The sequence below is a fragment of the Marmota flaviventris genome, chromosome 14 (genome assembly GCF_047511675.1).
Source record: "Marmota flaviventris isolate mMarFla1 chromosome 14, mMarFla1.hap1, whole genome shotgun sequence".
NCBI lineage: Eukaryota > Metazoa > Chordata > Mammalia > Rodentia > Sciuridae > Marmota > Marmota flaviventris.
In genome coordinates this window covers 31294196-31438374 of record NC_092511.1, presented here as the reverse complement: position 1 = coordinate 31438374, position 144179 = coordinate 31294196, and the positions used below count along the sequence as shown (strand labels likewise).

Sequence of the window (144179 nt, the reverse complement as noted above, 5' to 3'; positions counted from 1 at the left end):
AATTCATTTTGACTTCAGGGTCTTGTACATAATGGATGCTCAGTAAGTATTTTTTAAAAATTGAAACTATTTCCAGGTATCTAAGCCAGACTTCATATATTCTTGGTTATTTTATTGACTTGGGAGACATTGTACAGTGAAACATCCCCTGAATATTTAATAAGTGGGAATTAAGTTGAACATTCTCGGTAACGAACAGTTAATTGGTGGGCTATAGAAATCAGCTTGGGGTCAAGCTTGTGGAAAATGGATAATTGACATTAATTCATATAGAACAAGGAAGATTTGTGTCAAGAGTAAAAGCATCACTTTGCCCACTTTGATAAGGAAAGCCTTCATTATGTGTCAGATTCCTCCTAGTTGTAAAAGGCTCTAATGCTATAAATGGTACTCCAAATAAAACCATGCAATGTGGGACTTCAACATTGTAGAAAATGTTCCAGATGTTAAGTGGAACATCTAATGTTCTAAAGTATTGGTTCCCAGTCAGGGGCAATCTGCCCCCAGATGTCATGTGATGATATCTGCAGACATTTATCACAAATTTGGGCAAGGGGGAGTTTACCACAGGCCCCTCAGGGATAGAGCCAGGGATGCAGCTAAACATCCTACATTGTGCAGCCCACCACAGCAAAGGTTTTTCCAGCCCAAAATGTCAATAGTGCTGAGGTTTAGAAACTTTTTGCATCAGTCCTGCCACTTGTTGGCTGTGATCTTGACCAAGTGATGTTCCTCAATAGTGATGTAGGTCATAGAATTCCTTCCTTTGCTACCTTCGAAGCTTGATGAAGATTCAATAGGATACAAAGTGTTTGATAGACTATAAGTGCCTATATATGTTGTTAGTATTGAAATATTTGCAAAAGAAGTTATGACTTCCAGAGTCACAGATAATGTCAGTCTACCTGAAAATGAGTGGCCCAGAGGCAAGAACATAGCTGCAAACAGTTCTCTTGTAACTGCTCCCTCCCAAAGGAACAGAAGGATTCCAGCCTCCCTTTGGAGGTCTTAACCCCTTAAAATGATTCTAGAAAAAATTCAGTCTCTCAGAGAGAGCTCCTAGGAGATATCTAGGAAAGCCATGAGGGGAGGGTGCTGGGCTGCCTTCACTGTGGGCCTCCAGACATCAAGGCAGTGATTCAGTCAGCCCACCCATGGGAGACTTTCAAGAGAGCTAGCCAGGAAGGCCACATCTCCTTCCACTCCAAGGGCAGTTCCTTAAGTACAGAAACATTATTTATAGAATGAAAATAATTTTGCAAAGCCATTCTACCAGAAAATGTTTAACTTAAACCCTGGCATCTGAATATCTAGAATGCAGGGAGTAATGAAGAGTCCAGGCTGAGCACAAACTCAGAATACAAAGTCTTCAGAAAAGCAGTTAGCATCCACACAGAAAAGAAAGTGGGCTCTTAACTGAAGACAACTTGTACAAAACAGCTTCCAAATATTTCTTTAGCTCTTATATAGTTCTTAGGGAATAAGAGGAATTTATTTTCTACAACTGTCCTCACAAATCAAAAGCTCACTTGATGGGGCAGGGGCCTAGGGAGCACCTGAAAGGGCAAACCATATATTTTGTTCATTGCAAACTCTTGAAATTTAGGCTACTTAGTGACATTCCCCAAAGCCCAATAAATTGAACATGAAATTCTGGAATTTTACTTTGAGGCTTGGTATTAATAATAAATCAAATTCAACCTGCATCAGTAATCCCCTACAACTTAATCGTATGCAGAGGAAATTTCTACAATTAGACTTAGAGAAACAGATGTTTAAAATGAGAATAAGAATTAAGAAGGTATGTGTGGAGTCACAACTTAAAAGCACTTAACATAGGAATGAACAAAGGAAAGCAATCATGATTTTGTTATTTTAAAAAAAGTCATTTTCAGTGGGAAGTCCAAAATTAAAAGTAAAGCAAGTGTTCCTAGTATGTTTGATTATGAATTTTAAAGCATGAGGACATTATTTTCCTTATTAGGCATAAACTAAGAAATATTAATGATTGTAGTATATTACATTTTGCTCTATTTTTGTTTTCATTTCAGAAAACTCTAATATTAAAAGATCTGAGAATAAGAAATATTGACTTCTATATTATGTGCCTGAAACAGAATCTTAACTTAAAAGTACTTTTTCCTTAGATGATCCCTTATTTCTCTTTCCTTAGATAATCCCTGAATTAAGGGCTATATGATCAACTGTTCACAAGTTTTTCCTCACATGAGCACAAAGCACTTTGTTAAGGGCTCTCAAAAACAGATTCCATGAGGTTCCTGCCCTCATTTTATTTAAAAATTGGAATGTTTAAATTTCTCATTCAGCTTTATTAGAGAAATATGAGAAAATATGAAAATACAAGAGATTATTGAAGATTCAATATACAATCACAAGAGATTTTATGTAGTGAAATATTATTAGTTGCTAATGCATACATTAAACCTAGGGCTATTGAAAAACAAAGCCAGAGGGTTTACCATGCACAGGAAAAAAACTAGGAAGGCATCACAGGGGCAAGGCTCAGAATTCTGGTTTTTAAAGATGAACATGACTGATAGGCAGAATTTTGCGAGAGCGAGAGCGCCAAAATGCAAAGGTGAAAAAAAATCCAGGGGTCCAGGCATTCTATGATTTGACTGAACATTAGGATCAATGTGAGCCACTGAAGAGAAGATTGGAAAAGCACATAATGTATAGGACCTTGAAGGTAAATGTAAATTTGGACCTTCCTTTGCTAAAGGAAAGGCAGGAAGAGAGAAACCCCTCCCTGATGCCCCAACCCTGACACAATATTCCTAACAAGATTAACTTAATAGTAAAACAAAGCACACCATATAAAAGAAACCCAAGAGTTAGATGAACCAAGGTCAAAGACTAGAAGAACTTCTGGATACCTCCAAAGCTATCCAAAGATAGATAATGTTTGATGGCAATGAAACCATTCTAATTTGATTTGCCTGCTAAAAGATAGTTCCTATAAACATGGCTGCCAGTTGTTTAAATGGGTTTTCTGAATACCAAATAATTAGAAAAGAATTTTTTGGTGGATTCTACCTCATTGAGTTACACTATTGCCCACAGATAACTAAAGAGACTATCACAAGCAAGTGATAAGATTACATAATCTTATTGTGGCTAAATCACAGGAATATTGTCCAAATTATGGAACTCAATTTTACACGTCAGAAAGATATGCTGAATTCTAAGGGACAATATTTGAGAACATTGGTTGATGTTCCAGAATTTTTCAGAGTTAGGCAACCAGGTTGGTGAAAAATCTGGATACCAAAAAAAAAAAAAAAAAAAAAATCAAAGAATAAATGAAGGAATAATCCATATTTCTTATCAACTTGTCTGTCCCACTCTGGACTTTTATGTTTATGTCTGGACATCCAGACATACCTGGATGTATCAGTCAATAGTAACCTCCACCAAGAGTTGAAGAACCATCCTGAAATAAAAAAGGTATTAGTATATATATTCTGGAGGTTAAAACCATAAGCAGTAGGAAGAAATATAGGAGAATAATCTTGGGGATGATCGTAAGAAAGTTTAGACAACTAAAGTCAACCATGTGAAAATGGAGTAGACCTTCTCGGGTCATAGTTAGCTACCCATCACTAGGGGTATTTTAATCAGAAACCATCTGTTAAGGAGGCTACAAGACAGATTCTTAAACTCGGTGAGAACCGAAGATTTCATTCAACTCCATATTCACATTCATATCCTAGGATTCTCTCCTGAGATCTACCAAACAGGCTTAAAGCCTGCAACTAACTAGTTCATCATCCCTACATTTTATAGCCCATTTTGGGCTTTCCTCAGTGTAATCAGATTAGGGCTGATTTTTGCAAAGACAGAAGTGTTAAAGTATCTTAAAGACATTTTGGATTCAGGGAGAAAGTTATCGACAACCCTAAAACATTAACTAAAAATACCAGAGATGCCCATTTTCCTAATATGAAATATCCAGTCAATATGGTGAAGGGGTTAGAGGCAACAAGGTTGGCATCTCAGAGGGTAGTATCAAGTACAGAGTAAGCGTGAGGCCTCTATATCTGCAGCTCAACTTTGGCTCTTATTATATATATGGCCTCAGGCAAGTTAATCTCTCTGTCTCTTCCTCATCTATAAAATGAGCATTATAGGTATTCTATATATAAATATCAAACTCTCAGATAATAGAAATACTTTCTACTCTGATTCTCAGAACTATAGTCTTGTTTTGATTCTCAGAACTATAGATATCAAATGTATATTCTTTATTTCATAGATTATAAACTTTCTTAAAATTAAATGACATCTACTAGTCTTAGTTAATGACCTAACTGGGCCTACATTCAAGATTTCCCAAATTCTTTTGGCTGGTCCTTCCATACAAGATGCTGCTTATTGTCATCAACTGATTTTTAATAATTTGTTAGACTAAAGAATTATTTAGCCTGAAAAGCAACATTCTACTCCCTCTTGAAATCATCTTTGCACCAAACTCAATAACTACATGAAGTTGCATTTTGCCTTGAAAACAATTTCAAAGAATATTTAAAATAAGAACAGATTTGTAACTGTTGCCCCCTTGTCTGGGACACACTTTCTTCAAATACATCTCTCTTCACCTCCCCCACCAGACTATCAGCTCCATGAAGAAGTGCCTAGAAGCCACCTGGAACAATATACAATAAGTATTTGTTGAATGAATAAACATACCCTTCTCTTATGGAGCCCATGCCTTCCAGGAATTCTGGATCCCTTATGAAAGAAATCAATTTTCTGCAGTCACTGTGCCCAAGAGAGATCTTGCCCTACAAAGCTGAATACAGCCTTCAGAATATTTGCAAGAATATTTGGGTCTCTTCTGAAAGGTTCCTAACCTAAAAGAAAAAGGAGATACAGAAAGGAGAGAATAGATCATTATCCATTAAGAATAGAGGACAGAGGCCTTTCGGTACTTTGGCTAAGATTCTGAAAGAAGACAAAGTAGTGAACAGTGAAGCTACTCAGAGAAGAGGGTCCTGAGACTATGGGATACCAGCAGCAAGAGTAAAAGGAGGTTTGCAAAGGGACAATTAGGAACAGACATCAGCTATCTAATAGTTGTGAGAGTCTGACTTAGAACTTTTCTTACAAGAGGAAAAAACCCAGTTCATAGCAACCAGAAAGTCCAGAGTACTAATTCCAGGTACAGCTTTGAGCAGGGTTCAAGTGATAATGATCAAAACCCTTTTTTTTTTCTTTCCATCTTTCTGCTCTGCCACTTTCTGTACCAATTCTATCTCTAAATAGGCTTTCACCCTAGGACTATAGGAGGCTGCTGCATTTCTAGCCTACATCTTTCCAGTTCAAGTGAACCAGAAAACAGTTTGCTTCAATGATGGCACAACTGAACCTCACCTAACCAGAGCCAGTCTCTTATCCAAGCACTGGCTATGGAGAAAAGGATGCTTTGATTGGCCTAGGCCTAGGGCCTGTCATTCGCCATCCCTAAAAATAAGGTATGGTGCTAGTTCCTCTTGAAATGCTTAGCACTGGGGAAGAGATGTTTCCCCCTGTGCACCATATGGGTGTATGTTCCTAAGAAAGGAGAGTAGATGCTAGAGATGAGAATCACATGCATTCCATTTTCCATCAAAACTTAAGCGTGGCTGTCATCCTTGTTGGCTTAGACAGCTTTAATTCTGGACTTCAGAAACCCATCAAGACATCAGAGATAATATAAATTTGGAAAACAGACAAATATGAATTACAACCTGGCTGACTTTTCACTGTGTGATCTAAAGTTAGTTAATTTAACCTATCTGGTTCTCAACTCCTTACTTACGGTGGCAATAGCTTCCTCAAGAAATAATTAGAAAGACCCAATAAATAATGTTGCATCACTCAGTATCTGACTTATGAATCCTTAAATTAGCTGCAATGATGGCAATGTGTGGAGTTGTAGTAGGGCCAGTAGGACCCTGGTTTTATTGACCTTTTATATGATGCTGAGCAAATCTCTTAACCCATGTTGTCCCAACATCCCAATATTTATAATAGGACACTATAAACAAATTAACAAAACTCACCATAAGTGGTTTTTTGTTTGCACTCAGTTTAAGTTTTTACAGGTATATATACAGGACACCCAGGTCAAGTGGGTTAATGAGGCATGGTTAGTCTGAAAAATGTGCAGTGGCCATTCCTTCTTCATCTATTCTACCTTCTTTGGCCTATGAATTCTTTTTCTAAATATAATCTGAGGCCTATATAAAAGTAAGCTAGAACAATAAAAAGGCACACTTCTCTCACCCTCACAAAACTAAAGATTTCACTCAGTTTTCCCCTACAAAGTCAGAATAAAACAAATGCCAAATCCATTTGGAAACCTGGCCAATCACTGAGAAGCCCCGTTTATTTAAAACAAACACATTTTGTCTGTCACATTCTCTGCATCTAGAATTTTGGCATTCTTCACAAAAGAATCCCTGTTTGCTCACAATGGGAATATTCTGAGTTTATCGTTGCCTGGTTGTGGACTAACTAGAATTGATTTATCCATACAAGTGGCCCTGTCCTCTCAAGTGGAACTCCCATCTTCAGTATAGAAGGTCCTCACTTCTGCCTGAACTCCAGATTCTCAAGGAAGAACTGTTAAATAGAAGGCAGTATATTTCTCTGCACTTTTAGAGTGTGTGTGTATTTCTAATGCTTTCCCCAGGTCCTTTGCCTTTCACTACCACGAAAAAACATCCTCAGAAGGACTTGTTCATAATTCAGCTTGTCTTCAATTTTATTCTACCAAAGAAAATTAATACTAGCTTAGTAGAGTCACTCTTGTCATGCTGTGAGAATCCCTCACATTAGATGTAATTTTGGACATGACCTGAAATATTCTTACTGCATGCTTTAATATTGAAAATGTCTAAAAATCTGTTTAAAAAAAAATCTGGGATTTGCATGTGTGCTGGGGACCAAACCGAGGGCCTCATACATGCTGGGCAAGTGCTCTACCATTGAGCTACATCCCCAAACTGTTGAGTTTTTTCATTTTTTGTTTTGGTTACAGGATCTTACCAAGTTGCCCAGGTTGGCCTTGAACTTTCTGTTCTTCTGCCGCAGCCTCCCTACTAGCTAGGATGACAGGTATGCACCACCATGTCTGGGCAGGGAGTTGCGTGTTTAAACCTGGTTTCCTAACATCTTCTACTAGTAAGTTCGTTGGTCACTAGTAGGTCATACGATTTTTTTTTTTTAAAGAGAATTTTTTAATATTTATTTTTTAGTTTTCGGCGGACACATCTTTGTATGTGGTGCTGAGGATCGAACCCCAGGCCGCACGCATGCCAGGCGAGCACGCTACCGCTTGAGCCACATCCCCAGCTCCCATACGATTTTTTTAAACACTTTTTTAGATTTACTTAGGTAAATGTCAGAAAGCATCCATAAATTCCCTAGAATCTTCTGCATTTTAATGAATGTAGACTCAACTTCAAACTGTATAACCCCCTGACAGCATTCAAGATAATTTTTATCATTGTGCTCAGCAGGCATGAGGGCCACACAGGTGAATGTTCAAAATGAAACATCAACTAGACTATAATGGAAGCTCATCATGTGTTTGTCAATAGGTAGCTGAACCCAGCTCATGTTATTTTTTTCCTAGTAAATTAAAGGATCTTTGAGACCTTCACTCTGTTAAATTTATCTATTCAAGGACTGTAAAAATAGATTTCTAATATCTTCTAGAAGAAAAATAGAAGTAAATTCTCTTCAGGCTACACTACTAGATTAATGATGGCAGAAGCACAGAGCATTTTCTTAATTATATTAATGAAATCTCAGGTTAAATCTTGCTAGCCTATCTGTGAGCAAGTCCTCCCACTCTTCCACAACAGCTTGTTTTCCTGAAAGATAATGGCTTTGATTCTGGATCCTGATATTCTTAAGTTTTCTGTAAAGTCAAATTCCATTTATGAGCTTTGCTTTTACTTCTCTCTTCCACTCCAATTTTACCTTTATACTTTCCAAAAGACAAACGTGTTTTGATCTCTTGAAATTTGATTTCATCTTTCTTTCAGCCTTATAGTCACTATCCTTTTATAGAACTTCTTCAAATTAAAACACTTGCCAGAAGTTGAAGTAAACTAAAATCCGGGGATATTTAGACAAGGATTATTATGTCCAAAAACCTCTACCTTTACTCACTACTCACTCATACAAGACTCCCTGGAGAGCAGAGGAAGGAGGAGGGTAGCAAGTCAAGGGACCTTCCTCCCCTTTTTTCACCCTCCATTCTCTGGAGCAGCTTTTTTGCTAGACACTTAGATGACAGCACAGGACAAAACAACCACAGTCTCTATCCTTATGGAACTTACAGACAAGAACTCCTACCATCACAATGCAAAATGTTAAAGGCCACAGTGAAAGCTCATGGGATAATCTCCTTCACCACACTGGGAGCTTTGCGGGTATGTGACTTGTATAGTCATACAAGTGCTGGAAGCCATCCAGACACATGTTTTCTGTGTGTGAACTAGAACAATGTTGAAGCCATTAGGCAGGAAAGCCTGGTATCGGTAACCCCCAGCAGAAACCCTGCTGGCTTGAGAGCACCTGGTTCATGAGGCTTCCTCCCCAGCTCCATCACAAGTTCGGCATTGGAGATGGGGTGACCAGCAGGAGCCATGTAGCCTCTTGGAGATGGGTGTGGCTTGACAAGATGCCAATCAACCTGTTTACAGCAAGACTCCTGCCACAGAAGCAAGTTTCCTCCTCCTGAAATCTTATCCCTACCTACCTTTGATAAACTCCCCCTTCAATAAAGAATAGGGTCATTTTTTAGTTTCAGTTCTAGCTCCTATCGGGACTGGAAGACTTATCAGATGCTTCCTGATTTATCTAATTACTGGTTCTGTCTGTTTCTTACAGATTATTTCAGACTTTTTATTTTCCCAGGCAGCTCACATCTCCTGAGCAGGAAACTACCCTGACAGGTTCTGGTCACCCTGCAATACCCAAGCTTGGATTAGTGCTCTGTTATTTGTCTTGAGATTCTTAATTTTCTTTTTCTACAAGGGACCCCACATTCCTTTTGCTCTGGACCCTGTATGCTATGCAGTCAGCCTTGGCCACACTTGCCATCCAAAAAAATCAGGTGTAGGCCATTCTCGCATCTCAACTCTTTTGCTGAAGCAGAGTCCAAGGACTTGACATGCTTCCTTTTTCTCTTATATGCACCGCTGATTGCATTCTTTATTCTTGGAACTTGCCATCCCCTAAATTGGATGCAGAATGATGGTCAATGCATTGGCCCCTGCATCTTAGTTGATACCATTGGTGTAATTTTGTATTTCAATGTCCTTTTGGATCATTGCTAAGGAGAAACAAAACATGAAGACATTACTAACAATGAAAACGGCAGACCATTCATACTCTAGCTTGCCTGTTTTATTAGCAGCGGTGGAACAAAAACAAATCCTCCCCTATCAGGCTGAATGATGAAGCAACAAAGAATCTCCTTGAGGTATTGGACTTTCTGCAACTCAACAGACTGGGTGGCATTCAGTTCTCAGAGTCCCCGACGCTCAGAATTCTTGAAGTGTTGTTGAGGCTAAGACTCCACAACAACCCAGGCATACATAAGGCAGGGCCAGTAAGATGGGGCCCTTTGAGATTTGGGGCCTATCTCATTCTCACAGCACCTCTACAGGAATATCCTACTATCATTCATTTTGAAAAATAAGGGTTAAAAGGGCCAACTACCAAGATAAGCCAGCTAGGGAGAAGACACCCAAATACAGACTTCCTAACCCCAGAGTTTCTACTCTTGACCTCTATTTTTGCACCTCCCCTTTCCTAGTCTTAATGCAATGCCTCCTTATTGTTCCCCTAAAAATCTCCACTGCTGTATGATTAAACAAACACAAATAGAAACAAAAATACCCACTCTCACAGCCCTACCACCAGCAGTTTCAGGTGCCTAGGGTAAATGTCTAACTGCCAGAGCAGCAAAATTCAAGATGAGATGGGATGGGGGTCAGGCCTGCACCTGGGATGGAGATGGGATGGGGGCGGGGGTCAGGCCTGCACCTGGGATGGAGATGGGATGGGGGGCGGGGGTCAGGCCTGCACCTGGGATGGAGATGGGATGGGGGGCGGGGGTCAGGCCTGCACCTGGGATGGAGATGGGATGGGGGCGGGGGTCAGGCCTGCACCTGGGATGGAGATGGGATGGGGGGCGGGGGTCAGGCCTGCACCTGGGATGGAACAGGTAAAGGCAGAGCCTCTCTTTCTGGAAGCTACACCCAGGGGAGGGTGATCTGTAGGGAAGAGGCTTGAAGGAAAGGGCAGAGGTGTGAGGCCACAGCACTGGAGAAGACCCAGGGAGGGACTGGGGCAGGGTATCACTGATGAGAAAGAAAGATGGCTGAATTTAATTTTTAGGAAACCTTCTGAGTCACAGGCTACATGAAGTATATATACTGTCCTTCTCAAAATTATGGTTTATAAAATGATATTCCAGTCTTCTGAAGTTAGACTGCAATATTTTTGATGCAGTATCAACATATACTGTGCTTCTTGAGACCCTGGGATTTATTTAAAAATAATCAAAATTTAAAAACAAATCCTCCCCTGGAAGCACTTTAGGCCATTTCCACAGCTTTGGAAAGAGCTAGAAGATAATTCATCCTCCCCACGGGACCTGCCCCTAACCACAACTCCAGTAAATATTGGAAGTTTTTCTAGTCGAGAGAAATCTTTTTTTTTTTTTTAATGACCAGAAATTAGACATTAGAAATCGTTAAAAGCATTTTAGGAGAAATGGAAAATTCCTTTAAAGTATAAACAGCTACCCAGGCCACAGAAAATGTACCATACATATGATGACTAGATATGCTCCTACCTAGGTGTTAAAAATAAGGCCCGGGGCTGGGATTGTGGCTCAGTGGTAGAGCGCTCACCTAGCATGGGCGGGACCTGGGTTCGATCCTCAGCACCACATAAAAATAAAGGCATTGTGTTGTGTCCATCTACACTAAGAAATAAATATTTAAAAAAATAAAGCTTGACAGTGGGGACCCAGCAGGGACTTGGATTTCCGCATTAAGAATCTGGATTCCAGATGAACACTTTGGCCCCTAAAGAATTCTAGGAGCATGTGTACTTTGAGATAATTAGTCATCATGTAGTGGACCGTTTTACCAATTTTTCACTTTAGTGAAATCTCAGCTAAAGAGTCCATTAAATTATATTTGCTCTTGGGGACTGACTTCCTGATCTGTAAAGCAGAATAATGAAAATAGTGACACATCATATCAGGCAATAAAATTAAGGAGGCTATTTTCATTTAGCAGGGAATAATTCACCTAGTCAACAAGCCAGAATAGACTTAAAAGTCAAAAACTAAAATCTTGATATTTTAACTCCCACAGTGCTGAAAATATTTACCTTTATTAACAAAGATTTTCTAGATTCAGTAAGGGAAGTCATTCCCTGAAATAGGGATTGGCTCTAGGAATAGCAGGGCAAGGGAAGGGGAACATTTTATCTTCCAACTACAGCACAAGTCACTCAGTGGAAATCCAATTATCAAGTAAAAGAAAGACTCCCATAGCTTTTACCAGATCCTTCCTTCACTAAGTACAACAGTAAGTTACCCATGGTCTTGGTATGTTCAGAAACCTAAAGAATATACATGAAGGAAAAACTATCTTAATACACTCATTTTTATAATTTTTTGGGGGGCATACCAGAGATTGAACTCAGGGGCACTTAACCACCGAGCCACATCCCCAGCCCTTTTTTAGTTTGAGTCAGGGGTTCACTGGGTTGCTTAGGGCCTTGCTAAATTGCTGAGGCTGTCTTTGAACCTTTGATCCTCCTACCTCAGCCTCTGGAGCTGCTGGGATTACAGGCATGTGCCACCACGCCCAGCAGTACACTCATTTTTTTGTTCATTTTTTTAGATAAATTTCAGTGGTATTTAGTATATTCACAATGTTGTGCAACCATCATATCTAAATCCGAGACATTTCCATCACTATAAAAGCAAACTGTGTACATAAGCATTGATTCTGTTTTTCCCTCCTCCTACTACCTGGCAACCACTAGTTTGTCTTATTTTTTATGGATTTATCCATTCTGAATGTTTCAAACAAATGGGATAATGATTTTTATGTCTACCTTCTTTCTCTTGGCATAACATTTTTTGGGTTACATTCATGTTGTAGCATATATCAGTACTTCATTCTGTTTCATGACTGATGAATATTCCATTGTATGGATTTACCACTTTCCTTTATCCATTCATCAGTTGATAGACATTTGGATTGTTGCCAACTTTAAACTATTGTGACTACTGCTGCCTTGAGTTTGTGACCCTCATTAATATAAATATTACAAGGGTAATTTACACAAAACCCCTCATTTGGCCCTCTAATATGCATACCATTCATTCCTTAGGATTATTTGAGACACAAAAGGTATATTTCATAGAAATAATTCCAAGTTACCCACCTACTTAATAGTAAAACTCAGGCCCTTTGATTTCAGAAGGGAGCTCTATAGCCTATTATACAGGAATACTTCTAGTCCTTAACTCTATCTTAATTTTATCTGGGAACAATTCTCCTTAGCAGGTGAGGTCACAAATTTATATCATGCTTCAAATGCCACTGAACACTACAATTGAAGCTCCTAAAGGATATGATTGTTTTGTGTACTATCATAGAATATAGCATCGAAGATAGCTCTGCACTGCAATGTATAGACCCCATCACCAAACACCAGCTTAGAAAGAAGGAAGAACACACAACACATAGGACAGACTCATGCCATCACCGGAAAATGTTTTGTTCCTGTGACTTCCTGATCACTGTGCCCCTTTCTACACATCAGGGGCAAGTCTGAACTAAAGGAAAGTTAATGGTGAAAAATTCCATGGAAAAATTCAGCAAAGTTCCTACTGTAGCCATTAGGCCTTTATTTCCTTTTTATTATGTCCCCCAAGCAAAAACTAATATGAAAAATCAAAACAGCAAAAAATATTTTATAAGGGCATTAGTTCTACTACACTACCATCAAGGTTAACGCCCAGCCCTTTCTCTGTCCAGGAGAAATTATGGCTGAGCATATCCCTCTTATATGCTGCTAAGCTCTGGATTTATAATCTTAAACAAAAAGTGAAGTTCCTATGTCACTGGACCAAGAACCAGAAGATGGATCCTACTCCTAGACCCATGCAAAAAAATCAAATGTTAGAAGCCTGTCCACTTCAGATCCCAATCCGTTCCACTGAGCATGTAAAAATGACATTCCTACAGTACATTGTGTTAAGGGGATAGCTCTTGCAGCTAGACACAGTGGACATGAAAGGGAATGGAAATGTTTTTTAAACAAAGGAAACAGATCCAACCAACAAACTACAGAAACTGATTGGAGGTTGCACCATATGGTATTACCCCATAGCTATCATTTTGTGGTAGTAACAGTCCTTAGAAGTTTTGTTTTCTGTTGGAACCTTTCACATTAGAATCATGCTATCTCACAGTGACTTTGGAGTTATAATATCCCCATTTATAGAAAAGGAAGCTGAAGCTAAGTGCAATGATTTCTATAATTACTCAGCTTAAAACTAGCATATCCACAAGTCTAAACCAGGTTTTCAGATGCAATCCAGGGGTCATAACCTAATTTAGTCTTAAACTTGATTATGCATCAGAATCATCTGATAATCTTGTTGAAGTACAGATGCCCCAGCATGGCCTCATGGGAATCGTGTTTTTAGTAAGCCTCCAGGTGCAGCCAATATTGGGATCCCCATTCAGGTGTGGCTGCCCAGGTAGCCGATGTTCCATCACAGCTCTAGAGAGCTTGATGTTGATCATGGAGGTTTTCTCAACTGCCCATCACTTACCCACTGAAATACAGAACACCTGACTTTCACAGCCCATCCTGAAAAATGGGTGATCACAGCCAGAATCATCTGCCGAACCACCATCCTGTGTTTGCTCCCACTGGATGGCCCAGTTTCCCTACAGAAGTTCCTGGTAGCCCAGCTCGGCTCTTCATCTAAAACCTTTTTTTATATGAAAAAGACATTTGCAGATCCTGAAATTGGAAAGTTCTTTCCCTATTGCAATAGTTTTTGAACAAAGTGACTCCTTGCCAAGGGCATATATGTTTTTATTTGACCAAGTTCTCAGCCTCTGAATAAACTGCAAGATTCATCAATGCTTCTCCACAGAAAAAAACTTTAACACCATTTGCGGTTTAATTTATGCATGCAGCAAACCAACTGGGGATTTTACCCCATAGACAGCCTTGAGATTCCACACGGACCACAATGTGTTTATTTATGGCTTGTTGTAGACCTTGCTGATCTCAGTTTCCAGGCCTTTAACTCCTGACATCTGAAGAATCAACCCTGTAAGGGAACTTAAGATCAAAGTTTTCCATGTCTCCAGTTGAAAACTTAAAAGGTGTCTGCAGTGAAATAGTTCTCCCCCGAGATAGACCCAGCTTCCGCGCGTTCTCAGTAAATGTTTCATGAGGCTGCCTAAGCAACCTTGAAAACTGACATTTTTTCCTCCAAGGAGATGCCTCCCTTGGTTTGTGCAACTCCCAAGTTTGAGGTGTGCAGTTTTCATAAACTATGGCTAGGCGGACTAAATGGGCTCTCCCAGCCTTGACCCTCCTCCTCCCAGCTGAATGCTTGGCTAGGCTTTGCAAAACTCTGGCCAAGAAATCACCCAGGCTCTTCAGATGCAAATTTTAGGCAGAGAGTGCCAAAGAGAAAATTAAAAGAACTTTTCTCCAAGTATAAAATCCCTTCCCATCAGAGAGCATTAAGCTGTTTCCAGTCTACTGCTTAATAGTTAACCATCAAACGAAACCACTTTAACAATTATACAAGGATGCCCCAAGTTTCAATAATGCCAACTTTGTTTTTTAGGCAAGAAAAATGATGATCACAGGAAATTCGGGTCTCCAGGGTTTGTAGTGCCAGCAGCACATTTCTAAAGAAACTCTACAGTAGAGCTCTCTGAGTAGGTGATGCCTCGACTTATTATACTCTCCTCAAAAAAGCAAAAGATGTGACCAATGGGTTAACAGAAAGCAGCATGTATTGACAAGAAGAAAACCCCTATAGTTAAAATACCTGGGCTTAATAAGGCAAACATGGTCTCAGGCAAATCACTAAACCACTCCAAGCCTCAATTTCTTAAACCTGTGAAAGTACAAGTAACATGGGAATCCAGCCTACTTTGTTTCAGTCGAGAAGATGGAGGAATTGGAAAACATTTGAAAACACTTAAGTGTTTCAGAAAAATCAAAGCAATAAAGAAATATAAAAAGCCATCATTCTGCCTTCAAATCAACCCAGCATGATTGCTATGTGTACTTTTACATCTCCAAAGATTTTTCACTTTTGTAACAGGTTTTCAAGTCTTCATGAATGCTTTTGTCAAAAAGATGACCGTGTAGGTATATGTTGGTACACTGAAATATACATAACGTATGCAACTCCAAGACAAACTGATAATATACACCGTAAATTTAAGTACAGCAGCACTCATTTGTCTAAGGCCTCATTTAAACTATTTAGGGCATTAGTAATCAATTCATCTAACTCATTAGAATTGATTATATCCATGGATTTTTTGCCTTTCGAGTGAACCAGAAATTTGCAATATTTTTCCAAACAAGTCTTAACATATCAAATATATTTGTATTTCTCATGCTGAATCTGCAATAGAATGTTAATGTACTACCACTTTATAGAGAAGGAAAAGGAGGCATTTTAAAAGTTAGTCAAAGTGAGCCTTTAAGCATCTGCTATACTTCTCCAGTCCTAAAACTTGAAGAGTCTGTGTCCACTCTGCATTATGTGAATTTACCTGGAGTGGAGAGGGGAGACATTACAAAAGACTGGATTCTGGAGCCAAGGCTTAAAAAAAAAAAAATCTATCACCACAAAACTTCCCTAACAGAGTGGAGACCCAGCATACCTGAACCCTTCTCACCAGATGACACTCGGCTTCAGTGAGGCTCACAACATGGTCTGAGCCTGGAGGCAGCAGCAGCAACACTCTGTTAGAACTGCGCATCCTCCAGGTCCACCCCAACCTACTGCATAAAATACTCTGGGGGTGGGGCCTAGCAATCAGTGCTTAACAAGCCTGCGAGGTAATTCCAATGCTTGCTCCACCTGAGAACTGCACTTAAGCTGTGGGTTGGTGGAGAAAACACCCAGTCCTGGTTTGATGATTCTGTTCCAAGAGCCTGGAATGGACCTGGATTCAGTGCACCCTCCGTTCACTTGACAGATCCTATGATTTTTATCACAAGAAAAAAGTAAAGTCATGTGTTTTGTTTGGAAAAAAAAAAAGGAAAAAAGGTTAGCATCACAGGACAAATAGAAGACACCTGTGATTCCACAGTCCAGAATAAGTAGTCAGGGCCATGACATTGCACAACGCCAGGGAAGATACAATGTAGTTATGAACCACAGCAGTCTTAACCACTATTCATATCTTTGTGAATATTTTCCAATATATCCTCCAAATAGAATCAATGGTACCTACCATCTTAGAATCTTTGTTGAAAGATATAATCATGATATAATCAATATCATATGCCTTTAAACATTCTTAATATGCCACATTATTTTTAGTGACAGTCTGGTGGGCTTTTCAGTGGGTTTACTATAATTTAAGATATTCTATGTTATTTGATATTTTGATTATTTATAATTTGAAACCCTTGTAAACGTTATAATGAACACCTATGCACTTCCTGCATCCAGAACTGCTCCCTGGAGCTTCGCAGAAAGATCGTTAGCCAGGTTGAGCTCCATCAGTGAATCACATAGAATTTTCCCCCACGTTCCTGACACTGGTCATTGAATTTCAGCTCCTTTCCTTTATCTGGAATCCTTCAGTGGCCCCTTTTTTCCTTCCACCCATGACTAAATGGATTTGAATCAATTCGCATCCTATAGAAGCAGCACAGCCATTCTGGAAGGGGGGGCGATGCTGCGTGCATAGCACTAGGGGAGTTACACGGCAGCCTTCCAAGACTGTGGGTTGGTAATGGAAGGCATGACAGGCACTTCATAACCCCGAAGCACTGTGATTACAAGCTCCAGTGCCTGCGTTAGGCAGGCAGGGAAAAATCCACAGCCCATCCAGCGCAGCGAGGCCCCTTGTTGGAGAGCTGCAGACATTTGGCTAAAAGCTGCAGAACCCACTCCAATGCACCAGCTGGGGGCAGGAAATGAATCGCACCATAGAACTGAACGTGGTCACCTCTCTGCCTGCCACATATCTATGGACAGGCTGTCTCTGGATCTCCAGCATGTCTAACTGGAGCCTTCAACCAGCCTGCATGGGCTAGAGAATTTGGGTATCTCATTCTTCCAGATTATCACTCAGTCTGTTTGTTTCCATATTCTCCAGATATTAGCAAACACTATAGTATACAGAGGGAAGCAAAGCATTTAAAGGAAAAGCAGCCTCATGGCGGTGAAAATCCTGAAGGCCTGAGTTCCATTCCCTTCTCCATTGATTCCTCCTGTCCTCACCTGTGATCTGGTGAGAGTAGCTGCTGTTTCCTTCTCCCAGCGCCACTCCCACCCCATAGGCAAGCAATTAGGCTGAATCAGCAATTTCTGTCCTTGATGAACTGCCCCTGTTCTCCACTCCCACCCAAGACCAGCACGAAGATAAGGAGTAGTTAATTATGTCTGAATTCAGAAATACACGTGGCCTTGTTTTGCCCACTTAAAGCGGTCCCTCCCCCATCAGCTTCTCCTTCCCACCTGTTTAAATGCTAGTCACCCTCTAGTCATCCTTCAAGGTCATATCAAGACCCAGCCTGCAGTGAGTTCTGCCTGAGTTCTGCCTTCCCTAATATTCTATAGCAGTATTGTTCCTATCACTCCTTTGAGGTTCCTGTTATCATTGTGTGTGTGTGTGTGTGTGTGTTTCACCTCCATCCCTAAATTGTAAACTTCATAAAGTCAAAGATTATGAAGTATACTTCTGGGTATACCCTGCAGTGCCTCTCATCATGGAATTTATCCTGAGAAAATAATCACAGGCACTTATGACTGATTAGTGAAAACTGATTTGTCACAATAATAACCAGTCCAAATAATTATTTTCTCCCATAGAGCCTGAAAGAGCAGGGATAATCCATCCTTCCTTGCCTATCATCACCGTCACCTGCTTCCTAATTCCTTACATCCCGAGACTCAAGCCTTTATAAAAGGCTATTCTCCAGCCTTCCGAAAGACTCTGGAGACTTTGGGACTGAGTTTGTGCTTGGGGGGATGGCTAAAATATCCCAGAGCTAATACTTGTTTGGCTAAATTCCAAGCTACCTCTAATTTCCTCAGAGACAATTGAAACATCTTTAAAAATCCTCAAAGCCAACAAACACTATGTTGTAGAGAAACTCTGAAATGAAATTAATAAAGATAGTGGAATTCTTGAAGAATGGGGAGATTAGTGCTGCTCAGAGGCAGCAGAATCCTGATGTGGAAGGCAGGGTGAGCATCTCTGCTGCCATCTGCAGTGACCCACTCCTACGTGCCCTATCTCTGTTTCTGCACTAATGCAGAACTGTATTATTGAAAAATTGATTCTTTTGTTCCTCATTCATGTTTAAGATGCAAACAGCCCATGTTTAAATTAACAGAAAGACATAAATGATTTATGTCAGGTCCTTTACTTAATGCAGGTTTTGATATAGAACAATAAGAAGTTAAGCCATCAAATGAAAAAAGAAAATAGAAAAGGAACAAAAAAAAAAAAAAAAAAAAAAACTCCCTTTGGGGCCAAAAGCGAATTTAACCCATTTTTAAATTTTTTTTTAATTTTTGCACTATAATTATACATAATAGTGGGATTCATTGTTACATATTTGTATATGCACACAATATAACAATATAGTTTGGCCAATTTTAATCTCAGTTACATCTATTCTATAATAATAATAATAAATCAACAGAAGCAAAAATACTAACTTACTCTCGTAGGGGGAGTTGTTGTCTATAGAATACTGTCATATCTATTGCCTAAGATTTTTCCCAGAACAATCCCATGAGGTCAACAGGATTCCCTCATGACTGGTGAACCAAACAAGTCTTATGGAGACCAAAGTAAGAAACTCAGTGTGTCACATAAGTACTCATTAATACAATCAGTCTCAAAACTTGGCCATGTTTATTTATTCAGCAAATAATTACGAAGGACCTACTATAGACCAGACTTGGGCTATTCATTAGGGATAAAATATGCACAAAATCCAGAACAGACTCTGCCCTTATAGACCTGGGAGTCTAATAAACAAGTCGAGTACTAATCAAATTAGTGACAGAAATCAATGTGACATTGCAGTGGTGAAAAGAGTCACGGGAGTGTTGAGAAGGACAAGCAGCCTAGACAGAGAAGACGAAGCAAAAGGACGGTAGTTCTGCAGGGGCGAGGGAGGGCAGTTTTCCTGGAAAAGAGAGTTAATACATGGCAAAGGCTGTAGGCAAGAGCCAGCACGTGCATTCCAGAAGCCTTCCGAATGCCAGCTCAGGGGCAGGAAGAGAGCAAGGGAGTAGGTGGTGTGGAAGGAGTGTGGGGAGCTCAGTGGGAATGGAGCATGTAGAGTCTGGTTTACCCTGACATGGACTTCAGTCTTTCTAATAAGAAAAACTAATTGATGTGATTAAAATGTTTTAAATAAGGAGATGATTCTGAAAAGTTTCCAAGATTGAAAAGCACCATTATGAACAGTGGCACCTTGTTCCCACCCCATAACTATGTCCAATCCAGGTGAACATCTACCGTGGAAAGCCACGGTCCTTCGCTTGCCACAGCTGTCCAAACCTGAGGGTCCTGAACCTGGCTCAAGACTATGATGCCTCCTTTTTCCACCCAAACTTCCCTAGATCTAGCACGTAAGGCTCCATGCTGGGCATCGCAGCAGACAATGATAGCTCAGGCTCAAACTCCCTTCATGAGCAGTCTGTTGCCTGGAGAAGGAAATAAGCCTTGTAAACAACAAATTTTGAACAAAGTAAAGCATAATAGCTGTCTCCCAAGATGACAGAGCTGCAGTCTTTCCTTGTGCTCTGGTTTAGATCTAAAGTGTGCCCTGACCCTTCTGCTGAAGGCATGGTTGCCAGGTCTGTTAGGGGATGATAGAATCCTTAGGAGGTGGGGCCTGGTGGGAGGAAGTTAGGTAATCGATACATACACTTGAAGGAGATTTTGAGACCCCAGACCCTTCCTCTCTTTGTTTCCTGGATAACATGAGGGGACCAGTCTTCTGCCACACACTCCATTTGCCATGATGAATGTACTACCACAGGCCTACAGCAATAAAGCCAAGTAACCATGGACTGAAACCTATAAAACTGTGAAGCAAAATTAACTAGTCCCTTAAGTTTATTTTCTCAGGTATTTTGTCACAGCAACAGAAAGCTGACTTTGAAATGAATTGACTATGGAACCTAGGTTATTTCAGAGAAATGTTGCTATAAAAGAGCAAGGTGCAGCTAAATTCCTGTCTGCCATGTGACCCTCGCTCTTGCATACATTCTCATCATGATGCCATTTACTATGATGTGATATAGACAAAGGAACCTTACCACAGTCTGAACTGACAGGACCACCCAACATTGGACTTTTATCCTCCAAAATTTTGAATTGAGTAAAGCTCTTTTCTTTATAGAGTACCCTACATGAGGTATTTTGTTATAGCAAGAGAAAACAGACTAATATAGGATTGTATTGTGGTAACATTAAAATCACATAGACCATGCAGTGATACAGATGATATGTAGTTTTCTAGCTTCATATTTTTCATTTCACATTCAAACATTCCACATAAAGTGAATGCAAAACTTCTCATAATCATCTTCTTATTTAAGACATTTTAATCACCTACTCTTAGGAAGGCAGTCTTTTATTTCTAAGCATAGGTAGGATATTGATTGTGCTTTTAACTCAGGTTTTCAGCCATGTAGTTGATGAAAGCTTTCTCAAAATCTGGTAATGGCTTAACTGACATTCACATTCCCCACATTTTTCAGTGTCTTCCCATATTTAATCAGAAGCTGATAGAGAGTATATAGAAACTATTTAAAATGCCATTCAGTGTTTTTATAGGTACTTATTTTCTTTGGTATCAAGACTCAGCTATAAGAAATCTCCAAAGCTAAGAGAGAGAGCCCATAAGTTAAAGTATACATACAAAGCAGATGCACTAATTTCTACTTTGATCCAATGCATCATGGAGCTGTTCTTTGTTACTTGGATAAGTTTGTTGAGACCGAACACTCACGTGAGGCAGGCTTATTACTTACAAATACCCATCAAGAGGCAACAGAAGCATAGGATTTATGATAACCTGCTTCCCAGGGTTCACGAAAGTTGCCCAGAATTTATGGAGTCATATCTGTTATGCCCCACGTGCACACAGGTAAGGGGTCCCAGAAAGCAGCCCCCCATGGGGTTTGCACCTCAGAGCAACAGGACTCACTGACATAAAAGGTTGAAGGACATTATGTTCTGGGAGGAACTAGAACAGAGCGAATTATTACTGCCAGTTCTGCCCTATCTGAGGATGTTCCATTACCAGCACATTCTAGAGTTATTCTTGAGAACTGCAAATAAGAAAGCAGGGAGAATGGGATCAGCCCCAGGCTACACAGCAACCATCCTGCAGTAAGGCTGTGACCCTGCATTCTTCATACTGCTGGCCCATAAGACCATGCTTCTAGGAGCACCAGACTGAAATCCATGCCTGAAAAACTAGTGGCAATCAAACCTCAAATAAAAACAAATACATGCTAGGCCCAGTAGCACAAGCCTGTAATGCCAGTTACTGGGAAGGCTGAGGAAGGAAGATCACAATTTTGAGGCCAGATTTATCAACTTAGTAAGACTCTGTCTCAAAAATAAAAAATAAAAGAACACGCTATGTAGATCAGTAATAAAGCACCCCTGAATTCAATATATATGCACACCCATACACATATGTGTATACATATATATGAAACTGAAGGCTCAACAAGGAGCTACAACCTCTAAATCTTGATCTAACTCTATTCTCACTTGAGATTGTATAACTTTGGAAAAACTACTCAAATCTTCAGGGCACTCATACATTTAAAAAGGTTGCTTTGGACTGAGAGTGTAGCTCAATGGTAGAGGGCATGTTTAGCATATGTGAGACCCTTAGCTCAACTCCCAGCACCAAAAATAAATAAATAAATAGATAGCTAGATAGATAGATAGATAGATAGATAGATAGATAGATAGATAGATAGATAGATAAATAAAAGTTTGCTGCTTTAAATCAGTGAGTCTCAACTAGAAGAGATGCTATTGGTAGGATGGTACCACAGGTGAATACTGTGATAGCCAATAAAAGATTGAGAGCCCCTAAATCATTGCCCAAGGAGGCACATTCTGAAATCCTTGGTATCATGAAAATTGAATTCAACAATGAGAAAATGGTGTTCGGGTAATATCTAGTCTCACATTCTGAAGGCCCACAGCTTCTTTGAATTGCCAGAAAATGCTCCTTCCAAAATTTCTGGAGTGACTTAACCCAAGATTACTTTAGGGCTGGTATGCATCCAAAGTGGTAATGTTCCTTAGATTGCCAAACCAGCTGTGCTGGATTGAAACAATGACAGACAACAAATGTAAAATCCATTAAGCCAAACCAGGCAGAAAATAGTTCAGGCACATGCATATTGTACAGAATAGCCTTGTTCACTTGCTTTCTAATAGGATGGGAAAGGGGAGGTAATGAAAAGGAGAAAAGGAACCATCAGAGGGCCTTTGCATGCAACCCTTGTTTGGTCCTTTCCTGCTACTATCTCTAAGTGTCCCTACCTGCCGCCCCCTCCCCTTATAATCAATCTCTCTCTCTCTCTCTCTCTCTCTCTCTCTCTCTCTCTCTCACACACACACACACACACACACACACACACACACACACACACACACTTGCTCATTCTGGCATTCTTTCAGGTTTTTACCTTCTATATAAACACATACATTATGTGTATTTATTTGTAATTATAGCTCCTGTGTATTGAGTTCCTGCTATATAGAAGATGCTTTTAGCAAATTTCTATATTGTTTATTATATTGTTTATTTCTCACAGCACCCTGAAAGGTATTTAGTCTTGCTCCTACTTTACAAGAAGAAACTGAGAGAAAAAATTAATCCAAGGACCCACAACCAGTGATACACACATACAGAAAAGAAATTTCTGAAAGTGTTTTATATTCAAGTAGGGGGCCCCTCAGTCATCTAGCAAATAGCCCCACAGAGTAAACTACCTACTCTGTTCATCGATAAAGCCCATCCTTTCTGCTAAAGAACTGGCTTTGTCCTGGAATATTTTTTAATATCCCACTTGTGACAACCAGGGTCTTTGAAGCTTTCTGTATATTAAAGGCATCAACAGAGCAGGGAATTACAGGCCAGTCTTCTCCTAGACTACAAACTTTGCAAATATCTTGCACAACATTGAGAGAAGACACACGGTGCTAAATTGCCCCTCAGTGATGTATAAGAGTTAAAGTACTTCCCGAGAGCTGTAATTTACTGGCCTCTTACCACTTGGCTCTGTCCCAACACTTGGCATATCCATTCCACATGCTGTGAGGACTTGGGAGGGAGAATAGTCATCCCAATCCAAACCAGGCAAAATGAAACACTTCCCTCCTCTACTTCTGAAGCCAAACAAAGTGTGCAATGACACCCTTCTTCCAAAATCACCTTCGTTTTAATCAGTCTGTTTGCCCAACTTTGTGTCAGATGGGCTACAAACCAGATGTTACAAATCAACTAAATCTTTATTTGATATAAAGAAAGAATTTTTCAAAAAAAGGAAAGAAAATTTATTTTTAGTACCTTCCATGGACCAGACCCTGTCCTAAGAATATTGCTTGATAAATCCTCACACAAATCTTAAAATAATCATTACTCTTTCAAGTTTACCAGTGAGGCTCAGAAGCACACAGCTTCCATACTGTGGGGCTGGGACTCAGCCTAAATCTCTGACTCCACAGCCTCTGTGGTTCTCAGCCCTTTTTAAGCCATGTCTCATCAAAAACCTCTGCCACAGTGAGGAATCTGGAACACCTGCACTTCTTCTCTCAATGTTGTGCAAGATATTCTTTGCCAAGTATTCTTTCTGGTAGCTTATTACAAAAATGTTAGATAACTTTTATTTTCCAATTGTTATTATATTTCATTTACACATACAGAATTATTATATATTCATATTGACTCTTTCAAACTATACACACATCCCAATTCCTCCAGGGGTTACAATAACACAGTATCCATCACCACCACCATTATGTCATAAAGGACTAAAATAATATCAACCAATTGCAAAATAATTGGAAATGTAGTAGAGGCAATTTCTAAACAAAGTGAAGAGTCATGAACTTTAGAAACAATCACCTTAGAATAAAAAATTGCAAGATGTAGTTTGGATTTCTTGGGAGTTATCTATTCATTTATACACTTCTGATATCTCAAGTATTTTGAAAGAGTTGTGAATATGAATTATAAATCACATGCTTCTTTCTCCAAGTTTTGGAGACAGTTCCACAGTTTTACACTGCCTTATAAAATGCACACTTCACTTCGAGGCATATAAAAGTAAGATAATTTTATTTATCTACTTAGTGTCTGTTAAAGATATAAAATTAATTACCCTTTGACATCTTTTTAAAATATTTAAAGAAAGTTACAAACCCTGCAATCTAACATAAGGAAAGTGTGATAATAAAAGTGTTATTGTAAAATATATAACATTCCAAAACTTGCTCTTTCAATCTTATGATTCCTTTCTATCATCCATATTGAAAAATGTGATTCTAGTTTGTATAATAATGATTCTAGTTCATCCAATTACAGTACAGCATCCCCATGTATTCTTCTACCATGGTTTATTTTTTGATCTCACACTGAAGGATATGTAGGTTATTTCTAATATTTCCTGATTACTAACAGGTCCTTCATTTAAACTATTATAGATATCTCTAAATATATATGTGCAAAAGTTTCTCTGGAATGGATGGATTAGATACATGATCAATAAATGATTGATAAAGCACTGCCTATAGTCAAAAGGAGAATTGGTAAGTGGGTATATCCTAAACTTTATGAGCTATTTCCAAATTTCTCATCAAAGTATTTAGAGTAATGGAACTCCCTAACAATATAAGGGAGTTCCATTGCTCCATGTTCTTGCCAACACTTGGTTTTGTCAGACTTTTTAAATGTTTGCCAATCCTATGAAATGGCATTTCATTTTGCCATTTGATTTGCATATCCTTGACCATTATTGTGGTTAGATACTTTTATTTATTGTCCCCCACCAGGTTTACCCTTTTGAACTGTGTATTTATATTTTTGCCCATTTTTTATATTGAATCAATGATTCTATTTTCATCAACTTCTGAGAGTTATATATTCTGAATACTAAGCCTTTGTCAGTTCCTCCTGTATTTTTTACAGTCTGTGACTTACAGTTTATGGGTGCTCTGCTGTATAAAAATGTTTTGGTGAAGTCAAATTTAGCAATATTTTCCTTGTTTGTTTCTTGGCATCTGAATAAGTTTTTTTCTTATTTCCAAGGTTGTAAAGATATTTTCCACTATTTTCGCCTAAAAGTCTTACAATTCTGTTTTTAACCTACAGATAATTAATCCATTTGGATTCTTTTTATAAATCATTAAAATGGGAAATTACTTTAACTTTTCTGTAATGGATAACTAACATCATTTTTTGAATAACCCATCCCTTCTACACTGCCACATAATACCACCTCTGTCATGGACCAAGTTTTTTTTTTTTTATGTTAGATATTTGAGATTTTTATGTTTCAATCAGTTTGTCTACCTGCTTTTCCATAGGTAGATACTACCCTGTTTAAGTAATGATAACTTTATAATAAATTTATACATCCAGTAGGGGAAATATGTTACTCTTCTTCAAAATGATTTGATTATTCTGGACATTTTAGTTATCCACAAGAACTTTAATATTAATTTGTCAAGATTCCCTCAAAAAACCCCTGTCTTCTTTTTCCCTGGAAATACACTTAGTTTATAGATTGACAGAGTTAATATGAAGATATTAAGTTACCTCATCCATGAACATTTTATAATTTTCCATTTAACAAGATACTATTTTATGTCCTTAAAAAAGCATAAAAATCTTGCACCTATTGGGTTAGAGTTATTCCAAATAGTTTTTATTTTATAAATTGTAAGGTTGTTCAATATTTTATCATCCTCCTGAATGAAACAAAAATCTTTAAAATGTTTGAATTATTTTTTATATAGATTACCATCTCATTATTTCTACATGTGATTTCCTTTCTATGATCTTTTTGTACAAACCAAAATGAATTCTTTTGACCATTAATAGTTAATAAAATTACTGACATTCTATCCTTTTTGTGTTTTCCAGATACCACAGTTATTTTTCCATTGGCACTTTATGGTATTTTTATTTCAGTTTACTCTGGATGAGATCTTTACCATTCATTCAGTTGTCAGAAATCTGCCTTTGATTTCTGATAATTAACTTTTATGCTTTATAAGACTTTTCTTTATTCTTTACCTAGCAAAATGGGTATAGACAGAGACTTACGTGTTTTTTTTATTTAATCTGAGAAACTACCTTTCTTCTGTTTCAGAAAAATCTCAGCCATTAGCTTTCCAATATTGCTTTTATTTCCTGTAACTCCTTCTTCTGAAGCTTTTCAACCTACTTTTATATCTCTTAACAATTGACTTGTATCCTCAAAGTGTGCATCCCAGGTGAATTCCTCTATACTACAATGGGCTAATATTCTCTTTCATTAGGTCAGGGGCCAACATTTTTATTTCCAAGATTTATACTGTTTTATTATATAAATGATCAATGTTATTTCACATTTGTTTTGTATAATAATTTGTCTTTTAATAAAAGAAATGTAAATATTAGTATGCCTTCACACACCTATTTGTGTATCCTTGATGCAACTAAACTACTAAAGGGTATTTTAAAGCTAAGTTTTAATCTATTATTCAGTTTCAACTGAATTGAATTTATCTTTTTCATCTTCCTATTATTTATCATATTCGCTTTTACAGCTTTTGGGGGGATTTTTTTAATAAACAAGCCAGATTTGTGAACAGTTAATAAAATAAACATACAATACAAAGGTCTGAGTTGGACACCAGTTTGTTCTTCAATAGCAATAATGATATTGACAAAACCTTTTGTGAACTTGATCAAAAATAGGAGGTACACAGACCAAAACCAGGATAAATAAAAAGGATTGTCACTAGAGTTGACACACGAATATATTAGGGAAAAAAAGATATTATTAACAACTTTATGCCAATGAATTTGAAAATATAGATGAAATGGAAAAACTTTTAGGCAGTACATCAAGACTCGCTCAAGAAAAACAGAAAGCTAGAAGAGTTCTGGGGGGATTTTTATTTGTAATCATATCATATTTTTGTGTTAAAGTTGTTTATCTTATTTTCTCCTCTTCTCTATCCCTTCCTGTCAAAGAGTTTTTGGTTTGGTTTGGTTTTTTAGTGTGTGGTTTTTTTTGTTTTGGGGGGTTACTTTTTCTCAGATAAGTTGGTATTGGTGGATAAGAGTTATCACCTTGGAATGGTATTAGGAATATGGCAGATGCCCACTTAGACAGCACCTTACGTAGGTTTTCAGTTAAAAGGTTGGGCTGGATCACTACACAGGAATTGAGCCTAAAATCTTCAACCCAAGGTGCTGGTCAGAAGCAGGTCTTTCCCTGATTCCTGTAACAAGAAGTAGAAGCCCTACCAGGGCCATAACAGTCTCCAAACCTTGTGAGGAAAAAATTTAGTAGCATCAGTACAAGGATATCAAACTTCCAGTTACCAGAACATGCTTCCAGCCCTGGATTCCAGCTGGTCTGAGGCTTCATCCCTGCCACCATTTGTGTTTCTGATTTTGATATTGTCCATGAGATATTTCTCTTTTAGTCCATGAATGTTCTATTTTTAAATGTTATCCTTCACTAGGAAAAAAAATGGAGTGTCTTGAAGACAGCCAATTTTATTCAAAGTCTTTCTCCAGTTATTAACTTTCAAAGAAGTTGGGTGGAGAAAGGTTTCCCTCAGAGGTAGTTTGAGCAACCTATACCTGAAGAATACACTCAATGATTCCCTGAAGAAGTTAGTATCTACTCAGTTCAACAAATATTGTATTGTCGTATCACTGAAGGTTTCTAGTTGAGGACTTACAAGTCTAATAGTGAGACCATGGCTCCCAGGCTACCACCACTCCCTCCATTCCCTACCACTTATCAACAGGCTTCCTAAGCCTGTTGTCTGCACTGGACTCTCACTGCAGCTCAGAGGTACATCTGAGCTCCAAGGCATTAGAGGTACAACAGTCCTTCTTTCCCCTTCATTGAATTTCTCCACACAGAATATCAATCAGTAGGTACGGACACAAGACTTGAAACCTGCTTGCCATTTTTGGCTCAACACCTTAAAAGTATGTATGTGGCCTAAATAAGAGCCACACACCTAAGAATTCACCACCACAGAACATTAGTTCCATTAATACATATTGGCATCAATGCTGACAGTTAGGAAATAACATAAAGAATAACTGGTAAGCACAGTCAAAGGTTGAATGCATTTCTATTAGTTTGACTTTAAATTGTAAGGAGACCTAGTTAAAATCTATCCCAGTGTCTCAGGAGGAAAGCATTCTTTTTAATCTGGGGTGATTTTTTTCCTCTCTCTCTTCAGGCACAACAATCTCAGCCAAGGGGCTCAATATTGTTTAATTTCTTTTGTTCCAGCAGCTTCCTTCCCCCATCTCTCAAGTGGTATTCATTATCCAGAATGTTCAGCAACGTACCAGCAGTTTTCATCATCAACGAAGAGTGTTTTTTTTTTATATGATGATAGTATTACAAGCCAGTCTGAACTCCTTTCCTGATTGTCACTGGTACCTCAATGTCATTAAACATTTGATGTGCTGCCTCCTGGCTTTGGGAGCTTTGCTTCCTGAAAACTCAACCACTTTAAAGCTATTTTCATCAGCTCTACTGTTTTATTAAATGAATCACAAACTCTCCCCGCATTCATTTCCTTCCTGAGAAAATCTTCTAAAATCACTAATACAGTGAGCTCTTAAAAGCTTGTGTTGCTTCTTACTTCAAAATTATACATCATAAGCCAAGCAAGAATTTTCGAATTACATCTCCCAGCTAGAGATGTGAAATATGTCACATATCCAAATAGAAATGTGTTCCATTTGGAAGTGCTGATCATTTGGTTTTGCCTACTCTTAAACTGCCCATGTATTTACATATAATAATACAAAGGGGAGGTGTCTTTAACTGCAGGGCTTCATAAAGACAAGAGGAATTGTTAGAATGACAAAATTCACATTTGTCCATCAAAATTACATACAATTAACTATACATGGTTTAGCAACTGGTAATAAACTTGGTCACCACTAAGGGAACAATTGTGTTCTCTATTCGACCTCTGTGTGGCTCTCCAGCATTGTTCTTTTCCTGTATGGTCTTATTTCAGAACCTTTATTACTCTCACAAATCATTTATAGGTTTCCAGATTGAGCCTGGGAGGCTGCAAAATGCTGCAGCTCTCCCTTTGCCTCCACACCTGGAGCCTGTTGTCTGCACTGGAGTCTCACTGCAGCTCAGAGGTACATCTGAGCTCCGAGGCATTAGAGATGCAATAGAAGCACCGCCTTCTTCTAAGACTGTAACTGCAAATGGACTCCATATTTGCATTGCACCATGACATTTTCTGTTTAATATCAACACAGACTCTCCAGGCTGGAGGTGTAGCTCAAAGGTAAAGCACTTGCCTAGAATGTGTGAGGCTCTGGGTTTGATCTCGAGCACTGCAATCTCTTTTTCTCTCCTCACCCCCATACTCTCTTTGCCCCCACCCTAAATTACTCATAAAAGTAATTTAGTAGTATCCAGGGCATTAATATTAAGGTCGCCTCATCCCTCATGCTTAATCACTGGACTGTAGGTGTCCTTTGACAGTCATGCAGGACTATCATAAGTCAACTCATATGCCTCCTGACCTTCCTGATCTAAAAAAACCCTGAATATGAAAGCAGCATCTTGGCCTTGAAAATGAGCTGACTGTCATCAAGGATCTTCACAGCCCTCTCTAGCTACAAGAAATGTTCAATTACAAGAAACAGATTCACAGACTCACATAGTAGAAAAGGAAACAGAAGATCTGTTTGAACCCTATCCACCCTTCAATTCTACCTCTTTGACAAGTCCTAAATCTTTCACCTAAATTAATGTCTTCTTTGAAGTACTGATGCATTTAATCTCCACCATACATTATCACTGGGCTATCTGCTGAACAGCTCTTGGTTCATGGCTTAGTCTTGACTGTGATCCTTTTTTGAGAACAAATGTTTCCCAATACACAGAATCTCTCTCAGCATACACTCTATATCTTGACATGTGTCACATGCTCACTAAATACTAGTGTTTGATGGCAGAACACTTGTTATTCACTGTCTTCTAAGAACTAACAGAAGAGGGATATCCTTTGTATTCAGCCCTCCCAAAATAAAAGCTAACATGCCACAGAACCAAGCTCTGTCAAGCACACCCATTGTCCACATTTCTATGGTCAATGACAAGGTCTAAATGGAATAAGTACAGGATGGAAATTCGAGAATAACCAGTCAGAGAGTGTGCCTCTACTAGCTACTACTAGGGCCAACTACTAGTTATGTTAATACCAGGTCTGCAGCTGTCACCCCAATTTCTGATGATATTAGGTGCAGAGCAAACCTGCATGATACCAGTGTCAGGGGATGTCACTTCATCACTGGCAACTTCCCCAGGAAAATTCCAATATCTAGCATCACCCTGGCAACATCCAATTAGCCTACCCACAAACCTTAATAATCAGAGCACCCATTTCTTTGCTTTGAGACAAAGAAATTCTGGCTCTGGTCCTTTTTCCTTTTTTCTTATGTTCTTTTGCAATTGCTTAGAGAGAAATGAGCTATGGACTCAATTATGATACAGACCCTTTTAGACCTGTGACCCTGACAGAGAAAACTCAGACTTAGGTGGCCTGCTATGCCAATGAAGCATGAAGTTCATTGCTGTCCCTCCTGAAAGAACTGATTTCCACACAGACATTTATGTCTGAAGTTGTACTGTGCCTGACGACTACGCAGAACCACATTCTTATCCTCTGGAGACTAAATTTTCTTCTTAAGATGGAGTGCTTAGGGGAAACAGGAGATAGTAATAAACAAAAAGGAAAATGAAAAGTAACATTTGCACCAAGACAGGGACATCAGGATGAGTTCAACACTAATACTATAATCTGCCTGGCGGGTTTTAGCCTTGCCATGTAAGCTTTTCCCAAAATGCTTCCCCATATTGAGTGATCTCCCACTTTTTGGCCTAACTGGACTAATGGAACCTTATCTCTTGGCTAGACAACTAAGAAGGTTCCTCTAAGCACCCAACATACCTTCCTAAAGCACTGTTTTCACCTTACTCTACATCTGGCTAAGGCTCATCTGAGCTTCTCATTAGATACAGGGCAAAATACAACTTTGGTTATGTTACATCTATCACTCCTGAAAATTGCTGTAGTAAAGTTCCAAATATGTTCCCACTTTGCCTCCTAAGCAAACTTTTCGTTTCCACTCTTAGGATCCCACAAATGCCTAATGTTTTCCTGATTTAGCATGGTTCACCTGTCTCTAACTGGAACATCCTTCCTCCCTGACTATCTAAATGATATCCTTTCCTCAGGTCCAGCTTAAATTCTAGACCTGAGAAAGCACATAGAGTCCAGAAGGGATGACTTTATTTTTATTCAGGAGAATCCTGAGACCTAGAGCAGAGAAGTGATTTATCAAACATCTCACTACCAAGAGTGTCACAACAGGCACTCAGTCTGGGTCTCCCGAGTCTTCTTACCAGGCCATGCTTGAGCTGTAGGCCGATCCATCACACTTAGAGAAAAAAAAAAATCTTGTATTTTCCTATCACACACCCAACTAGATTCTTGCCTCTGTGCATTGACCACGATGGCTACTAAGGTTTTGTTCCCATTATCTGGTTCCTCTCATACTCTTTCTGGCAATAGATTCTACTTCTTTCACATTGATACACCTTTGAATCTGGTTGTCCATTCACAGCTTCCTATTACTTTCAGCAAATCTGCAGTCAGTTTCAGGCTCAGGGGTTCAATTCTGCCCTGCTTCATTAGGTTTAACCAGGTATTCCAAGACTCTAGGAAAAGGGGCAAAAGAAAAGAGGGCAGATTTACTTTTTTCCCTAAATAACCCATAGCAAAAATAAATTGTTAGTTCTAACCCCAGAAAGTGTCATTAGTAAGCAAGCTTTCCTTTAAATGAATCTACAGCTCCTTCAACAATCTAAATAACATCTATTCAATATCAAAACATAATGCAAACTCTAACATAACAATTATATTGTGTTTATTTGTTCAGTCTGCAGACATTGTTTGATAAACATGTAAAGTCAATCATACATCTCATAAAGTAGTTGGGCAGAAACTAGAATATCTATTACAGATTTAGAACAATACTGTTCATTTGGTACATATTGGCCAAAAATGAGGATTATCTTGAGTTGCAATATTGTTCATTTAAAAGTAAACTATATTAGGAGAGGGATCTCATTTGCATTGCTCAGTTTTGTCCCCAGGCCTTGGAACAGAATAGGCACTAATTAGACCATTGTTCAATGTTACATGAATTCATATAATTTAATTTCACTTTTCATGTATCCATGGCTTCTTTCCCTAATTACACTGCATATTATTAGGATTCGGGGTAATTTTATTCACGGTAGGCTCCAAAGCAGCCAGCATTGTGGCATAGGTGCTCCTCAAATATTTCCCAAATTGTATTCCATGACAAACTTTTCTTGGAGATGTTACTGGGGTATAAAGTGACATTAAGCATTCAGAGGTTAAATAAGTTTGCAAAATAAAGCTCTGTCTTAAAAATTTCAAAATGTACATAGCATATTTAAAGACCCTGTGGATTCCTGCAGTGAAGAAGCCTAGTTTTCTTTGTACAACCAATTTTTCTCAAATTTGGACTTAACATTTCCTTTTCTTTGGCATAAATTTCTTGTAGGACAATGTTCCTTGATTTGTCTATCAGTTTGAAAATGCAACCCTTCAAGTTTATGTCTCTACACATAAATATTTTATTTATTTCAATCCCAGTGGAAAGAGCACTAGTTTAGGGACCAAAAGAACCAAATCCTATCCCTAATTCTTACATTAACTAACAATGTAATAGAGGTGATAGTTTCATAATAGGTTATTAGGAGTGGGGCATCTGCCAAGAAAATTTATTGAAAAATGAAAAAAAAAGTAGTGAATTTCATAATGTTAATATTAAAAACCCAGACCATGAAGCTTTGGAATCTGAATTCCTAGCTATGTTAACTTCCACTGTGACATCAATGACTCATTTTAAAAGTCAACTTGACAATGTAATATGAAAGGAGCAGCCATAGACAGAAAATAAACTAACTGATGTGGATTGTCTAGGCCACTGTGGTAGGAGTATCTTCTAGTACGCTTCTCATCTCCTTGCTCAGCCTCCCTTAGAGATGGCACAGACATATGATTAAATGTTGGCTGTCAAGATGTGAAGAAAAGCATTATGCATCAACTAGGAAACTTAGCTGCCATTCACCCTTCATTTCTTTTCTTCCTTATTCCTCCTTCTGTCCAGCTCTAAGGATATGGATGTGATGGATGGAGCCCCTATGGACAAGGTCTACATCCTAGGGAGAGTGTCTCAGTAAGCAGGAAAGGTCTTGAGTCCCTGAGGAATTTGTGAGCAAAGCCACATGGCAACCCCAAATTATAACACCCAGACTTTCACATGAGTTTTTATCTTATTTTCATCTTCTTGTTAGTGATTGACATGTTTCTGTTAATCTCGGCTGAATTTAACCCTAACTAATACAAAATTTTTACCTGGAAATTAGGCTCTGCATGTGGCCAAACCCAGAATAAAGGCACTGACTTAGAACAGACTACTGGAAGAGAATGTAAAGGAGACAGGATGGAGAACTGGTATCTTTGCTTTGAGGTGGAAAAGCATGATTATACTATCCCCTGCTTTATCTTAGAATACCATATGTTGAGTGAAACTGAAACATTCAGGGAAATGGCAGGAAAAAAATCAGAATATTGTGTTTTCATGCTTTTTGAGTATGAAAGCAATACACTCACAGCCTGGACCTAATTAGTATCCAACCTGAATTGGAAAGTTAGAAGCTCTATGAAGGATAATCTTTCTGCCTGTAATTTGGAAACTTATAGGACTGAAAAAACCAAATGTGTGTATATCCCACACTGAAACAATGATGAACAGGCTCCAAAGAGGTAGCTTTCACAAGAAAGAACTGACAAAGCTGCATAAAGATCATAAAATCTGATGGTAGAGACCAGATGAAGTGTGTAGCCTTTCACCTGAGACCATTGTCTCTTACCACCTCCAGCTGGCAGCATTAAATTGAGAGGGAACATCAGGGCAAAGAACAGGAGCCAGGAAGTATAAAAACACTAGTCTCCAACCTTTAGATTATGTCTAGACAAGACCTTTGCTGTGGCTACATGCACATAGTACTGCCTAGAAATTTACTAAGTCTGCATGAAAATTTTATAGTCAAGGAAACAAGTCAGCCAAAAACCTTGCCAGACAGCTCACTGAAAAAGATACACAGATGAGAAATAAGCATATGACTAAATCATATGTCAACAGGGAACTGCAAATTAAAACAACAGTGAAATGCCATTATGAACCCATTAGGCTGGCCAAAATCTAGAACACTGACAACACCAAAGGCTGGCAAGGGTGAGGAGCAACAGGAACTCTCATTCACCGCTGGTGGGAATGCCAAATCATACAACCACTTCCGAAGACAGTTCAGCAGTGTCTTAGAAAACTCATACCATAAACCAGGCACAGTGGTGCACGCCTTTGATCCCAGCAACTCAAGAGGCTAAGTCAAGAGGATTGCAAGTTCAAAGCCAGCCTCGGCAACTTAGCAAGGCCCTAAGCAACTTAATGAGACCATCTTAAAATAAATATAAAAAGGACTGGGAATGTGGCTTAAGCATCCTGTACCAATCCCCAATACCAAAACAAACAAACAAAAAATTAAAAAGAAAGAAAGAAAACTCTTACCATGTGATCCAGCAACCACACTCTTTACCCAAGAGTTGAAAGCTTAAGTCCACACAAAAATGCCCACAAGAATAATTATAGTAACTTTATTCATAATTGCCAAAACTTAGAAGCAACCAGGATGTCCTTCAGGAGATTAATGATGAACTGTGGTACATGTACGCAGTGGAAGATCATTCAGTACCAAAAGGCAATGAATTACTAACAATGAAAAGACATGGAGGAATCCTAAGAGCATATTATTAAGTAAAATAAGCCATTCTGAAAAGGTTCATTGTTAACCTTGAAAAGAGTCATTTAAATATCATGTGAGATTGGGGTGGGGAAGTGGAAGGGAGTCAGAAGTTTAATAAGGAGTGCCACCTGCCACAGTCCGGCTGCAGCAAAATAACCGGGGGGTGACGAACAACTTGTGTACGTTGATACAGCAGGAGTAGGAGCCGTTTATTGCAGGACAGGAGCAGTATTTATACATTCCACACAGCTTATCTAATTAGCATAAACTAGATACATCAGTCAACCAATAAGGAATCTCCACACTTAATGGCTCGCTTTTGTTACTTCTCAAACCACTCCCTCTGGCATTTTGCCAGGCACCATCCAGACTTGTTTACGAACTTTAACATTCCCCTGGCAAAATGCCAGGTGTTATTTTGACTTGTTTACAGACCCTAACAGCCACCTTCAAAAAATATTAGAAAAAAATGTGAAAAACTTTGGAACTTTCAAAGATTATTAGGTGTCATGCCTCAATCTTCCAGTTGTCTTTCTTTCACTGTTGTTAAGTTATTTTATAACTCTGTAAGTCATAAAAACCTGATAGCAGAACGAATGACTCTTGTCCAAAGAGATACAAGTGAAATTTGTCCAGTTGAGATGTAAGTGATGTTCCCGCTGTGGACAAGATTTTGTCTTGTGGATATTGACCAGTTTTGTACTTATTAACAGATTCATTTCAGCATTTCCAATTATCTATATATGTGTCTGTTCTTTGGATTCTCTTTTGAACCAGCATTTAGCTTTCCCTAAGAAAGGATGAGTTTAACCCCCTTTTGTCTTTCCAGCCCCATCCCCCACCCCACCCCAGCCTTTGCCCTTTCACCTTAGGTTGACAGAGCAAAAAGGCTCCCACCAGATGCCAACATCTTTATATAAGACTTCCCATCTTCCAGAACTGTGGTCAATTCATTTTGTTCATAATAAATTACCCACTCTCAAGCACTCTTACAGTAGCACAAAAAGAATAAGACAGAAACCATCATCTTCAAAGAATATTCTATACCAGCACTAAAAACAACAGTCAACCATCAACAAACCACAAAGCAGAGGAATCCTTGAAGACAGAAGCACTTGGCACCAGCACAGCAAGGGAACCAGACACAGAAAGTACCACTGCATAGGGAACCATGATTCTCCCCAACAGAACCTGAGAACCAAATTCAGGTTTGGCAAATGCAAAAGATGGCTTTGCATCTTGAAGGAGTTAACCCTTTTGACCATTTTCCCATTCAGGGGAATATAGGGGTCGCCTACAGCAGCAATGTGCATTTGCTCTCTAGTACATAAAATTCCTTTTAAAAATAAGCAAACAGGTTTGTGGGGAAAAGGAATGCTCCTAGCAAGGACCCTGAAAGACTGAAACAACCATCCAGCTTAAGGGAACACTTCAGCCAACAGAAAAGAAGAAAAATAGAAAGAGCTAACCCAGGAGGAAAAACACTAAGCAGTTCACCTCTAGAACAAAGTCTCCTAACTTTGGCAAATAAAGTATTTTCAGCTTGCTACTCACTGCTACTTTCACCCCAAATCTACCATTTTCTATGTTCTAATCAAGAAAGATTTGTACATCCTTGTTATGCTGCCACTTTTCGTGCTCTTGATAACTGCACAAAGAACATTGATGTATTCTAGGATTATATTGATAAATTCCTTTTAAAAGAATCAATAAGCTTAAACTCAGTTTTCAAAACTAGATGCTATCCATCATCTTTGGCAAGATTTATAGTGTTTGTTCTCACTTTCCCAACTTGAAAAGCACTCTCTTTGCTGTAGCAAATGAAAATAAAATAGGAACTGAGTACGTCCACCTCCCCTCTAAGATCTGTTCATCCTACCATCCTCCCTAAGAAACAGCCACTCCTTCCATGATATTGCCAGGAGAGGAAGGCGCATGAAATCACTCATCCTTCTCGCTCTGATTGCCATGTGCAGTCACATAGTGTATGAAATGCACAACTGTGCATGGTGGCCTGAAGTTATGGTCCTACATCATAGTATTTCACCAAGAAGCAACATACCTAGAGATGGCAATAAAAACACACAGAATATCAACTAGACTACTTCACAGCATTCACAAATAATCAGATAGTAGAGCAATAAGCATGTGCAATGTCATATGATACCTTCACTCATCTTTTCCCATACCTGAGTCCTCCCTGAAAGACTCAGGAAGACATCTGAGCCACACACTATACTTCTTTGATTCAGTAACTAGTGTGGAATTTTGGAGCACTGGGTTAGATCTCAAAAGGAAGATACTTTGGAATACTTATTAAAAGCATTTCTTATGGCCCTCAAAACATACTGTATTGGTGTATTCCATTATGTTGAAATGACATCAGAGTCTTTGAACTTTTCAAAGATAACTTCAATGAATGGTAGATAAAAGGAACCCCAACAAAATTAAAAGAGTACAGAAGAAAATGCCTGTGAGAACATAACAAATCACTTCGCCTAGCTATTACCACAGTCTTTTGGAGAAAGGACTGTGGAAAGGAGGAGTGAAGTAGATGATGAGAGGGAAGGGAGAATTTGCCAGCAATCCTCTATATGCTCCTTCAGACTTAATTGAATTGGAAATTTTATGATTAAAACCCCATTGAGCAGCTTTGAGGCAAGAGAAAAGACATCAAGAATGTTTAAATCATCTTTTCCTTGCAAAACAAATCAGAGTTGGGACATTTTTTTTCCATAAAATAGAAAGGCAGGTTTCTACCTTGCAGAAGAATAGGTGATTTTAAATATGAAAATAGAGTTTGGGAATTAATAGTATCATTAACATTTAAAAGTGCTATTCTGAGCATATGCACTAGAAAATTATACTATGAAACTCCTATATTTAACAGTTCATTGCTTCTATATGCTTTCATTTAGCATAAATAGATAAAATTGAAGAAGGGACACATTTGCCCTTTTCTCATTTAAGGTACATAAAGTCTTCTCCAATACCCCTAATGCTATTTTAATGATACTTGAAGTTCTCCATCAGATTTTTTTTCTTTTAGTTCTTCTATTTATCTTTTCAAAAATAATATCCAACAGGACTTATGTATAGAATCCTTCAAAGAACCAAATATTTTCTTTTAAAGAAAAAATGACCAAAGTTGCAAACAAATTTTACTTTTCTCACACAGCATATACACAATAAAATTTTGTTGAATAATTGAATGGATCAATGAATATAAATTAATAAAGTTATAATATTAATACCCTCCCAGCACTAAATCCTACATACCTATTATCTAACTTCTCTGTGCAATCACTAGTGGCATTAAAAGGAGGCAAAGTTGTATACGTTCAAAAATGGCCTAACCTCATATTTCTTGACAAGATTAAACAAACAGGTCTTGAAGAAACTCCTGGTCTATATGAAATTCCTAGTAGAAAAGCAAACCATCTATCAAGGCACTAAAGTCAAGTTCTACAGCAGGGAGCATTTCGGTGAAGGTTGAGAACAAGGAAGAAAGACCAGTCCAGACACATACAAATTGACAGCCTAGCCTAGAAAGAGGAGATCCAAGGGGGCTGAGGGGTCAAGGGCACCCAGCAGTGCTGCAGACAAATAAGAACCCACTTATGAAAGAGAAAAAGAAAGGAAATTACAAAATGACAGAGCCAAGTCACTTATCGCCAAGAACAACCTTACCTAATGCAGCTCTGATTGCACAGGTGCCCTGTAAAATAGTTTAGGTCTAAAAGTTGAAAGTTTCTGCTTGGGACAGCAGTTTTACTGTGCATTTTCATTTTGGCAGCCTGAAAGATATTAGAGCAATGATTGTCTCCTGCCAGCAGTGTGCTCTTATGTTGGCTGTGCTTGTGGCAAGCAGTTTGATTCTGGCTATAAATGAGAGTTTCTTGATTACCTGCAATGAAAACCCTCACTGCAGACTCTGGAAACCGATGCCAAGGAAGGGCAGTGGTAGAGGGGCTTCTGAGACACCTAAGAGATGCTAACTCTCTCTCTCACACACACACTTCATGTTCACATTGACACACACATACACATCCACTCACACACACTCACACATACACATACATGCACATTCTCACACACACACATACACACACATATACACACAAAATATGGCCCTCAACCCAGCACCAAGTTGATGCCTCACAGGGGATTTTTTAATCAACTAAAAAGAAAAGAGAAACATGTCTCCATCATTAGAAATAAGCAATTTTGTAGAAAGCCCTTTTATACAATACTGAATCATCCACATACCCAAAAACCTAAGGGACCCTGCAAGACTCAAGCTCCTATCTGAATTTTAACATCTCAAATCCTCCAGATATTTTAGGGAATAATTATACTCTGTCCTGGAAGATTAGTACAATGAAAGCCCGACAGTTTGTGCCCTTCCCACAAGCCTTAAACCAACAATTGGGACGTGGGTATTTCTCAAGGGAGTTCCCAGGCTGGCAAGTCCATCTGACAGCAGCTTTCAGGACATTCCCTCTAGCCTTCATGGCTCCTGGCCTCTTGTTGGGAGGTATTGGTGTTTCAGAGCCTCAGAATGGCCCTACTGAGCTGTATCATAAGTATGTTTTCCAAGAAACAACTCTTGAAAGAAACTTGTTCTGGATCTCTTAGCTTTGGTTTAGGGACTCCAATCTCTGAAACATCACCCCAGTTCAGGTCTCTGAGGGAAGACATAGGTGAGCTTAGGCAGATACAGGTGAGCCAAGGAAGACACATTGAACGAACTTTCCCTCAGCGCTAGTCCCTTCTCTATGCAAAGGGAACTCTCCTTGAAGTTCAAAAAGAACCCATAATTCTCTCTTGGTAAACGCAAACTCAAATATTTTGAGGTTGTTACCAACAAATCTCTCCAGATATCCTTCCAATAAGACAAATTGGGGCACATTTAAGAATTAGGATTAAAAAAAAAACACTGAGTTTCCTAATATTTAAACTAATCTCCAAAACAGGATATTCAATTGTTTTGTTTAAGGAACCATAGATTTAAGATGAAAACCATACCTTCCCAACTACAGGGCATGAAGGTCACATTATCTCAGTAAAATGTTGGAGCAGAGGAAAGAGGAAAAATAAAAATTATTTTTAGTACCCAGATGACTGCCTGGTAAGTTATTGTGTTTAGTCTTTAGTACCTATTTTTCATCTATGGCAAAAATCAAGAAAATATGGACATCAAAGCAGATCTCTGAGATAAAACATTGCCTCTGTCCTCAAGAGACCAATCAAACATTTCCAGGGGCTGAGGGCAATACACATGGTAAGTTTAAGACAACCATAAAAGTTACCAATAAAAGAAATTGCAAAATAATGGGAACATTGACCATATAAAAGAAAGCAAAGGGTCTTAATATGCATTCTACAACTTGTGAGCCTGATTATGAACCCAAATTTTACATCCAGTTCTAGTTTACAGTGAGAAAAGGAGAAGCTATCTATGTTTCCATAAAGACATATGCTATCATTAAATTACTTCATGGACCATGAAAATACAAAATAAAATGAACAGACGGATGGGGAGATGTTTCCTTCATCTCATAAAAAGTTCCAAAACTAGGCATTGTTTCTATGGTTTATCTTTTCATGTCTTCAAAACCCATCCTAAAATCTCTTAACTTCCATGAAAATTTTTCCCTAAAAGTAGAACTAATATATTGATTTTTTTCTCTCAGGATACTACACTAATGCCTGTGGACTATTTAAAGTATCTATGTGACTGTCAAACTCAGTTTAGGACATAATTATGCAACTGCGGTTCCTTAAGCTTACATTCATATGTAAGAAGTGGTCCTTAAAGTGTTGTTTTGATTTGTTTTGTTGTTGTTGTTGTTGTTCTATCTTTTTCTTGATAGCAAACAGTCACACTGTTGAGCATTTTAAATGACCATTAGGAATCTAACTCAAGAAACTTCTAAGTACATCATACTCATGCTTCTACTCTGAATTCTCCCAAACAAGGATGCCTCAAGAATCAAATGGTTGCTGTGTACTTCAATAACTTAAGTAACCTCAGCACATGCAAATAGAATTATTTGCTATAACTTTCTGCCACAAAAGCAAAATCCAATCTCCACAAAACTCTTCATACCCAGTATATAAAATTATATGGAGAGTGATTTCTACAGTACAAAAATCCTCTCAATAAGTTAGTGGGATAGTCATTACCCAATAGTGGTTCTATCTGTTGGCCCCATGGCCCCAGACAATGGATGGAAGGTTCACACTCTAGCTAACTGCAATTCCAGATTTTAAATTTTTCATTGCTGCTGTGTGGAAGAGGATACACTCAGTGTCAAAGTGTGGGAAGAAAATCATCACATCCACATTCAAAATTTACCTTTGCCTGTGTCACAAAGTTACTGTCCTTTGTGACACGGGCACTTTCCTGCTCTTTGACCATAATCTTTTTGGTTGTTTGGCCAAGTTTAGAGACTGGTTGAAGACTATGTGTCACATAAAGTCCATTTTTCACTCCTTTTGGGGTCAATTTATCCTCCAAACCAGGGATGGTTGTCATGTATTTCCTTAATGTCTGGGTACCTGCAGGTTAGGTACCTCACCAGCGCCCTCTGATGTTGGTGCTTGTGCCTATGACCCTTCAACAACACAGTCATCTCGACCCTTGGCCTGAGCCTTCTCTAAGGCTGTGCACACTCACATTGCTGTGTATATACTATGAGATCTACGTTAATGAGAGTCCAGGAGAAGTGAAGTCACGTGGGCTGATTACATCCCAACACAGTCATGAAAATGGCAAATATCTGCCAGCTGACCATCTGCTCCTGTGGCCAACCTTGGGTGTGGTGCTCTGTCCTGTTGAACTGGAAGCGAAGAGGTGCTAAGTAAAAAATTTTTTACTTTGTGGAAAAATAATAAGCAAGTATGGCTTTCCTCACTCTTTTATGGAAAATCTAAAGGAAAATATTACCAGAAAAGGATAAAGAGCGTGAGACCGCCTACATTTTGAAGCCATATTAACTCAAAAGATTAACTAGACTTCTACTACCTGTACTCAAAAGCTCAAAGTCATTTGAGATGGTCACTTTGTGAGATATTTGGACAACAACTTTTAAAGGACTCAATTTATACAGTTTGAGTCACTACAGATGGCCCCTTCTTGCTATTTCTTTTTTTTTAACTCTAACAACCGTTATTTTCCCCACACCCTAATGATTCTCAGCTGAAACGTTCCAAACTCTTCAAAGCTGAGGAAAGATGCTGTAACAGAGCACAAGTGTTCCCCTGTGGGGTATGTTTTTTATAAAGGCATCACTTGGCAGGCCGAAGCTGGACTCAGAACCCTCAGTGTGAGGGAACGTTGAAGGACAGTTTCTCTATCTATGATCCATCTAGATTTTCATTTCAGGACCCAAGTCCAAAATCAAATGCTAACCAGGGAGAAGCATTCAGCATTTGACTGAAAAACAAAACATTTCTTCTCAGGAAGCAGTGACAGAGGTGGAGAGGGGCTTTGGCTGCCAAGCATAGCAGCTTCTCCATGGCAATACTTTCAGGAATCCTTAAAATCTAGCAAACCTCTGGTGAGTAAAATGAGCCCTCATTAGTGCAGAAATCATCTACAGAAAACATTACTCAATAGCAAAGGCATTGCAGGAGAAGAAGGAGTTCTGCAGTAATAATGTCCACCCCCTCACAGCAAGCACACCAACTCCATCAGTCCACCAATTGTAAGGAAGCCACAGGCAGCCACCTGCAGGTGGAGTGGGAGGAACTCGGTGTTCCTGAGTAATGCTAGCTCTCAGTAATGCTAGCGGAATGCTGTCCAAACACTGCCCTACTTATTCAGCTAGGTTCCCTTTTGCCATGGCAATTTCACTCTGAGTTGCTATGAGATAAGGAATTATAGAAGCAACTCAAATCCTGGTCCATACTGATACCCAGCACCCTTTATAATTCCCTGAGGTGCTCACCTCCATGTAAGAAAATGTAAGGACACCCAATTTATAAAGCAATCATCAATAAATGTAAGATACATATTTTCCTTCATTTTTTCTTTCTTTGACTCCTCTCGTCAGAATGGAAGCCTGGTTTATGTCAGCATGTTTGTGCTTGTGTATTATGGGGGCAAGGTATGCAGTCTATGAGTACTGTGTAGTATATGAGTATTACTGTTGATGTTTTACTAGCAGCATTTATATTTAATATTTCCTTTCCTCAATATCAGTATGGAAATTAAGCATGTGAGTTCCATCAGAAGTTCCCATGAAATTCCGGGTGGCAGCTCCTACTTCTTTACACAAATGTGCTTGAAAATTCCTAGCTTCAGCAAAGATAAGGAGAAGAGGTATACAGAAAAAGCGAGATATACAATCCTAACTGTCATCTGAAGATTGTGGGTTAATCAGCATTTTCCTAACACTCAAATCCTAAGAAAACTACTAGATGGTTATATAATATTTTATTATTCTCTTAACTATCTTTTCAAACTGTGTAGTTAAGTTCTACATGCTTGGAGTACTGGTTGTCTCAAAGAAATATTTTTCCTACAAGACTAGCTAACTCTTAAGGAAACCTAAGTTTATCAGACCATTCAATGAGCAAGAAAAAGACTAAGCGCTTTGTAAGACTCCCCCCCCCCCCTCAACTCCTCAACAGTCCTTTAGATAACCCATGGTCATCTTCATCTTGCAGAGGGGAAAAGTGTGGGTTTTTAGAATTTATAAAGAACTTGATCAAGGTCAGAAAGCCAGAGCTTTAAGTTGAGCAATTGGTCTGGGTCCAGATTCCCACCTTTAGCCATCTTTGAACAATCATGTTATCATGGACTAAAAAATATATATATTTTAAAAACTTTTTTGAGAATATTACTACTTTTGAGGCAATAGAAAAGAGAAAATGATTGAAGCAAAATTAAGGCTATTTTCTCTTTTTTCTAAGCCAGTCATTAAATGTGTTATTACTTCCTTATGTGGACACATTTCCTTAGAATCTTTCTGGGTCCTACAGATCAAATGTCAACAATTCAATGGAAGATGTACTTATTTTTGAACACTATTTCTGGAATTCAGATTTCAGGCACATCTTTCAAATGTAAAAGGGAGAGAGAACATATTTCCTATAAAGGATTTCTACAAAATCACAGCTGTAATATTTGAGTCAATTCAAAAAATTGTCTAGTATGACTTCCTTCCCAATAAAGAAGTCAAGTAGCACCACCTCTTGCCAATGGCAGGAAACCCATCAACACCATCCAAGCTGTGCTGGAACATTACCAATTATTCCACGCCTACTCATTCCCAAGACAAGGCTATTTCCATTATCAGAAAATTCTAATTATTATAACAGTATTTCTTATATTCGATGCTATTTACTCATTGTGACTTTCACCTTCTCATCCTATTTCCATCATTGTGATGCACCCAGTTTATTCTTTTCTACCTGACACACTGAATGTCCAGCCTACCTGCATTCTTTCAATAATTCCTTATCCTAGATGGTTTGCAAAACCCTTAGTATCCTCATTTCCTCTTTCTAGGCAGTCACTCCACTTGGTCAGTGGTCTCTCTAAAATGTAGCTTATTGCTAAATATTCAATATATGCTCCAAACAGCACAAAATAAACCATTTTTTAACTTTCCATGTTCTGCATTTTGTTCTATATTTCTTTTTTCTCAATTCTTGCTATTATTCAATATTCCCTTCTATTAGCTCCCTAGATATAAAATATGTCCATCTTCTATTCTTTCAATGATAATTAAATATAATTTAAATCTGTTTTTGCCAATTGCTGAACAGTGCAAGGATCATTGAACATATTGATTCCATTTACCTCTCTCTTTTGTGCCACTCTGTTTTGTGCCAAGTATTTTAATCCTCTCCGTATTTTAAAGGCCCTCACCAGGTTGGTAGCTCTTCACTGTGCATACATGCATACACACACAGAACTTTTTTATAATATCGAGTTAGTCTGCTATTGTTGATTATGGAAATCCTAACTCTGTTTTAAATAAGATTAGTAAGTGATGAATTGTTCATTGTTCCTAAAGAGCACATCTATTATGTCCTTATTATGGCTTAGCTTTCTTTTCCCCCAGAGTTTGCCTTTTTTTTTTTCAGTACAGAAATCATTTGGAGCCATTTTGGGATAGACATCATTGAAGTAGAGGCTGTCAAATCCATACTGCACTGCAGCGTGGTCCATTGAAGAAACCACACCTGTGATACAAAAGATGCTCCACATTTTACCTGCTTTTTAATGATAGGTTCCTTTCCCCTTCTCTCATCAATTTTATTAGATTAAAACATGACATATTGGCTTCCTCCAAATGAATCCCTAAGTCTGGAGTTTGGTTAGAAGTTTATGTTCACATAAACCAAACTTTTGGCTATGGTATTTGGGCCCTGCTATAATACTTAACACAAAATGTAGTTATAGGGAATATTCAATTTAGAATCTCCTTAATGTCAAGATGGCCCTCACACTATGAATCCAGTTCTTGAGCAGCAGGAGCACACAAATGCAAAGTCTACTCTGATTAAAAGATACAAATACTGTATTATCAAGTTTTCTATATTGATATCACAATGTCTAAAACTGCTCCCTCACTAGGAAAAAAAAAAGCCAGTCCAGTTAAATTGAACAGAATGTGGTAACTGGTCAATTCTGAATAGCCACTCCAAGAAAACAAGTTAATACATGATATTAGAAAGATGAAGGGGAACAGTATTTACTGGTACAATGCTCTTCAATCTCTCCATTCTGATTACAAAAGCAGGCCTTACAAATTTGATTTTATATAATATGCATTATTTGTCAAATTTTATATTTGTCCTAATTAGATATTAACACGTACTGCTGCTAGTCTTCCCCATAGATGTCATTTTTCTTGTGCTTCATTTCCTCAAAATCAAACTCAGATCCTGTCATGCTCCTATAGATGTCTTTAATGTCATCTCAGGTTGTCTCAAAGTGAGTTGTGGCATCATATGTGCAGGAAATAAAGATCTGGCTCTCTTCTCCCAAATATTTTGGTACAAGAAGGTCACTGATGTTAACAAATTTTTATTCAATTGGTTCCAAGAGCTCCAAAGCTGGTCTGATTTCTTTTTCAGGTTCCTTGGTTTCCACAGTTGTACTAACAATGGCCATGTACTTTCCTTGCACTGCCACATTGTGTGCAGAGGAGATCATGCAAACACAGATATCAGACTTTTGATTGACTTGGTTCTGTGGAATAATGATCTGACAGGAGTTGGCATCGTTGGTGTTCTTGATGGGGTGGCTGAGGATGCATAAAACTCTGATGACCCACTTTTTCTACTCGATCTTTTACATAGCTGGGGTCACAGATGAGCTGCTTACAGCAAGCAATCTCTCTTTCAGACTTTACACCAGCCACTTTTCCATTTTGCACAATTATTTATTCGGTTGGTTTATTCAACATATAAGTACCTCCATAAATAGCACTAAGCATTGTAAATCCTTGTGGCAATTCTTCAAGGCCATAAAGTGGATAAAGGTATGGGCTTTTGCCATATCTTGCCAAAGACTAACGGTAAAGTTTAATTCTATTAATGGTTTCACAACAGGGTTGATCTAAATAGTCATCAGTTCTGTAAAGTGCAAGAGCATGACCAGTAAAATCTATAACATCTTGGCCCAAATCAAATTTCTTATACACATCTCGCATTGTGGTCTTCTTAGGATGGATATCCTCAAAAGTTCTAGGATCTTTTCATCAAAGTTGGCAACATACACTAGGAATTTTCTGAAGCGACATTTTTCAAATAGTCCCATTAAACTAGATACCAGGGCTTCTGCTTGAGTGGAAGGAACCTTGCAGATTTTTCCTCCCTTATAAACAAAGCTCCCTTCAGTCACTTTGAAATCTAGATAGCTAGTGACCTCTGTGTAAAGTAGCATCTTAACCAGCTGATTGTTAGCCATAAGAAACTTGGGAATTAAATCAACATTCCAGTCTCTTCCTCTCCCCGTTGATGTTGGTGGAGGTCCTGGTAATTTAAATCTTTTGTATAAATCTTCCAGTGGAGTTATAGATGCACTTTCTCCTCCATAATATGGGTTTCGATCCATATGAAGAACCTTCTTTGCATTCATTGACAGAATACCAGACAGAATACATTCTTTCAGGCCAATGCCCAGAAGGGTTACATCTACTCATTCATGGTGGGGCAGGGTGAGGATTGACGATCTGGGAACAGAGAAAGCTCAGAGGCTCTGTGGCCATCCTAAGAATGCTGTAAGGTGTTCAGGTCGTTTTGGGCCCAAGAGAAGAGCGGAGGAGAGGTAAAAAGGATCTAACAAGGAGGTGAGGCCAGCCTCCACCTCAGACTGGAAGAGCTGAGCTGGGCAGGGTTGGAAGGGAGGGCAGAGAGGAATGACTTAGCTTTTGACAATTAGTAATAGGTCTTAGAGATTTTTATATTTTCAATAGCAATTGACTTTAAAATTCCTTTGCTCAATTCAGATATTGGAAAACTAGTCCATGAACCAATTCAGACCTATTACCGGATTTTGTAAATCAATTTTTATTAGCCTATGGCTACTTGCACAATACAGAGCCCACATGGCATGCCAAGAATATTCACTATCCTGGTCCTTTACAGAAAGTTTGCTGACCACCTTATCTAATTCCTAAAATCAATTATATCCCTATTGGGCAAATCAAGGGTTTGTTTTGTTTTTCCATTCTTATGTCTCTGGCTTCTCTACCTCCCCTCTCCATATTCCAACCCATTCTGGCTATAACTGGTGAATTAATATTCCCCAATTCAATTATAATCCCATAATTTTTTGCTCAAAAATGATGGCATTCTGCTTCATATAAGTTATTTGTATTTTCTTCCTAACACATTTTTAATCTTCCTTTTTTTTCCTAAAACCAGCATTTGTCTTTTATGTTCTCAAATTCCTTTTTACTGTACTGTGCATGATGATTAATAGTTATTTGCTTAATTGAATAACAGTTTTATTCATTGTTAGAACAATTAGCATGATGTTTTATGTTCCACAGTCTGAATGCTAGAAGTTAGGCATCTGAAAGGATACATTTTATTTCCAAATCATTTCACTGCAGTTTCATTTAAAAGTAATACACCACCACCTCCCCTGGACTGCTTCTCTCTCTGCCAGGAATAACCCCCCACAGACCCAGTTTTATCCTTCTGTACCAGACTCCTGCTCCCACCAGCCAATTCCATTTGAAGATATCTTAATCTTTTAAACTTCCTCCTTCTAACCAAGTCCTTTCCCTGGGCCATGAGATATATCTTGTCTATTTTTTTTTATGTCTTGTCCTTTTGTTCAGAAGTCATGATTTAGTAGATAAAATCTTGCTCTGCTAAACTATATTTATAGCCAACTTACTTCTCTACCCTCCTCTCTATTCTGAAGCCATAGAGTTTAACAAGAAGGATAAACAAATATAAAACCTGGGCCACCTTTACCCTTTTCCTTTATTTTTCTTCCCAGAGACTCAGATCTCTGAGGAAAATTATAAATGACTCACCCCAATGACTCAGCAGATGTAAAGATGTTTAGAGTGAAAAGGACAAGCTAAGAGACTTACAAAACACATTGAAAAATAATCTTAAAATTGTTCCCAACCAAATCTTTCTATAGCTCTTCGTTTATTATTAAAATATATCTTTAACTCAGAGTTTTGCACAAATTTTTCTTGAAAGCATGGGTATCTTTGAAATTTTCATTGAGGTCATATAAAGATGACTTCCTTTTTTTTTAATTTTTTATTGTTGGTTATTCAAAACATTACATAGTTCTTGATATATCATATTTCAACCTTTGATTCAAGTGGGTTATGAGCTCCCATTTTTACCCCATATACAGATTGCAGAATCACATCAGTTACACATCCATTGATTTACATATTGCCATACTAGTGTCTGTTGTGTTCTGCTGCCTTTCCTATCCTCTACTACCCCCCCTCCCCTCCCCTCCCCTCCCCTCTTCTCTCTCTGCCCCCTCTACTGTCATTCATTTGTCCCCCTTGTATTATTTTTCCCTTTCCCCTCACTTCCTCTTGTATGTACTTTTGTATAACCCTAAGGGTCTCCTTCCATTTCCATGCAATTTCCCTTCTCTCTCCCTTTCCCTCCCACCTCTCATCCCTGTTTAATGTTAATCTTCTTCTCATGCTCTTCAACCCTACTCTGTTCTTAGTTACTCTCCTTATATCAAAGAAGACATTTGGCATTTGTTTTTTAGGGATTGGCTAGCTTCACTTAGCATAATCTGCTCTAATGCCATCCATTTCCCTGCAAATTCTATGATTTTGTCATTTTTTAATGCAGAGTAATACTCCATTGTGTATAAATGCCACATTTTTTTATCCATTCGTCTATTGAAGGGCATCTAGGTTGGTTCCACAGTCTTGCTATTGTGAATTGTGCTGCTATGAACATCGATGTAGCAGTGTCCCTGTAGCATGCTCTTTTTAGGTCTTTAGGGAATAGACCGAGAAGGGGAATAGCTGGGTCAAATGGTGGCTCCATTCCCAGCTTTCCAAGAAATCTCCATACTGCTTTCCAAATTGGCTGCACCAATTTGCAGTCCCACCAGCAATGTACAAGTGTACCCTTTTCCCCACATCCTCTCCAGCACTTGTTGTTGTTTGACTTCATAATGGCTGCCAATCTTACTGGAGTGAGATGGTATCTTAGGGTGGTTTTGATTTGCATTTCTCTGACTGCTAGAGATGGTGAGCATTTTTTCATGTACTTGTAGATTGATTGTATGTCCTCCTCTAAGAAGTGTCTGTTCAGGTCCTTGGCCCATTTGTTGATTGGGTTGTTTGTTATTTTATTGTCTAATTTTTTGAGTTCTTTGTATACTCTGGATATTAGGGCTCTATCTGAAGTGTGAGGAGTAAAGATTTGTTCCCAGGATGTAGGCTCCCTATTTACCTCTCTTATTGTTTCTTTTGCTGAGAAAAAACTTTTTAGTTTGAGTAAGTCCCATTTGTTGATTCTAGTTATTAACTTTTGTGCTATGGGTGTCCTATTGAGGAATTTGGAGCCCGACCCCACAGTATGTAGATCGTAGCCAACTTTTTCTTCTATCAGACGGCGTGTCTCTGATTTGATATCAAGCTCCTTGATCCATTTTGAATTAACTTTTGTGCATGGCGAGAGAAAGGGATTCAGTTTCATTTTGTTGCATATGGATTTCCAGTTTTCCCAGCACCATTTGTTGAAGATGCTATCCTTCCTCCATTGCATGCTTTTAGCCCCTTTATCAAATATAAGATAGTTGTAGTTTTGTGGATTGGTTTCTGTGTCCTCTATTCTGTACCATTGGTCCACCCGCCTGTTTTGGTACCAGTACCATGCTGTTTTTGTTACTATTGCTCTGTAGTATAGTTTGAAGTCTGGTATCGCTATACCACCTGATTCACACTTCCTGCTTAGCATTGTTTTTGCTATTCTGGGTCTTTTATTTTTCCATATGAATTTCATGATTGCTTTCTCTATTTCTACAAGAAATGCCGTTGGGATTTTGATTGGCATTGCATTAAACCTATAGAGAACTTTTGGTAATATCGCCATTTTGATGATGCTAGTTCTGCCTATCCATGAACAGGGTATATTTTTCCATCTTCTAAGATCTTCTTCTATTTCTCTCTTTAGGGTTCTGTAGTTTTCATTGTATAAGTCTTTCACCTCTTTTGTTGGGTTGATTCCCAAGAATTTTTTTTTTTTGAAGATATTGTGAATGGAGTGGTTGTCCTCATTTCCATTTCAGAGGATTTGTCGCTGATATACAGGAATGCCTTTGATTTATGCGTGTTGATTTTATATCCTGCCACTTTGCTGAATTCATTTATTAGCTCTAATAGTTTCTTTGTAGACCCTTTTGGGTCAGCTAGGTATAGAATCATGTCATCAGCAAATAGTGATAATTTAAGTTCTTCTTTTCCTATTTTTATGCCTTTAATTTCTTTCGTCTGTCTAATTGCTCTGGCCAGTATTTCGAGAACTATGTTGAACAGAAGTGGTGAGAGAGGGCATCCCTGTCTTGTTCCAGATTTTAGAGGGAATGCCTTCAATTTTTCTCCATTCAGAATGATGCTAGCCTGAGGCTTAGCATAGATTGCTTTTACAATATTGAGGTATGTTCCTGTTATCCCTAGTTTTTCTAGAGTTTTGAACATAAAGGGATGCTGTATTTTGTCGAATGCTTTTTCCGCATCTATCGAGATGATCATATGGTTCTTATTTTTAAGTCTATTGATGTGGTGAATAACATTTATTGATTTCCGTATATTGAACCAGCCTTGCATCCCAGGGATGAATCCTACTTGATCATGGTGCACAATTTTTTTGATATGTTTTTGTATCCGACTCGCCAGAATTTTATTGAGGATTTTTGCATCTAGGTTCATTAGAGATATTGGTTCGTAGTTTTCTTTCTTTGAAGTGTCTTTGTCTGGTTTAGGTATCAGGGTGATGTTGGCCTCGTAGAATGAATTTGGAAGTTCTCCCTCTTTTTCTATTTCCTGAAGTAGCTTGAAAAGTATTGGTATTAGTTCCTCTTTAAAGGTTTTGTAAAACTCTGCTGTATACCCATCCGGTCCTGGGCTTTTCTTAGTTGGTAGTCTTTTGATGATTTCTTCTATTTCCTCAATTGATATTGGTCTGTTTAGGTTGTCTATATCCTCCTGACTCAATCTGGGCAGATCATATGACTTAAGAAATTTATCTATGCCTTCACTATCTTCTAATTTATTGGAGTATAAGGATTCAAAATAATTTTTGATTATCTTCTGTATTTCTGAAGTGTCTGTTGTGATATTGCCTTTTTCATCCCGTATGCTAGTAATTTGAGTTCTCTCTCTTCTTCTTTTTGCTAGCATGGCTAAGGGTCTGTCGATTTTGTTTATTTTTTCAAAGAACCAACTTTTAGTTTTGTCAATTTTTTCAATTGTTTCTTTTGTTTCGATTTCATTAATTTCAGCTCTGATTTTCATTATTTCTTGCCTTCTACTTCTTTTGCTGTTGTTTTGCTCTTCTTTTTCTAGGATTTTGAGATGAAGTATGAGATCATTTATTCGTTGGTTTTTTTCTTTTTTTAAGGAATGAACTCCAAGCAATGAATTTTCCTCTTAGAACTGCTTTCAATGTGTCCCATAAATTCCAATATGTTGTGTCTGTGTTTTCATTTATCTCTAAGAATTTTTTAATTTCCTCCTTGATGTCTTCTATAACCCATTGATCATTCAGTAACCTATTGTTCATTCTCCAAGTGATGTATGCTTTTTCCTTCCTTCTTTTATCGTTGATTTTCAGTTTCATTCCATTATGATCAGATAAGATGCATGGTATTATCTCTACTCCTTTATATTGTCTAAGAGTTGCCCTGTGACATAATATGTGATCTATTTTTGAGAAGGATCCATGTGCTGCTGAGAAAAAAGTGTAACTGCTTGATGTTGGGTAGTATATTCTATATATGTCAATTAAGTCTAGGTTATTAATTGTGTTATTGAGTTCTATAGTTTCCTTATTCAACTTTTGTTTGGAAGATCTGTCCATTGGTGAGAGAGGTGTGTTGAAGTCTCCCATGATTATTGTATGGTGGTCTATTAGACTCTTGAACTTGAGAAGAGTTTGTTTGATGAACATAGCTGCACCATTGTTAGGGGCATATATATTTATGATTGTTATGTCTTGTTGGTGTATGGTTCCCTTGAGCAGTATGTAATGTCCTTCTTTATCCCTTTTGATTAACTTGGGCTTGAAATCTATTTTATTTGATATGAGTATGGACACTCCTGCTTGTTTCCGAAGTCCATATGAGTGATATGATTTTTCCCAACCTTTCACCTTCAGCCTATGTATGTCTTTTCCTATCAAATGCGTCTCCTGTAGGCAGCATATTGTTGGGTCTTGTTTTGTGATCCATTCTACTAGCCTGTGTCTCTTAATTGGTGAGTTTAAGCCATTAACATTTAGGGTTATTATTGAGATATGGGTTGTTCTTCCAGCCATATTTGTTTATTTATGTTACTAAACATGGTTTGTTTTCCTCTTTGATTATTTTCCCCCCTTTACTGTCCTACCTCCCACTGTTGGTTTTCATTGTTATTTTCCATTTCCTCCTCCTGTAATGTTTTGCCGAGGATGTTTTGAAGAGATGGTTTTCTAGCTGCAAATTCTTTTAACTTTTGTTTATCGTGGAAGGTTTTAATTTCATCTTCCATCCTGAAGCTTAATTTCGCTGGATACACAATTCTTGGTTGGAACCCATTTTCTTTCAGTGTTTGAAATATGTTATTCCAGGATCTTCTAGCTTTCAGAGTCTGTGTTGAAAGATCAGCTGTTATGCTGATTGGCTTACCCCTAAATGTAATCTGCTTCCTTTCTCTTGTAGCTTTTAAAATTCTCTCCTTATTCTGTATGTTGGGCATCTTCATTATAATGTGTCTAGGTGTGGATCTCTTATGATTTTGCACATTCGGCGTCCTGTAGGCTTCTAGGATTTGGGATTCTGTCTCATTCTTCAAGTCTGGGAAGTTTTCTCGTATTATTTCATTGAATAGATTGCTCATTCCTTTGGTTTGAAACTCTGTCCCTTCCTGTATCCCAATGACTCTTAAATTTGGTCTCTTGATGTTATCCCATATTTCTTGGATGTTCTGCTCATGGTTTCTTAACAGTCTTGCTGAGCTGTCTATGTTCTTTTCAAGTTGAAATACTTTATCTTCATTGTCTGATGTTCTATCTTCTAAGTGTTCTACTCTGCTGGTAGTATTCTCAATTGAGTTTTTAAGTTGGTTTATTGCTTCCTGCATTTCTAGGATTTCTGTTTGTTTGTTTTTTATAACCTCTATTTCCCTGTATAGTTGATCTTTTGCTTCTTGGATTTGTTTATGTAATTCATTATTGAAGTGATCTTTCATTGTCTGATTTTGCTGTCTGATGTCTTCCTTGAGACTCCAGATAATCTGAAGCATGTATATCCTGAATTCTTTATCTGACATTCCATCTGCTGCAGCTATTACCTCTTCTAACGTTGAGTTGACCTGCATTGCTTGTGGTCCTTTCTTTCCTTGTCTCTTCATACTGTTCGCATTTCTTTCTGCTTGGTGAAACTGTTGTGCTATTGAATTTTCCCCCTATATATTTATATTGGTCTTGTATAGTTGCAAAGTCTCCCTCGCAGGCGCGGGCGGCGGCTCTGCCCCTCCTCCAATTGGGGCAATGTGCCTACTACGCCGGCAGGCCGCTGGGCCTGTTCTGCCGGTCGGTAGCAGGTCCGCCTACCTTGCAGGCGCGGGCAGCGGCTCTGTCCCTCTGCGGGCCGCTAGGCTTGTTCTGTCAGTGGTCGCAGTTCTGCCTACTTTGCAGGCGCAGGCAGCGGCACTGCCCCTCTGCAGGCCTCTGGGACTGTTCTGCCGGTGGGTCGCAGGTCCGCCTACCTTGCAGGCACGGGGGGGGGGGGGGGCAGCTCTACCCTTCCGCAGGCCACTGGGCCTGTTCTGTTTGTCGGTTGCAGGTCTGGCCTGTTCTGTTGGTGGTCACAGTTCCGTCTACCTTGCAGGCGCCGGGGGGGGGGGGGGGGGGGAGCGGCTCTGCCTCTCAGCAGGCCGCTGCTCCTGTTCTGCTGGTGGGTCACAGGCCCGCCTACCTTGCTGGTGTGGTTGGCAGCTCTGCCCCTCCGCGGGCCACTGGGCCTTTTCCGTTGGTGGTCACAGTTCCGCCTACCTGGCAGGCGCGGGGGGTGGGGGGCGGCTCTGCCCCTCAGCAGGCCGCTGGGCCTGTTCTGTGGGTGGTCACAGTTCCGTCTACCTTGCCGGCGTGGGGGGAGGGGGCGGCTCTGCCTCTCGGCAGGCCGCTGCTCCTGTTCTGCCAGTGGGTCGCAGGCCCGCCTACCTTGCAGGAGTGGTTGGCAGCTCTGCCCCTCCGTGGGCCACTGGGCCTTTTCTCAAGATGACTTCCTTAGTTATGAGTTTGGGAAGTTATAAGTTCAATTAAGATAAACGGGTTTTTCTACTACAAGATTTCTCAGAGCCTCCAAAATTCTAATATGCGTTATGAATCTACTGTGGAGGAGTTCAATGCAAGTGATTTTTCAAACTTATTTTATCTCACTTTTAAAGATCAGCTATTAACTGATGAAGTACTAGTCCATCCCTGTGAAAATGATTTGATAGATGCTGATACAACTCCTAACTACAGCTTGGTTGGTGTTGTGATTTTGATCTGGATTGTTCCCCAAAGACTCATGTGTTAAAGGATTGGTCCCCAACTGGTGGCACTATTGGAAGGTGACAGAAACTTCAGGAGGTTGGGCCTAGTTGGATGAAGTAGATCACTGAGGTTGAACCCTTGAGGGGTATAGTGGAACTCCAGTCCCTTTATCTCCTTCTCTCTCTCTCTCTCTCTCTCTCTCTCTCTCTCTCTATATATATATATATATATATATATATATATATATAAAATATTATCTCTATCTCATATCATATCTATCTCTCTCTCCCTCCCTCCCTCCCTCCTTCTTAGTCACCATGAGGTAAGCATCTTTGCTCTGCCATACCCTCCTGACCATGATGCGTGATGTTCTGCTTCACCACAGACCCAGAAACAACAGAGCCAAGTACCCAGGAACTGTGAACCCAAATATATCATTCTTAAGTTGTTTTTCTCAGGTATTTTGTCACAGCAACATAAAGCTGGCTAACATAGTTGGGAAGTGGTAAGAACTTTCCAAAACAAAATCACTAAAGAAGATAGTTTAGCACCCAGAAGAATTTTTATTTACCTATATTCCTTCATTATTTCTCTATTTTGAAATATTCCTGCACTGCCAATTTAAATTCATAGTTCTCATAAAAGCTTAATTTTTTAAATATATTTTATTATGTATATTTAAGGTCTATAACATGATGTTCTAATATATATCTATATATATATATTCATATATACATGTATATATCTATATATTCATATATATATATATATATATATATATTTACTATAGTGAAATAATTTAACATCCCCATCATCTCATACAGTGCTAGAATTTGGATCTCAAGTATACCCCAAAGGTCCTTGTGTAAAGCCTTGTTTTCCAGGTTGGTAGTATTAGGAGGTGGTAGAGCTTTAGAAAATAGGGCCTAGTGGGAGGTCCTTGAGTCACTGGTATGTGCCCTTGAAGGGGACAGTGGGATCCCAGTACCTTCCTCTTTCTCTCTTTCACTTGTTGACCATGAGGTGAATGATTTTGCTCTGCCCCATGTTCCCGCAATAATGTGCCTCCCCAGGCCAAAAGCAACAGGGCCAACTCCTCATGGACTAAAATTTCCAAAACTGTGAGCCCAAATAAACTTTTACTCAGTTGATTATCTCATGTAATTTTTATAGTCACAGAAAGTTGACTAACATGCATAGTTGGCTATTTTTCTTACCTGAGATAAAAGCAGGAAATTAGACAAGAGCTCTAACTCACTCATTTAGCAAAAATACTGAATATAACACACTATTATTAATTGTAGTCTTTACATTGTCCATTAGATTTTTTTTTACTTATTCATCCTACATATTTTGCTACTTCGCATCATTTCTTCCCCTTCATCCTGACCCTGGCAGACATTGTTTTATTCTATATCTCTATATACTTGACTTTTTCAAAGCTTAATTTCTTACAGTCAAAGTATTCCTAAGCCAAACCTACCTGCTTATTTACCTGGAAGCTATAAATAGTCATATATCTCCTGATGGTAGCTTAATTCTTACTGGATAGAGTTGAGGTAAACCCAAGCAACTAGAGAACACTTAGTCTTTCTGATTTTATATATTCTCCTCCATTTTATTTTGTTTGATTTTAAATTGTTTAACTGATGTTCAGGGTCTACAAAAAAGAGAGCAATTACAATTATCCCTCCTGGGTCCATCATATTTTCCTTCTGGATTAGTCAGCTTTCCATTGCTGTGACAAAATATCTGCGAGAAAGAAACTTAAAGGAGGAAAGGTTTCATTTGGTTCAGTTTCAGAGGTTTCAGGCCATGAAAACTTGGTTATGTATTTTCTGGGCCTTTGATAAAGAACCTCATGGCAGCAGGGGAAGCTGCTCAACCTATGGAAGCCAGGAAGCCGAGAGTGAGAGAGGCAAAAATGGAAGGCTGGGGACAAAGGGAAGGGAACAAAATATACCCTTCAAGGGCACACCCCCAGTGACCTACTCCTTTCAATTGGGCTTACCTACTAAAGTTTTCACCACCTTCCAAGAGTCCATTAAGCTATGTATCCATAAATGAATTAATCCATTGTTAAGGTCAGAGTCCTCATGATCTATCCATCTCTTAAAGACCCTACCTCTAAACACCACTGCACTAGGGACCAAACACATGAACTTTCAGGGGATATTTTCAAAGTCAAACCATAATACCCTCCCCAACTCCTCCCTTGTTGTTGTTTTTGTTTATTTGTTTTTGTTTGACTTGGGGGGTTGTTTTTTGCTTGTTTGTTTTTGCCTTAACAGAAAATAATTCTGCCTGGTTGGTTTGTTATTTACCTCCTTTCCCTCTCCAGATGAGGTTAGTAATCAATTGCATATTGATAAGGCATTCATTACTCAGACCAGTTTCTTGGATTTTTCCAAACCTATTTCCTGTCTCTCACCCACTGAGGGAGAAGCAAATGATGAGTTTTTGAACAGCTGCATACAGTGGCTTCTTTAGATAATATAGCCATAGAAACTATGTTTGAGAAGCAATCACATCAGTCCAGGGGCCGCTATGAGGCCATTCGTGATTTTTTGGAAAAGCCTGGTGGCATACAGGTAAGAAATGGATGACGGGAGAAAGTTATAGGTTACTAAAAATATTTCATGTTCAGTTGAGTTTTTAAAAACCCATTTCCATGCCTGTTATTTTACTACCAGGGATGAAAACAGAAATGGTTTCTTCTCAGAAACTTAAAATATTCTCGTAAAGGGATCATCTACTTGCAGAACTAGAAAGACATAAAACTGTATCCACACATGCATTTCTTCTATCTTTTCTTCTTTCTCAATTCGTACCTCATGACATTGATGAAAAGAGAAACCTAAATGTGATTTTTCAGGCATAATTTAGCCACTTGATTTCAAATGACCCACTGATCTCATCCCTAGGAATTTATTCCAGAGATGCAGTGTGACAAAAACAAGTACTATATGCATCAAAAACTTACCATAATATTTATTGAAGAAAGGATATTATCTGTAAATATTTGATAACAAGGAAACGATAAATAATTTATCTCCAACATAAAATTACATAACAATTTTTAAATGTAGGGATAGAAATATTGTACCTGATAAATGAAAAGACAAAATAGAGAATTTTTAAACTCCAAAAGGAAAATATACATACATGAATACATTGGCAAATGTGAATCAAATCACTGGGTAATGCTTACCTTATAAATATTATATAGTTTAGGTGATAGTGGATTTTTTGCTCTTCTTTGTGAAGAGGTATGTAGCATAGTAATCATGTCAACATCTTCACACTTTCTTTGGATGCCAAAGAAAGTTGCATTTAGTCAAAAAAAAATTTTAATGAGAGTTAAATTTCTGATTAAAAATGAATTTTTGTGTAATTAGCATAAAATATAATTTAAAATAATAATTTAGTATGCAACAATTGGAACATTTTTATCCCTCAAAAAACATTTTTTAATCTAAAATTCAGACCTAACTTGTTTTCAAGATAATAAGTCTAATGGAGAAGTAGAAAAAGAAGCTAGTATTTGTGAGGAAAAGACCATGTAGGCTCTAGTGACCCATCTTCTCATTTATGTCCCAGCAGAGAAGATGTTTTGAACTTGGTTTTTCACTATCAATGTGGGTCCCCCATATTGGGTTGTGTTTCACACCAAGCCCAGCCCATGCTGGGATGCATTTGACTTAAGACTTTGATTTTTAGTGTGGCTAGACATGGCCAGTTTAGAAAAAAAAAAATGTTTCATTCTTAAAACAAGGCACAAACCACAGAGATTTCATGCAGAAAATCTGAACTTCTTCCTATGACAAAAAATCAAATGGAAAAAAAAATAAATATAAAATACTTCTGTCATATCAACTTAAAAATTGGTGGATCTATATGGAAACAAGCTTTTGTAGCTATATTTTTATACAGGAGGCAGAATGGTTTGTAGAAATAGATTATAGAAATAACATCAGAATTTAATATAAATATTAGTATCCCTTCAAATTCCAAATATCTCCCTCAATAACCCCATCATGCATCCATCTACTGTGTGTATTTTTAAATTTCTTTCCCCTCTGGGACCAGCCCCTCTCCTACTCTTTGGTGGCTGCAGATCCTGCCAGAAGAGGGAAAGCAGTGGGTGGAAGGTACTGGTTTATTGACACAACCTGACAAACAAACCACTACACAGGATGCTTCCCGCACAGCTGGTTCTCACCTCTCCCCCACTCTGCTCCACTGTGGAGGGTGGAAGAACTCTTATTTTATCTAAATGAGAGGGAGTCATAAAAATCTCCTCAAAAGTTTAACAGACAACTTGGAGAGCAGACAGTAAAATACCCCATTTAACAAACTCACGGAGAAACTGGCAGGTTAAGTAAGTTGCTCAAAGTAACATCTACTTTATGGCTTTCCTTTAGGAAGAAAAATGGAACTTATTCCAATCTCATTTTTGTTACCAATGCAGAAAGGTGATTAAGGACCTACCATTGACAGAGAAGACTAATTTGTTAGGACTAGAAGGTTCGTGGTAAGTGAAAGGCAAAAGACTAGGGCAACCTAGGTAAATCCTAACATATTGTTTTTGACAAAACTTAAAGATGAATTCAATGACTATGATGAATAAGTATGTATTGATTTCAGCTGATAATATAAAGAACTTTTTTTATTATAAATTACACTCATTTCCATTTTACAAGTTGATGAGGTTTTGCTATGGCAGCCTGCACCTTTGCATTGAGGTGACTGTATTAATGGATGTAGAGGGAGCATGTTTTTTGTTGTTGTTAATTTTGGTAAAAATAGGCCATTGGACAAATAAGCAAAAGCAAATCCCATCTTTTTTTTTTCTTCCACAAACAAAATCTAGACATCTGTCTTGAAGAAATTGGAAGCTTTAGACTGTGGATAGCTACAATATGTTATTTTGTAGTCTTTTGTAATAGCTCAGCCATACATCAAAGCTAGGCTAACACCAGGAGCCCAAAGTAATAAAGCTTGTCCACAAAATCATAATCCACCATCAGATAAAGTGGAAAAGTACTGTTTCCATAGTAGTTGAAAAGAATTTTGGAAATTGCAAATAAGAAACTAGTTTATTTTCTGGCACCAGAATGTTACAGATACAACTGCTGTCCTTTCATCTCTGGTAAAACTGCATTGATATAACAAACAGGAGAAGAATAGATTCATAAAACACTTACATTGTATTTAGCTACTTTCAGTCTTCTTCTTAAGGGAAGGGTGGCATCTTGTGGCACAAACACAACTTGCCTCAACAAGCTCACTGTCTGTGTTCCTATGAGCAAAATAGTTTGGAAAACGACATCTGGTTCTGAGCTACTGTGTGTATTTTTAAATTTCTTTCCCCTCTGGGACCAGCCCCTCTCCTGCCCTTTGGTGACTGCAGATCCTGCCAGAAGAGGGAAAGCAGTGGGTGGAAGGTACTGGTTTATTGACACAACCTGACAAGCAAACCACTACACAGGATGCTTCCCGCACAGCTGGTTCTCACCTCTCCCCCACTCTGCTCCACTGTGGAGGGTGGGAGAACTCTTATTTTCAGATTTCCTGAGACTTTTCTCTCCTTGCTAATGTATCCTAAGCCATCAACCCTTCCTACAATTATAGTGGCAGGCACTTTGCTTCTTAAAGCATTTAGCCTATTTCAGGGACAGAGAATCGTTTTTGTGAGTAGAGTTTTGTGGGGTTTTTCCAAATTTTATTTTATTTTATTTTATTTATTTAGTTAGTTAGTTAGTTAGTTAGTTAGTTAGTTTTTGGCCGTCACAACATCTTTGTTTGTATGTGGTGCTGAGGATCGAACCTGGGCTGCATGCATGCCAGGCGAGCGCGCTACCACTTGAGCCACATCCCCAGCTCTTATGAGTCACATCCCCAGCCCTTTATTTTATTTTTAACTGGTACATAATAATCACATGTATTTATTAGGTATAATGTAATATTTTGGTACACATATGTGATATAAGGATCAAATCAAGGCTATAATTTATTTGTCTCATTTATCATTTCTTTGTGGTAAAAACATTAGAAATCCAACTCTTTTGACATGTATAATTCATAAATGTTAAATGTAGTCACCCTACTATACAACTGAATATCAAAATTCATTCCTTCTATCTAACTGTAACTTTATTTCCATCGACCAACCTGTTCCCAGGCCCCCTCCCCTCCTCTGATAACCATCATTCTATTCTATGTGATCGGCTCTTTAAAATCCACATAGGAGTGAGATCATGGGTAAAAGTAGCCCACTGAACAAATAAGCAAAAGGCACAGTGTTTCTGTGTCTGGTTTCTTTCACTTACTATAATGTCCTCCAGATTCATCCATGCTGTTGCAAATGACAAGTTCCATTCTTTTCTTAGGGCTGAATGGTATTCCATCGTGTATACGTACCACATCTTCTTTCTCTGCTCATCCACTAATGGACACTTAATTTGGTTCCATGTGGTGGCTCTTGTGAATAGAGCTGCAATTGACATGGGAGTGCAGATGTCTCTTTGACAGGTTGATTTTATTAGTGATAAAGTCTTCAACAATGCAAGGAAAAGTCCTTGAAACCAGGAGGAAAGCAAAATCATTCCAAAAAAATGGTTATTTCATACCAAACAAAGACAATGGTAACATTATAAATAACTTCAGTGAGGGTTCACTTTTATTGGAAACTTCTGGCTTTACAGATCTGACTTGAAGATGTTGAAAAAACTTTTTATTGTCTCCTCACATGGACATCATGCTGTCCACTATGGCAGATGCAGAAGTTCACAATACAATAATCCATACATTCAGCTCCTTTTAGCCTCTCCTGTTATAATCTAAATTTTCTGAGGCAGAAATCTAAAAGCTTATGAAGATATTTTAAACCTTGCTTACGAATGCCAGTCATTTCTAATTTCTCTCTACTCTACTTTATAAAAAACATCATTGCTATACAACTTGTTTCATCCAACAGATCATTTCAATAGGTGCAGACATTTCCCCATCTCAGGAAATTCAATATCAACACAGTTCTCTATGTAGATATACCCATTCTTTAAATCAACCCAATCATTAAGCACATAGGTAAGTAATTCTGTGTAAATCTATGCACACATTTCTGATTTCCCAGGGAAATTTTTCTAAAACTTACATTTCTGGGTACAGCAATATAAAAATATTGTATGTTTTAAGGTGTATTGCCATATTGACCATCTAAAAGAATATGCCAGCTTGCATCCCTCTGAGCAGTGCTTCTACACACAAATTTCAGTTTTATCACTTTTTAAAATCTTGTCATTTTGCGAGTTGAAACCTAGTGTCTTATTACTTAAAGATGAATTTGTAGGATTCCTAGTGTGTATAACATTTATTTATTTATCTTTATGAAAATTTTTTCTTTGTTTATTTGATAAAACCCTTTGCTGATTTTTCAATTAGATATAGTTATCTTCTTATATTACTTGGTATAATCTTTCTATGTTTTAAGGAAATCCACTTGTGATCAGATAATAGAAGAAATCCCAATCCATTCTTGCTATCTTCCCAACCTTGAGAAATGTTATCTATACTCTTTTCCACAGGCCACAAGACATTGGTTAATGTCACCTTTTGTTGAAATCCCATATCCAACTCAATAGAACATAGTATTGGCATAACCTTCAGGATATACCCAGTGTGCTCGTCAGCTTTTCATACTGTGACCAAAATATTTGTGACATAAACACCTTAAAGAGAGAAAAGGTTTATTTTGGCTCAGTTTCAGAGGCTTCAGTCCATGGCCAGTTTCATTGCTTTGGACCTGAGATGAGGCAAAATAAAAAAGTATAAGGAACATGGTATAAAAGATGCTCAGTTCATGGTATCAAGGAAGCAGAGAAAGAAAAAAAGGGGGGGACAAGATAAAGCCTTCCAGAGATGCCTCTAGTGACCCACTTCTTCTAACTAGGTCCCACCTGCTATTTCCATCACTTCCAATAAGGACAATTAACTATGAACCCATCAATAGATGAATCCACAGAGACACATCAGAGCCCTCAAGATCCAATCACTTCTCTAGAGCCCAGCCTCTGAACAAAACTGAACTGGGGACCAAACTTTCAGCACAAGAGCCTTTAGTAGACGTTCCAGGTCTAAGCCATAATACCCAGAGTCTGGCCAGCATTTACCACCTGCACCCAAGATGGTAATATTTGTCTGAGTGATTATTACTTCTTTCCTGGTCAGTACCTCCACATCTATCCTAAAAAGCAAACAAATAATTGCATGTTATGAAAAGTACAGCAATAATATAATCTATTTAACTAATTTTCTATTTTTATTAGGTTGTTTCCAGTTTTTCAATATTAAAAATAAATAGCATGAAAATAATCCAGTCACAAAAAAGACAACTACTATTTTATGTCATTCATATAAAGTAATTAGAGTAGTCAAATTCATAAAGAGAGAAAATATAAGTATCAAGAGTTGACTTTGGGTCTTTCCTGAGACAATCTAGCTGACATTGATTGTGGCACAAACAGTAAGATCGTTTAAATTCATTCATTCAAATTCACTGTCTCATGCTTAAGGTTAGATCAATAAGCTTTTAAGACAGGATTTGATAACTTTTATTGGCGGGCTTCAAAAGAATTTTTTCAAGTTAAAAAAAATGAACCCTATATGTAAATATGATCTTTCAGCACAATTTGCATTTTAATATGATGGCCTATTATACAATGCTACCACCTGTGTAAATTACTCAATCACAGTTTAATAAGATTTGGATACAGTGAAAAAAAATTATAATGTAAACTAGAATTATCTCATTTGGTGATTATCAAAACTGCAAGATAAATAAAGAGAAAAGTTCCATCTGTTACTATCTACCTTTTTCCCCTACACGAAGAAAACATAAAAGGGAAGAAAGTCACATGAGCTGATCTAAGTCCTTGCATAGAATGAAATTTCCCATTTGGCAAGGACTATGCGTTATTCATTTCTGGATCACCCACAGTGGCTTGTGTGTAGTAGGCATCCAATTAACATTTATGGAATTTAATCAAAGTCTATTTTGCTGTAAAGAAAAATGTCATGGTCATTATTCAATACATTTTCACAAACTTTTATTATTGGATGTTTTTTAAAAAATTAACTCTGGGAACTTTAATACATGTAGTTACAGAACATAAGTGTAAAAGGATTAATTACCATAAAAATGATAGTACTTCACTACTTGAGAGGTCAGTGGTCACCTTCAGGCCAGGAAATTGCTTAGAATTGTATACAAGTTAAAATCCAATGATTTGATAACATAGGACAATAAATTAACGGCAGCAGATAAAGCCATTTTAACTGTAAAATACTGGTAAATAACAACTAAATGAAGGAAAGAAAGCAAGATTACCAATTATAAAGTAAATAATCTAAGAAATATGTTAACTGCCGGGAGCATTTACTCATACAGAGAAATGTCATAATTGAAGCCTATAAGGATTGAGAAAAAGATGCAGTTTCACAAATAAGTCAGTACATGACATGTAATTGGATGCTATGGTGATTCAAAGTAAGACATAGATTCAGATGCCACCATTTAATCATCAAAAAGAGAAGATAAGAATAGCAAAGAACCATGAGTAGTCTATGGTGTTGAGGATGCAAAAGAAAGACAAATAAGGAAGATATGATGTATGGAGAAGGTCCAGTGTCCTCCCAGGTAAAGGAAAGACCAGGGAGCTCCACCAGGTTAGTCAATGCATAGCAATAAGCAGGGGGTTAATGAGAATAAATGGAAAGACTTTGGAGCCATACTAAGGAAGGCATACTTAGTAAGTTGAAGGGAGGTGGGGTTGTTTTTGTTTTGTTTTGTTTTTTGTTTTTGGTAAGAGTAATTTCAGAGACAGAAGGATTCTGAGTAGAGACATGGCATAAGAATGCTCATAAAGAGAAGAATATCTAACAATATGGTATAGACCTTACTACTCAAGGTGTACTTCCTGGACCAGCAGCACCAACATCTAACAGCCCAAATACTGTCCAATAGTTCAGCAATTTTCTTCAGTATTGCTATTTGGCTATGTTTTCATTTGAAAATGGGAATGTTTGATGGAATATCTTTTAGTATTCTTTGATTAGCCCATAACATAATGGCTAGAATTTATCATGTTCCTGATCTCCTATTGTTCAATTCACTTATGCCTTATTAAGAAACAAAAACATTTCATTTTCAGGAGGTTTTTATGATTCTAGTTTCACTAAATACACTTTTAAAATAACTGTATTCTTTTACATTTCAGGCAGCTGTTTAAATTGCAAGTAAATGTTACCAGAGAATGCAGTATTCTCACAAAGATAGTTTCATTTTCAAACCAAGATTTAACTGGATTGGAATACTAGGCAAAGGTTTTTTTAAAAAATGTATGTCTCACAATCAACCCACCATGAGAGGTATGATTTTCAAGAGCAAATCTCCAAATAGTTTAACTCCAAGTTGTTATATTAAAAACAAGCTGACTTTTCAGAACAAATTTTTGAAATATTGATCTGGAGCAAAATTTATGCTTCTAACATAGCCGAGATGATCTGTATCTTTGTCCAAAAAACAACTAACTTAAATATCCCAATATTAATGAGACAGCTGAGTACTGAAAAATGGTGTTTGATGATGGATTGATCATAGCCCTCTGCTACAGGCAGAATACAGGAAGCAATTCAGAAGGGACCTCTCAAAGCCTCCTCCTTCTTCCTCCAACTTACTATCTAAATACAAAGAGCTTGTTTGCAATAAAATGCAACTGCAAAACTACACTAAATAAATGGACAGTCTAAATAAAATATATACATTCACATGCACATACACAAACACCTTGCAATATATATTGGGGAAAGGGAGGGGGAAATATAAACACACAATGCAAAATTAATTTCGTCTTTCCTAGACTCCTATTTCGCCTTATGGTAGAAAAAATATTTACGATTTTAGCCTGAATCCCAACTGTAATCTAAATCAATCATTTTTTAGTTAATGCTAGTGACTCCATATTTCTAACACCTCCCCATCCTCCCTTCTAAAAGGGTGCCTGGGTGCAGGGGAAGCTTTTGCTCATGAGGGAGAGCTCCATGATTCATAGTCAGCCCTTGAAGTAAGACATTCACTTACTTAGTCATAGGGAAAGGTACTTGCTAAAGTACCTCTGTACCTCTGTACCTCTATAGCAGGTACCTCTGTTTCTTCCATAGTTTTCATATTTAGAGCCTCTTCCTCCACAGAGAGCTTCAGAACCGCTGAAGCCCTGCTCCTTTTTTGAGCACCTTTGATCTCTCTTGGAAGATTTACAAACTCATTGTTGCTTTCTCTACACCTTAGCCTACCTGCCCTATAGCCTACCTCTCCAGACAACTTTCTCAGACACTACAAACTACTACCTGCACATTATCTTGTCATTCTAGCATTGTATCAAACTAAAAGACATACACATTGTTCCAGCTTACCCACCTGAAGTAGGCAAGCCTCCTCAAAGATGTTCATGTCCTAATCTCCAGAATCTGTGAATATGTTATTTGGCAAGGGGGAATAATGTTCACTAATCAGCTGATCTTAACATGGGGAAGTCATCCCCATGTTAAGATGGATTCAGGGTCATTAAAAGTGGGGCCGGAGGGCAGAGGAGTCAGAATCACAGTGCTATGAAATCTACCAGAACTTTGCTGCCCATAAAGATAGAGGAAGGGGCCACAAGATAAGGAGCTCAGGCAGCCTCTAAAAGACAAGAAAATAGATTCTCCCTTAGAGATTCCAAAAATAAACACAGTTAAACTGACACATTGACTTTAGTGAGTCCTATTCATGACTTCTAATTTTGGGGACGGTAAAATAATAAATTTATATTGTTTAAGCAGAAAATTTAATCCGTTAACAGGAGAATTATAAAATAAATACACATCCCCTCTGCTACCCTGTGGGAAAGCAAGAAGCAACTCTCTGCCACCCTGAGACTTCCCCTGCATCACTAGCCCTTCCTTCTGAGACTGGACACTGTCACACTTCTTGGAACCTCTGTTTTTCCCTCTTACATGCTTTCCTCTCAGAACATACATGAGAACAGGCTCTTTCATTGTGTGCTTTCCTGTAAAGCATCCCTCTATTGAAACTCAGAATAAATTTAACATTTCAATATCCAAGTTTTCTCTTAATACTTGTGGAGAATTTTTAGGATTTAGAAATCCATTCTCTTCCTACAAAGCCTCTCTTTCAAAACAATGATTTCAAGGCTGAAGGATAAAAAAAGCATATAATCATCCCTATAGACGCAGAAAAAAATATCAAATATTTTATATTTGATAAAATTCAACATTCTTTCTTAATAAAAACTCTCAACAAGTTAGACATAGAAAGAATGTAAATAAACACATTTAAATCTATGTGAGACAAATCCGCAAATAACATCATACTTAATGGTTGAAAGTGCTTCCTCTAAGATGAAAAATAAAACAAGAATCTTCCCCCCTTTCCATTTCCAGTCCATACAGTACTAGACGTTCTACCCAGAGCAATTGGAAAGAAAAGAAATAAAATGCATCCAAAATGGAAAGGGAGAAGCCAAATTGTTCCTGTTTGCAGAAGATGTGATTTTATATGTAGGAAACCCTAAAAATGAAAAATGAAAAAATATGTTGGAACTAATAAAGTCACTAACATTGCAGGTTACAAAACAGACACACAAAAAGCACTAACATTTCTGTATTCTATAATAACATTCAAAAAAGAAAACAATTCAATTTATAATAGCTTCAGAGAAAATTACCAAGAATAAATTTGATCAGAAAGGTGAAAGACTATATGCTGAAAACTACAAAACAGTAATAATAGAAACTGAATAAATATAAAGCATCCTATATTTGTGGATTAAAAGAATCAATAGTGCTAGGATGTCCATGCTACCCAAGGTAATCTACAGATTTAATGACATCCCTATCAAAATTTCAATGACATTTTTCACAGAAGTAGAAAAAAATCCTAAAATTTACATGGAAACATAGAGACCCCAAATAGTCAAAGTAATCCTGAACAAAAAAAGAACAAAATTACCTGGGGATATAGCTCTATTGGTAGAGTGATTGCCTCACATACACAAGGCCCTGGGTTCAATCCCCAACACTACCAAAAAAATGATAATTCAAAAATAAAAAGGCTTGAGTAAGAACAAAACTATATGCATTATGCTATCTGACTTCAAAATACACTACAAAGCTATAACGGTCAAAAACAGCATGGTATTGGCATAAAAACAGACACTTATACTAATGGAACAGAATATAAAGCCCAGAAACACATTTATACATTGATGGTCAATTGATTTTCAACAAAGATTCCAATAAAATACAATGGAAAAAGGAAAGTATTTCAATAAATGATGTTAGAATAACTGTATATACACATGCAGAAGAATGTAATTAGACCCTTATATTTCTATATATACAAAAGTCAACTCAAAATGGATTAAAGACTTAAATGTAAAACCTGAAAGTATAAAACTGCTAGAAGAAAAATAGGAGGACAACTCTGTCATTAGTTTAGGCAATGATTTTTTTTTAATGTGAACACAAAAGCACAGATAGCAAAAGAAAAGATAGATAGGATTGCATCAAACTAAAAATCTCCTACACAACAAAGGAAATGTTCCATGGGGTTAAGAGACAACTTACAGAGTGGGAGAATATATTTGCAAGCCATACACCTGATAAGGGGTTAATATCCAAAATAGGTAAGGAACTCAAACTCAATAGCAAGAAAATTAACCTGATCAAAAAAATGGGCAAAAAACCTGAATGGAAATTTTCAAAACAAGACATATAAATTTTCAATAAGTATATGAAAAAAAAAGTTCAACATCACTGATCATCAGAAAAATGCAAATTAAAACCACAACACTGTATATCATCACAGTAGTAAAAGAAGTCCCTGCATGAGTCTTAGTTTTTCTCCAAACCTTGCATCCTTGTTTTCCACCCTCGTTTGCAAGGCCTTCATCTAGCTTGTTCTTCCTCTTCACCATTTAGTCCTCTTCCTTCTGCAGTATTCTCTTTCCAACCTCTATTTTATCTACCTCTTCCTCTTTCTCTCCTTTTTCTGATCTTCTCTTTCTCCTTTGTCTCCCTTCTTCCCCTTTATTTCCAACTTTTCCTCTCTCCCAGAATGAAGGTTTTTAACATATATCGTCACAAACTTTACCATCACATTGACAACAATGGCTAGTATTTAGTGGCCACATTACATATGCCAAGCATCAATCTAAGTTCTTTAGATGTGCTGCTCCTCACACCAACTGCTATGGTTTGAATTGTACCCACCATAATTCAGGGATTTCCAGTGTGGTGGTACTAAAAAGTTAGGGCTTTAAAAGATGATTAAACCACAAGGGCTCTTCCCTCGTGGATGGGATTAAAGCCCTTTAAAAGAGCTCTCTGGCCCTCTGCTTTCTGTCACACATGAGGCCACAGCATTCCTCCTCTCAGGGGGACACAGCAAGAGATTGCAGCCCTCACCACACAGCCAACCCTATCAGCACCTTGACTTTGGACTTCCAAGCCTCCAGAACTATGAGAAATAATTTCTGTTCTTTAAAAATTCCCCACTCTGTGGTATCCTGTTATAGCAGCACAAAACGGACTAAGACACCTTCTTAGGCTTGCACTATCCTTAGGCTCATCTGACAAGGTGAAAAGAAAAGCACAGAAAGTTTCAATAACTGACTCAAGGTTACCTAGCGAATCAGGAGGAAATAATGAATTCAAACTCCAGGCAGTCTGGCACTGAATCCAGGTGATTAATTATTGTGCTGTGCTACCTGTATTATCTACAGCAATATTCAAGGTAATCTTAAATAAGAACGTGTATTGCAAGATTGTGTAAAGTGGGGAAAATCCTGCTTTTAACCTAAATGTTCGCTAATAGCTGTCCATATCCCCTATATTCAATATCAGTAAAGAATGAGCTAGATCCACATGTTTTCACACAAAGGGACCTAAGATATTAAGTGAAATATGTAAGGAGCAAAATATTTGTACAATGTGGTTTATTTTATGTCATTTTCATTTTAAAAAGAGATGACAGAGAGTATGTGTATGCATGAAAAATTATATGTATATCTGCAAAAATATTTGGGGGAATATGTAGGAATACCAAAGGATTATGTAACTTAAGGCAAAAATAGAGTCTGAGATAAAAAGAAAATTTTATTTTTTCATTCCCCTTTGGACTGTTTAAATTTTCTAATCACACCTGTATTCTTTTAAACAATAAAGATTACTAGAATGATAAAACTATAGGCCATTTTTCCTTTGTTCTTTATGGGTTTTGTACTAAAAGAAAACCTAATAAACATTATTTGAAAAAACCATATGTACTACTATGTTAAAACTACTACTTTTGATGGCATGAATCATTGATGGTTTCATAATCAAAAATTTCACTTTGACATTGATCACAAGCTGTACATGCTGGTACAGAATACAATTTTGTAAAGGAAAATGAAAGTGTCTTTTCTTCATACAAAGCTTGCAGGTTCCAGCCTGCTGAAGTAGCAGGCAATCAATGGCAGATCTCCAATATGACAGCATGTGGCCTTTCAAATGGATTTATGTTAGAGCTGAAAACACACTTTCCTAATGAGAATACGAAGCTGGGGTAGGGAAGGAAATAGAGCAATGAGAGGGATCCAGATATTTTAAGAACTCTTTGCAAATCCATTTAATTAAATTGAACATTTTACCTACCAAAGACTCATCAGGAAAATTGTATGTGAAGTATGAATGTTACGAAATAATCTGGATGATACTCAATGTCCAGGAAAGTTTGGTGATCAACAGAGTAAGGATCAGTGGTTCCCAAGTAGCATTACACTTCAGTACAATACCATCAAGCTTGAATTCAGGCACAAGAGCAGAATAAGACATCCAAATCTGTTCACTGTTTAGCAGTCAGAAAGAAAACCAGATAAATGTACCATCATTACATATTGTTCATGGTACCAATAAACATTTTCCTCTAAGAAAGCTGGAAGATTGCCTTCTGTTGCTAACTCACCTAATTTTTTCTCTAAGGTAATTTTATAATAATATAGCTTAAACTATACTGCAAAATTCATAAAGAACAGAAATTATTTCTCATAGTTCTGGAGGCTTATGAGCACCTTTTTTCAATGAAGTTTGAAAGAAACTGGTTTGTAGTATTTTAAGAATTACCTTTAAACCCAACCAGTTAGAAGAAATAGTAGAAGAAAAAGAATGAATTTTCAAAATAAAAAAAGATAATGATCAAATATTTAGACATGATCCTATATTTAGAATACACAAACTCCACCAGAAGACTTCTAGAGCTAATAAATAAATTTAGTAAAGTAGCAGGACACAAGATCAACATACATAAATGAATCACTTATCTATACTCCAACAATAAATGTGCTAAAAGAGAAATTAGGAAAACCATTCCATTCACAGTAACCTCAAAAACAAAACACTTGGGAATTAAACTAATGAAGGAGGTGAAGGAACTCTACAATGAAAACTACAGAACACTGAAGAAGACCTTAACACTGAAGAAGACCATAGAAGATAGAAAGACCTCCCATGTTCTTGGATAGGCAAAATTAGTATCATCAAAGTGACCACACTACCAAAAGGGTTATACAAATTCAGTGCAATCCCCATCAACATACCAATGACATTCTTCACAGAACTAGAAATGAAAGTTTATTTCTAAAGAAATTTCATTTTACTCCAGTTAGAGTGGCAATCATCAAGAATACAAATATGGTCCTAAACTTCATTTGGAAAAATGAGAGCCACAGAATAGCTAAAGCAATCCTGAGAAAAAAGGGTGATGCTGGAGACATCACAATATCACACCTAAAAATATACTACATAGTTACAGTAAAAAAAACAGCATGGTACTGGTATCAAGTCAGACATGAAGACCAATGAAATAGAATAGAAGACACCGAGACAAACCCACAAGAATACAGTTATCTGATACTAGATAAAGGTGCCAAAAATATATACCAGAGAAAAGATAGCCTTTTTAACAAATGGTGCTGGGAAAACTGAAAATCATATATAAAAGAATAAAACTTGACCCCAATCTCTCACCCTGCACAAAAGTCAAAGCAAAGTTAATCAAAGACCCAGGAATTAAACTAAAAATTCTGAAACTGTTAGAAGAAACCATAGGCCCAACACTCCAGCAAGTCAGCACAGGAACTGACTTCCTTAACAAGAAGCGTGAAGCACAAGAAATGAAATGAAAAATCAATAAGTGGAATGGCATCAAATTTAAAAGATTCTGCTTGGTAAAGGAAACAAGAATGTGAAGGGAGAAGCCTACAGAATGGGAGATCTTTGATACCTGCTCTTCAGATAAGGCATTAATATCCAAAATATATAAAGAACTCAAAAACCTTCACACACACACACACACACACACAGAGAGAGAGAGAGGGAGAGAGAGAGAGAGAGAGAGAGAGAGAGAGAGACTTCTCAAAAGAAGAAATATATGAAAAAAAATGTTCAACATCCATAGTAATCAGAGAGATATAAATCAAAACTAGACTGAGATTTCATTTCACCCCAGTTAGAATAGCAATCATCAAGAATACAAATAATAATAATTGCTTGGGGGGATTTGGAAGGAAAATATACTCATACATTGCTGGTGGGAATGTAAATTAATACAACCACTTTGGGAAATAGTATGCTGATTCGTCAAAAGATTAGGAATGGAAGCACCATATGATCCAGCTATCCCACTCCTTGGTATTTATCCTAAAGAACTAAAATCAGCATACTATAGTGATATATGCACACCAATGTTTATAACAGCACAATTCACAATAGCCAAATTATGGAACAAGACTAGGTGCCCATCAACAATAGATTAGATAAAGAAATGTAGTATATATGCACAAAGATGTTTTACTCAGTCATAAAGGAAAATGAAATTATGTCATTTGCTGGTAAATAGATGGAACTGCAGATTGTCATGTTAAGTGAAATAAGCCAGACCCAAAAAGTCAAAGGTTGAATGTTTTCTGATATGTAGAAATTAGTCCAAAATAAAAAAAGAGGGGGGGGGGGGAAGAAGAGAAAGAAAGGAAAAGGGGGATATTCCATCAGAATAGGAGAAAAATTATTGTACTAGATGAAGGAGATTGATGGGCAGGGAAGAGGGACAGGATAAGGGAAGAATAGTAGAATGAATCTAACCAAATTTTCCTATGTACATATAGGACTGTATCACAGTGAATCTCACCATCATGTATATCCACAAGAACCTAATTTTTAAAAAAACTACAGTAGCATAAAGATTTTTAGAGTAGAGGAAAGGAAATGGGGAATGGAGGAGGGGAGGAAAGAGGAAGCACTAGAGATTAAATTGGAGCAAATTATATTCCATACTTTTATAATTGCATCAAAATGAATCATAATGTTACACACAATTAAAAAGAACCAATAAGGGCTGGGGATGTGGCTCAAGCGGTAGCGCGCTCGCCTGGCATGTGTGCAGCCCGGGTTCAATCCTCAGCACCACATACAAACAAAGATGCTGTGTCCGCCAAAAACTAAGAAATAAATATTAAAAAATTCTCTCTCTCTCTCTCTCTCTCTCTCTCTCTCTATATATATATATATATATATATATATATATATATATCTTTAAAAAAAATTAAAAAGAACCAATAAAAGAAAGCAATTAAAAAGACAAAAATAATATGCAAAGCACATATTAAAAGAGAGACTACTCCTAAAAGAATCAAAAGATAAGGCTGGGGTTTTAGCTCAGTGGTATAGCGCTCACCTAACATGTGCAAGGCCCTGGGTTTGATCTTCAGAACCATATAAAAATAATAAATAAAATAAAGGTATTGTGTTCAGCTACAACTCAAAAATAAATATTAAAAATTTTAAAAGAACCAAAAGATAAATTCAAAATAAGGAAAATCAACATCAATAATAATGGTGATACTCTTCCAAATTTATCTAAGTCAAGCTCCAGACAAACAAGAAACACCAACAATATATTTGGAAACTAAGTATGAAGCTCTATAAAAATTTTAAATGCACATACAAATTTCACTTCTAGTAAGTTGTCTTCAAAATCTACTAGATCATGATTATACCAAAACACTGTTTATAAAAGCAGAAGACTGTTGGATGTGGTGGTGCACACTTGAAATCCTAGTTACTCAGGAGGCTGAGGCAGGAGGATCAAAAGTTAGAGGCCAGCTTGGGCAACTTAGAGAGTCCCCATCACAAAATAAGAAGCTTAAAAAACAGGCTGGGGGGTCTGGATTGTAGTTCAGTGGTAGAGCACTTGTCTAGCATATATGCAGCCCTCAATCTAATCCCCAGTACTGAGAGGGAAAAAAAGCAGAAGGTTACAAACAACCTAAGTGCTCATCACTTGGAAGGAGACCAGTTAGATGAATTAAATATTTATCAACTGTGGAATGAAATTGATCAAATTATGCTTTTACATATATGAATACACCACAGTGAATTCTACCTTTAAGTATATTTATATACCTATATCTTTAAAGCATCAATTAAAAACAGCAAATAAATAAAAGGAAGATCAATAGAGTAGAGAAATGAGAATAAGGGAAGAGAGGAGGGGAAAGAAAGAGGAAGTACTGGGGACTGAAATGAAATGCATTCTAAGCAAACGTGATTATGCCAAAATGAACCCCAATAATATGTATAACTATAAGGCACTAATAAAAATATTTTTAAAAACAAAAAATATGTTATTTGCATGAATAAAAACAAAATATTACAGCCCTTTGAACTATGACATGTTTTACTATAATTTTGATTTTTAAACTAAGAGCACTTTTTCAGACTGACTCGTGGAATTTTATTAATCACTATTATGCATATATAATATGTGTGCAGGCCTATGGGAAAAGGGGCAGTGTCTAACTTATTTTGGGGATATGTAAGGAGGCTTACTACCCTAGACAAATAGTGGGTATCCTTCAAAATCCATATGTTAAGTCCTAATACCCAATGTGATAGTATTAGAAGGAGGGCCTGTGGAAGTGATGTGATTATGTTGTTTAAAATTAAAATTATAAAAGGTAAATGAAATAAATTGGCTAAGGGATTCTTCAATTTTCAAGTTTTCTGAATCACTTTTAGGTTTGGAGTTGAAGAAATTTATATTTTGCCATAAGATATCATCCTCTGTGCTCTACTACTATCTCCAAGATAATCTTCAAAAATGCTGATACATGATACTTTAGTTTTGATGCTAGAACCATCTATATTTTTATTAGAAGAAACTGGAAGGCTTATAGACATAGATGATATGATCTATTGATTGAAATACCAAGAAGTTGCAATTCTTTGGTTCATGCATGCAGACAGAGATAATTGCACCATGACTGCTGCTTATTGACAATGATTGTAAGATGCCATTGAATGTAAGTTCATCTTAATTTAAGGTATTAAAATATGAAAAAAGGAGCACTTCATTATTTTTGAAATGCACTAAATGAAAAGACTCATGTATAGAACAATATACAAGCAAAGCCATTTGGGTAAATATGGGCATAAATAATACCTGAAATTTGATTATGGATGCAAAAAAAAACACCTTTGGAAGAACACACACGCACATAATCTATTGTCTGAGGAATGAGAGTAGGATAACTAAGAATGAAACAGGAAGGAGAACTTCATTGTATAACCTTTGTGTCTCATGAATTCTAAATACTGGGAATGTATTATCAACTGGAAAAATAAAAACATTAAAACTTTTCAGAATTGCTTTTGCTGTTTTGAAAATAAATTTGGAAGTGAGGTGTCATTTTATTCTGGCCACAAATTAAAGCAACAGTTTTCAATGCCAGATAGAAATGTGTTTATATAAGAAGCAGTTAAATTCATAGCTTTATGCAGTTATTTCAAGAGCAAAGAGAACCCCCAAAGGATGCATTATCACAAGTAAAATCTAAATGAAAGTACAAATCAGTTGGTAAGGCACTCCAGGGCAGCCATTTATATCCTTACTTGTTAGGTGCAAATATATACTAAAAAGCTTCATAGCACAGGGAAATAAAAAAAATGTCATTCCTAATCCATCCTTTTGAACTATATGTACACATACAAAAGGACAGCAGTCCTTCATCAAAAAACAACTGAATGGCTATTATCATGGGAACATAGAGGACTAACTTCAAGGACTTCAGATTCTGGTGGGGTTAAAGATAAATAACCCTATGTTAGGATTCAATGGGGGAATGTGTGCAGGCCTATGGGAAAAGGGGCAGTGTCTAACTTATTTTTGGGATATGTAAGGAGGCTTACTACCCTATACCAATAGTTGGTATCCTTCAAAATCCATATGTTAAGTCCTAACATCCAATGTTATAGTATTAGAAAGTGGGACCTGTGGAAGTGATGTGATTAGGTTGTTTAAAATTAAAATTATAATAAAACATGTCATAGTTTGAAAGGGCTATAATATTTTGTTTTTATTCGGTGAAATAATATTTTGATTAATAAATATGTAGTAATTAATTTAACTGATCTCCTTCCAAGTGATGTAATTAGGTTGTGAGAGTGGAGCCCTTATAAAAGAGACCCTCCTGCCAAAAAGAAAAAAAGAAAGAAAAATACTCCCTTGCCTTCTTATCCATGTGAGGACAAAATAGAAGTATGTATCCAAGATATGGGTTCTCACCAAACATCAAATCTGCAAACATTGATCTTAGGTTTCCCAGTCTCCAGAACTATGAAAAATAAATTTTTCCTATTGATAAACCGTGCAGTTTATGGTATTTTGTTATAAAAGCCTAGACAGACTAAAATATTTATCCTAGGAACGGACACGGAGACTGAAACTTGAAGGCCTTCACTGAAACAAGCTCAGTGGAAGCTGGGTTCAAATTCTGCTCAGAGGATTAATTTACCTCCACTTTTTTAGTACATCCTACATAAAAATTCACAATTCTATTATTTCTCATAATCTCAATCTCCCCTTTTATACTAGCTTTTTCTTCTCAACACAAAACTATGTTCATTTCTTCCATCTTTGTTGTTTGTTTCCATGCCCCCTTCAGAATACTACCCTACTTTTTTTCATTCCTGTACAGTCTATTTATAAAACATGCTATATATGCTACCTCTGCTCCCTTAGCTTCCATTCATTCTTCTTACTACCTCATTCATTGCCCAAGTAGCCCATGTACTCTTGACTAATTCGATTAATACTTTGCCGTATCTTCCTTGACCTCCTATCTTTCTCCTTAGTTTCTAAAATCTTTCAGTGACTCTCCACTGACTTTATTATAAAAATTCCTGCCAATGGAATTTTGATGAATTACCTAGTTTAAGAACTTATTTTCATTTCAGAAACAAATGCCTAGAGAAAAGTAGATTAGCATACATCACAGAGAAGTCCAATAAAGTTCATCGTATTTAGTCAGATGACCAATCTCCTGATACCTATAGGCAGAGTGTCCTCAGGGAACAGAGGAAGAACAGACTAAGTCATTTGAACTGACCCTTTCACTAAGAAAAACTAAGAAAGCTATACAAACAAATAAACAAAACTTTAAAAGTATTGACCTCTTGGTGGGTCAAGAATGGAAGACAATAACCAAGGGTAAGTATAGACACTCAAAACTGCAGTTTTCCCAAAAGTATTTGCTTATGATACAAAATAAATTATGAAGCACATTTGTGTTTTGGAGTTCTCTTGGAACCAGCAAGAAAGAAATCAAAGCTATGACACTGCCAAAGGGTAGAACTTATAAACTAATTCCCATTTTCAACTAGAATTATGAAAAGCATGTCCTTGGGGTAGAGTTGAACTGAAAATATCCTAGCAAGGACTTTCAATTTAGCCTCCCATTATCTGCATGACCAGGAATCTTATGTTTTGAACCAAGACTAAGGAAGTCCCAGAAAAGAAGCTTTCCAAAACATCTAGAGAACCAAATGAAAGTCTTCTTTGGGACAAGACACCATCATTCCAGAAGACAAAAATAGGTCCCCAAATATCTTGTAAATACAATGTCCTGCACATTCTTAAAAATAAACAAGAACAAAAGGAAACAAAACACCCTAAGTAGAAAATAGTATATACAAACAACCTACTGATATGTGACGTATTAAAAGTATCACACATGGACTACTTTAAAAAAAAAGCTGCATTTGTTATGTCTAATGAAATAAAAGTCAACAATGAAATTGAGAAGGAAACTGGAAACTATTTTAAAAAAACAAGATTAAAAGAAAAACAGGTAAAAATCCAGGATTTTAAAATGTAATATCTAAAATTAATAACTTAACAGGCATATCTGCCTAGCAAGCAGATATGAATTTTATCCCCAAAACCAAAAACAAAATAAAACAAAAATTTAATAGCCTTCAGTGGGTGATTTAAACAATATAATCAAGATAAAAAGAAAATAGTAGGGGCTGGAATTGTAGCTCACTGGTAGAGCGCATACCTGGCACATGTGAGGCCCTGGGTTTGATCCTCAGCACCACATGTAAGTAAATAAATAAAATAAAGGATCCACTGACAACTAAAAAATAAATTAAAAAAAAAGAAAGAAAGAAGTAAATTATAAGACAGGTCAAAAAAACCTATGTAGAATGTATCAAAAAAATCAGAAAAAAAATATTTAGAGAATAGGTTGAGAACTTATAATAAATATTTCACTGGATTCCCAAAAGAATAAAAATGTGTCAGAGGTGATATTTAAAAAAGAGAGAAGCTGAAAATAAAGACTACTGAAACACATTAATCCACAGATTCAAGAAGAAAAATTCAAGGGGGATTCATTAAAAGAAAATCACACCTAAAAATATCATAATGAAAGGAAGGGGGAAAGACTAAGAGGAAATCTAAAAACAGCCAGGGTAAAAAGGACCTGTAAAAGATCAAAGGTTAGAATTACAACTGACTTCACAATGACAACAATAGAAACCAGGAAACAGTGGAATGTCTTCAAAATGGGAATGCTGGTGGAAGCAAATACCAATCTAGAATTTCATATACAGGAAAAAAATCTTTCCAAAATGAAGAGACAATATTGACATTTTCAGATTTATAAAAAGAAGCCAAGTTGTCACCAGAAAGCCTGTGCCAAAGGAAATTCTAAAATATATACTACATGTAAAATAAAAATGCAAGGTGGACGCTTCAAAATGCAGCAAAGAATAAAGAATAAGTAGATTCATAAGTATGACAGAATAATTGGCTGTATAAAATAAAAACAATATGGCATTTAAAAATATTTAGAATAAAATTACCTGGCATCAATAGCATACAAGTTAGAAGAGTAGTAAATGGAATTAAACTATTCCAAGATTCCTACATTATCTGGGAAAAGATTAAAAATCTTGGCTAACATTATACTTTCATAAATTGTTACTATTTTAATAACTATAAATGCATTTTTTAATTTTGAGGGTAACCACTAAAAGAATGAAATGTGTAATTTTCAAATGGTTGGTAGATACTTGGGATGTGGCTCAGTGGTAGAGCATGTGTCCAGCATGTATAAGACCTCTGAATTCAATTCAGAGATTCACAAAGAAAAAAAAATGGCAGATTTTTTTCAAAAATGAATACAAAAGAAGTCAACAAGGAAAAGAACAGAAATAGGGTGGGTGAGACAAAAAGAAGGTACAAAATAAGATCATAGCTTTAAATCTTAAAAGTAGAAATTTCTGTAAATGGACTGAATCTCTCATTAGAAAGTCTTCCTGCCCAGTCATAGGAAGTGATGGAAAAATCACAAGCTTCCTTTGGGCACAAATGGAGGCATGCTGCCTTGCAGGTTTTGCAGAACAGAACAAAATGTGTGTTTCCTTGGAGCAACTTAGTCAACTGAGTAAGAGAGAGGAAGGGTCTGGGCCTTTTTGTGCCCACTTCCTGTTACCAAGAATACCAAGAAAATAATAATAATTCACTTTTCCTTTCAGGTAGATGTGGGAGAAATGTAGGTCAAAAATATTACAATAATTGGAGCTGGGGTTATGGCTCAGTGGTAGAGTGCTCGCCTAGCACATGAGAGGCCCTGGGTTTGATCCTCAGCACCTCATAAAAATAAGTAAATAAAACAAAGGTATAAATATATATATATTACAATAATTGATAAAACTAGGGTAAAATCAGGCCACTCCCATAGAAACATTTAGCATTCTAGTATAGACCCTTGCAATATATTTGTTTGAGGGGTGAGAGAAGAGGTTAGAAAGAGAAAAAAGTGAGAATACATATAAGGCAAGTCCCTTTTTTTTTTTTTTGTACTGGGGATTGAACTCAGGGTCACTCAGCCACTGAGCCACATCTCCAGCCCTATTTTGTATTTTATTTAGAGACAAGGTCTCACTGCATTGCTTAGCACCTCACTTTTGCTGAAGCTGGCTTTGAACTTATGATCCTCCTACCTCAGCCTCCTGAGCCCTGGGATTACAGGCACAAGCCACTGCACTTGGCCATATAAGGCAAATCTTAATAAAGCTATAAAATCTATGCGAGTAGGAAAGATTGAAGAAAATATGAAATGTTTTTTGGGAGTTGTTAGGACAAAAATAAAGAACAATAGAAAATACAAATGATTGAGAGAGAGAAATAAAGAACTGATTAATACAAAATTTCAGGTGACATATAATTCTTCCAATGCTGTTTGTCAATCTACCCACATAGACCTAAAAATATGTCTCACAAAAGCACTTTCTTAAAGGGTGCATTTTTCAGCTAAAATTGGAAGCAGTTTCAAAGTGCTCAAATAGAGTTAGAACTAAGATCACATCTCAATCTGTCCATTTTTTAAAATACCCCTAAAGCAGTCACCTCAGAAAGAGAAAAATATAGCCTGTTTTTAAAGACCTCCGAGAAAGATTTTATATGTCACCTTGTTGATTAACTTCAGCAGTTAACACTATATCTTTTATACATTAAATGAACTATCATTCAGAAGCTTAACAAGAGTTTCTTTAAAAAAAAACTAAAAGAAAAACTAAAATAATTTACCCTATAACTTAAATGCATTTTTTAAATTTTCCTCCCAGTAAACAGGTATTATACCAGCTCCATAAGGCTGGTGGAAAGATGCCTTGTTGAACTTTCAAGCAGAGTTCCCCACAAGAAGATTTACAAAAATAGGAATTTGTATGAAAATGAAAAGAACAGAAAAAGCAATTGCTCTTCATCATCACTGCTGGGCAGATCTGGTGTCGGTGCAAGATTTATAGTGCTGAAGTGAATTGCTTGACTTTGTGGAAATCAATGAAAGTAAAACTCAATTTAAACTTTTTATTAAAATAACATAAATTTAAGATGTGCCTTTCCTGTCATAGTAAATCATTAATATTAGTAAGGATTACTAGAGGTAGAACCAGAAAATCATCATTCGAGTGCATGAATTATGTCCTTGCAAGTAGACTATTGGTCCTTTAGGACTCATCAAGAAAAGAAAAACTGAACCAATGCCATAAACCCCAGGCACACCACACTGCACTATAGCATTCATGTTAGCATCCCCAGAGATGGTGATTGGTGTGGCCAAGTCAATTAGACAGCAATGTGCATCAATTATCAAAATAACTGAAATTTGGAAAGCAAACATGTTATACACTGTTCTTTTCAAACATAGAAGTACAACTTGACAACTGACAGTGATGTAAAGAACATACACTGATGGTGTGACACTGAACGAGCCCATGCTGCTGGCTGGCTGTATTGGACCTAATCCTAAAGAAGAAAAAAAAAAACAAGTAAAACAAAAAAAACAACCAGAATCATATGCATTTTAAAGCTAACATGAAATTCATAAAAGACTCCTAAGGATTCAGAAGGTGGTCAGGAAATAGCAGCCCAAATTTACTAAGGGGCTTACAAACTAGTGCCTGAGCTTGACTCCTCTCCCTGGATGCTCATTATAAAGCAAGGTTGCAAAAACCCCCAAGGGCATATGAGCTCAGAGGGGGGAAATGGCATTTTAAGGGCATGGTGCTATAAAACAGGAGACAACAACCAATGACACATAGCTGACAGAAATGGATTGATGAAAGAAACATATTAAGAATTTAAGGTAAGCATAAAATCAGGAATCGATTACAGAATACAGAAACAGGAATTTTGAAGAACCAATGAAGACCTCTGAAAGGCAGCATGGATACAGCAGAAAATGAACTTAGGTAGCTGGAAAACCAAGTAAAACAAGCCATCCATGAAGGATCCAGGAATGGATTAACAGATGGAAGAGATGTGGGATATTACAAATTCATACAGGAGAGATGGGAGTGTTACCATCTGTATCATCATATATCCAGGCTAAACAAAAGTAAATATTTGAAGAACTAATGACTAATAATTTCCCAGAATTAAAGGTGAATTACTTCAGATTACCAAACAAAAGAGAGAAGAAAAAGAAATCCAAATCTAGACATCAGTGGGGAAAACTCAAGAACTTCAAAATCTAAGAGAAAAAGCAACAAGCTTTCAGAAAGAGAGAGCAACTCAACTATGAAGAATAAAACTAGAGTTGTTATCAGTCTTCTGAGACAAAAAATATTTTTAAAGTGTTTCAGGAAAAGAACACTGGACACAGAATTTTATGTCCAGTAAAGCTATGGTTTAAATATAGAAGGCAATAAAGATATTCTTTGTATGTAGAGCTTCAGAAGGCTATTCAAAGACCTACTGTGAAAAATACTCAGAAAAAGTAATCTGGCCAGAAGCAAAATAAACAAATAAAGCCAGATATATGGAAGTTAGAGTGAGAAAAATAATTCAGTAAAATTTATTTTATTTAAAACAGCAAGAACCAAAAAATGAATATCCATAATAATCCAGAAGTAAAACTAAATTATAAAAAATGAATTTCTACAAGGAGGAGGAAAGTAAAAGTTTCACTCAGAGAGAAGAGAGACTATTTCACAGATGAGGAAACTAAGGCTCAGGAAGGTTAAGAAACTTCTTCAAAAGACAATACCAAGACTCAAAGTCAGACAGCCTGACTCAAAGTCTATAGTCTTCGGGTGGAAGACATGGATAGTTATAAAAGCAGGAACTGTGAAAGGAAACGCAGACATAAATGCATGTTTTTAATTGGTCTTAGGTAGCCAAGAGAGAGAGAAAATTTTTGCAATGTTTAACTACCTAATCATCCCAAGAAAGTCTGATTTATTCAATGGGAAGAAGGAGAGGAGAAATAAACAAAAGTACGATAAAGAGAAAATATGAATTAGATAATCTCAAAAACCCCAAAATATTTCAATAATTAAAATAAGTGTAAATAGTTAAACTAACCAGTAAAAAGAAATAGGGTATCAGATTCATTTTAAAAACAAAAGTAAGATGAAAGAATAAATTATCAATGGAAACAAATATAGAAAGTCAAAAATGAAGGGAAGGAAAAAGATATAATAGGTAAGTATGTACCAAAAGAAAGCCACAAAAGCAATTTTAATATGAGAGGAGAGTGAATTCAAAACCAAGATAGCATGAGAAAATATAAATATTATGTTAAGAAAATGTAAATCAAAAAGGTACAATGATGACATATATAAATGTACCAAACAACATCATGTCAAATAATAATTGTTAACATTTACGGAGTGCTTCCCATATTTCAAGTGCTGTGTTAAAAGTTGACATGTATTAACTCATTGTATCCTCAGTACCCCTGGCGGGTGAATATTATTATCCTTCGTTTTACAGAGTAAGGAACTGTGGCATAACGGCAGTATGTAAAAACGTGGATGTGAAACCTATGTGATTCTGCAATCTGTATACGGGGTAAAAATGGGAGTTCATAATCCACTTGAATCAAATGTATGAAATATGATATGTCAAGAACTTTGTAATGTTTTGAACAACTAATAATTAAAAATAAAATAAAGACAATGGAGTAGAAAAAAAAAGAACTTAAGACTTACATTAGCATGATCTAACTAACAATGTAACTCAGAGGTCACATTCTCATCCTCTATGTTCTGCAATTATTCTAGATTATAAAGTAACAACTGACAGGTTTCTAAGGAGTAAATCAAGAATAAATTATTATGTTAAAATATTTTATCATACCCTAAAGACATTGATAGATCAATAGACAATGAATAAACAAAGTGATAGAATAGGAACAACAAATTATGACTTACAAGCTGGCTGCCAATTTTTGTAAATACAATTTTATTGGAAGACAGCTAGGCTCATTCACTTACATATTTTCTGTGACTGCTTTTCCACTAGCACACAGCTGAGTTGTTATGACAGAAACCACATGCTCTGCAAAGTCTAAAATATTTATTATTTGTCCTTTCAGAAAAGGATGCCAGTACCCGCTGCAGAAGATTTAAGCAATAAAATTAACCACCTCAACTATTAATATATGGAGCATTTTATAGGCAGAGTCTACATGTCTCTCAAAAACAGCATCAAATTCGTTACTGCAAAGCCCTTAATTCTACCCTCCTTGCATTATATCATAGCTATCCAAAATATAAATAACCCCTACCACAGAATTAGAGAATAGACAAATATAAGGACGGGGTAAATAAGATGGAAATTGTGCCTTAAGAAAGGCCATTTGAGGGCTGGGGTTGTAGTTCAGTGGAAGAACGCTTACCTAGAATGTGTGAGGCACTGGGTTTGATTCTCAGCACTACATACAAATAAAAAAAATAATAAAGATCCATCAACAACTAAAAAATATTTTTTTTAAAAAAAAGGGCATTTGAATGTAATAGAAAAATGCATGGATCTTTAATGCTAGAGGTCTATATCAGTAAAATATCTGAATGCAACTGTGAATATAATAAGCATTTACTAAACAGATACTTGAAACACCTACTGGACACATCTTGAAGAAGAAAGAGTGAGATACAAGTGACTAAGAGCTTGGGCATTTGGTGGAGCAGCTGAGCATACATTGTCCCTTAGCTCGGTATGTCTTTGGGGGACTCACACAACTGCTCTATGCCTCAATTCCTGACCTATCAAATGAGGCTAATGATCATACCCACCTGATCATTAGAGTTATTGGGAGTAATAAGTGACATAATTTAATGAAAAGGGCCTAGCATCATTCCTAGTATATAAAGTTCAGGGCAGATGCGATTGAATAGTATCTATTGGGGATAGATACAAATAATTGACAAACCACCAGGACTCCAGGAACAATTTCTTTTATTATTTTTTCCTGATACAGCAGCTGAATGCAGGGTACTCATGCTTACTAAGAATGTCGATGTATAGAAAAAAGGACATTGCGGGAAAGGAGGTAGGAGAAAGAGCCCTTATCTCTGACAAAGAGAGAATAGAGCTCAAAATGTAAGGAAATCCAAGTTTAAGGGGTTATCTTGTATTGTTTTGGGAATGCATCCTAATAATGACTGGCATGAATGTTAGCACAGAAGTTTTATGGTCAATACCATAGAAAGCAAGATGTTACTGCTAAGGTTTTCTCCAGTGGGAAATCAATTTTAAGAATAGACGTGAAAAGAATCTTTTCTCTGAAAGTCTATAACCACAATGCTGAAGATCAAAAGGCTATATCTCATTTCTGAAAAGAAAACAGAAAACAGGGTTATCAAACTTAAAAAATAACAAACTTCACCAAACTGTAGGAGATCCATTTCTTAATATCCAGGCATCAAAAATAAAAAGTAGAGCAAGAAAAATTTGCAAAGTTTGTGACTCAACCATCTGGTTCAAGAGCAGAACTTGGATCTAGAATGTGTAATAATGACACTTTGGGTGGGAGGAGTTGAACATGTGTTTACACGTGTCTGGGTAAACATTTTAATTTGAACATTCAAACTCAAAGAATAACCAAAATTTCTGCAACATGGGAAACCTAAAATGGAAGATTAGAATACTTTATCATTTCAGATGAAGTAACTTCACAAGGTTGCACTTCTTTTTTGTAAGATTGGGAATGTCAACATTTATCTATTTAAATATAAACAGTAAAAAAAAATTGTTATTTTTTGCTGAAAAAGTACATAGTTACAAAATTACTTTATAACAAAGTTACAAAGCTGAAATTGTGTAATGAGCTTCATGTGATCTGGGACTCTATAAAATGTGAAAATCTCTCCTATGTGATCATTGGAAATCTTTAGACCCAGTATCTTTTTATAGCTTTTTTTTTCCCTTTGTGTTTGTAAATCTTCATAGAGCAGCTTGCTTTATTAACTCATCAAGACTTGTCTGTAATTACCAGCATTGGTCATTTCAAATAATGATCTAAAAGTATTCCCAAAATAAATTCTGAAAAATTAATAACTGAAGTTGTATCATTGTTCTCATTAAATGACAGACTGATCATATTAAAACCCTGTATTTAAATAAATTATACTATCAACTCCAAAGAAAAATAAACAGAAAAATTTCATTTTAACACTTCATTTACTGATCTACCTTTTCCTGGTATGTATAAGGGAAAATTTTTCTTTGACTTCTAAATATTTTTATTGAAGTGGACCTAACATGCACAAAATATATAGCTATGTTCATCTTCAAAATCATAGAAGCAATACTAAGCAACTTGAAATTTAACACACATTTCTTTCTGACATTTATTTATTGAAGTATTTGCTGAAAAAAAGTCATACCATAAAAATCTCATTTCTGTAGGCAATGTTAGTGCTAATACAATCAAGTGGAATAAACAGAAAAAAGCTTATAAAAACCTGTTTCCAGTGGTGATTACTATTTTTTAAACTTGTTCCTTGGGTTATATCTTATCACACTCCTGCTTACACTTTATCAAGGATGTAAGATTGGATGTAAGATTTTCAACGTCTGTCAGGTGTTCAAGCCTGGGTAAAATAAACAGTTTTCAATTTGTGCCATAAAACTTTAGATCAGAAGGCCATCAAAATAACTCCGGGATAAAAACAGAACACAGAATGGACCAGATAAAACATTTTTTTACTCTCCTCTGACTTCATAAGCCAAACAAAACTGAAAACACATAACTATGAACTATCAGCCAGTCCTAGACCATGTCCCTTGGGAGCCCTGACCTCCAAACTTCTGCTTGTTCTGCATGATTTTTTTTTCTTAAGCAAAAGTTCATGATTATCAGTTGCCTAATGAGGACACAAGGGTCTCCATCTATTGTTGCTGTTTGGATAAAGGTAAAGCTGTGTCCCTCTTTTTGGCTATTTTTTAAAAAGAACAGCCTTCCTTTGATTTTCAGTGTTTGTTCTATTTTTCACTCCCTGAGTACATTAAAAATTAATAATAATAATAATAAGGCTTTTCTTTAGAAAAATAAGACAAGGGTTAGCTAATGAAGAATTTCTTCACTGAGCTCCCACGAGAGCAGGGGTCTTCAAGGGGTCCCAGGTCCAGGTTTTGGGCATTAAGAGCAAATGATGGAGCATGTTGGGAAAGGTTGGCAGGCCAGGCAGAGGTTTACTGAAAGCCAAAGAAAACACCTTGGGAAAGCAGTGGGTTGAGCTGTAAAGTAACTCAAGCCCCTGAGGACACAGAGGAACTGGTTATTGTGGGGCTGTGCTAGTTTCCCACCCCACTTCTCCACTGGATGGATCTTAGGTTGATTGGCACCTTGATTGACAGCCAAATTTGACATAATTTCTTCTCTACTGCCCATGCATAAGTTTCTTCCCTGACTACCTTCCAACCCTGCCTCCAGAAAATGCAGACAGCGGAAACAACTGGCGATACTAATGACAGGACAACAGGACACATGTTAAATTTAGGTTAGTCCCTTGGACTATTAAGCATGCTCCAGATTGGGGATTTCCCTTCAGGGTCTCTAATTCCTCTTGTTGTCTACTTTCCTCTTTTGAATGGCAAGGAGGCTCAGTTTTTCCTCACAGGCAGGGTCTTCGGGTAGACCATTGGGTGGGTGTTGAGAGCCCTGGGTGGAGCTGAGAGCCCTAAGATGTGGTCTCTTCCCCATATATCATCTTCTACCTAACATAATGGACTTCAGGGTTAGATGACAATAGCCAATTATATCAATAATTCTAGTCCAGGAATATGGATATCTTGGCATTTTTTAATTGCTTTATTTTTTAAATACATGGCAGCAGAATGCATTACAATTCTTATTGCACATATAGAACAGAATTTTTCATATCTTTGTTTGTATATAAACTATGTTCACACCAATTCATGTCTTCATACCTGCACTTTGGATAATGATGTCCATCACATTCCACCATCATTGCTAACCCCCTGCCCCCTCCATTTTCCTCCCACCCCTCTGCCCTATCTAGAGTTCGTCTCCCATGCTCCCTCTCCCTACTCCACCTTATATCACAGAAAACAATCGCCATTTGTTTTGGGGGGGATTGGCTAACTTCACTTAGCATTATCTTCTCCAACACCATCCATTTACCTGCAAATGCCATGATTTTATTCCCTTTTATTGCTGAGTAATATTCCATTGTGTTTATATGCCACATTTTTAAAATCCATTCATCTACTGAAGGGCATCTAAGTTGGCTCCACAGTTTAGCTATTGTGAATTGTGCTTCTATAAACACTGATGTGGCTGTGTCCCTGTAGTATGTTGTTTTTAAATCCTTTGGATATAGACCGAGGAGAGGGATAGCTGGGTCAAATGGTGGTTCCATTCCAAGTTTTCCGAGGAATCTCCATACTGCTTTCCATATTGGCTGCACCAATTTGCAGTCCCACCAGCAATGTATGAGTGTGCCTTTTTCCCCACATCCTCGCTAACACTTATTGTTGTTTGTCTTCATAATAGCTGCCATTCTGACTGGAGTGAGATGGTGTCTTAGAGTAGTTTTGATTTGCATTTCTCTATTTGTAGAGATGATGAACATTTTTTCATATATTTGTTGAATGATTGAATATCCTCTTCTGAGAAGTATCTGTTCATGTCCTTGGCCCATTTATTGATTGGGTTATTTGGTTTTTTGGTGCTTAGCTTTTTGAGTTCTTTATATACTCTAGAGATTAGTTCTCTATCTGATGTGTGATTTGCTCCCAAGATGTAGGCTCTCTATTGACCTCACAGACTGTTTCTTTTGCTGAGAAAATAGATAGCTTTTACCATTGTCTCAAAAATAATTTTGAAAACCTTTTAAAATGCTTTACACACCAATTAATAATTTATGTGCTGGAGATGTAGCCCTGTTGTAGAGTATATGCTTAGCACATACAAAGCCCTGAGTTCAATTTCTAGCATACCCTCCCAAAATAAGTAATAATTATGTACATGATTTTTATAAATACCCCAAACATAATAGAAGTAAAATCAGAGGAAGATTATGGAGAAACTCATTCCAGTATCAATCTTTTTCCCATCTCTTTGCTTTCATGATTAATGGGGTTCGGGAACTCATACTGCTTTTAAGTCTACCAAAGCAAGCCAAAAAGCCAAGAAAACAAGGGTATCAGCTGCCATAAGCCAGAGAAATGCCCCCTACTGGTTATGTCCCTTTCCTGTTTCTAAAAAGAGAAACATGTTGCCATTGTAATGTCCTACTATGTCAAATCTTACTAAAATAAACCAAACTTCAAATCATCCTTTAGAAAGAAAACAAAATCCTCCATATGCAACAACCATGGATAAACCTGAAGGATATTATGCTAGGTGAAATAAGCCAGTCACAAAAGCAAACACCATATAATTTCATTTATATGAGACACTTAAAATAGACTCGTTGAAAAAAAGAGTAAAATAATGGTTGCCAGGAGGTAAAGGAAAGTTTTGCTAGTCAATGAGCCAATGAAGTTCTAGAGAACTGTTGTACAATGTGTCTCCATGGTTAATAATGCATATTGTGCATTTAAAATTTTGTTTAGAGAATATTCCATGTTCTTCCCACAGCAAAAAAAAAAAAGGAAGGAAAATAGCACCAGGTTAAATCAAAAAATTAAATTGGGTATGGTGCATGCCTGTAATCTCAGCAGCTAAGGAGGCTAAGGTAGGAGGATCCCAAATTCAAAGCCAGCTTCAGCAACTTAGTGAGGCCCTAAGTAACTCAGTAAGACCTTGTCTTTAAATAAGATATAAAAAAAAAAAGGGCTGGGGATGTGGCTCAGTGGTAGAGACCAGACCACTTATTATTAAATGTGACAAAAAGGAGAAATTCATTTAACCTTTATGATCTTCACTACCTTCTATTGTAGGAACAAAAATGACTATAACCTTTCTGTCCAACACATTCAACCACCTCAGTGATTCATTAAATATTTAATGAACACTAAAACAAATCACAAAAGCATCAGGGGAGCTCTCACATACATATTAATCTATAGAAGACCTTCTTTCTCTCTTTTTAGAAAGCTAGCTCCTGGTGCATGGGCCTCTTTATGCTGGTTCATATACATACCCCAGCACCTAGAGAGCTTACATAATTATTATTTTTTTAAAAATCATTGTTTTTAATTTGCAAATTCAAACTGCAGAAACTAATGTTAACTTTGGTTTCCAAAGACTGTACACTGTAAAAAATGTCTAATGGGAATATGAGATAAACAGAAGGCCTTGTAATCACAGCATAATCAAGGTCAGCCTTCAACCCAACCCCTGCCTTATCTGTTGTTAACAGATTTAAACTTTATTTGCCCTTTGCAGAATATATATTGGCTATATTATACCTTCAGAAAATGAATCCAGTATTTAAGATTATGTCATTGCATTCTCTGTAATCATGCCTCTATCTGAGTATTTAAAGATACCTCAAGTGTCCAGAGTAAACTCTAACTAGGAGGGTCAGCTTCTCCACCTGATTTAAACTGAAATCCCTGCCCTCTCCTGCATTTCTGATCCCCTTAGTCTGTTCTATTTTTTTAAGGCACTTTCACCTTCTAATTTACCACCCTTCTTATTTATGATGATGATGGTGATGATTTTCTCACCTTGCTTGCTCTCAACTAGAGTGTAAATGTCACAGAGGTATCAAACCAGCATGTGTGCTCCAGAGTTCATATGTTAGAAACTAATCTCTAAATTCATATTTTGATAGTATTTAGAGATATGGCCCTTAGGAGGTAATTAGGGTTATGTGAGGTCATGAAGGTGGTGGGGCCACCATGATGGAATTGGTGGCTCTATAAAAAGAGGAAAAGAGACCTGAGTTTGCATGCTTCCTCTCTATTACTACATGATGATGCAGCAAGAAGACCCTCACCAGATGCAACCCTTCAATCTTGAACTTTGCAGCATCCAGAACAGTAAGAAATAAATTTTCTTTATATATTACCTATTCTGTGGTATTATGTTTCAGCACTGTAAAGTTAACCAAAACAAACATTGTGTGTTTGTGTGTATGTATTCATGCAAGTGTATATGCTGGGACTTTGTACATAAACACACACTCTACCGCCGATTTCCACCTCCCACCCCCTAAGATGGGCATTTGAAAGGACAGAAAATTTTGTTCACATTCAGTAGACATTTATCAAACACCTACTAGGTAATAGGCACTGGTGACAGAGAGAGAGAGAGAGAGAGAGAGAGAGAGAGAGAGAGAGAGAGAGAGCTTGGAGTCTAGTACAGAAGACAAATATGCAAAAAAAAAAAATCAAAACCCAATAAGTCAGGAGGAGGAATGCGAGATTTATTTGGTGGTGCAGCATTTCAATGTTGCAAAATGAAAATTTCTAGAGATATTATACAGCAGTGTGAATGTAGTTAACTACTGAACTATGCACTTAAAAGTAATTAGGGATAATAAATTTTATGTTGCATGTTTTTGAACCACACTACAAAACAATAACAACAACAAAACCGTAAGTTGTTAATTCCTAATAGAGGAATAAGACTGAAGAGCTTACAAAAAAACAGGATATTTTTCATTTATCAAAATCTTTGGAAGCAGATTATTGCCCAGCTTTTCAACAACAATCTGTCTTTGCTCTATAATTTAACTCTTTGTGCCTGATCTGGGAACACTAACTTTCCTTAGAATATGATAAACAAATGGTAAATAAGCATCTATTACACTCTGGGACATCCAGAAATCACCTTAGTGGGAAAGAATCAACAGTCTAGGGGGCCAGAACATCAGATGGTGGTATTTAGAAGTCTCAAAAGGCTTAGAGGATTTGAGCCTGTCTTTTTTTTCATTCCCTTTATAAATAGGTCAGTATTCTACCAATGATCCTATTCATTAATAAGAAAATATTTAAGACTCTTCTTAGCTTCCAATTCATCAAGCTAAATAATTTCAATTCCTTTAACCATTCACATAAAATTTACTTTTCTTAGTTATTTTTATTCTTTTCCCTAAACTTCTCAACTTTCCCATCCATGTCAAAAAGAAAATTGTTATAATAAATGTCAGAAAAATATACAGTTAATAAATACACTATTTGTGGTCCACTTTTAAGTAATTAGGCTTATAACATATAATTTGGATTAATCTTATGCCTTACCAATCTTTCCCCATATTTTCCCTTGTATTTATCAGATTTATTTTATTATTGAGAATTTTTTTCTCCAGTTTTTTAGTATCACTTCAACAGTATCTGCGTAGGAGGCCAACTATAACTTGAAGAAGAGCAAGGAATTTCCAAATCAAGTTATCATCAAAGCAGTTTTCAAAAAAAAAATTATAAGTAGGAATTTTTAAAGTATATATGTACCCAATTTGAAATAGTAGATGCCATAAATGAAATAGTAAATACCATAATTTAAACATCTGAGTGTCACATATGTGAAAGCTAAAAAATTCAAACTGATTTTGTAATGGTGATTACTAGCAGCTGGGAAGGGGATAGGGCCAGAGAAACTAGAGGAGTCAGGAGAATGGAGACCATTGCATAGTTACATAGAAGGACTAGCGTTCACAGTGACCTATTATGTGTTTTATGAAGAACTAAAGGAGAGGAGCTCAAAGGCTCTAAACATGAAGCAGAAGATCCATACAAAGTTGATCTGAGTGAAAGGACAATAAAGCAAACATATTTGTGATTTAGAAGCTCAACTAGTATCCAGTAATTTTATGTATTATGTCCTATTCTAAAGGTATTTTCTGGAAGAACCAAATGATTGCCTATTATGCTGCATGCTTTTATTTTGTAACCAAATTGTTTTTTTCTGCCTAGCCAAGTAATTCATATTTATAATACAAAATTACAGTATTAAGTATAAATACAAATATTATAATTATTAAATTTCAAATTTTAAAAAGAAGATTGTGAGAAGATAACCATGACTATGTGTGAATGTGCATCAGATAACTTTCCAGTGGTGCCAAAACCTATTTTTCAAAACACCACAAATGTCTGTGGGTAGCAAGGAATTATATACCTTAAACAAAAAGAAAAACAGAAAAAGATGAATAACTACATAATGAGCATGTTTGCTTGTTCCATATTCTTCATTCAGCTCTTAACGCCAGCCATGGGAAAACTTTGGCTCGATTAAATCTGTGTTCTAAGAAATTGTTCCTATTCTATTCTGCCAAACACCATTCACATAAAAATGAAAATTATTTATTTTTAAGAAAATAAAACTCACATTTGGTTGTTTTGTTTATATGCAGATGACATATGCTTGAGTTTTAAGGTGAATATTTTTCAATTACCATTAAGAAAACCTGCAAAATAAATTTCCATCTATTAGGAAGGAGTAAGAATTTCAGGAAAATGAAAGGAGGAAATATAGAAATATGGATATCCTTGCTAGTTTTGGATATTCTGTCACTGTCATTGAACTAAGGAAAAGAGAAAAAGAGTTCCATTCAATGATGAGTGCCTTTAGTTCCAGCTACTCAGGACGCTGAGGCAGTAGGATCACTGGAGCCCAGGAGTTCCTGGCCAGCCTGCTCAATATAGCAAGAGCATAGCAAAATAAAAGGAAGAGACAGAGGAAGGAAAAGGTAATAGCAAACCTTTAAAAAATAATTTATATAAATATAATCACAAATGCAACAAGAGAACAGGAATATTAAAATAACAGTCCGAGTAAGGTGCCTAGACTGCAGGAAGAAAATGGCTTTATTTTATTTAGGCAACACGCTTCAAGTAAATTGAAGTAAATTGCAGATTCAGTCATTTGTTCATTCAAAGAATATATCGAAGAAACAGTTTCTATACTGTCTTTCAACTGAGGCATTATGAATGTCTATCGGATTTAGATAGAGTTTTATAGGCTCAAAATACATTCAAACAAATAAAATCACATCAAACAGCCTAGTGTTTTGAAATATGCATTAAACGGCAAACTTTTCAGAAAAGACACTGGAAATACTCAACTGTATTTGTACATCAAAATAATTTCATGTGCTATATAACCAAAGCCAAAAAAAAAAAACATTAAAAAAGAATTGTCGTCTAAATCAGCACATAAAGATTGCATTCTTTAGAATTTTGATGCTACATTTAAACTGCAGCAATAAAAATACTAATTAGCAAGTAGTGTTTTAAAGACAGTATTTACATATAGTATGCAACAATTTTCTGCTGAATTTTCTCTTTTTTTGACTGCATGTTCAAAGAAGCACCACTTGAGGTGATTACGTATACAATTGGTTTAAATGATTGGTATGTGACCAGTAGCTTTTTCCTAAATGGCTTCCAGTCGCAGTCAACAAAATATGTTCATTCTCTTTTTCACTGACTTGGTTGAAGTGTGTCTGTCTGACAAGTTTGTGTGTCTATCTCTGGGTTTTTACCACAATATCACAATGCAATTGAATTTCAGGGAAAAAAAATGTATGAAGAGGGCTGGGGTTGTAGCTCAGTGGTAGAGCACTTACCTAGCATGTGTGAGACACTGGGTTCAATTCTCAGCACCACATATAAATAAATTAATTAAATAGATAAAAAAAATAAAGATCCAAAGACAACTAAAAAATATTTTTAAAAAATAAATGGTGGGGAAGAGATGAAGGCTAACACAAATCACACCATTTATTTGTAAGCACCATGAAGGTTTGATGAACTTTTGCCTACACAAGCCCACAGACCCTCTTGTCAAGAGTAGGACTTCATACATTTTTTAAAAACCTTGATTGATGCATGCACCCACTCATCCTGTGTAGGAGCAACTACCTTCATGGGTGCATGCATCAATCAAGGTTCTTGTTGCAATAAATAGATGCTGATTTTGATTGATTATGCAAAGGAGAGTTTGTTTTAAAAAATAATAATAATAATAATAATGTGTCTCAAATGCTGGGCAGGCTGGAAAACCAACCTAGAAACTAACTTTCAGAAACCAACCTAACCAGAAAACTAATGCCCCTGCCACATTTCTACCAGCAATACTTCTGCCTGCTGATAACAAGCTGTCTCTGAAGGTCAGACATCCTGCCATATTGGCATATTATTCTGCCAGCACCCAGGGAAGTAAAGTGAATGTTGGGAAGAGCCTTTGTCCCCTAGTGGATCATTTCTGAGTTATGTGAGTCTCTTTGGTGCAGTCTAGATCACATGACTATGCTCTAGACAAAACAGTCTCTCTCCCCTGAGGAAATGGACCTCATAAGGCAGAGAATACACCAGAATTGGCAAAGATGCTCAAATGGGGAATATATAAAGGCTCACTTAACTTCAGAATAAGTTCATTTATTCTACCTCATTCATAAAATGGCAATTATATGCCAGTCCCAGTTGCTTTTCTTAGTTCCCATATATCACCATGTACTGATATACTTTTGAGACTGGGGCAAAGGGTAAGTAGCTGATTATCAAAGAAAAGGAAATGGGTAGAGAGCACTCCCCATCACCTGGTTGTTAACAGCCTCCAGGGAAGAGGAAGGATCGCACTTTCCAATACCAGCTATCAGCCCCAGAATGGCTCTCCCCCTGCCCTTTCAGTCACTCCACCTTTTGGCCACAGAGGCAGGATAAAAGGAGGAGGGGGCATGAGAAGAAAGGAAACCTGAAATCTATAAAGGGGCAAGACATCCCCACTCCCTCAGGCACCAACTCTGGACCTCCTCCTCTTGGAAGGATTCCCTCTCTCTTTCTCCCTCTCTCCCTCCCCTGCCCCTGTTCTATCCTTTAAATAAAACTTGTTTTCTTGTCTCTCAGTAATCCAGGGTTATCACCATGACCTCCCATTAAATTGGAAGTTTCTCATAGGCTGGTGCCTTGTATTAACTGATATATTGCCATATACTCAATAAATATTTATGAATGAACAAATGATAACAGTATAAATATTATATAAGTAAAAGGGTACAAGAAAGGCATATTATTCTAGCTTAGCTATTAAAGAAAAAAAATGCAAGAAAAGAGTGTTCCAGGCAAAGGAAATAGACACACACATAAGGCCTGGGAGGAGGGAAGTCTTCAACTTCCACTCAGGGTTAATCCCATCAGGGGGATTAATTCCAATTGAGATAAAGTTTTCATAACCCAATCATTTCTCCTCTAAACCTTCTTGCATTGTCTCACACATGAGCTTTTGAGGGACATAAGGCCTGGGAGGAGGGAAATAGTAGCATTCTGAAGTCAGCAGTTGGTATTGGTTGGTGTAAAGCAGGTTGTTAATCTCCTGCACAGAAGAGACCAAGGTGTGTCATCAGCCCCACTCAACTGTACCAGACTGTAGGAGAGGGAAATGGAAAGCAAGATGTTTTAGTCAGCTTTTTCACTATTGTGACTAAAACACCCAAACAGAACAATTTTGGAGGAGAAAAAGTTTACTTGGAGGCTCATAATTTCAGAGGCCTCAGTCCATAGACAGCAGGCTCCATCCCTCAGGGCTCTAGATGAGGCTGGAAATCATGGCAGAAGGGTGGAGGGAAGTGGCTCGCATGATGTTGAAGAAACAGAAAAAGAGATTCTGCAGACCAGATGCAAAATATATACCCAAAGCCACGCCCCAAATGACCCACCCCCTTTAGCCACACCCTACCAGTCTTCAACTTCCACTCAGTTAATCCCATCAGGGGGATTAATTCCAATTGAGATAAAGTTTTCATAACCCAATCATTTCTCCTCTAAACCTTCTTGCATTGTCTCACACATGAGCTTTTGAGGGACTCCTCACATCCAAACCATAACATAGGATATGTGAAAGGCCTTCTCTGGTAATTCTGAGCAATATTCCTAAGAAAAATTATTTAGTAAGTGTGTGGGGAGGACAGAGAAGAGGAAGAGGAAGGGGGAAATAACAAGCAAAGTAGTGAAAAAGGTTCGGGTCATCCCCCCATTCCCTGGCTTTCACACCTGATTTGCTTCACTATCATACCCATATTCCCACATCCTGCTACAAACTCCCTGCTGATATTGTTATAGTTAAAACTTCATCCCAGGGTTTCATAAACTGACTTCCAGACCACTCACGTATAATCGAATCAAGCCTTTATTGAAGCACACTGGTGGCGGCTGACCAGAACATAAAGCTGTTCCCCTGATCAGCCCCGAACAATTGCAAGGGCACTTATAAGCCTGAAAACTGCGAAAGGGATGTTCGGGGGTCTAGCCAATGCAAGCAAGCCAGGTTACAGAAGCGGGACAGTGCAGTCAAGCGAGGGAAGCCTAACCAATCACAGTTAGCCCAGTCACCCCAGTGACAGAAACAGGGCCCCGTTACCCTAGTTACAGAAACAATACCCCATTAGGTAGTTCCGTGTTCTTAAAGGTTTCTATAGCAAAAGGAAAAGAACATCTGGCTCCAAACATGACTCTTCTACTTGGCATGGTTGTTTTACAAGATGAAGTCATAAAACAAAATGGAGTCACATTTGCTCCTACTATCACAATATGATGGTTATAGCAATCCTCTTAGCTCAGGGGGACTTCAGTGTTGATCCATTCAGTAAAATTCCATCTAATGCAGCACACCCTGATTGGGAGCCTACCACATGAAAGCCAGTGTTATCACTAAGGATGCCCAAATGAATAGCCATCCCCTCCTCTCAAGGATCTCACAATCTAAAGCATCTGCATTCTAATATCTAAGAATATACATTAAACATTTTTAAGAACTAAAGGAATTGCCAGTGGCATCAAAGTAAGGAGACTTCTTGAAACACAGGTCTTGTCCTCTATTCCTAACATACTCTCACTTAAAAGTTATTCCTGCCGAGTTCCAACTTCCTGCATATTGCATATGTAATATTCAAATAGCAAATCGCAGATGGATATATTAAATTCATCTATAGGAATCAATGGTTCTTTTTCAGTAGAGACATTTTGCTAATGAGAAGAAGAAATGATGGAGGAAGGAGTAATGGGATAGAGAATTCCAGGCAACTCTCCTTCCAGAAAACTAATTATTTTCTTCCAGAAGAGGCGGAACCCCACCTATTCCAACTCATTGCAAGCATTATGTGAAAGGTACTGGTGGATGTGACAAGCTGCTGCAGGGTCCAGAGGAGAACAAATGCACATGAAAACGACTGGAACAAAAGTAACCCCTGACCTTGCTGACCCGAGGCTACTGGAGGGAGAAAGATATCAAAAGGAGGCAGAAGAAGGGAATGTAAAGTGAGGGTTGACTCTGTGAGACTGCAGCCTTCACTCAGCTGCAGTCCCATCCAGTAACAGAAGCTGCTGACCAGTGCTGGGCTGGACAGTCATTCTTTCAATGGCTTTGGGTGGTACTTACATAACCTGGCCCATCCTTACCTGTGTTAGCTTTCTGTCACTGTGATGAAGTACCTGAGATAAACAATTTAACCAGAGGAAAGATTTATTTTGGCTCCTGGTTTCAGAGGCTTCAGTCTATGGCCAGTTGACTCTGTCACTTTAGGTCCTTTGGTGAGACAAAGCATTACAGCTGGGAACACATGATGGAGTTGAGGTGCTTGCCTCATGGAGGATGGAAAGCAAAAAGAGAGAGAGATTGAAGAAGGGGACACATTTCCAGGACATGTCCCCCTATTTCCTCCAACTAGGCCCCACCTCCTTAATTTTCTACCACCTTCCAATAGTGCCACCAACCGAGGGCCAAGTTTTCAATGCACAAGCCTTTGGTGGTCATTCCTGATCCAAACTCCCAGCCCTCTTGCTGGGAGCCATTAGCCAAGTAGGTATGACAATTTCCTTGCCAGCGTACCCCATGTTGCTGACATGTTGCAGCGACATTGAATGTAGGTGACCTTGCTCAAGGACCAAGGCAGTTTAGGGTGTTCCCGGTTTAAGATAGTTGTGTTTAGGGCGTTCCCAGTTTAGGTTCCAGGTTTAAGGTTTAAGATTATTCCTGCTGGGAATAGGGCGTATCCTGCTGCCTGAGTTCCCCTTGAGTTCTCACGGGATTCAGACAGTATATTTTGGAGATAGAAGCCCAGTGGAGGTGGATTTGGGCAGAGAGTGTGGATTTGGGCAGAGAACGTGGATTTGGGCAGAGAACGTGGATTTCCCCAGAACGTGATTGTAGACGGCTGGTGTGAGTTCGGGAATAAAGAGTTGCTGTTTGAATCTACAAGCTGTGTGGTGGCTCGTGATTGTGTGCCCAGCCAGACTGCGGCATTTGTGCCCAGCCAGACTGCGGCACCCTCTGCCTTTACTCTTCAATTCATCTGATTCTCTAACACCTCCTAAGAGCTCTCAGCCTTTCAGCCCCACCCCACTCTACCTCAGACATCTGCACATGCTGCTCCCTCTCCCACGTCCTCCAAGCTGAACTCACGAGTGATCTTCTTTAGGAAGATCTCCCTGTCTCCTCTTTGTCAGTGCTGCCATAGCTTTCCTGGATGAATCAATGGTCAGTCAGTGAACTTCACCATCTTCTAAGCCTCTGACGGTCCAGACCCTTCCTTGCTCATTTCTGAATCCCCAGGTCAGCCAGGTGAATGGCAGAGAATAGCTGCTCAGGATTTATTGAACAGAACAGGATGCATCTTATCTGTGTGCTTAACCTCTTAGCTATAGGATGTTGGGAGTAATAAAGAGATTTTATAAGCCAGATGCGATGGTGTCCCCTCTAATCCCAGTAGCTTGGGAGGCTGAGGCAGAAGGATCGTGAGTTCAAAGCCAGCCTCAGCAACTTAACCAGGTCCTAAGCAACTCAGTGAGACATTGTCTCTAAATAAAATACAAAAACAGGCTGGGGGTGTGGCTTAGTGGATGAGTGATCCCGGGTTCAATCCCTGGTAACAAAAAAAAAAAAAAAAAAGAGGTTTTATGATATTCCCAAGACAGACTTGAGAGTCAGAACCCAAAAGGAGAACAGTTTGGGGGAGAAAAGAATTCATCAAAATGGAACTCTGAAAGGTCTTAGGACTGAATCTATGAAAAGTCCATATCTCAAGACTCCATGAAGAATTTTTACAATTCTGCTCTCCATTTGGTGTCCCATTGTGAAGCACATGGGAGGCACTTGCAAAATAAACAGATTTAACAATTTCTGTGTATCTGATTCAATATGTAGTTATAGATTTAATTTAAAGCTGTCCATTTGTGATATGGATTCTATTCTTCGCAAATAGGATTCTCGTTGTCATTTTACAATTCAGAGGTTGTTATTTGTTTTAAATAACTTTCAAATACCGTAATGAGCTGCTCAAATCAGATGGCTCAAACTGGATGAGAAATTTGTTCGTTACCAGGATAGTTAACTAAGTAGTGCAAGAAATGTGGTGTGTTTCAGGAATATAAAGGCATTGTGTTAGAGCACATGAATTTCTGCTCTTGGGGCCCAGGATTGGCAGATTTGGACGGAGTCTTGGTGGACACAACGGGCCTCCTTCTTTGAGGTTAGTGAGAAGGAAGGGGTGAAGGAAGGAGAGAAAGGAGGTGGAAGGAACGGAAGAAAATCCATTATACTAGATATTGAGAAACTTAGGTTCCAGGCTCAGCTATGCTGTCCCTTGACCTCTCTGGGCATCAGTTCTCTCAATTTGAAAAATAAAGCAAGTGGCCTAAGTGATTAATGACAGTCCTCTCACCCGGAATTCTAAACTCAATGCGGTTCCGTGCAGTTAACTAAGGAGAGCCACAGGGGCCGCTCCCGCAGACCCTCGGGTCTTGGGCTCCAGCTCCCGCCCAGGCCCAGGCCTAGGCCCGGGCCAAAGCCGTCTCGGCGCGCGCCTCCGAGAGCGCGGGATCGCGCCGCTCGCGTCCCAGGCCACGTGACGAAGCCGCGGGGCCGCTCCGGGGCCGTCATGGCGGCTGCGCGCCAAGAGCCGGGGTCCGGGCCTGATGGGGGCGTCCGCTTCTTCTGCACCGCGGGCCGCGGCCTGGAGCCGTTCCTGATGCAGGAGGTGCGCGCGCGGCTGGCGGCCACGCAGGTGAGTCAGCCTCGCTGTGCGCCAGGAGGGCAGGCGGCCGTACCCGGTCCCGGTCCCCACTCCCCGCCAGCGCAGTCTTAGAAGACAGCTCGGGTTCCCAGACCCTAGAGTGACCGAGGCTAAGGTCCCTGACCGCGTAACTTGACTGGCCGGTCCTTTAATTACTGCTGGGAGGAACCGGCGGTTGTTTCTTTTCCTAAATACCCAGTCCGCTTCCCGCACCTCCGACCTCTGCCGTGGCTAAAGTTTTTAAAAGAGAGGTGTTGAGCCAAGTTCCTGGATTCTTTCAAAGGAAGTACTACATAGGACCAAGAACTAGATTGAGACCTGTCAGTATCCTTTCTTCCTCCTCTAAATGCAAACATAATCTTCAGGTTCAGCTATTTGAAATTTGCTTGGTGACAATAATTGGTTTTACCTCTTAAAATTATTGTGAGGATCAAACGATATAGGGTATTTAAAGTACACCTTAAACATTCAACAACAATAGCTGGAAAAATAATATGCTCTTGCAGGCCTCATACTTAGCTGTTTTTAACTTCAATGAAATGAACAAGGTTTTAAACACCTTTTTTTTTTTTTTGGTCTAGAACTGCTGAGCTGGTTCTTGAAACCAGAAGGTAAAGATGAAAAGATGTAATTAGAAAAGGCATCTTGATGGGGTATATAGGACATTGTGAATAATGTGGTCTTGGAAAAGGAAAGCTTGCAAACCAAGTAGACCACTTCCCTCAGGGAGCTCCTACAGTGTTGGAGGCCCACAAAAGAGTTTCTGCAGTGGAGGTTTAAAGTGTGGGTGGACAGTCACAAAAATGTCATCAGCCCTATTAGACCACCTGCCATTGGTGGCTTGGGTCATAGAATTTAATAAAGTATTGAGTGTAGCTAATCTAAAATAGTCACTCTGTAATAATAATTGCTGGCATTTTTCAAGCATTTAATGTGTCAGGCACATGCTCTTAGGTCCTTACCCTCAATTTAATTGCTTAATTTTCATGACCCTATGAAGTAAGTGTTCCACGTTTAACAGATGAAGAAAATAAAGCTCTGGTAGATTTAATAATCTGTTCAAGTCTTGTGCCAGAAAATGGCAAAGGTGAGATTCATACCCAAGCTGCCTGTGAAATCAAGCATGAGTATATAATCATATTCAACCCAGGCCAATTATATAGCCATATGTAATCCTGCACTGGTTTGTTTTATTCTAATGTTAACCAGGAATGCTTGGTATGAAAAATAGAAGGCTTGATCCAATCTAGTTACATAGGCTTATTAGGAAAAGACCCTCACTGCTTATTTGTCTTCTTTAGAGACAAAATGAGATGGGGAAGTTAGAAAATTCAATTAAGCATAGGGAAAACTTCTTGACAATGAGAGTAGTTAAATGCCAAGATAATTTCCATATTCTGCTCTTGTATGTTTTAGGGACATGTTAGTCAACTTTGTTGCTGTGGCCAAAATACCTGACACAAAGTAGAAAATTTTTTATTTTGGCTCACAATTTTCAGAAATTTCAGTCCATGGTCCGCCAGCTCCATTGCTTTGGACCTAAGTTGAGACAGAACATTTTGACTGAAGGGCATGATGGAGGAAAGATACTCAGTTCATGGCAGCGAGAAAACTAGCCCAAAATAGTGGAATAGGGACTTGTATCAGAATCTCTCTAGCTTTGTAACCCATGTGGTAGCTCAATTGCTGTTGTCCCTTAGTATCTGAGAGAGGATGGGTGCCAGGACCACCCCTGCTCAGACACCAAAATCCACGGTTGCCCAAATTCATTATGTAAAATGGTATAATATTTGCATCTAACCTACACATATCCCCCACATGCTTTAAATCATCTCTAGGTTACTTATAACATCTAATGCAATGCTAATGCTCTACAAATACTAATCATACTATATTGTTTAGGGTATCATGATGAGAAGGAATTCTATAGATGTATGTTCAAACATAGGCTTTTATTTCAAATATTTTTCATCTGAGATTAGTTGAATCAGCAGATAGGAAACCTGCATTACAGAGCTCCAACTGTCATGCGAGAAACTGCCCTGTAACATTGGGTATAGGTTATTTCCATAACACCTTGGCAAACAGCATATGTGGGCTTCAGAATCAAAGACATGTATTCATACCTTACATCTTCCTGTAATAGATTTGTATCTTTGCACAAATTACTCAAATTGCTAAGCTTGTTTTCTTGGAGGTGAAAAAAAGGTGATAGTACCCGCTTTTTATTTTTTGTAGTACCTACAGGATTAATTCAGTCATTCAAATGAGGATAGATTGGTAACACAGTGCATGACAAACAGTTAGTGCTCAGTGAATGTTAGGTCCCACAGGAGTTGCACAGGAATACTTAAGACCATTCCTGTAGTGACAAGAGAGTCTGTCAGAAACTTTGGTTTGCTTTAAGAAAAATTAATATTCAAAACCAGGAATTTATAAAACAAATTAACTCAGAAGTGATTGTTTACTTTTAGAAAGTAATCATTCAATTTTAATCAGTGTTTTTCCAATTTTAGTGAACATAAGAATTACCGAGGGAGCTTGTTGAAAATGCCATATCCCCGGGTGCGCACCTCAAAAGGTTTTCTTTCAGTAGAGCTGCTGATAAGCACAGGTGTTCACATTTGAACATGAAACACTCTCCCTTCCCAGGTGACTCCGCCAACAAACTGCTCAGTGCACAGTAGAAAATTTTCCTGTGTATTCCTTTTAGCTTTGTTTATGGAGAATTTTGTGCAGATATAAAAGTAAATAGGATAGTATAAAGAATTCTACATACTTACCGACCAACTATGAAAAGATCAACCCATGGTGAATTCTGCCCCATTCACACCTCCTGCCACTCTTTATCCCCATGTTATTTTGAATTAAACTCCAGGAATCATTTCATCTGTAAATATTTATTTATCTTTAAATAATAAGGACTCTTTTATAACACTATACATAATATAATACAATATAGTATATTGGCTCTAAAAAATGTAAGCCACATTATCATTGTCACAGATAAAAATAATTCCTTATCAAATATCTAGTCAAGTGTTCAAATTGTCTCTTAAATATCACTTTTGTTTTTTAAGTTTGATATTTGAATCAGGATTCAAATACTTTCCATACCTTGGCCAGTATACTTCTAAGCAATTTAATCTACAGATTTACCCCCCCTCCCATCTCTCACTTTTCTCCCCTTTGCAAACTGTGGCTTAAAGAAGTTGGATTGCCAGAGCCAGAAAACTTTTTCCTATAAAGGGCCAGATAGTAATAATCATAGGTTTTATAAATCAGATGTGGCTTCTTTACATGTATTCTTCTTTATTTTATATTTACATCCTTTTAAAAGTATAAAAGCCATTCTTAGCCTTTAGGCCAAGTTTTCTGACATGGCTGTGCTGTCCAATAAGGTTGCCACTAACCAAATTTAAATTCAAAATAAATGACTATTTGAATTAAAAATAAAGTTGGATAAGATAAGAATTCACTATTTCAGCTGCATTAATCACACTTTAGGTGCTCAGAAACCACACTGTTGGTGGCTACCGTATTGGACAGCAGGAGTTATATAGTATTTCCATTGCTGCAGAAAGCTATTGGACAGCACTGATAGTTTCCCCAGGTCTAGATTTTGCAATCCCATTTCCGTGGTGTAGTTTAGCATGTTCCTCCCTTTGTCCTTTTTGTATTGCTCTAATAGAATACTACAGACTGAGTATTTTATAAAGAAAAGACTCTTTACAGTCCTGGAAGACTGTATTACCTCCCTGTAATATCATATGATTTTACCTAGATCTAAACATTTAATCTTTGGATTAGACTTGAATCCATGAATTTTAAAAGGAAGAAAAAATGCTGACTAATAATATTCTAGCAGATAATAGAGCTGTTATTTAATTTCAGAAATGTTAGGCATAAACCAGTGTTTAGACACTTAGATATAGTTTAATTCCAAGGAGAAAAAAATATATAAATTTTCAAGTAACAAATATTAGGTTGAAATATTCTAAAATTTTACATTTATCTCTACTGTAAGTGAATATGATCAATTCTCAGCAATAAACTGAAGAAAAAGAGAAGTGCTGGCTTTAGCAGTTGATGAAATTATAAGCACCAAAATTCAGTCTCCCTCTTGCTTTAAGATGAAATCCAGTTTTCAAGAAGCGTAAACTGTGTGTCCACAAATATGATTATTTTATTCTCACAGAGACTATCTCATAATTTAGTAAACTACTTCTGATTACATGCTTATTACTCATAAAAACAATGCAGGCTTTATGTTAATTCTTAAAAAGAGTAACATTGCTTTTTTTTTGGTTCTGAGAATGTATTTGGCAATTTAGTGCATCAACATACACTATCCTTGTGATTTAAAACCCTAAATAAATTAAACTCTTTCGGTTTTCTTAATCAATACTGAGTCATGTTCTTTTTAGAAGATATTTTTAAAGAAAGCTCACTGTTTAAAATGTTTCCTTTAATTTTCAAATAAGAAAAGATAACATCTTTGTATAGTTAAGGAACCAAAATATCCAGATCACTGACTATGAAGGTATAGTCCCTGATCTAAGGGTTTGTATTCATTTTCTTGCTTTTAGGACTTAATTCTTAAAACCATACATTTTCAGTAAAATATTTAGTTCAGTTTCCCCAGAATCTTAGCAAGGTCTGTGAAATTGTCTTGGAGGGCTTTGATATCAGATATATTCTTACACTGGGTAACAAATCTTACTTCAAAAAGTTTACTTTTTAAAACTCTCTTTTCAAGGTCTAAGCATTTTGAGGTAAATATTTAGTTTTGGAAAATGTCACCTATGTAATGAGAAAGGAGTTAAATCTTGTTTGGGTTACTTCACCATCCCCCTAAATATTGATTCGTAAACATTCTTCTCATTCTTTGTTTTTTTCCCATAATGTCATCATATGTTCCTCCATCTGCTTTGATCAACTACATTGCTGATACCTAAGCTATTTGAGTTTTAGTTGGTACCAACCTAGGGCTTCCTGGGCAGAGAATCCTCTTTCTTTCTTTTTTTTTTTTTTAATATTTTATTCACATTTTAGTTTTCGGCAGACACAACATCTTTGTATGTGGTGCTGAGGATCGAACCCGGGCCGCACCCATGCCAGAAGAGCGGGCTACTGCTTGAGCCACATCCCCAGCCCCAGAGAATCCTCTTTCATCAACCTGGAATAGTAACTCTAGAAATTGCCATTGCAAATGTTCAATCAGAGCCAAAACAAAACAAATCTTTGGTTTCATGTTCCTATGAATAGTAGCTGCCTAAACACATAGTCTCTTAAGTCTGTTTTGCATTGCTATTACAGAATACCCGACACTGGATGGTATATACATAAAAGAGCTTATTTAGCTCACCATTCTGGTGGATGGAAAGTCCAGCAGCATGGTGCCAGTGTCTGACAAGGGTCACCCCTGTCCAAATCACAACATGGCAGAGAAACAGAAAGGGAACCAGCTGCACATAGAAGGAGCAGGTATGCGAGCAAGGAAGCAGGAGAGCAGGGAGGGGCCAAGCTTGCTGTTTTATAATGTCCAGCTTACAAGACACTCCCCACTCAGCAAGAGCAGCGTGAATCGCTTTTGAGGCTGTCATGACCCAGTCTCCTCTCACTAGGCCTTGAAGATTCCACCACCCTTCAGAATCACCACATTACAGACCAAGCTTTCTGCACATGGACCCTTGAAGAACAAGCTCAAACCCTAGCACGTGGGTACCTTTCTTTTCCTGGTTCTTTAGTTCTCTGAAATAACTTAGAACCCTGTTAGCCCATGGCCACTGCTGAAGGAGAATTCCAACACAGTCCACATCCTTCTTAAACTTTAAGAGAGCTGGGTCGGCCCTATGAGGTTTAGGGTTCCACTGGTATTGAGCCCCATTTGCCACATCAGGCTCCTACAAGTCAGAGCTCTTTTCATTTCCTTTCTTCCCTACTTTTACCACATACCCTGTCTTCAAAGCCTGTTTCTGTTTGAAACAGTGTATATCTTGCTTCTGTCCATTTTCCAATGTCTCATCATTTCTATCTCAGTTATCTACCTCTCCCTCCAGCATCACATTCTATACTCAGTCCTTTATGTCTCTTCCAAAGTAATTTTTTCTGCCAGCTAATTCAGTGCTGTCACAGTTTTCATCAAAATTCTATATCGGCTGACCATTACCATCCGTGGTACTCAAAATTTGTGACCGTACATCAAGCTGGCCTAGGCCACACCATCTATCCACTCGACAGTATCAGTCAGCATAATGCAATGAAAGTTGCCAAGCCAACTTACAGTTGACTTCAGCCAGGTTTTCTCTCTGCTTCTGCATCTGCTCCTTGTTCTTTTGTTACTAGCCTTCTTCCCAAATCTTGAAGAATTCTTACCCAGTGCTTTAAGTGACATTGGCCTTCAGTGCTATTTATTGTATAGATAGCTTATCAGTGCTTTATAATATTAGACTTGTTCTTTTTTTTTTTTTTTCTAGTTCTTGGGTTATACAGTTTACCTTTTAATTTTCATGCCAGTGTTTTAATCAACTTTTTCATCCCTGTGGCCAAAAGATCTGGCAAGAGCAACTTAGAAAATAGAAAGTTTATTTGGGGCTCATGGTTTCAGAAGTCTCAGTCTGTAAATGGTCAGGTCCATAGCTGTGGACCTGAGGTGAAGCAGAAAATCAGGGTGGAAGGGACATGGTAGAGGAAAGCAGTTCAGGACATGGCACTAAGGAAACACAGCTCCACTCACCAGAGACAAAACAGGCAAGCCCCCAGTGACCTATTCCTCCAGCTACACCCTATCTTCTTATAGTTACTGTCCAGTTAATCCATATCAGTAGTTTAATCTGCTGATTAGATTAAGGCTTTCATAAACCAATCATTTCACCTCTGAAAATGCTTGCATTGTCTCACACATGAGCTTCTGGGGACACCTCATTTTTAAACCATAACAGCCAGTATATATCTATCACATTATTAATGATAATATCTACTATAATATTATTCAGGATTTATGGCATATGCTTCCTGGTGGACCACAGGCAGGTGTTTTATAAATATCCACTTTAACTTTTTTCCCCCCCACTTTTAAATAGTGTTTAAGGTTTATGTAATTACTAAGTATTTTATGTTCTGTTTTTCTAGTAGTATGTGCATGTGTATGTGTTAAAACGTAACATGAAAGGACTATGATCTTGATCACTGACTGTGTAACCTTATAGATAACTACTTAACATGTTATTTAACCTATTCTAAACCTCAGTTTCTGATTTGTAAATTAAGCATGATAAAATCTACCTTAGAGGGGGGTGTTAGAAAGATAAAGGGAAAAAATACGTATTCAGAGTTCTTAGTGTAATGCTTAACAAATAAAAGATGCTTTCGAAATGGACATTTTTAATTATTAGTCTAGAGGCTATGGTCTTAATTAAGTGGGAAAAGGATAGTTCTTACCACATTAATATCTTTCTGTCTCTAGGTTGAATATATTTCAGGAAAGGTTTTTTTCACCACCTCTTCTGATTTGAATATGCTAAAGAAATTAAAATCTGCAGAAAGATTATTTTTGCTGATTAAAAAGCAGTCTCCATTTACTGTTTCTTCTCCACGTAAAGGTACAGTGTATGCCTATTTGCTTTTTATCCACTTAATACATTGAACTCCAAAGTTTTCTATGTAATAATTAATATGTAACAACTTCACATTCATAAGTCATTCATACAAATGGCATCATTAGTTATGTTTTTTTTTCCTGACATTATCACATAATGATAGTGATATCTATTTTTTTCCTTTTTCCAATCTGTTGTCTGTCTCCTGAGATTTTTATGTCCAAAGTCATATTTTTTTCTTTGGGAATTATGGTCAGGCAACTTCTCTAGATGTAAATTTGGTCATTTGCATTTATCTGCATTTAGAAGCATGTAATAACTCCAAATGTATTATTTTAATAATAAGTTGGTGAAAACTGTCACCTTATAAATTTTAATTGAGTAATAGGACCTTAAATTTATTTCAATAAATTTCTACCCATTTATATTTTATAAATATGCTGTGAAAATAAATTAAGAATCTTGATCAAAGCAGCAAAAAGGGCCAGACACTGCAGGATTAAACACTGCCTTATACTTCATTTTGGTTGCTGATGTGCACAAGAGATCATGTAATTATATATTCTCTAATAAACTACTTCAAGAAGGATACAAATGACAAGAAATAAGACTGGGCAGGAAAAAATATTTTAAAGCAAATCCCAAGGTATTATCTTGTGGGGTTAATATAATTTCATCCCAGTTTGCCACCTACCTTCATCTTTAGGGAAGTGCAGTAATTACTTTTGGGTCATCTTGATGATCCTTATTCATCAAGAAAAGATTAAATTTTACTGAACATGTTGGCAGTCCTTAAGTTTTGAATGGATCGTGTATATGAAGTTTCACTTATGAAAACTCATTTTAAGATACATGCTAATGTTGTATAACCCCAAGATTTAGCTGCTCCAATTTCTGAACTCTGTATTTTACAATTTATTCTTTTTTTTTAAACCTTAATTTTTATAGGCAAGATCACCATTATTTAAAAGACTCTAGTCTGTGTATTTATTCATGAGATACATATATTTATTATCATAGGATAAATGAATTTGTTATATGAGAATTTTAATGCAATATTGATGCTGTGTATATAAGAATTAACTTAATCTGCATAATATTCTTATGACAAATTATATAAGTTCCATATGAAAGTGAAATTTTATTCATGTAACAATTCAATAAACTTATTTTAAAGAAAGTAATGAGATTTGGGAGTAATGAGTGTATAAATGGTCTTTAAAGGGATATGGGTTAAAGTGAGATTTTATTTATTTAGGAAAAATACTTAATGAAATACAAAAACTTATAAATGATGATCCAGGAAGTTGGTTGGATACCATTTCAATTTGGAAAAATCTTCTTGAACTTGATACAAAAAAGGAAACACTTTCTCAAAGGGCTTCTAACCCACTAAAAAGAAAAATGGGAGAAAATGAAATTATTGCTAAGAAATTAAAAGTAGAAGAAATGCAAAAGATTGAAACAACTCATAAGGAATGCCAGCTGGAAAAACAAATAGAAGAAAATGCACTCGAGCAAAGAGATTCTGTCACTGGCCAAGAAACACTTCAAGAAGAAGAATGTCAGAATGATGTAGGGAAAGCAGTTGATGCTCATAACCAGGACGACTTGACTTTCCGGGTTTCTTGTCGCTGTAGTGGAACTATCGGAAAAGCCTTTACTGCACAGGTATGCTTACCTCCTGATGCGGGGGTCCCATTTTCTAAAAGAATGAATTGATCACTCCTGAGATTTACAATGAGAGGCAGCCCTCCCATAGGACAGATAAATAAGCCCAGGATATAATTAGGTTTAATCTTACTTGACTCAATACCTTCAAGATTGCATTTCCCCTTTTAACTTACCCCTAGTATCTAAAAGGAGTGGCATACCATTCCATGTAATGACCTCCTTTTATTTTGTGCCTAAAGGTTTTCTTAAATTCATAGATGTCCTTTGCATTTGGAAACCCTGATGCCATGGTCTTCAGCTTTGTAGGGGCTCTCTTTTATACATTTTTTTTCTTATTGGGTGGCTACTTTGCACTAGGTACTATAGTGGTATTTTCCTTAGGACCTACAACCACAAATACACAGGAGGACTCCACACTTCAGGGAAGAGTGGACACCACAGTTTCCACAGAACCTTATTGGTTGACCCTTACAGAGTTCAGTGATACAAAGGGCATTGGTCTGAGTTCTTTAGTGAACTTTAGAATCAAATCCTAAAAGTGGGGTTTAATGATACTGTTCTGGTAATTTGTAAACAGGATGATAATATCTGAAATGGTTAATCTTTCATCTTGCTTTCGTTTCGTACAACTTAGAATGGCCGTATTCATCAGATCATGATCTTGTGATTTTGTATACATAAAATTGCAAGAATAGATGTTATTCATGTGTAGACATTAATGCCATAGGTATATTGAGGAGTAAGGGAGATAAAATATAGCCTTATTGCCTTGAATAGAAAATGCTTCAGAGTAACATTTTAATATTGGGATCCTAAATTATCATCAGATAATCTGACTTGATTTTTCTATAACACTTGATTTTCTATAAATTTTTGCTTCTCTTTAAATTTCAGATTTTCATTTTTAATATATTTTCTATAACTTGCTACTTTGCAGGAGATAGGAAGAGTAATTGGAATTGCTCTTATGAAGCAGTTTGGATGGAAAACAGATTTGAGGACTCCAAATTTAGAGGTAATGAATATTCTTTTTAATTTATATACATATAACCTATTCTTATCATACTTTTCAGTTGTTAAAATCCATGTCTGTACGGATTCAATAGTCTAGTTTGTCTTTAACAGTAGAAAAGTGCAAACAGTTTTTCTAGTAGTTTCACTGTGAAAATGCTTTATCCAAATTTAAAAAGAAAAGACACTTAGAAGGAAGGAAGTTGTTTGTTCACAGCTGAAGAATAAAGTACCCATTGCAAGGTTGCAGAGATGCTCTCTACAGTTTCTATAATACATAACAAGTCTCTGATAAGAAATTCTAGCTGTTGTTTAAAGTCAATAGCAACAAGAAGGCCTGCATAAAATTTAATAGTATTGTTACATGGAGTAGCAGAAATTATTCTTCTCTTTGTTTTGAAAACCATCTCATGAATTTGACAGATAGTCATTTTCATGATTTATTAATTCATAAATTAATTGCTTGTTATATTGCTCTAAATGGAGTAATAACTAGCCAACTCAAAACACTTTATGGTTTTTTTTTTCAGTTTTATAGTTCTATAGTTTTAGTTTTAGTTGATATTTTTCAATTTTTAAAAAATAACACCTGGTATATATCCATCTTTTCATGAAAAATATTTTGATGCCCCTGAATAAGGTGTCTTATACCCATCCCGCCTTTTCAGTTCTCTTTCCTTCTTCTTCCCACTTTCCTTTTTTGTCTCCCCGTCTTACTGTCAGAATTACTGTTTTCTCATAGCTGAGCTTATAAAAATAGCAAATTTAATTTCTACAAGCCTTAATGAAATCAATAATAGCTATAACTGTAAAAAACAATCATACAAAATAAAAAATTGACAACACTAAAATCACATGTAATAAAATTTGTGACTGAAAATTGACAGGAGAATCAAATCTTAACAAATTTTGTTTGGCAAGTTGATAGAAAAAAATTTTATAATGGAGAAGCTGTTTTTAATATTTGATATGTAAAAAGAAGATCAATCAAAAATATATCATATCTTTGGTATAAATTATAAATAGAAAAGAATTTTAATAAATAATATTGCTACAGTGCATGCTGTGTAAAAATTGGAAAGTTTAACTGTGATGTTTCAGTTGATCAAAGAATTAAGTTTCTAAAATGAGTCACTTTAGATAATTATTTTTTAGGAAAATATATCAATATTGGAACAATTCTGACTAAACTGCTTATGTTAAAAATAACTTTGAGGGGCCGGAGGGTATAGCTTAGTGATAGAACACTTGTTTGGCATACTGCCCTGAGTTTGGGATGGCAGTACCAGGGATCAAATGTTCTTAAGGTTCAAAGTGGCAGTTAAATATTCCTTAAACCTTATCAGACTACAAAAGTGATAATCTAACTTTTTTAATTCATGTGGGTTACTAGTATCTGAAGCATTTACATTTTCTGCATGGCCTAACAGAAGAAAGGAAATAAAAGAGGCAAAAACTCACCTAGAGATAATAGATAGAAAGGACACTCTTGCTACCATACATTTGGCCTGAAGAAAGTTTTCTATCACACTGCAGGTATTTGTAGCTCATGATAACCTTGTGTGGGCTCAAGTCTTACTTGAGGTTAGAATTGTGGTATATTTAGGAAGTCTTTTCTAACCCAAAATGCTGAAAAGTCTAATTCCGTTGTGATAAAATAATCTCTGAGGAAAAAGATCTTGAGTTCTTTGTAACATAGTTCTCCATATAATGTATGTACCAAATTGACCTCAGAATTTTTCTATGTAATGTTCTTAAAATTTCGTTTTCCTCTTTTAGAAAAAAAAAAGATTATGAAACATTTTTCCAGATATGGCAAATAAGCCTTGGAATTTCATATTAAAATATCTGTTACATAAATTCAAAATAGAAGTTTCATATTGTCAGTAATTTGGTCATGTATTTTCTTGTTCCATATGAACTCCTGTGTTTGCTCTTTCAGATCTTTGTACATCTAAATGACATTTACTTTGTGGTGGGGATTCCTGTGTTCAGGTAACTATTATATTCTAAGCTTCAGGTTTGTCCCTGAAGAGTTTGTGAAATTAAAAACGGTGTGCTTTTTTTTTTTTTTTTTAATAATATGAAATAATGATGAAACAGAGGAGGCAAAAGGTAAAGCATTTTGAGTTCTTTGCTTAATCCAGGAAAATGTTTTCATGGAGCTTAGTGGATGTGACTTGATCTGACCACTTAGAGCTGTGAAAAATTTTGTCACAATCATCCATTGATTACATGATTAATACTGAAAATTACATCTAATTATTTCTGTTTTTTAAGTGATATTTTTCAAACCCATGTTTAAGCTAAAATTTTTAGTCTGTTGGCATATTAGAAATATATAGAAAATATAATGTAGTTCTTTAAATTCATATTGAATATTCTCCAGATTTTATTGTCATTATTCTTTTATTGTAACAGGTTATTGCTAGTTTTTAAAATTTTCAGGGGTCTCCCTAGTCATGTAGAGTACTAAATAATAATAAATACAAATGATTTGTTTCTTTTAAGAAATACCTAATGAACTCTTCCTGTGTAACAGATACTTTGTTTAGGTGTTCTGGGGAGAAAGACCTGGTTGAATAAAACCATTGATTTCCAGTTTCTTGGAAGAATGTAAATATTAATAGCAAATATTAATAAAACTTCATTTTATATGCATAACTCCTTATATAAGTGACTTAAATACCCTTTTCCTAGGTGATTTTAGGCAGTAGGATGTTTTAAAGATCTGGAAAATCCTGTGAGAATAATGTATTTACCTTAAGCTCATATTTATGCATCTGAAATCTTAAATCAGGATATATTTTTAAATGTTTAAGATTATTAAGTTTTATGTTAAGATTAAAAACTTGTATTTAAGGGTGAGCTTTAGTATTTGACCAACACAATGCTCAGAACATTGTAGATATCTAAGAATGGTGAATGGTTGAGTACCTTGCTATGTGCCAGCCGTATGGTAGGCTCTACCAGCATTTCCATCACCAACAAAGATCACATTACATGCTAAGTAAAATTTCTTGGCACCATAAGTCCTGAGAGGTCATCACATGTCAATGCCCTATTCATTTCTCTTGGACCCCACCTACCCCAATACCTTACAAGTTTTTGCAGATCAAACCTATCCTGCTTTCCTACACCTACACCTGAACCATTTCTAGGCTGCCCTATTGCAGTACCTTTTGTAACTCCAGGCCCTAATCACTGTAAAATATTTATAAAATTGATTGACTTTAATTTCAATACTTTTGCCTATCTTACATTTTAAGATTTCATAACTGACATGAAGGATGGGAAGACTGAAGAAATGATCACATTTGTCAGAATAATATTGATGATCACCAAAACAAAGATAGGAAGGGTTAACAAAACAAGCAAGATATGAAATGTTTTTAATAGAATTTATAATGTAGTTAAAAATTATTTTAATTAATTAATTTATGTGTGTGCATATATAAACATTTTTTTTATTTTTTATTTTTTTTTATTTTTCTTAGTTATACATGATGGTAGAATCCATTTTGATAAAATTATACAAGCATGGGATATATCTTACTCTAATTAGGACCCCATTCTTATGGATGGGCATTTTCATATGTGTACATAGGAAAATTATGTTAGATTTATTCTACTGTCTTTTAATTTAAAAAATTTTTAATTATATACAGAAGTGTTAAATACTCTTATGTAACAAACATATATAGCTTTATATAGCATTTAAAGACATTATATTTTATTATTTCAAATTATTTTTATGTTCATAGAAACACTCAAGGAGTCAGGCTTATGGCATTTTAAGTATTAATTGGTGATACACTTAAAAATTTACAGACACAAGGTATGTACCTGAAAATTAAGACTCAGATCTTGAGTGAACAGTGATTGTAGATAAGATTTTAATAGATGCTTTGTGATAAGTCAGTTTTACTAGCTAGTGAAGGAAGAAATGGTCTTGATGATGTGTTGGCTAAAAAGAACAATTTACTGGGTATGAGCAAAAAAGTGACATGAAGACATGAAGAGCAGATAGCATTTGACAAAAGAAGGGACAAGCTGGTGACCCTGAAAACAGAAAAAAAAAAAAAGTGAGAAGTGATGAAACAGTATAGAACAGACAGGAAATTTGAAGGTTACATCAAAATGTATATATTGTTCTATATTGTTCATAATAGAGCCTTACTTTCTTTAAAGAAAAGAACTATTGAGGTATTAGTTAGCCCCATAGGCCATTAACTGTACATATAACCTAGTAGTGATGGCATAATGGATAAGAACTATGGACTTGAATTCTCCCTTCTCTTCCATTTAACTGCAAGTTTGGGCAGTTTATCATTTCTCTGTTTTTTATAAAATCAGGAAAATTATATTACCTACTTTATAGCTTTGTGGTTGGAATTGAATGAGATAAATGAGATACTCCATGTGAAAATGCTTGGTACTATTTCTAGGATAAGGAAGTGTTGAATAAATTTCAACTTTTTGTTTTTTTTTAAGTCAGCAGCTAGTCAGAGGAGAAGCATTTACTAGAGTGAGATTAATTCACCCCGTTAATTTCCTTTGAAACATCAATTGTGTACCAGACACCCAAAGTTCAAGGAATTTGGTCTAGTGGTAAAACAGACATATGATAAATGCTTGCCCAACTAAAAAAGGATTTAGCTAAAGTAGGACATGAGGAAAAGAACATGGAGCAGTGTCACTTAAGCAGAGTCCTGAAGGGAATAAGTAAGGGCTCGTTAGTAGACACAAGAAGGAAAAACTCTTACAGACAAGGAGTAGTGTGTGCAGGGGCACAGAGATGTAAGGAAGCTTGAGTTATGAGGGGATGACATGTAGTCCCAGTACAGATGGGACCGAGTGTACGTACAAGAGAGTGGTCAAAAATTAGACTGAACAATTAAGGAAAAGGCACAAAGTGTCTTGTAAGCCATGTTAAACAACTTGGATTTCATTCTAAAAGCCATAAGAATTTGAAATGCAAGGGTAATGTGATCATATTTGTGATTTAAAATAATTACTAAGGAAATTATATTTTAAAATGGAAAAGAGAGAGGATTTAAACTCTGTCCAGGCAATAAATGATGAAGAACTGAACCAAAGCAAAAATTGGGGGTAACAGAAGGACTGAATTCATGGAAAAGTTAAGGAGTCTTGGGAAAACCTTCATATTTCTGATTTAGGCAACTAGAGGATATTAGTGTAAGTCACTGAGATACAAAATATAGGGAAAGGAAACTGTACTCAGTGACAAACATCCAAGTAGATATTTAAAGTTACAGCTCTGAAGTTCAGGTGGCAAGTCTAGACTGAAGATATACATATAGGGTGTCCAATATATGGATAGCAAATGGAATAAGAAAACAGTAACGTATATGCAAGAAAGAGGGAGAGGAGAATGTGTTCACTTTACAGCTATTGAACATGCACTACTTCACCTCCAGGTAAAAATGCCCAAGCAGGTATTTGAAGATAAAAATCTGGGGCTCAAATCCAGGCTAGAGATGTAGGTAAGAGTATATTTGTCGTGATGTGCAAGAGAATAAAAAAGAAATATATCTATGTGGAAAGGGGGGCAAAAAAACACATTTACTTTGAACTATGTAAAAACCAGCTACAATCTGATTTAAAACATCAGTCAGACACTATGAAAGTAGAGCATTGTTTTTATTTGCAAGGAGTTTGTGAATACTGTCTTCCCCTGAATAATTTTATTATACTGATTTTAACAGGGACCATTTATTGGAATAATAGCAGATCACTTTCACCTAGCTTTCAGCAAAGTAAAAACATATTCACATTTATGACATTTTAGTAGAGTTAGCTCCACAAAATAAAAGCTGTGTTGGTAAAAATGTATACATAATTGTCAAAAATTTGAAGGTTCCACATAAATCCCTGCTACTTAGAAGTTGGTAATATAAACTTTGTAATACATACACATGAAAATAGTCTTCCAGAAAAGGGAGAGTGAATTTCATCAAAATAGAGGAAAGCTCAGTAGAGTAGAGAGGGGATTGAGAGGGAGGAAGGAGGGTCTGAAAGAGGGAAGAACAGTGGAGTGAAGGTGACTACACTTCCATTTGCACTACATGGATACCCCACAGTGGATCCCAACATCAGCTATACCCACAAGACACTAATGTTTAAAAAAACTATAAATAAATTGCATAAAATTGGCAGAGTAAAGGGAGAGGAGCAGGGGAGGGAGTGGAAGAAGTGGGGAGTGCTGGGGACTGAATTAGAGCAAATTATATTTCATGCTTTTGTGATTATGTCAGAATATATCCTAGTGTTTTATGTAACTAAAAAGAATCAATAAAAAATAAAATAAAATTTAGAGACCAAAAAGATGGTCTTCCATACTGTGTCATTTTTATTTTATTTTATTTTTATTTCATTATTATTTTATTTATTTATTCATGTATTTTTGGTGTCTAAAGTATAAAATATTTTGTAGCAAGACAGTTGCCTGTAGAATTACCAGTAGAACTTACCCTGTAGAAGTGATTAATTGATTGAAATATTTTATAGCCAGTTTACATTCTTGATTTCGAATGTATAGATACAATATTACTTATAATATGAATTAGTGTTTCCTGAAAAAAAAAAAAAACTTAATTAAAAAGCAAAGCTCCCATGGGTTTGCCATGCAGAACTTTCTCATTATAGTGGCATACTACTACACTGTTTTATTTGAAAGGGGTATATCATCTTATTTCTAAGCACTAAGGGGCTTGCAGTTAGTATAAACCAGGACAGGATAATTTAAAATCAAAAAAGATGAGGAAATATATCATGGAAGAAATCAATATTTAATAAATTTATATACATGGAATTCTGTTGAAAGTCTTTAAGAAGAGTGGAGAACACTGTGTGTTTGGGTAATGTTATAGAAGAGCCCTCTTAGTAGTTTCAGAATAAGCCTACCCCAGAACAAACCATCACAAATTCTTGAAATCATAACTACTTTAATTTCCAAGATGTTGTTTGCTTATAGCATTAGAAAGTTTGAAATAATATATTTGACAATATCTTAACATTTTATGTTATCGTTTCTATCAGTTCTGGAAACACCAATAGTAACGATGGTGATTAGTAACAATATAGTGATATAGAACAGAGACCAGTAAACTCAGTTGGAAGATGTCTGCTTCATCCCTTTATTCAGTAATTTATTTTAGACAGTGGATTGTCATGCTTCATTTCATCTTTTGAGAAAGATGCAAATGAGCAAAAAGCAAACTTATAAAAGGGATTTTTTGGTAGAAAACAGGTTTGAAGGTTAATATACATTCAGCCAACTACACCTACATCAAAAAACTATGTTCCTCTTGACTCCAGAGAGAAAGGAACGGTCTGTTGTATATGGGAAGATAAGGAAATACTAAATGAGAAAGATTTCCCTCATGTGTGATTAAATTTTTATAAATTAAACGTGAGAGTTTAAATTTCAGTTTCCAAAGAATTTAAGTACCACAGTGGCTGGTTAGACAAAGTGTCCATTAGAGAATTATTTTGAATAATTTAAATTTAAAATTTTTCTAATTTAGATAATTCTTGAGATATGTTAGATGAATGTACTAAAGTGGTTCTAGATACAGACAGATTCATCATTTTTATTTATATCCTGTTCTTTAATATATAGTAATATTTGGTATGTAAACAGCTTCTTTTCTTTGTAGAATCCCCTTAGCCAGCAGAACTTACATCAAGACTGCTGGACTTCGATCCACCATCGCGTGGGCAATGGCATCTCTTGCAGAAATTAAGGTAATGAAAATGTTTTTATTTTTGCTATTAGCACAGTCTCTTCCGTAGTTAACTTATATAGTCTCTTATTGGTGGACAATAAGAGATTGCTTGCTTTCTTTTTCTCATATTTATTCATTCACTTTGGCTATGAAGAAGCTGAGTGAAAAGTTAATCACATTTTATTATTTCTAATTGTTTGTGTGATAGTCCAAAGGTGTGGTCTGTCTCTACATCTTAAAATTTTTCTCTATAACTAAGATCTTGATCAATTTTTGTAAATGTTCTATGAACATAAAAAAATATTTTCTTTTCTCTTTCTTTCTTTATTTTTAGCTATAGATGGACACAATACCTTTATTTTATTTGTTTATTGTTTTTTTTTGGTGCTGATGATTGAGCCCAGTGCCTCACACGTGCTAGGACAGCACTCTACCACTGAGCTATAGCCCCAGCCTGATAATTTTATTTTCTGATTAAGAAATGTTCTCTATGACCTTTACTTACTGTGTTACTATCTGCTCCTTTCTGAAAGAGCTATTTTGAAATCTCATATTATTGTATTTATATTGTTTTTGCATTTTTATTAGTTATTGCATTATTTAGCTTCTAGGTGGTTTGGTACATATACATTATTGCTTCATTACAAAATTGTGCCTTTTTATTGTACATAAAATCCTCTTGATCTTGATGAGTAAGTTTAAACTTAACTTTCGACTATTCCTTATTAATATTTTTTACTCCTTTCTTTTTGTGTTTGCCTAAAATGTCTTTCCTACTACTTTATTTTCAAGTTTAAGTATTTTTTTACCAACACACAACTGCTTTGATCTTTTCTATTCCACTCTGATGGTCTCTGTCTTTCAGACTTGACTACATTCTGGGTTTTTTTCCATTCAAAACTTCTTAATTCATCTGGTTACTTTTTTTGTTTGTTTGTTCCATTTTGTTTTGTTTACTGGGGATTGAACTAAAGAGGCACTTTACCACTCAGCCACATCCCCAGCCCCTTTTTTATATATATTATATTATTATTTTGTATATTATTTTTGTATGTATCTCAGGGTCTCATCAAGAGTTGCTTAGGGCCTCACTAAGTTGCTGAGGCTGGCTTTGAACCCCAAGATCCTCCTGCCTCATCCTCCCAAGCTGCTGTGAGGATGTGCACACCACCATGCCCAGCTATGTTTACTTTTTTTTTTTTTTTTTAACCTGGTGGTGCTGGGGATCGAACCCAGGGTCTTGTGCATACAAGGCAAGCACTCTACCAACTGATCTGTATCTCCAGCCCCCTATGTTTACTTTTCGTGTTTGCTGTTTTGAAGTTATCTGCTAATCCATTGTTGTCCCACACTTGGAAATTTTATTGTGCTAGTCTACGAAGTTCCTTTTCCTAGCTCTCTCAGTTAAACACATAGAGCTCTACTGGTACTTTAAAGAAATATATCAACTGGCTTCAGCTGCTAAGACACACTGTTTTTTACTCCCTAGACAGTTGATAAAAATTATCATTTTTACCAACTTCTCCTTCTCCCCCATGGTGAGGTGAGACCTTTAGAGGATTCTTTTCTCTATACTCCTGCCTACAATGAGACCTTTGAAACATTATTACCCCCTTTCTCTACCAACCACAGCAACTAGATTAAATTAAATTATTTATTGTATATAGGAACTTCTCTTAATATTGCCCTTTCTGTTTCAAAATTTCCTAGAACTTAAATATCACAGTCTATGCCTGAGCATTCACAGAGAAATTCTAACACACAAGGATGTACTGCAGATGTATTGCTCCTTCCTGTTTTTGTTCTCTTTGCCTCTCTCAGTTCCAGGCCTCTGCTCTGGTTTTATTTGTTCCTTGGCTAGTGTTTTCTTGGGTGTTTTCCTCACACATAGTGTTTGAGTAAGATACTGCCTGCATTCCTTTCTCCTCAAGTGTCTCCCTCTCATCCTGGTTCACCCATTTCAGCAGGGCCCAGGGTTGTTGAGTTGTGGTGCTTCCCTCCAAGGTCCATGGGTACTATTTCATTTTCCATAGATGAGCCCTCCATGCCACTATGGTTTTTCTTCCCTTTATAGACAATTTGTTCTTTACACGTAGAAGCTTATAAGACTTTTCTCTTTAATCTTAGAGTTCAGGAATCTTACCAGAATTTCCTTTTATATGTGTCTTTTCTATTCAGCCCAGAGTTGCCTTCTAGAGTCTTACTGCCTGGGTTCTAATTCCAGCTCTGGCACTTACTAGCTGTGAAGTTTAAGGCACACTTGACCATTCTGTGCTTCAGTCTCTTATTTGCAAGATGAAAATGATATATAGGATCTTGTCAAGACTAAATGAATTAGTATTAATAAAAGCAATTAGAACAGTGCCTGACATATAGAAAATGTATAATTCTTCATTATTGCTATGGCAACAATATGGAGTATATAATTATTTATTATCATTTATTATTTCTCCACCCCAGGTACTCTTTCTGCCATTATTTATTTAATTATTATTGCTTCAGCTATTTAGTGAATTTAACCTTGAACTCTTCTCTTTTTTCCTACTTCTGAAATTCCTGTTATGAATATGTTAAGCTTCTTGACCATCCTCCAAGTCACTTATCCTTTTTTACGTGATTTCCATCTCTTTGTATTTTGGCTCTGCTTTTCAAGTTATTCTTGAACATTATAATCCAAGTTATAATAAAAATTACAGAGATATATTCTACTTTAATTCACGTATTAATATTTTTAGTTTAAAAATCATAATATTTTAGCTTTAGAAGAATATGTGTGTCACATTTCACTCTCTTACTTTCTTTATTCAAATCTTATGTGGTTCCTCTAGCTCTATTGCATTAAGAAGGGAACCACAGCCCCTTAGATCTCCTATTATTTTTCTTTGTTGACTTACTAGGGCCAAAGTATGTTTGCTAAAGTATTTTCAGTGGTTGAAATCCTGTAAATGGTATCACTGAACATCTCTTGGTTCAGCAGATATGGAGTTAGAAGTAGAAGATGTACTTTCAGATTACCATGTTCCCAGAACCCATGCTTTTCTTTATTTGATTTAAATCTTGATCCCAAATTTCATTTAGGGTAAGGAAAGAAGAATGATTACAATTTATTGTTTTCTAAACTGTTAGTGGTTCCAACACTTTATATTTAAATATAAATTTATATAACCACCTACAAATTTGGAATGTTACTTTTATCTTAATATAAACATACATGTTTCAGAAAAATCAAAAACAAATGATCAAAAATACAAAAACATAATGCTTGATAAGAATTTTTCCTTACTGTCAGTTTGTCTTGCTTGTACCAAGAGTTAGAAATGTTCCTCCAAATGTCTCTCCTCACCAACAAAGGAGGTCTGAGAAAGCATGTAAGAAGTAAGAGGAAGCACAACTCAATACCAGCCTGATCCAGTGCCCCCTTGGAGCTTGTACCCAGAGCAGTGCCCACCCAGCTCAGTCTTGGGTAGGCCAACGCAACTAAGTATTTAATTTCAAAATAGGAATGTCAGGTATTTTTCACATTTCTCATAAGTGTTTCTCCTTTTTATATACCTTAACAAGTAAGGAAAATCAAGTTCTGTAAGTCTTGGTGGTTATTGTGAGCATCAGAAATACCCTGATTTGGGAGTATTCTGTGTCTACAAATGACATGAGTAGAAAAGATATTAAGGTAAAATAAAGATACTTAAAGCTATCTTAGGTCAGATTACCTTATTGAACACAGACCTTGGAGGAGGAAGAACACAATGTCTGGCACATTTTAAGATCATAATTCATTCTCATCTTATTAATTTTAAATAAATTGCCATATAAATCATTATTTTGTTAACTTACTCCCCTTCCATATTATATTCTCCTTAGAATTTAGTGCCAGGGAAATGTTTCTCTCTCCTGAAGAATACTTTGCTTCTTTCCATTAGGTACCCTCTGACTCTGACCGATACCTGGCTGTCCACTGAGGACTCTGCTTCCTCTATAGACATATCAAGTGATGGATGTTTTTTCTCCCACATCTGAGTACCACTAGGCCTGAAGGTGGGGTAGGTGTCCTGCTTGCTCCTTATCTCCCCTTTTGGATAATTGATTCCTCCCTTCTGCCCAGAGTCTCTCAGGGCCCTTGAAGGATATGCCTTTAGAGCATCCCAGTCATGTATAAGATCTCACTCCCTGTCATATTTTAGAGTATAAACCATATTCCTGTCATAATTTGTGTGTGTGTGGTACTGAGGATCAAACTCAGAGCCTCCTGCATCTAGGCAAATACCCACTCTGCCACAGAGCTACATCCCCAGTCCTGTAATTCTTTATGATCTTCATAGCAAGTTGATAACCTGCCTCTTAGTTTTTTGGTTTCCCTTCCTCTAAGAATCTGCTCTAGGTGGATCTTAGGCCTTATCATACCCATAACAATATCCCTTCCAGATTTCCCAAACTCTTGTTTTTAGCCTGGCATGGTGGTATGCATCTGTAATCCCAGCTTCTCAAGAGGCTGAGGCAGGAGGATCACTTGAGCCCAGGAATTCAAGGCCAGCCTGTGCAACATAGTAAGACCTGCTATGATTCTGCTTTTAACACCTTCTCTTTCCTGTTTGCTTCCACTGGTTCCCTAAGGATTTCACCAGGGACCTCCAGTCATTTGACCTACTATTTGTCACTCACCACCTGTCCTTATTCCCTCCTTTACAGCTTATATTCTGTGCTCTGTCATTATAGTCATTATATATTATCTTATCCATACTTACAACTCTTCTTTTTTTTTTTTTTTTGTCTTTTTTGTTGTTGTTGTTAGAGCATTATGGTTACACATAGTCATTGGGTTCATTCTGACAAAATCATACATACATGAACTTTGATTTACTCCATATTGGTCCCCGTTTCCCCCACTTTCTCTCCCCTCCCTCTATTCTCCTCCCTTGACTCTACTGGTCTTTCTTTTGCTCCCCCACACACACTTTTCTACCCCCACACACATTTCCCCTTATTTTGCTCTAGCTTCCACATATGAAAAAAAAACATTCAACCCTTGATTTTCTCAGTCAACTTATTTCACTTAGTACGAATTGTGCCACTATAAACATAGATGTGGCTGGATTGCTATAGTAGGCTAATTTTAGTTCTTTTGGATGAATAACAAGAAATTGGATAGCCAAGTTATATGGTGGTTCTATTCCTAGTAACTCTTCCTTCTTATTTAACTTAAATATTAGAATCAGGACAGAATTTCAGCATGTTCTGCTCACCAAATCTACCAGCATATCATAATCTGTGCCCACACATTCTGCCTTGTTGTCATTATAGGAGTGAACTGTCTGTTTGACTCCAGTACTTGGGTACTGGATTCTGTTTCCTCTTGTGGACTGAGGATGTTTTTTTCTGTACTGGGGCAGTGGCATCAGCATGTACACTTGCTAAATATCTTGCAACTTAAAGGAACAAGAACTGTCTCCCAGACCCACATATTTCTTCAGCTACCACCCCCTTTCTCTGCCTCCTTTTATGTAAGAAAAAAAGTGTGCTGCCTCTGCTTCCTTTCTTCCCATTCTCTTGTGTACACCCACTTCCATCAGGCCTCCTCACCAGTATGCCACTGAACCTGCTCATCTTCTTTTAGAAAGTTACCATTGTCCTTGAAACAGATTTTTTCACTTTGTTTCAGAACCTCCACTCTAGGTTCCCCTCCTACATTCATATACAATGCTTCTCATTCTGCAGATCTAGATCTTCATCTTCTAAACATCAGTATTTAGATCTCCAAGCCCTAACATATAGTCTTCCCTTTTAACTTCCCTAGATGATCCCATCAGTTCCACTGTGTTAAATACCATTTATAAATGTAGACTATTTTGTAAAAAGAGCACTCATATAGTCTGTTCCCAAATTAATATCTGTGACTTGAACCCTTAAACTCTAGATTCATACATCCACTGACTCAGTTGATGTCTATACTTGAAGGTCTGAGAGGTTTCTCAAAATTAACATGTCTAGAGAAGTTTGCTCTTGTCTCCTCCAAATCTTTTCCTCCCCAACTCTTTTCCCGTCTCGGTAACAGGCAGCTATTCTCCACTGCTCAACTGAAAAAGGTTGAGTCATTCCATACTGTTGTCTTTCTTTAATATTCCACATCTGATTCTTCCTTATGGTACTACCTTTTAAAATATATTCAGAATCCAACTGCTTTTAATCCAGGCCACCATCGTCTCCTGCCTGGACTCCCTAACTAGTTTCTGGTTAGCACTCTTAGCACTCTATGGTCTGTGGTTGGCAGAACAGACAGATGATTCCCTTGAAATATCCTGTCTCCTAATATCATGTGACTCCTTTACTCAGACCCTCTACTAGTTGCTCATCCTTAAAAATAGAACTAGAATCCTTACAGTACCTACTAGATCTGACATGATGTGATCTCCAGAGTGGGGAGTGATGAGTTGTTCCTCCAATTTCCTATTCTCCTCCTAAGTACAGATAAGATTGCTTTCATGGATCCTTGAAACCATGTGTCCATTGACTTCAGCCATTTAAGGGCTAGTGGAAATGATGTGGCACCTTTTGGCACAATTTGTCATGCTTTCCCTCCCTCTGCCATGGTGCTGGCAGTATTCTGAGGGTGACTGCTTTCTCAGCCTAGGTTCCAGAGTGAGGAGCAGAGGCCCTGGGTATCCTAATGCAGGTGTGTAGTATGAGCTAGATGTTGGTTTAGACCTCTGAGGTTTGGGGGTTGTCGTACCTGCAGCATACCCCATCCAGCTCTCCTGGATGGCATCCCCTGGCTACCTCCCTGATGATATCGCCATCTTTTTCCTCTCTCTCATTTTGCTTTGGCCACAGGGGCCTCCCTCCGAATCTTCAAACATGGCAAACACATTCCTGCTTTAAGGTTTTAACTACCTGAAATGCCTATTAAAAGTATAAAAAGGAATCTTTACTCCTGAAATATGGACTCTCCAGGTTGGAAGAAGACTTGTTTTATGGTAGACCTATTATGGTAGATTTAATAATACCTAATTTGTATTTCTGTTTATAGCCTGGTGCATTTGTTTTAGACCCAATGTGCGGACTTGGAACAATACTTTTGGAAGCTGCTAAAGAATGGCCAGTAAGTTGTAAAGTTTGGTGTAAACTAAGTAATGTATTTACTTTAATCAGCATGTGTGATCTCTTGCCAGTTATTTACAAGTAGATTGTCTGTTTAGGGATTATTTTTATTATATGAGTACAATTCCCTATTATTAAAATCGATTCTGAAGAGTTGATTAAATTGTTGTGTTACTTCTTTTCTCTGTGACAGGATTCCAATAATTAATCATGGGGATTAGATTATATTAATCCTCAAAGTGTTTAGACATTTGTAATGGTAAAACATTAATAGATTTTAAAATTTTAATAAAAACTTTTAATTTTTAATTTATATAGTATTCTTATAAAAGAACACTATAAATTTTGTTATAACTTGAATTTTTTTAATTATTGATTTAATTTTCACCATTTGAGAAAACACAAGATGTCCTTAACTACTGAAATATCTAACAGTTGTATTTATACTGAAAACATACATGACTTTATTTCCCCATAGAGTGCGTACTATATGGGTGCTGATGTCAGCGACTCACAGTTACTTGGCGCATGTGACAATCTGAAAGCTGCAGGCCTTAAGGATAAAATTGAGTTGCTTAAAGTCTCTGTTATAGGTAAGATAATAAAAGCAAGATCATTTTTCTATATATAAAGACTTAATTTCTGTACCTTATAATATATCTATGGGGCTAAAACTCAGATTACTTCCAGAATTGTAACTTTTTAATTTTTCAAAAGGTTTATGATTGAGAAGCAACATTTAAAACATTAGCATTTAAGTAAAAGCATGCCTTTTCAAGTGGTATTTGTTGCATCTCAATTATTCTTATTTCATAATCTGGGACCAGATAATATAGGCATTAGACAGCAGTATAATAGTATAATAGTAATAATTTTAATTTCTTTCAGATAAACTATATGAACTGTTCTGAATTATTTTTCCTTCTTCCTACCTCACATTAGATAGTACCCCTGATATATACAGGAATAAGTAACTACCTGTCACAGTTTGCAAAACTAGTACTTTCAAGAAGCCAGGAAGGCCTGGGGCAAATCTGGACCCTGGACCATTGGTCACCTGTGAGATAGAGAAACAATTGCTGCTTCTTTACTGATATGATATCAGCAGTGACAAACTTGACTGGGAATCAGATCTGTAGAGTCCTGTCAAAATAACGTTTCTCTAATATCCATGGTATTCAGATTATTATAAAGTAACCTCACGTTTCTTATTTCTTCTGTTTCTTTAACACACCTCTCTTTAAAAATGTCATGTTTCATTTCCAGCTAAGGAATTTGAGTTTTCTTGGCACTGGATAGGTATCAAGCCTATAGTCAAGAGGAACAAAATATCATTTAAAATTTTTTGTTAAAATGGAAAAGTAGGAAAGATGAGTATCAACAGAACAAAATATGAGGATAACTTCTGTGTAAAAGCATAATAAAGCAGCCAGGGTCATTGAGATCTCACAGTTGATTGTGGCCAGTGACTGCATTTTAGCCATTCTGCCAATAGTCCAGTAGGACTCTGTGCATAAGACACAAGTTTCCAAAGTAAACTAAGAGACGATCAGACTGAAATCAGCTATCATAGACCCTAATTTCCTTATAAATGTTTCTGAGACCTTTAAGGAAACTGGAATCATTTCATCAGCTGATCCAGAGCAGTGGTTTGGAACCTTTACATTTGCCAGAGCACCCTATAGGCATGAGGAAAGGAACATAGAGCTGCCTACCAGACCCCCACCACACCCCTTCACTTTTATCTGTTTTCATTTTGGAGGCATTTCCCATGAAGTGTTACTTTAAGGAAAAAAAAAAAAGGAAAGACACTCCACTGTTTTTAAAACAAAAGGAGTTCTCTGTGGCATCAGGTAACCAAACAAATCCTAGTTTTTGAAAGTATCCCTCTAACTCCCATGGTAAGAATAGACTAGTGGAGCAAGGGTGGAAGCAAAGACTGTTGCAGTAGTCCAGTAAGAAAAGATGGTGGCTTGGGCCGAATTGGAGTACCTGAAGGTGATGGAAAAGAGGTCAAGTATTTATCTTTGAAAGTAGATCAAACAGGATTTGTTGTTGGATTGGGCAATGGAGTGTGAGAGCAAGAATGAGAATAACAACTGAAAGCAGCCAGAGGGTGCAGGGAAGCCTGAAGGAAGAACAAGTTAAGAGTTTTGAACCTTTTCAGTTTTACATGATTATCAGATACCGTGTAGAGAAGATGTCAGGTTAGTAGCCCAGCATGCAAATCTGGAGTTGGAGAGTACAGATAACATTTAAATCCATGAGATCATTTAGGGAGTGAGTATAAACAGTGAAAGGAAAGAACTGCGCTCTTGAGCACATCCAGATGCTTTGAGTGCTAGAACTGAGTATCTATTCGAGGAATAGCCAATGATGTGAGAGGATCCAGGGAAGAGAGGGTAACCAGCTGTGGGACCCACTGCCAGTCGGTGAAGTAAACTGAGGCCAAGGGTTGTTTCTGTGGAGCAGCAAGAACATAGGCCTGCCTGGAGTGGGCATGAGAGGTGGGAGAGAAGAACTTAGAGATGGCTAGTTGAATTTCTGTGGGGTTTTTTTGTTTTGTTTTGTTTCTGTACTGGGGATTGAACCCAGGACCTCGAGCATGCAAGGCAAATCACAGAGCCCCCATGAGGGCTAGTTTAGATCATTCTCAGGAGCACTTTGGTTGGTAAGGAGAGCAAAGAATGGGGTAGTAACTGAAAGGAAGAATACTGGGAATCAAACAGTGTGTTTGTTAGTTTGTTTTCAGTGCTGGGGATCAAACCTATGGCCTTGCACATGCCAGGCAGGTGCTCTGCCACTAAGCTACATCCCCAACCTTAAATGAGAATTTTTTTAGAAGATAGAAATCAGAATTAATTTTAGGTACAATGTGTTTGTATGTCAAAAATCAATGATAAAATAAAGAGGAAGAATATAGCATTGCAGAAGAGAAAAAAAATTGCTCATTTACCATCCTCGAGGTGCCTGAGAAGGGAGGTATCCCAGTGCACAAGTGGTGGTACATGCACTCCTAGGACAAGAGAAGGCAGAGAGGAGGACAGTAGAGTTGTGATGGGTCACACCAAACTAGCAGCAGAGGTTAGTGCACGTTTCCAGAAGCCTTTGTTGATGTATCACTATTTTTATTACAGTTTTTAAAACTTTGCAAATTTAGTTTGTTTAAGTGCCTTTCTTTGACTATTACTGAGTTGAATGTTTTTCATGTAATGTCATTTATAGATTTTTCTTTTGTGAGTTACTTGTTTTTAGAATGGCTTTCAGGAAGAAAGACTAAAGCATCTATTGTAAGCTGTTTTATCATCATAGACTTTAATGGTGAATTTCAGTCTGGGGATCTGTAGATCTTACTAAGAGAGCCAGTATTAACTCTTTAATTATCAGCCCTCTGTTTCATATCTCTATGTTAGAGGTGGATATTCTAACTAAATTATTTTTTCTTTAACGGTTCTCATCATAAGTACAATTTAGAATGCTGAGACCCATGAATCCTTTTTTAACACTGACAGATTTCAGGATCTCACACCTATTGACTGTTGTAACTAAGAACATGTGTGAATTCTGGCTTTATTGTTGTTTCTTTTCTGTGTGGCCTTCTGAGAAATCTGAACCTCTCTGTATTCTTTGTATTTACAAGATGACGATAATAATACCTACTTTCTGAGGCTTTGGTGAGCATTTATACATTAATCCATATGGCATAGTGCCTAATACATATTGTGAATTAAAGACCTCTGTATGTGTGGTTATGTCTAAGACATATGGAAATGTGCACTAACCTCTGCTGCTAGTTTGTGACCTTTCTCAAAACTACTGTCCTCCCGTCTGCCTTCTCCAGTCCCAGAGCATGTCTCACTACTTGTGCACTGGGATACCTCCCTTCTCATGTGCCTCAAGTATAGCAAATGAGCAATTTTTCTGTTCTCCTGCAACATTATATTCTTCTTTTTTATTTGATCACTGATTTTGACGTACAAACACATTATACCTAAAACACCCATCATTATTTATGTTTCTACACAATCTCATTCTCTCTATTGTGCTTTAATGAATTTATTTTTTTCTACTTTTTAAAGTAATATTCACTTTGTTTTATAACTCTGTACTACTATAAAAAAAAGAAATTGTGTGTATTTATTCCTGAGTTTTAATCATCATGGCAGTTAAGAATCAAATGAATATTATGTTATAAGTTATCTTAGGAAATGACAGTTAATCACTGTTTGGGTTTTAATCTATGGATATATGTACATTCTCAATATAAGATGAAAGCTGTAACAATCAGATTTGAGCCAGAGAAACACATTTATGATTTAGTTAAAATATGAACAGCATAGGTAGGAGCTGGGCACAGTGGTACATGCCAATAATCCCAGGAGCTCTGAAGGCTGAGGCAGGAGGATTGTGAGTTCAAAACCAGCCTCAGCAAAAGCAAGGTGCTAAGTAACTCAGTGAGACCCTGTCTCTAAATAAAATACAAAATAGGGCTGGGGATGTGGCTCAGTAGTCAAGTGCCCTTGAGTGCAATCCCCCGTACAAAAAAAATAAAATAAAATAAGATATGTAGGTAAAAAGGAATGTTTTCAGCATTGCCGATTAGACATTCTACAGGCTGTCACATGTCACATCAGTGGTAGAGTATAAAACAACAAGATTATTGCAACTACTGTACTTTGTTCTCAGGTGGCGTTTATTGCCAGTAGTAGGATGGGCTTTTTCCACCACATCTGTCCATGCACCATGCATGGTTACATTTTCCTTCATGCTAGTGCATTTTCCTGCTGCTCATCCTGCCCACACTGCCTTGGCCCCTACTCTTTCAGCACAGCATCTCGTGGCCCATGCCGTCTTCTACAAGATTTGTGAAGCTGCCCGACTACCTGATTTGGAGAGTCAGGGAAAGTGGAACCTGATTGTTGGGTTGTCCATGAAGTATGTGTAGGAAATAGGGGAAAGAAGCTCACCACCTAGAGAGTGTCCTGGCAGCAAAGGTCTTTTCCTTTGTTGTGCACTACTGTTATTGTGTGTATTGGATGATCATATGGTATCATTTTATTGTTCAGTAGCACTTCTGTTTTATAATAAACTTTTTTAGCAGCAATAAATTTTTTAAACATGCATTTTAAATTAAAAAGTACTGAGTTTCCATTTCTCAAGAAAGCTAATGATGAACACATAACTTGAGTAAAATGTCTGTTGACATTTACCATCTACTATGAGGGCCCAAATGAAAGAAATCTATGTATGGCAGTATCTAGCATTTACTTCAAAACCTAGCAGTTATTTTAAGGATACTTGGCCAAAGCCAATTATTTATCACATGAAGCTGAAGAAAATGCATTTAAGTATCACTCCATGAAGCATGACTTTTCATTTAGATTAAATGACTATTCTTCTAAATTAATTTTGCTCATATTCAATTCCAAGTTTTCTCATGCGCATAAGCAAAATGAAACTATGGCTATTGATATTTTAGCTCCACTAGAAGACCTTTGCAGACAAATATTGCCAGTTTTGTAGCAACATCTTTGGATGCTTCCAAATAAAATCAAATTAAGCCAATTCCAGTAGTAGTTCAGCTTTTTCCCCCCTAATTCTTGGAAATGTAGATTTTTCCTTGTGAAAAATGAAACATCCTTGTAAATGTTACCATAAATTTAGTTCAGCATTGCATGTGTCTCCACTTATGCATTAATTTGGTAGACCAACACAGGAGAAAAATTCATATCTTGCTAAAACCTACGGAGTAAAGTACCTGAAATTTAACATGGTACCATATAACTCGTAATTACCTCTGGTTTGCAGCCTTCTGTCAATTGATATAGTTTTTAAAATAATCAGCACTTTATTTTTTAAACATACACAGAGTAATTGACTGCAAGCTATTTGCAATGAAGTTTTGCTTGAATGCAAAACTATACTGCAGTGTAGTGATACACTTTCTCTCTGTCATTAGTTGGATTTAAAATTTGAAGCTTTTGAAGAACTACTTTGTAAAGCAGTCCTACGGTAGTGCTATAGGCTTTGCTTAAAAGATAAACAAGTTGCCTAATTTTGTTTTCATTTTGTTCAAAATCCATTGGTGATCTGTAATCAAAGATTTCAGCAAATGGACTAACAGAACTGTCACTTTTGAATTTTTTTTGTGAATTGCAGTTATTAAAAACAAAGTTGGCAACAGGAAGACATTTAAATCTATCTCTAAAAACACCAAGAAAGACATGAACACATTATTTCAAGCTCAGTAATCTTCGAGATTTAATTCTCAAATTCTGTAAATGTACTTTGGATATATTGTAGGAAGAATCTCTTGATGACTTTCATCATTTTAATTAGACATCTGTGTCTTCTAAAATGGAATGGAATGAAATTGAGAAGGCCTTAATTTTGCAGTATCTAAATTTGGCAAAACAAAAGAATAGTAGAGTCAACTTGAATTTTGTGTTGTGGAAATATTTGTCAAAGGCATTCTGGAAGGACTGTGAACTGGAGAACTGAAATATTTACATTATCTATATGAAAAAAAAATAGAATTGAGAAGAGTCAAGAGTATCTTCCATTTCGCAAAATTTGCTCTGATCTCTAGAGTTACTTTAGCACATGTAAACAAAGTATTTCCTCAGATAAACATATTGTAATTTAAGAGAAGTTTTTAAACATGAAAGTGAAGCTTTGAAGATCACAGGCATTTTATTAAAAAGGCAACTTAAAGTTCCTATTTTTAAAAACACTGTATTCTTCAGAAAAATACCAGTGATGACATGGGATTAGAGACTAATACATTTACGAAGCTGGTCAGTGTGTGGGTGAATATATACCAGAACTATTTTGCCTATTACTATTTTAAAAGTGCATGGATCCTTATTTTTAGGTTCCCCATATTAAACCAATAGTAAGTATTTCGTAAGTATAAACTTTTCTTTCTAGCATCCTCATTCTTGGCAGTGTTCCTGACTGTATTATTGTAGGGCAACCAATCCACATGCCACACTATATGGTGCTTATTTAATTATTATAGACTTCTGGATCAAGATGGCAGATTAAAATTTCAGTGAAGGATTTGCATTCTCTTACACTTAATTGAAATGAGAAAAAAGAATAATAAAGATAAAGGAAAAAAATCTATCAGCAGCAACTAAAGAAGGGAAAATGATCTAATGCAGTGAACTTAATTTTATTTTGGCCACAATGGAAATAAGCAAAGTTATAGAGCAATTGCCAATAGAATAGTGTTTATTTATAATGTTCTGAGATCCCTATTTATAAGGTTACTGAAGCAGAATGTGATGCAGAAATATTATACATAACTAAAATGTTATTTTTGAGGAGACATTTTCAATATGAAACAGTCCAGGCAACATTTCAGTAATAGGCTTTTGGCAGGGGGAATTTTTAATAAAATCCAGACATTTAAGAGATGAATCAGCAGAGGAACAGAGATTGAATTAATTTAAATATAGAACTAATTTTAAATAACTATGGGAATTATTGTTATGTGACAGACATCAAAGTAATAAACCTGGACACTGCAAAGAATAACAAACAGCAGAAAGTATAGGAAGGAAAGTAGGAAGAAGAATGTAATCAATTCTATAAAAGCCCTCAAACAACCTAGTCTTTGTTAAGTATATACATAAAAAAGATACCTGGAAGGCCCATAAAACCTTCTGAAAGAAAATACCTGGGTGCCATAATGAGTTTTAGGCAATTTTTACCCACTTTTTTCTCAGAAAAGGGGAAAATGGGGCAGTTCTTTTATTCAAAGCAACTAGTATTTTAAAACTATTTTTTTCATGTTCTTCAATCATCCTGAAGAGATGTTTAAAAAAAAAAATGATTTTTGCTTGTTTTGAGCTATTTCTATTTTAGTCTTATCTCTTTAGTTACAGGCATACTCATAGGCAGTTTAAAGTATTTAATAATTAAAAAGTCTTTACTCTGTATTTAGTCCTACAGGTTAGGTGCTCACAGTTTTAGAAGTTTTTTGAACTCTTTGAAGGATTCTGGCCCACTGGGCTCCACCTGACTGTCATCTCCTATAGACATCAGAGAGGACACTGTAAATAATAATTTAAAAATAGCTAGTATTCATGGAGTGCTCACCATGTGCCAGGCACTGTTGTAAATGTTTTCCCCCATTTATTAACTTCTAAGGTAGGCACTGCCATTCCATTTTACAATGAGGAAACTGAAGCAGTAGCCTCCCAGAGTCCCATAGGTAACTAGTCTCAGAGCCAAACACAGCAGGCTGTCAGCCTGCACTGCACACCACAGCAACGGAAGTTCAGATTATTTCGTCCTTGGATGGAAGATGTCACTGCTTAATTCTAGAACTTTTTAAAAAATTAGTCTTGTCTAGCTATGTGAATTTTACTCCTTCTAAAGTTATTTATAAATCAGTTTAGCAAATTATATAATATAGAAAAAATGGAGAACAACCAGAACTAAAAAAAGAAGAAGAAGATTACCCAACCTGGACAAACTGGGCAACTAATAAACTAATTTACGGGTAGGTGCTGTGTGTGTATCAGGCAGAAGAAAGACTTGTAATTAAGCAAAGTTGAATATGTCTTGTATTTCCTTATATGTAAAACATTTGATCACTGTAATTTCCTTCGTTATTTATTGTCTTTAGTCATTTTGCAAAAAGTATAGAAAGGCTGAAATGGATGTGTTCAGTATCAGCACCCTAAAACACAGCACATGAAGTGAAACATACCTTGGGTGGGCTTTGGCTTATGATAGAATGCTTACCTGGAATTTAATTCCTAGAACTGCAAAACAAACAAAAATGGAAAAAAAAAAAAAAAGAATTCCTGCCTAGGTTTAAAAGATACTACTGCCTTTTTTCTAACACTCTGCTTTTCTGCTGCTCTCTCACAAGGTTTAGGATTAGGAGACAGCCAGCAAGTGGTCATTAGATTTTGCCAGATAAGAGGAATTTTTGTTTTGCTTTTAAATTTCCTGCCAACCAAAATTTATATGATATTTAACAAAGATTATTTAAACTTTATTGCATTTCTATAGGATTAGGTTGCATTTTTGCATTGAAATTTGAGAACCCTTCTACCTTATGCATACTTGATTGACTTGATGGGTGGGAAAGGGGAAGACACACACAGGAAACCTGGGTGCGAAGGTTGGGTATATTGCCTTATAGAAATGTAATGCTGAGAATAAAATGTTAAGAGGAGCAGGAAATTTCAATTTAATGATCAGATACCGTATTTAGTTTTGTTTAGCGATGATATTCATGGTGTTGATTTTTGATCTTATAGCTTTTTCTCTAATCTTAGGGCTTTTATAGATATTTTTAACTTTTTAAGTTCCCCCTGAAAAATATAATGATAGTTGTGGATTCTCTCTTAGAAACTGAAACCTATCTTACAAAAATTTATATATAATAATGAAAGGGAAATAGAATATAATGTTGTAAAAACATTTTCTAGACAACATATTTCTTCCTGAATCCCACAACTGTCTGTGCATGTAATATGTCTAGAAAATTGAGTTTTTCTGGTTAATTTAAAATTCCACTAAACTTACATCATTTTATAACATTTGAAAACCCATTTTTTCAAAGGACAAATTACAGTAAATAACTATTAATCTTTAGATATTTAGAAAGCATTTTAAGATCATGTGGTTACCTCGAAGCAATATTACCAACCCTAAATTTTATTCAACACGCAAAATTAATTGTGTACTTCAGTTTTCTCATTATCTACATTACAATATTTGACCTTACTATAATAGGATTCTCTGATTTCTGTATTTCAGAATTGCCACTGCCTTCAGACAGTGTCGATATTATTATTTCTGACATTCCATTTGGAAAAAAGTTTAAATTAGGAAAAGACATCAAAAGCATTCTACAGGAAATGGAAAGGTGAGTTGTTGAATTTATTTTCATAATTTTTTAGCTTCTGGGCATTAAACCAAAATATATCATTGCTCTTAACATCTGATTGCATTATTTTTCCCAGATTTTTATGGTTTAATTTCTTAAGATTTCAAGTCAGAAGTTTATAATTGAAATAAATGTTATTCCATATCATCTTGTACTGTAAATTTTATTCAGGAAAAAAAATTTTTCTATTTCATTCACTGAGCTACATAATTTACATATATATTTCTAATCCTCACAAAAACCAACACTTTACAGATGAGAAACTGAATTCCAGAAAGTTGAACTTCCTCATGATCACAATTGATGCTAAAACAACTGAAAGGAATCCTGTCACAAGAAACAGGGAACAAGGCCAGCATTGGCTGTGAAATGAAAGTGCAGCACAGGACATTGTTCATCTCAGGGCTTCTAATTTGACATCAGGGAATATAATTTAATAGAGGGGTTCAAACAGTGAAACCTAGATATGTATTTTTCTCATTATTTAAGTTGGTAAAGGCGTGAACCTAGAATGCTACAGGAATGAATAGACACCAAAAAAGATCAATTCATGTTAAGTTGTTTCATATGGACTTTTATTTGATATACTAGGATAACATAAATGTCGTAAGTCTACCATGTGAATAATGTGTCACATATTCTTAAAAAATGAACACATATTGGAGAAACTTCAGTGTCAAGGATGACAGTACACAAAATTAAAGCTTGACTCAAAGTCTAAGCCCAAGTCAGAGCCATCTCACTGTGTCTTGTAAGTTGGGTGCTTCACACTTCTTTTTGAATTGTCTTATTTCTAAGCCACTTCCCCTCCTGCCCAGTTACCTAACTTTTAGGGACCTTTCTTTCTGAGCACCAACTCTTAATTCAGACATCTCCTGAAACCCATATACTCCCTGCTTCCTAGTATCACATTCCCCTACAGTTTCACATTGCATATTTTGCATTTTAAAATCATTGCAGAACTTTTTTTTTTTTAATATTTATGCCCCACTTTCCCAGCTACCCTCTACCAAGGCTCTAATTTAACTGATCTGAAGTAGGACCTGGATGTCAGTACTTCTTTCTTTCTTTTTTTTTAAATTTATTTATATATGACAGTGGAATGCATTACAATTCTTATTACACATATAGAGCACAATTTTTCATATCTCTGGTTGTATACATAGTATATTCACACCAATTTGTGTCTTCATACCTGTACTTTGGATAATAATGATCATCACATTCCACCATCATTAATTACCCCATGACCCTTCCCTTCCCCTCCAACCCCTCTGCCCTATCTAGAGTTTGTCTATTCCTCCCATGCTCCCTCTCCCTATCCCACTATGAATCAGCCTCCTTATATTAAAGAAAACATTCGGCATTTGGTTTTTTGGGATTAGCTAACTGCACTTAGCATTATCTTCTCTAACTCCATTGGATGTGAGTACTTCTTAAAAACTCCTAGTATAATTGTTGTGCAAGCAGGATTAATAACTAAACCTCTGAGCCTAATAAGGTAATTCACCATTTATATCATTAACCGATTCACAGTGAGATATTAATATGTGATCAGTGACATGCATTTAACCTGGACCTTTTCAGAACAAAGATGACTCAACCTAATTCAAAATCTAGTGCTGCCTATTTTATGTATCTCCACAAGTCAGGAGTGAATGGGTAGGAATTTGAATAGACAGTCCTTTCAGCACTAGTAAATTATACCAGCCTGACATTATCTAGGCTGGTTTTTTATTTTATTCCAAGTAATTGAAAGTGAAATAATGATAGATTTGACTACCCTTTTACCATGGCAGTAAATTTTAATATTTACCTGAGAATCCAAAAGATGAATAGTCAAATTTCCTGCATAATTAGAGCACCTCCATAGGACCAGTTCAAAGTGTGTGCATTTGAATATAAGGGACTTTTCCATCTCCTGTACCCAGGCTTCCTTGCCACCTGCCCCAACCTCTGTGATCTGACTTTCTACTTCTTGTGGTTTGAGGTTTGATACAGAAAAGACAGGATGCTAGGGTTAAGAGAACAGGCTTTGGAGCCAGGCTGCCTGGGTTCTAGTATTGGCTCTAACTCCTCATAGTTCTTCAGTCATAGGCATACTGCCTGACTTCACACCTTGTGCATAATCTTTAAATCTTAACACCTACCTTGAAGCCTTGTTCAGAGGATTCAGTAGATTTAAAGCTTTTAGAACAATGCTGGGCACCTAGAAAATGCTCAGTATCCGTTAGCTCTTGCCTGATTTTTTTAGTGTAAACTACTTCAGATCCTTTGGGAAGGAAGTGGTGATACATATAAAAATTTAAGTACACATAACCTCTCCCAGTGATTTACTGATGATTTAGGCCTTATATAAGAATTGAAAGAGATGGGGAGTTTTATTAATAAAAAGAAGAAAAAATTACAAGAGGTCAGTAAACCTGTTCATAATAAGCAGTGGAAATAGCTGATCCTATATGTAGTATCGTGCATGCATCAGAATTAAAGTTTGTCAGACAAATGATTACTCTATTGACTTGAATTAGGCACTCTCAGCTCAATTATTTCCTCTTTTAATTCATTTAAATATTACCCATTTCATGAATACAGAGCATTTTGAGGAATTTAGGGAAGTTTAATATGGGTTTTCTTTCTAAATATAGCCATGTAAAATATATGAGCAAAATTAGAAATTCAGCTTGCTCAGCTTGAAGGTGGAGGCAGTCTTATGTGACAAAAAGACATGAGATGATCAGGGAAGAAGCAAAATTTCAGTGAATTTAGAAGTTGAGAGAGAATAAAAAGAGACCACAGATGTTTGGTGAATGTTTGAGTGAATACTGAAGGAAAGGTGTTTTCAAGGACTGTGAGTAGAGCAGACCGCCTGGAGCAGAGGACTTAGTACGTGGGTAAGACCTACTATATTTCATGGTCAAATAATTTAGAATTATTCATGTCATCTACTCTGGTCTTACAGGTCTCTCTTTTATCTTGTTTGATACAGAGTGTTCCCAACTTATGAACCACAAAATTTCTTTTCAAGAAATAATATCATTATCATCATCAAATACCCCATATGCTAGTGTTCAAGGGGATACAGTTTGGGAAATATTGCTTTGTAATTTTTTTAATAGCTTTCTTAGTGAGAAATTATATGTAAATGAAAATATGCCTACAAAATGTTAAATTTCCATGTGAGTTTTACTTTCTTATTGCCTCCATTATTTTAAAAAAATTATAGTAAATAAGTTGGTGATAGGCATCTTGCCTTGTACTTCGGTATAAATAGATACTTGTTAAGTAGAATCATTGTTAATTTACTGTATCTTGCTTTTTTCCCACTCAGCAGTATGTCATGAATCTCCTTTATGATCAGTTGTATTGTACATTATAATTTCCAATAATTGTCACAGTATTATATGTGTTACCATTATGTAACCAATACTTATGGATGTAGGTAATCCTCAATTTTTTTTATTTTAATAAAGAACAGTGCCTTGAACATTTTTACAGTTTTTCAAACTTACTATATGATCAAGTTGCTTAAAACCAGTATCTTAGTTTCTTCATGTTTAAAATTACAATGCTAACCAGCCATACATAAAAGGACAAATCAGAGTGTTAAATAATATGTAATACAAAATATTTTAAATTGTGCCTAGTACATGATAAGTGCTCAATAAATATTTTCTATCATCACATTATCAATATTATTCTACTACTGCTGTTATATCTTCTTAGAATAATTTCTTAGAAGTGAAATAGATGGATAAAGGTTATGTACATTTTTTATTTTTGATACATTATTGATAGTTACTGTTCCAAAACATTTCCCTCTTTAAGAGTACTCATTTTCTCATAATCTCAATTGTTTATTTTAATCGTTGTTAATACAGTGGGTAGAAGGGTTATATCTCATGTATTATTTTAATTGTAATGTATGTGTTTAGAGACATTTGTATGTTTACTTGCTTGTGTCCCATGGTATACAATTGCATCTGTCTTCATCCCACCTCCTTGTCTCAGGAAAAGTCTCTCTTCTGGCCAGGGTATCCTGCTCATTCCCTCCTCCTCAAGGATAGCACTCTGCCCACTTCTCATTCCTACCTTCAGCTTAATTTTCTCCTCATTTTTTTCCCAGAGAATCGGCCATTTTTCCCCATATACTTTGTGAGTATTTACACAGTTCATCACTGCACGAGGTCCTGAGGATAGATACAGGCATCGACTAGGACAGAACAGGCCCCAGACCGCCCTGTATGGGAAGATGGATTGTTAATGAGTTGACACACAGGGTCATTCCAGATCATAAGTCAAATAAAATAGGATATTTTGCTGGAGAGTAAGAGAAGAGTAGTAGCTACCAGAGACAGGTAGAAAGTCAGAAAGACTGCTCCATAGAGGTGACATTTGAACTCTGGGACTTTAATGAGAAAGCACGCAAGGGATGAGAGTTAAATGTACAGCAAACAGTAGAACCAGCAGTGCCAAGGCGAGCAGCATCGGCTGGTAAGGTCGAGCAGCTGAAGGAAGGTCACTGCAGAGGGAGGCAGGCAGGCAGCAGCCGTAGGTGAGGTCGGTTGTGGAGGGAGATTGAACTGACTGAAGGGCCATAGAGCAGCTGGAGAGTTAGCAAGCATTTGCATCTGTCTTCTGTGTGGAAACTAGGAAGGAGAGTGGGAGGGATACTAAGAATGGAAATAAGGCCTGTCTATCAGGAGATTGTTACTAAGTCCAGACAGAATATGAATATGCAGATGAACATGTGAAACAGTGTGGAGACAGAATTATCTGGGTTTCCTGATGGAATCGATGAAAGAAAGCTCCCTTCGCGCTTCAGTCTTTCCCTGTGACCCTTGGTCCTCTAGCTTCCTTACCTGTATAACTAAATTTCTTGAACAGTCCATACTTGATATCTCTGCTTCCTCACCTCCCATTCTCACTCAACCCCAGCAGACCCATGTCTATCTGCTCCTGTCCTCATCTAGGCTTGCTGTCCCCGGGTTGTCTGATGACATCTTATAATCCTGGTCCTTGTTAGTCCTGTAGCATTTGACACTGTGAGACCACCCACTTCTTGAAACTACGTCTTGGGCTTCTAGGACATCACAGTTGTCCAGATTGTTCTCTTATGGTATCTGTTCATTGTGCTCCTCTCCTCTGTCCTTCCTCAGACCTCCTATGTCTTCCTTAGTCTTTTTTTTTCTCACTCTGTTGCCACCCAGATGACCCCCTCCACCCTATGGCTTTGTCTGCCTTTCACTAATGAAAGCTCTTGTCCCTCTACCTCAAGCTTGGTCTTTCTCGGTGCTTCTAAACTGAGTACCCTGCTATCTGGGAATCTGCACTGTGCGTTCCTCAGGCACTTTCCAAACTGAACTCTGCTCTTCCTACTCTTCCTCCTCTTAACCTCGGTTTTCCCCATAAGGCTGGTGGCTTTCAGTGACTCTCCACCTCATGCCTTCCTGCGTCTCACCTCTTCTGCCTCCAGCCACCTCCCTAGCTCCAGCCTACGACTTCCTGGATCAGTCCTGCTTGTCCTTCAACTCACCACACAGACATCTCACTATTGGGGAATTTTCCCCTCACCTGTGCCTGGATTGGGACCCACCTCGTGTGTTTCCAGGGCCTTTACATGTGCCTTCATGGTGGCCTTTATCACCCCCTGCACTCCTCCCGTGCCTCTCCCCCAGTGCTCAGTAAATCTGCACCTTGTCATGGTTCCACCTGAGGCTGTAAATGAATCCTCCTCAAAGGGCGATAGTCACGGTCTGCCCCGCTTTGTCTGAACTTCCCTTTGCCATCTCTTTGTTCATGTCCTAACTCCTCCCTGGTGACTTTCTCCTGCCATCATCCTGCCTACTCAAATATGCTGATTCTGTAGACTCTGTCACTTGCCTTTTTCTCTGTACAATCATTTATTAGAATGTGACTACAAATTACTTTGAGGCTTGCCTTTTAAGTAGAGTAAAAATAGATAATTAAAGCAGATTTGTACTAGAGATTCAATAATTACTATAATGAATATGCATTATGGAAGATACTACCTAATTACCAAAAATCCTTGTATTTAAATAGAGAAAATTAAATTTCAAATTAAAAACAACTATTTTAAATAAAGCAGGATTGTTTGTTGTCTAAAAAGAAAGAAGTACTCATCCTAATTACCCCATTCTTTGTCACAGAGTGCTGCATGTTGGTGGAACCATTGTCTTGTTGCTTAATGAAGATCACCACAGGCTCCTTAAAGACTGCAGAGAGGGCAATAGCCCTCTCAACTCCAAGGGCAGCCACACCCATGAACCTGAAATTAAGAAATGCTTGAATCCTGAAGAAAACACTGGCACATCAGAGATGGTTCCATCTTCACATGAAACCAGTAACAACGCGTGCTTAAACAAAATGTCACCTTTTGGCTCTTTGGTGCCAGTGGAATACTACAAAGTTAGCTTAGGAAAAACAGAAGCATTCATATGCAAGTATAAGAAGTCACACAGTTCTGGACTGTAATGGGTTTGGGCTTGCTGCTAGCGAGCCAGGTGGAATCCTGTTTGTCCTGAGACTTTTTTTTTTTTTTTTTGGCACTGGGGATTGTACCCAGGACTGTCCCACCACTGAGCTACATTCTCAGCCCTTGCTATTTTTAAATTTTGACACAGGAGACGGGGACTCACACAGTTACATAGGCTGGCCTCGAACTTTGATCCTCCAAGTAAATACTCCCCTGAAGACAGGAGCTATGGTGAATTGGCACCCTCTCATTAAGAATTTCTGCTTTATGCTCCAAAGCACTCTACATTCTTGACAAAGAACAGTTATTGAATATTTTGGAAAAAAACTCATGTTCTAAGGTCTGTCAATATGAAAATCCTGTTCTGCCATGCACAGTTTACGAGCAGAGACTTCTGCTTCCAAATAAATATTTCTAAGGGTTCACATGAATCCTTCAGTCAACACAAGGTTGAGAAATTTTAACTATCAGGTTGTAGAAATGTAGAAACCTTTATGTGTAACTTCTTTTGATATTAAACTTGATTTTTTTTGAACCTGTAATTTTCTTCTCCATTGGAATGAAAATAATTTTTATTTGCAGTACATTTTATACAGCTCGTGATAAAAAATATCAGTGAAAATAATAACAACATGAATTAAGCCAGTAGCCTCCAACGTGATAGAAAATGAAGTTTACTTTTTCTTTCTGAACAGCATTAATAAATTGCCCCCTTATATGTCTTGTGTTGATTCTGTGAGAAGAA

General features: G+C 36.9%; 1 protein-coding gene and 1 pseudogene across 2 annotated transcripts; one reads left to right on the top strand and one right to left on the bottom strand.

Moving 5' to 3' along the window:
• Positions 1-46323: 46323 nt before the first annotated feature.
• On the bottom strand, positions 46324-101766 carry LOC114092009 (rab GDP dissociation inhibitor beta pseudogene; annotated as a pseudogene).
• Positions 101750-143976, top strand: Thumpd2 (THUMP domain 2 tRNA and snRNA guanosine methyltransferase). Of its 2 annotated transcripts, none has more exons than XM_027934390.2 (10): positions 101750-101890; positions 109368-109503; positions 110759-111171; positions 112112-112189; positions 114128-114180; positions 119868-119955; positions 126958-127029; positions 127507-127621; positions 136812-136920; positions 143109-143976. In XM_027934390.2, exons 1-10 carry the CDS (start codon positions 101765-101767, stop codon positions 143431-143433), a joined length of 1515 nt encoding a protein of 504 aa, XP_027790191.2. In that variant the 5' UTR covers positions 101750-101764; the 3' UTR covers positions 143434-143976. The 2 variants fall into 2 exon arrangements, with proteins under 2 accessions (XP_027790191.2, XP_071457622.1); XM_071601521.1 differs by lacking the exon at positions 101750-101890 and adding an exon at positions 107600-107619.
• Positions 143977-144179: the final 203 nt, after the last annotated feature.

What these genes read in the sequence shown, in the direction of transcription:
- Thumpd2 (XM_027934390.2), top strand. Translation starts at nt 101,765, where the DNA reads ATGGCGGCTGCGCGCCAAGAGCCGGGGTCCGGGCCTGATGGGGGCGTC. An exon ending in TGAGGACTCCAAATTTAGAG is followed by an intron (nt 112,190 to 114,127) that starts GTAATGAATATT and finishes TTGCTCTTTCAG; the next exon opens with ATCTTTGTACATCTAAATGA. An exon ending in GCTTAAAGTCTCTGTTATAG is followed by an intron (nt 127,622 to 136,811) that starts GTAAGATAATAA and finishes TCTGTATTTCAG; the next exon opens with AATTGCCACTGCCTTCAGAC.